Source organism: Schistocerca nitens, chromosome 5 (assembly GCF_023898315.1).
Source record: "Schistocerca nitens isolate TAMUIC-IGC-003100 chromosome 5, iqSchNite1.1, whole genome shotgun sequence".
NCBI lineage: Eukaryota > Metazoa > Arthropoda > Insecta > Orthoptera > Acrididae > Schistocerca > Schistocerca nitens.
Genome location: NC_064618.1, coordinates 690,761,843 through 690,906,021, shown reverse-complemented (window position 1 = coordinate 690,906,021; position 144,179 = coordinate 690,761,843). Strand labels below are relative to the sequence as shown.

Here is a 144,179-nt window from a genome sequence, read left to right as displayed (position 1 = left end):
TGAGCAGTATTCTAGAATTGGTTACATGAGTGATTTGTAAGAAATCTCTAGTGTAGACTGATTGCACTTCCCCAGTATTCTACCAATAAGCTGAAGTCTACCACATGCTTTACCCACAACAGAGCCCATATGGTGATTCCATTTTATGTCCCTACAAAGTGTTAACACACAGATATTTGTATGAATAGCTGTTTCCAACTGTGACTCATTCATATTATAGTCATTGGACACTGCATTTTTCATTTTGTGAAATCCACAGTTTTACATTTCTGAACATTTAAAGCAAGTTGGCAATCTTTGGACCACTTTTAAAACTTATCAGGATCTGACTGAATATTTATGCAGGTTCTTTCAGACAATACTTCATCACAGATAACTGCATCATCTGCCAAATAGGGGAGGTTATTATTAATACTGTCTGTAAGGTCATTGATATACAACATGAACAGCAGGGGTCCAAATAGACTTCCCTGGGGCACACCTTAAGTTACTTCTACATCTGATGATGATTCTGCATCCAAGTTAACATGCTGTGTCGTCTTTACCAAAAAGTCCTTAATACAGTCACAAATTTCACTTGCTAGCCCATCCTATGACCAAACTTTTGACAAGTGTAGGCGTGATACTGCATCACATGCTTTTCAGAAATCAAGATATACTGCATCTTGCTGATTACCTTGATTCAAAGCTTTCAGTATGTTGTGTGAGAAAAGTGCAAGCTGGTTTCCACACGACTGATGTTTTCAGATTTCATACTGGTTGGCATGGAGAGTTTGAGATACCCCATTATGTTTGAGCTCAGAATATGTTCTAAGGTTCTACAACAAATTGATATCAGTGTTATGAGATAGTAGTTTCTTGGATGACTTCTACTACCTTTCTTGTAAATGGGTGTGACATGTACCTTCTTACAACTAGTGGCCACATTTTTTTGTTAGAGGGATCTGTGACAGATTATAAGATGAAAAGGCATCCACCTGCTTAGCTGGGTAATAACATGCTCGCCTCCCATGCAAACAGGCCTGGGTCCAATTAGCAGCCATGTTGGAGATTTTCTCCTCTTGGGGACTGGGCTTCAGCGGTGGTGATGTTGGGAGTAGGATTAAGGATTTTTAAGAAGGATTGAGAAGCAAGGCTGGAAGTCAGAAATTCCTGGAAGGTTTGGAGAGGGTGATTTTGAGGAAGAGGAGGTGGGTCCCGCTGTGATGGAGGACAGAACTGTTTCAGGCAGGGTTCAATTTGGATAGTGTCTTGGGGAGTTGGATCATTAGGAGTAGGATTAGGATCATTTTTCTTCGTGGCAAAGTGATATTTCCAGCTGAGAGTACGAGTGTAGGACAGTAAATCTTTGATGAGGGCTGTTTGGTTGAATCTGGGAGTGGGGCTGAAGGTGAGGCCTTTGGATAGGACAAAGGTTTCGGATTGGGAGAGAGGTTTGGAGGAAAGGTTAACTACTGAATTGGGGTGTTGTGGTTCCAGCTTGTGTTGATTGGAATTTTGTGGTTTTGGAGGGAGTAGAGCTGGAAGTGGGAGATTGAGTAGATGGGAGAGACTGGGTTTGTGTGCAATGAGAGAAGGTTGAGGTTTGCCGGAAAGGCTGTGAAGGGTGAGTGAGTTGCCTTTCCAGAGGTGGGAAACCAGGAGATTGGATAGTTTTTTTGAGATGGATTGTGGCATGCTGTTCTAATTTGCGGTTGGCCTGTAGGAGGATGCTCTGAACAGCCAGTGTGGATGTGGGAGAGGAAAGATTGAGGACTTTTATTAAGGATAGGAGTTGACGGGTGTGTTCATTGGCTGAGTTAATGTGTAGGTGAAGGATTAGGTGGGAGAGGGCAATGGATGGTTCAGTTTGTAACTGGTATAGGGGCTGATGGAACGAAGGGTTGCAGCCAGAGATGGGAACTTTAAGTGTGAGGCCTTTGGGGGTAATGTAATCTGAGAGGGTGGCAGAAAAATTAAACATGATGTATCTTCAGAATTTTTTCAACACCTTTGTTGTTTTAATACTTGTAATATAGCTCTTCTGTTCTCATTTTCTGTGGTGTGGATGTATTTCGTTCTATGTCTACATCTATATTCACATCTATACTCTCCAGACCATTGTGAGGTGCAGGGTTTCTTCTTTTCCCATTTACGTATGGAGAGCAGGAAGAATGATCATTTGAATGCCTCTGTGCATCCAGTAATTATTTTAATCTAATCCTCAGAATCCCTAGGTGAGCGATACATGGGGGTTGTATAATATCTCTAGAGTAATCATTTAAAGCCAGTTCTTGAATCTTTGTTAATATACTTTCTTTGAATAGTTTGCATCTGTCTTTAAGAATTTGCCTGTTCAGTTCCTTCAGTAACTTTGTGACACTGATATTGTATGTAAGGCTACCAAAAAATTAATAAAAATTAAAAATGTAGAGACTATTAGAGGTTTCAATGGGAACTGGCTCAAGTTGGCACACTTAGAATAACATAAATAAGATCATCTGCGGTGGTGTGATTTTAAAACTGTGACTGTAAATAACAAGCATTGTAAAGCGCCATGATGCAATTAAAGAAGGGGGTAAAGGGGTACACAAGATTAATCTTGATGTATTAAAAAAAAGCCTGTAAAACAATTTGTCATACTGTCACTACAAATGTTGATAAAATGATAATTTGAAATAAAATAATGTGAAAGAATTGTGGAACAGCTATATTAGGAGGCCTATTGTTATCAAGAGTTTTCAACATGTCTGATGCAGCATCAAGTACTGAGGTACACTTATGAGTGTAGTAAATAATTAAACTTCTACTCACCTAGTGCACAGTACAAAACACAGGAGGAATCCACGTAAAGATGCATAGTCTTGGGGATAAAATACAGAATGTACTTCATTTATCACAAATACAATACTGTGTAGAGGTGAACTGTGCAGGGTTTCACTCTACCAAGACCCTAGGATTGCGGCAAAACTTTAAGTGCTCCTTAAATAGATTTAAAAACCAGTTTTTGGTTAAATCTATTTGTTTGTTTACTTCTTCTGATGAAAATTTTGTTCTATTTTGAAAAATCTCCAATTTCTCAAGTGTATTTAATATCAGCCCCTTTGGTGTGTTGTGCAGAATTTTAAGATTAGTTTAAATTTCACCTAATGAGTGGTTGTTTCATAAAAGATGCCTTTCAATACACCTTCACTGCTGTCATATATATGCTCTCCAAAACGTTTTTTGGACCTACAAGTCTATCCTATATAGAATTTTTCGCAATCACAACACTTAATACTGTAATTTACTGTGTCCTCAGATTAGATTAGATTAGATTAGTACTTGTTCCACAGATCATGAATACAACACTTCGTAATGATGTGGAATGGGTCAGGGTACTTGGTAATAAAAGGTGTCTATACAAGATTTTTTTGGTGGTGGTGGTGGGGGGGGGGGGGGGGGGAGGAGGCTGGGGGAATTAGCCACTTACTATATCCAAAAATTCATCTAATGAGTGGAAGGAGTTGCCATTCAGAAATTCTTTTAATTTCCTTTTAAATGCTATATGGCTATCAATCAGACTTTTGATGCTATTAGGTAAGTGACCAAAGACTTTTGTGGCAGCATAATTTACCCCCTTTGGAGCCAAAGTTAGATTTAACCTTCAGTAGTGAAGATCATCCTTTCTCATAGTGTTGTAGCCAAGTACACTGCTATTACTTTTGAATTCGTTCGAACTGTTAATAACAAAGTCCATAAGTGAATATATATATTGTGAGGCTACAGTGAAGATCCCAAGCTCTTTAAATAAGTGTCTGCAGGATGATCTTGGATGAGCTCCAGCAATTATTCTGATTACACGCTTTTGTGCAATGAACACTCTTTTACTCAGTCATGAGTTACCCCAGAATATGATGCCATACAAAAGCAGAGAATGAAAATAGGTGTGGTAAGCTAATTTACTGAGATATATATCATCAAAATTTGCAATTACCCTAATAGCATAAGTAGCTGAACTCAAACGTTTCAGCAGATCCTCAGTGTGTTTTTTCCAGTTCAGCCCCTCCTCAATGCATACACCTAGAAATTTTGAATATTCTACCTTAGCTACCAATTTCTGATCAAAGTCTATATTTATTAATGGTGTCATTCCATTTACTGTGTGGAACTGTATGTACTGTGTTTTGTTGAAGTTTAATGAGAGCCCATTTGATCAGAAATTGGTAGCTAAGGTAGAATATTCAAAATTTCTAGGTGTATGCATTGAGGAGGGGCTGAACTGGAAAAAACACACTGAGGATCTGCTGAAACGTTTGAGTTCAGCTACTTATGCTATTAGGGTAATTGCAAATTTTGATGATATATATCTCAGTAAATTAGCTTACCACACCTATTTTCATTCTCTGCTTTTGTATGGCATCATATTCTGGGGTAACTCATGACTGAGTAAAAGAGTGTTCATTGCACAAAAGCGTGTAATCAGAATAATTGCTGGAGCTCATCCAAGATCATCCTGCAGACACTTATTTAAAGAGCTTGGGATCTTCACTGTAGCCTCACAATATATATATTCACTTATGGACTTTGTTATTAACAGTTCGAACGAATTCAAAAGTAATAGCAGTGTACTTGGCTACAACACTATGAGAAAGGATGATCTTCACTACTGAAGGTTAAATCTAACTTTGGCTCCAAAGGGGGTAAATTATGCTGCCACAAAAGTCTTTGGTCACTTACCTAATAGCATCAAAAGTCTGATTGATAGCCATATAGCATTTAAAAGGAAATTAAAAGGATTTCTGAATGGCAACTCCTTCTACTCATTAGATGAATTTTTGGATATAGTAAGTGGCTAATTTCCCCACCCCCCACCAAAAGAAAAAAGAAAAAAAATTAGGTGTCATGAAATATTTTGTGTCACGTAATATCTTGTATAGACATCTTTTATTAACCTGACACATTCCACATCATTACGAAGTGTTGTATTCATGATCTATGGAACAAGTACTAATCTAATCTTAATGATGTATGTGATCATGAAACAGTTATAGCAATGGCAGCACCTGAAGTATAAAGACCAGAAAATTAAGTAAGATATACATTTTTATTAAGTCAGATGTTGACACAATCATGTCACATCTTGAAGGGAATCCAAAATATTTACCTTTATGCTACAGGAGCATGTAGAGGAACTGTGACTTAAGTCTAAGAATAATTGACCTAGATAGATGTGTACCTACAAATGGTTGATGATGGGAGGGACTGTCCATGGTATACAGCGAGTGTAAAGAGACTTCTAGAATAAAAGTAACTACTGAATAACAGGCGTGAAACAAATTACAGGCCATAGATAAAGAAAAAAACACATCTGGCTGTCAGTAGGGCATTGAATGAAGCTTTCAGTGACTACCATAGCAGAATCCTTTTGGAAAATTACTGACAAAACCCAAAGAAATACCATCCTAAGTAAAGGCTGGTACTGACTCCAACGTTTGTGTTCAGATGCTTATGGATGACACAAGAACTGATATTGAGGGTAAAAAAGCAAAATCATATTATGAACTCTATCTGTAAATGTTCATTTACTAAGAAATATACAGAAGTATTTCCTAGTTCAGTTTCCACATTTTCACACAATTTCAAGGTGACTGATATAGATCTTACTATAAGTTGCACTGTGAAACACCTAAAATTGTTCAAGTTAAAGAAGGCTCCAGGGCACTATTAGATCCCTGTCAGATTCTACATAGTTTTTGAGATGAGTTATTCCCATTTTCAACACAATACATTATAGACCTCTTGAACAGAAAACTGTGAGCAGTGATTGGAAAAAGCACAGGTCATACCCATCTACAAAAAAGTAACAGAAGTGATCTGCTAAACCTCCATGCAATATCATTGATATCCATTTGTTATAGAATCCTAGAGCATTTTCTTGTTTTAGTAGTAATGAAGTATCTTAAAAAATTCCTGTGAAATGTAATTTTTCCTCTTTTCTAAACATCCTGAAAGCCATGGATGAAAACAGTCAGATAGGTGCAGTATTTCTTGACATCAGATCACTGCCACACTTACACACTTTGTTAGATATATGACCATATGGGGTACAAAACAAATTTTTTTGACAGGAATGAAAATTTTTCTGGCAGGGAGGACACAGCATGGGATACTGGATGGAAAGTCATCCACAGATGGAAAAGTAACTTCAGGTGTGTCCCAGGGAAGTGTATGGAGATCCACACTCTTCATACTGTAAATTAGTAACCTTATAGAAAAAATAATGGTAGTGATCTCAGGCTCTTTGCAGATGACACAGTTTTCCATATACAATCTCTATCTGTTAAAAACTGTACAAGTATTGGCCACCTGCTTAGCTGGGTGGTAACGTGCTTGCCTCCCATGCAGCGGGCCCGAGTTTGATTCTTGGCCACGTTGGAGATTTTCTCCACTCGTGGACTGGGTGCTGTGTTGTCCTCATCATCATTTCATCCTCATCAGCAGTGCACAAGTCACCCAATGTGGCATCGACTGAAATAAGACATGCACTTGTCAGCTGAACTTCATCAGATGAGCCTCTTAACCAATGATGCCAAACCCTCATTTCATTTTTTGCACAAGTATCCAGCTAGATCTGATAAGATTTCAAAGTGGTGCAAAGACTGCCAATTTGTTTCAAATGTGCAGAGTTGTGAATCTGTGCCATTTAGAAGACACAGAAAACTATTATCCTATGACAGTAAAACTAGAATCAGTGAACTTGTGCAAATAACTGAGTATACAAGTTTGTACGGATATGAAATTGAATTAAAGGAGATGAAATTGAATTATCACACAGGCTCAGACATAGGTAAGGCAAGTGGCAGACTTCAGTTAATTGGCAGGATACTGAGAAAATGCAGTTGGTCTACAAAGGAGATTTTTCACAAACAACTTGTACAGAATATTCCTTAATTGTGAGGCACCCATGATGAATAGGACTCACAGGGACAACAAATGTATGCAAAGAAGAGTGAAAAATGCTCACAGATTTGTTTGACTCATAACAGAGAGTCATGGAAAGGTTGTGAAACCTAAATTGGCAGATTCTTGAAGGTAGAAGCAAATCATTCTCCAAAAACCTACTTTAAAATTTCAGTAACTTCTGTTGGGAGATAAATCTAGAGATATTCTTCAGTTCCCTGCGTATTGCTCCTGTAAAGACTGTGAAGATGTAATTAGGCTAATTATAGGAGATATCAAGGTGGTAAGGTAATGACCATGGTTCTCTCTTCTAATCATCAATACTTTCATTACACGACAAACATACAGGTTGAAGACTAGGCGGGAACTGAGGTCCCGGAAGTATACAAAAACAAAGATCAACTCGAAGGCATAATACACATATGATGTTTTGGCCTATCGATCCATGGATCAACCCCACAGCATGCATTCTTCCCACATTCCACAAACATTTGGAATAGGAATAACATACTGCACCATATTACATACGGTGTGTCATGCACTTTACAGTGCTTTTCAGACTATGTATATAGATGTACGTATAGAACTGACAATACACAGGAAGTCAAGGTAAGACAGAAAGGAAAAGACCCTCCAGTAGAGGGCTGGGGTGGGGGTGGGGGTGGGGAGGGAGGGTATTGTCTTCAAATATGTGCTCACATTTGTGCTCCAAAGTGAAATTCTGATAATACATACATCAATTTTGTACTGTGTGAATTATGAAATTTTCAAATTTATGAAAGCTAGTTACTGTTATAGTTATTAAACTAACTGCTTGTTCTTCTCAAATTTTTAGTTGATTTTTTTTTTTTTTATTTCAGATGCTACGTTTCCCTGAATTGCAACAACTTGGATGTTTTGATATAGCGATATACTACACACTGGTGTAAACAAATGTTTTCTTACTATGTTAAAACATTTTATTGTATTTTATTGTTATTATTATTATTAAAATCAGTTGTCCCTGTGGCACAGTGAAAGTTTGAGAGGCTGCAAGTAAGTAATATTTGCAGGGTTTGAGGTGTCCAGACAGTAACAAACTGTGATTTCTCCAATTTCCTGGAATTGAATGCTGCGTCTGCCTCTGTCTGTTTCCAGTGGTTCAAGGTCACACTCTGCCTGTAACCTCTTCTTAGATTTCACTTGCTATGATGCATCTGTTCATCAGAACCAGTCAAATCATCATAATATCATTTCTTGGTGGAGTCCTTCTGGGAGAACTTGTGGCTACTCTCCATGTAAATTTTCTCTTCACCACTCATTCTGCAGTCACTGCATTACCATCTGGGCAATCAGTTTGTATGATGCTCTCATGTCCTTCATGCCAATTATTTAATCATTCTTGTTGTGAGGCAGATTGTGCTAAGTTGCACCTAATAAGTTCCTTAAATATTAGATATACCTAATAGCTATCACAAACTCTCACAATATGTCATCTGTTGTAATTTCTGTACTGAAAATAAGATTGAATAAAGAAGCAATTTTGATCAACATATCCCACATACATGTAAATACTGGAGAACAAGTTTGGTAGTGTTTGGTCAAGCTGTTTGTGGTGTAACATTTTTCATCACTGTCATTGTGCATACAAAACACAATGTCTTCAAAAACCTGGTAACATAATACCTCACTGGCCATTTCACCTACAATGTATCACAGTATCTGGATTCAGGCAATGTTTGATGGGGTGACTGAGTTTTGTATTAAATCTGTCTTGCCTTTGCTGTTACATAGACTGCTGTTAGTAGTCTGTGTTAAGTAAATATTAGATTAAAATGGTAGCTGAGTAGTAAGAGTGAGAGAGAAATGGAGAAAGATAGAGAGAGAGAGAGAGAGAGAGAGAGAGAGAGAGAAAGAGGGGCTGTAGCTGGTTTTCTCCTAATATACATACAGCAATATCAATGTAATCCCCATAATAATAATTGTGATAGTATACTTTACAGAAGAAGCCAGCTGTGGCTGCTTCTACTTGTTAATGTACAATTTGACTGAACCCTCTTCAAGATGCACATGTGGAACACAAAGACACATGGAATGTATACTGTGTACACAATCAGACACAATAAGAGGAGGAGTGTTTATTGCAGTTGATAAAAATATTGTGTCATCATCAGTATAGAGACACAGATTGGTGATGATGATGCAATAGTGACAATGGTTATTAAAATTCATAAATCCACTCAGAGGACTGGGAGTTTTTTTATGCTGGAAAGGACATATAAGCAATAGTTAGAATCCAACTTATATAATGAATGGGCAGTATTTGGTTCTACATATAAATGTAGAGGAATTGTGACAATAACCGATTTTAAATATAATCTGGAGAAGTATGTGCTGAGTAGTGAAATAAGGATGGAAAGGACCCACTATGGTTTAATGAAAAAATTTTTGAAATGCAGATAGAAAGCATCTACCTAGTCACTCATTGACCAATCTGGAGTGGTAATATAAGACACCATTAAAACTTAGATGAACAGCAGTAGGCTAATTCAATATCCCAAGATTTCTTAACAGTTTTAAATTTCACATTTAAAAAAATCGTTCCTTCAGGAGGATCATACAGACACCATGTTTTGACCATTGTGTAGACACATGTATGGAGGACATAGAAATAAGCGCCTCTGGCATTGAGAAGCAACTGAAAGAGCTGAAAACTAATTAGTCACCACATCTGGATATAATTCCTATTTGATTTTATGGAGTATAAGCTTCAGCATTGGTCATATACTTAGCTTGTATTTTTCATGAACCTGTCACCCAGCAAAACGTCGCTAGTGACCTGAAAAAGCAGGGGTGACTCCCATATACAAGGAGAGTAAAAGAATAGATACAAAAAACTACAGTCTAATATCTTTAACATCAGTTTGGTGCAGAATTCTTGAGCATGTTCTAAGTTTAAGCACCTATAATAAATTTCTGTGACATAAGCAAGCTTCTGTCCACAAATCTGCAGGAATTTGGAAAGCATTACACATGTCTTACTCACCTTGTCATTTTCTCATGTGATATCCTGTGAAACATGGACAAAGGGAAACAGGCAAATTCCATATGCCTAGATTTCTGGAAAGCTTGCTTCATAGTGCCCCACTGCAGATTGTTAATGAAGATCTGAGCACATTGAATAGATTTTGAGATGTGCAGGTGGCTCAAAAGCTCCGCAAGTAGTAGAAGCCAGTACCATGCTCTTGACAGTGAGTGTTTTACAGAGACAAGGGTATCATCAGTGCCCAAGGAAAGAGTGATAGAACTGCTGTTATTCTCTGGACACATAATTGATCTGACAGACATGGTGAGCAGCAGTCTGCACCTGTTTGTTAATGAAGCTGTGGTGTACGTGAAAGTGTAATCATTGAGTGACTATAAGAGGATACAAGATGGCCTAGTTGTGTGATGAAGAGCAGCTAGTTCTAAGTGTACAAAAATGTAATTTGATGAGTAGGAAATAGAATCACATAATGTTTGAATACATCATTGGCAGTGTGCTTTTTGACACAGTCACATTAATTAAATATTTATCTGTAGTGTCAGAAAGCAATAGGAAATGGAACAATTACATAAAGTCAGTATTAGGAAAGGTAAATGTTTGACATCAGTCTATTGGGAGAATTTGAGGAAAGTATAGCTTTTCTATGAAGGAGACATTGTACATAAAATTGGTGTGGCCAGTTCTTGATTACTCATCAAGTATTTGGGATCCCCACCAGGTTCAAGAAAGACATTGAAGCAGTTCAGAGGCATGCAACATGCAAGTATTACAGAGATGTTTTGTGAGCTCAAATGAGAAATTCCAGAGGGAATTTGACATTTATTTTGCATAACACTATTAATAAAGTCTGAAAACCACTATTTTCAGCTGAGTGCAGCAAAATTCTATTGGAACCAATGCACATTTCACATAAGGACCATAAAGAGAAGATAAGAAATACTCAGTCCCATATGGGTGTGTGAAAACAGTTGTTTTCCCTTTCTTCAGCTGTGAGCAATACAGGAAAGGGAAGGACTAGTAGTGGTACAAGGTACCCTGCACCAGGCACTGTTTGGTAGCTTGTACAGTATGTATACTGTATAGAATTAGATGTAACTATACGAACGAATGATTGAATTTGAATTGTTGTTTCACTGACACATTGTATCATCAATTAAATGAATTCGAATAATTTTTCCAAAAATATTATGCACTTTTTTTATTTACAAAAGCAAATGTTTTATTTCACTTTTGAGCATATTTACATGCAACTGGTGTTGTCAGAGTTAATAAAATGATAATAACAATAATAATAATATAAACTTGGACAAATGTCATTAACTGGATACAATCATCATGTCCTCCTCGCTGTGTCTGGCGACAGCGACTACATCAGTCATTTAGTCTGTATTGTAACAGGCTCAGATGAGGCTTGCAAAACCAAGCTTTGCTTTGAAGATCCAGAGCCACAAATTGCAATACAGTTGCCCAGTGGAGTTATATGTATAGATGTAATTAGGCTTGGGCTTAGATTTGCAGAGCTTTCATTTATCATCCAGGTTCTTTAGGTGGATATGCTCGAATTGTTCCACACTCTTGTGTACAGTTGAGCACCAATCTGATTAGTGCAATGCAAGCTCCTCCCAATGTTTGCTTGGAATGCCACAAGCTGTGAGGTGGCATTTGATGTTGTCTTTATATCTCAGGTGTTGGCCACCTTGCCGCTGCTTTCCACATGTGAGCTTTGAGTAGAACACCACTTTGGGAAGTCTACTGTCATCCATGTGTATGATATGGCCACTCCATCTCAGTTGGTGTTACATTAAGAGAGCTTCAATGCCAGGCAGTTCGACACAACACAAAACTCCGTGTTTGGAACACGGTCTTCCCATTTCACGTGGAGAATTGATATCAGACATTGAAGATGAAAGGTGTCTAGCCTCCTAATGTCAGCTTTATAACAGTACCAGGTTTCCAAGGCATAGAGTAAAGTTGGTAATATTATTGCTTTGTAGACTGAAATTTTAGTTTGTAGACTAAGATCATATGGTTTCCATACTCGATGATTCAGTTTGCTGAAAACTGATGCTGCATTGGCTGTATGAGCTGCAGTTTCTGTGTCACGCCGTTGTTGCTTCTAATTTGGCTACCTAGATATTTAAAGTTTGACACATTTTCCAAACGTTTGAAGGCCATCTTAATGCTGCAGTTGTCTGTATTGGAACCCCTAAGTGGTTGTTGAAGGACTTGCGTCTTGGTGATGCTTATGACTAAACCAAATCTTCTGCAGGAGTCATTTAGCAGGTTCATGTATGTCTGGAGAGATTCAGGACAATTAGCCATCATGCATATGTCATCAGTGTAAAAAATTTCTAAGACAGATATTTTATTTACATGACTTTTTGTGAGAGATGTTGAAGACAATTTTGTCTGTTCTCGAGCCTAGACCCACTTGACCACTGCAGGCTTGGGTCATGTCTCTCGTAACAGCTGCAAAATAAAGTGAGAAGAGTGTGGAAGCCAGTACACAGCCTTGTTTTACACCGCATGTCATGGGAAACTGGTCTGAAAGCTCATTTTAATGGTGGATTTTTGGCATCATGTTGTCATGAAACTGTCTAATCAAGTTGATAATTTTGTCAGGGCAGCTGGTTTTCTATAGTGTAATCCAGAGAGCTTCCCATAGGACTTGGTCAAGTGCATTTTTCCAGGTCTACAAAGCACATGTACAGAGGCTGACGTTGCTCTAAGCTTTTCTCTTGCATTTGTTCGACAACATATATGGCATCCACTGTGCCTCTGTTTGGGCAAAAGCCACACTGGGTCTCTGTGAGAACTGCAGTCAGAAATGTCACCTTTGCCTTTGTAGATCTTGCAAATGTAGGAATCTTTCCAATCTTGTGGAATTATTTCACTCTCCTAAATTTTCGAAATTAGAACAAACAATGGGTTCATAATGTTTGGTTCACCATATTCATAAAGTTCTGATGGTAAGTTGTCTAATCCTGCTGATTTGTTATTTTTCAGCTTAGCCAGTGCTGAAATGAATTCACTGACTGAAGGGGCATCACCAAGTTGTTCAGCAACTGGCAGGCCTTCAAGTGATTTTATGTATGAAATATCAGTTGTCTGATGGTTTGGCTTAAGAACATCATCAAACTGTTCTGTCCACCGAGCAAGGATATCACTCTGTTGCGTCAGCTAACAGGTTTTATCTTTGTCATAAACAGGTGCTATATTCCTTGATTTTGGACCAAAGATAGTTTTCAGGCACTTGAAGAATCTGCCTGTTTGGTTTGTGTCAGTGTATGATTGCATTTCATTGACATTATTCAGCCACCATTTGCCTCCAAGGGTGTGTACCTTCACTTTCAGGTTGTAGTGTGCTACTTTACAATACATATTTACACAAATGTCAGTTACAACAAAAAGTTTTGTAACAGATCATTTACAAGATAAATGAACTACATATTTAAGCGAAAGACATATAAATAATAAAACAGATAATTTACAATAAGTACATGAAACAATAATAAAATAGTTGCACAGTGTGGCACATGTATAGTTTGCAGTTAAGTTATTGTTCATTCTCATAAGGAAAGTGGGTCATTTATCACATATTCAAGGAACTCTTGAGCAGAGTAAATTACTTTACTTTCATCCACCTTGGAAGCCTAGTTTTAAATTTATTTACTGGCACTGTGTAAGCATTTTCAGGTAATTTGTTGAAGTACACAGGACCAAGATATTTGTAACCATTGTGTGTCTTTGCAAGCCAAGAATATGGCATATTAATAGTGTGTACACTTCTTATGTTATGGTCATAAACTGTCCTCCTTAAGTCAAATTTACTTAGATTCTCTTTACTGAAGACAAGGCAGTTGTAAACATACAGGTCAGGCACTGTCATTATATTTAGTTACACTCAAAAACCGAGATAGGTTAATAATTGGCTCCTTTTACCGACCTCCCGACTCAGCAGCATTAGTGGCAGAACAACTGAGAGAAAATTTGGAATACATTTCACATAAATTTTCTCAGCATGTTATAGTCTTAGGTGGAGATTTCAATTTACCAGATATAGACTGGGACACTCAGATGTTTAGGATGGGTGGTAGGGACAGAACATCGAGTGACATTATACTGAGTGCACTATCTGAAAATTACCTCAAGCAATTAAACAGAGAACCGACTAGTGGAGATAACATCTTGGACCTACTGATAACAAACAGACCCAAACTTTTCGACTCTGTATGTGCAGAACAGGGAATCAGTGATCATAAGGCCGTTGCAGCATCCCTGAATATGGAAGTTAATAGGAATATAAAAAAAATGGAGGAAGGTTTATCTGTTTAGCAAGAGTAATAGAAGGCAGATTTCAGACTACCTAACAGATCAAAACGAAAATTTCTGTTCCGACACTGACAATGTTGAGTGTTTATGGAAAAAGTTCAAGGCAATCGTAAAATGCGTTTTAGACAGGTACATGCCGAGTAAAACTGTGAGGGATGGGAAAAACCCACCGTGGTAAAACAACAAAGTTAGGAAACTACTGCGAAAGCAAAGAGAGCTTCACTCCAAGTTTAAACGCAGCCAAAACCTCTCAGACAAACATAAGCTAAACGATGTCAAAGTTAGCATAAGGAGGGCTATGCGTGAAGTGTTCAGTGAATTCGAAAGTAAAATTCTATGTACCGACTTGACAGAAAATCCTAGGAAGTTCTGGTCTTATGTTAAATCAGTAATTGGCTCGAAACAGCATATCCAGACACTCCGGGATGGTGATGGCATTGAAACAGAGGATGACACGCGTAAAGCTGAAATACTAAAAACCTTTTTCCAAAGCTGTTTCACAGAGGAAGACCGCACTGCAGTTCCTTCTCTAAATCCTCGCACAAATGAAAAAGTGGCTGACATTGAAATAAGTGTCCAAGGAACTGAAAAGCAACTGGAATCGCTCAACAGAGGAAAGTCCACTGGACCTGACGGGATACCAATTCGATTCTACACAGAGTACGCGAAAGAACTTGCCCTCCTTCTAACAGCCGTGTACCGCAAGTCTCTAGAGGAATGGAGGGTTCCAAATGATTGGAAAAGAGCACAGGTAGTCCCAGTCTTCAAGAAGGGTCGTCGAGCAGATGCGCAAAACTATAGACCTATATCTCTGATGATGTCGATCTGTTGTAGAATTTTAGAACATGTTTTTTGCTCGAGTATCATGTCGTTTTTGGAAACCCAGAATCTACTATGTAGGAATCAACATGGATTCCGGAAACAGTGGTCGTGAGAGACCCAACTCGCTTTATTTGTTCATGAGACCCAGAAAATATTAGATACAGGCTCCCAGGTAGATGCTATTTTTCTTGACTTCCGGAAGGCGTTCGATACAGTTCCGCACTGTCGCCTGATAAACAAAGCAAGAGCCTACGGAATATCAGACCAGCTGTGTGGCTGGATTGAAGAGTTTTTAGCAAACAGAACACAGCATGTTGTTATCAATGGAGAGACGTCTACAGACGTTAAAGTAACCTCTGGCGTGCCACAGGGGAGTGTTATGGGACCATTGCTTTTCACAATATATATAAATGACGTAGTAGATAGTGTCGGAAGTTCCATGCGGCTTTTCATGGATGATGCTGTAGTATACAGAGAAGTTACAGCATTAGAAAATTGCAGCGAAATGCAGGAAGATCTGCAGCGGATAGGCACTTGGTGCAGGGAGTGGCAACTGTCCCTTAACATAGACAAATGTAATGTATTGCGAATACATAGAAAGAAGGATCCTTTATTGTATGAATATATGATAGCGGAACAAACACTGGTAGCAGTTACTTCCGTAAAATATCTGGGAGTATGCGTGCGGAACGATTTGAAGTGGAATGATCATACAAAATTAATTGTTGGTAAGGCGGGTACCAGGTTGAGATTCATTGGGAGAGTGCTTAGAAAATGTAGTCCATCAACAAAGGAGGTGGCTTACAAAACACTCGTTCAACCTATACTTGAGTATTGCTCATCAGTGTGGGATCCATACCAGATCGGGTTGACGGAGGAGATAGAGAAGATCCAAAGAAGAGCGGCGCGTTTCATCACAGGGTTATTTGGTAACCGTGATAGCATTACGGAGATGTTTAATAAATTCAAGTGGCAGACTCTGCAAGAGAGGCGCTCTGCATCGCGGTGTAGCTTGCTCGCCAGGTTTCAAGAGGGTGCGTTTCTGGATGAGGTATCGAATATATTGCTTCCCCCTGTAATGGATCTGGGAGATGTTATTTTTTTACCATATTTGTCGATACCGAATTGTAAATGTTTTCTTATATTTTTTGTCAGAATTTATTATAATTTGCCTTATTATATGTTAATTTACTTCTGTTTTTGAGAGTGAAAGCATATTGATTACTATTAGTAAATGTATTGAAGAATAGCAAAGAGACTGATTACAAGTGGAAGCTTGTGTATTGTGTAAAATATCTTTGATGTTGGAGTTGTCTTTGACTATAGTCAGTTGGCAGAAAATTCTTGGTGTGTGTTGACGGAAGAACAATGTGAAGGTCACTGTCATAAATAATTTTGAATTATGTTACTATTATTTTTGTATTAACTAAAAAGAAGAAACTACATTTGAAGAAACTGTATTTGAAACACCAAAATGAGGCAAACACGTTGAACCACGTCATTTCTGCAGCCGACAAAGATGCATTGTGGAATCATACTTAGACAACTGAAGCCAAGACTAATATCACCTTGCAAACGTCTAACGGAAAAGGTACTGTCACGAAATATGACAAATTTAAGTAAATAAAAAACAGTGACCATATTTTCAACTTGTGTCTCAGCCGGGATACAATATTTCAACTGTGTCTCATCCGGGATACCGTATTTCACCCCTACTTATACCTCCTGAGGAGATCACGAATATAAAATTAGAGAGATTAGAGCACGCACAGAGGCTTTCAGACAGTCGTTCTTCCCGCGAACCATACGCGACTAGAACAGGAAAGGGAGGTAATGACAGTGGCACGTAAAGTGCCCTCCGCCTCACACCGTTGGGTGGCTTGCGGAGTATAAATGTAGATGTAGATGTAGTTGTTGAAAATAATCTCAACATGGTTCATATGGGCTAAGTCCTGCTCTGCATCTTATGGCTTTCCTTTGCCATTTAACCACTAATTTTGAGCATATAGAATTGCCCCATAATAGTATTCCATGAGTCAGCTGGGAATGGAAGAATGCAAAATATACGTATAACAGAAGTTCTTTAGTGACACTGCTCCTCAGCTTGTACAGCAGATAGATGACACATGCCAATTTGCCATATAATGTCCCTGTGTGGGTATCCCAGCTGAGCTTTTGATCAATATGAAATCCTAATGATTTTACTGTTTTGTTATCATTACTGGGAGCATTCAGTTTGAATACAGTAGCATCAGTTTTACTATCATTATTCTGCAGTACATATGCCTCAAAGCAAGTAGTTAGTCTCTCCATTGCCACTGTCATGCTTTTTGTACATTTTTAGGGTTGCTTTCACATGTGATGAGTGTTTCGTCATCAGCATACAGCACTGCATCACTTGGTACAACTGCAGGTAAATTATTTATATAAATAATGGAAAGGAAAGGTCCAAGAACAGATCCTTGAGTTACGCACTTTACAACTAGGAGACATTCTGAAATTTGATTATTTACCTTAACTAACTGTTTTGTAATGTCCAAGAAAGACTGCATTAGACACAGAGCATTCTCTTTCACTCTATAGTGTTAGAGCTTTTTATGAGAATACTGTGGGAGACCATATCAAAAGCTTCCCTGAGGTCCAACAGTGTTGCACAGATAATATTTTTATTTTCAGAACAATTGTATACTTTTGCTACTATATTCTCAACTGCTTTGACTGTAGAAAGGCTGGAACTGAAACCATACCATGAGGAGGTAAGTATGTCATTATGATTAAAATATTGACTGATCTGTTTATGCAGGCAGGATTCTGTTATTTTTGATATTATGGGTGTAAGTGATATTGGTTGATAGTTAACTAGAGATGCTGTATCTCCTTTTGTATTTACTGGTTTAACTACAGATGTTTTTAAACATTATGGATAATTACCTTCACTTAAAATTTTGTTGATTATTTCGGTCAGTGGTGTTACAATTTGATTTCTGATGTATTTAATAATGTAATTTGAGTGACCATAGTAATCCTCTGCTCTAGGATTACTGAGCTTAGCTATTGATTCATTGACCATCTTCTCAGTTACATCAGTCCAGGGAAACCTGTCTGACTGCTTACTGTTCATTTCTGGTAGCAGAGCCTCTGCCTTACTCATGTCCTCCATTATACAGTTGTCTGATTAAGGATGGACAAAATGGGCATTTAGAATATTAGGTAGAATTGATCTCTTGTATACTTTATCACTACAGTTTATTCCTGTTTTAATAATTTCCCATGCAACTTAGCATTTATTCACTGAGTTCAGTACATATGTATCATTTGCTTTGACTTAGCTGCCTTGATCTCAGACCTGTAAATCTTTTTCACTTTCATATACATTTCTTTGTCAGAATTATTGTGCTTAGACCTATCATGTTAGAATAGTATTATGATTCTTACTCCACTTAAATGTGGGGAGTACCAGCTTTTCAGATTTTGTGGTTTTGTGTAACGATTTTGCTTTGATATTTTTTTTGGGCATTTACGACAACATTGAAAATTTTCAGTTAACAGTTCCAAAAACAGTTGGTGCATTCATTTGCACCTGCAGTGGTTATTATTTTATCCCATTTCAATAAATTCAGTTTACTTATCAACTTTTTTGGCTTTGATTTGTTAATTGGTCTTATAAGTTTTCTACAGAAGTTTCAGTTGCTTTACTGTTAAGAGTATTCTGAGGCACAGTCCCTCATGATCTGAAATGCCTAGCATGATTGTGACAAATTCTGTTTTGTTTAAATGAAAATTGCATATTATGTTATCTAGACATGCTTCCTGTATTGTGGATTTGTCATTTACGCAACTGAAGTTAAGGAATCTTAATGTATTTAGCAAGTGATCAACATTTGTATTCTTAAGCCTAATGTCCCCCGCCCATGAACCATGGATCTTGCCATTGGTGTGGAGGCTTGCGTGCCTCAGCGATACAGATAGCCATACCGTAGGTGCAACCACAACGGAGGGGTATCTGTTGAGAGGCCAGAAAAACGTGTGGTTCCTGAACAGGGGCAGCAGCCTTTTCAGTAGTTGCAAGGGCAACAGTCTGGATGACTGACTGATCTGGCCTTGTAACACTAACCAAAACGGCCTTGCTGTTCTGGTACTGCGAACGGCTGAAAGCAAGGGGAAACTACAGCCATAATTTTTCCCGAGGGCATGCAGCTTTACTGTATGATTAAATGATGATGGGGTCCTCTGGGGTAAAATATTCCGGAGGCAAAATAGTCCCCCATTTGGATCTCAGGGCGGGGACTACTCAAGAGGATGTCATTATCAGGAGAAAGAAAACTGGCGTTCTACGGATCAGAGTGTGGAATGTCAGATCCCTTAATCGGGCAGGTAGGTTAGAAAATTTAAAAAGGGAAATGGATAGGTTGAAGTTAGATATTGTGGGAATTACTGAAGTTTGGTGGCAAGAGGAACAAGACTACTGGTCAGGTGAATACAGGGTTATAAATACAAAGCAGATAGGGGTAATGCAGGAGTAGGTTTAATAATGAAAATGAAAATAGGAATGCGGGTAAGCTACTACAAACAGCATAGTGAACGCATTATTTTGGCCAAGATAGACACGAAGCCCACGCCTACTACAGTAGTACAAGTTTATATGCCAACTAGCTCTGCAGATGACGAAGAAATTGAAGGAATATATGATGAAATAAAAGAAATTATTCAGATAGTGAAGGGTGACGAAAATTTAATAGTCATGGGTGACTGGAATTCGGTAGTAGGAAAAGGGAGAGAAGGAAACATAGTAGGTGAATATGGATTGGGGGAGAGAAGTGAAAGAGGAAGCTGCCTGGTAGAATTTTGCACAGAGCACAACTTAATCATAGCTAACACTTGGTTCAAGAATCATAAAAGAAGGCTGTATACATGGTAGAAGCCTGGAGATACTGACAGGTTTCAGACAGATTATGTAATGGTAAGACAGAGATTTAGGAACCAGGTTTTAAATTGTAAGACATTTCCAGGGGCAGATGTGGACTCTGACCACAATCTATTGGTTATGAACTGTAGATTAAAACTGAAGAAACTGCTAAAAGGCGGGAATTTAAGGAGATGGGACATGGATAAATTGAAAGAACCAGAGGTTGTACAGAGTTTCAGGGAGAGCATAAGGGAACAATCAACAGGAATGGGGGAAAGAAATACAGTAGAAGAAAAATGGGTAGCTTTGAGGGATGAAGTAGTGAAGGCAGCAGAGGATCAAGTAGGTAAAAAGATGAGGGCTAGTAGAGATCCTTGGGTAACAGAAGATATATTGAGTTTAATTGATGAAAGGAGAAAATATAAAAATGCAGTAAATGAAGCAGGCAAAAAGGAATACAAACGTCTCAAAAATGAGGTCGACAGGAAGTGCAAAATGGCTAAGCATGGATGGCTAGAGGACATATGTAAGGATGTAGAGGCTTATCTCACTAGGGGTAAGACAGATACTGCCAATAGGAAAATTAAAGAGACCTTTGGAGATAAGAGAACCCTTTGCATGAACATCAAGAGCTCAGATGGAAATCCAGTTCTAACCAAAGAAGGGAAAGCAGAAAGGTGGAAGGAGTATATAGAAGGTCTATACAAGGGCGATGTACTTGAGGACAATATTATGGAAATGGAAGGGGATGTAGATGAAGATGAAATGGGAGATACGATACTGCATGAAGAGTTTGACAGAGCACTGAAAGACCTGAGTCGAAACAAGGCGCCCGGAGTAGACAACATTACATTGGAACTATTGACGGCCTTGGGAGAGCCAGTTCCTGACAAAACTCTACCATCTGGTGAGCATGATGTATGAGACATGCGAAATACCCTCAGACTTCAAGAAGAATATAATAATTCCAATCCCAAAGGAAGCACATGTTGACAGATGTGAAAATTACCGAACTGTCAGTTTAATAAATCACAGCTGCAAAATACTAACGCGGATTCTTTACAGAAGAATGGAAAAACTAGTAGAAGCTGACCTCAGGAAGATCAGTTTGGATTCCATAGAAATGTTGGAACACGTGAGGCAATACTGTCCCTACGACTCATCTTAGAAGCTAGATTAAGGAACGGCAAACCTACGTTTCTAGCATTTGTAGACTTAGAGAAAGCTTTTGACAATGTTGACTGGAATACTCTTTTTCAAATTCTGTAAGTAGCAGGGATCAAATACAGGGAGCGAAAGGCTACTTACAATTTGTACAGAAACCAGTTGGCAGTTATAAGACACGATGGGCATGAAAGGGAAGCAGTGGTTGAGAAGGGAGTGAGACACAGTTGTAGCCTATCACCGATATTATTCAATCTGTATATTGAGCAACCAGTGAAGGAAACAAAAGAAAATTTTGGAGTAGGTATTAAAATCCATGGAGAAGAAATAAAAACTTTGAGGTTCACCAATGATATTGTAATTCTGTCAGAGACGGCAAAGGACTTGGAAGAGCAGTTGAACGGAATGGATAGTGTCTTGAAAGGAGGATATAAGATGAACATCAACAAAAGCAAAATGAGGATAATGGAATGTAGTAGAATTAAGTCGGGTGATGCTGAGGGAATTAGATTAGGAAATGAGATACTTAAAGTAGTAAAGGAGTTTTGCTATTTGGGGAGCAAAATAACGGATGATGGTCGAAGTAGAGAGGATATAAAATGTAGACTGGCAATGGCAAGGAAAGCGTTTCTGAAGAAGAGAAATTTGTTAACACCGAGTATAGATTTAAGTGTCAGGAAGTCATTTCTGAAAGTATTTGTATGGAGTGTAGCCATGTATGGAAGTGAAACATGGATGATAAACAGTTTGGACAAGAAGAGAATAGAAATTTTTGAAATGTGGTGCTACAGAAGAATGCTGAAGATTAGATGGGTAGATCACATAACTAGTGAGGAAGTAATGAATTGGATTGGGGAGAAGAGAAGTTTGTGGCACAACTTGACTAGAAGAAGGGATCGGTTGGTGGGACATGTTCTGAGGCATCAAGGGATCACCAATTTAGTATTGGAGGGCAGTGTGGAGGGTAAAAGTCATAGAGGGAGACCAAAAGATGAATACACTAAACAGATTAAGAAGGATGTAGGTTGCGGTGTGTACTGGGAGATGAAGAGGCTTGCACAGGATAGAGTAGCATGGAGAGTTGCATCAAACCTGTCTCAGGACTGAAGACCACAACAACAACAACAACAAAGAAGCCTAATGTCTATACTGATATCATCAAATATTAGTATTCTGTAATCTTTGTGTTGGGTAGCAAGAGTATCAGTTTCTCCAGAAGCTCCACAAAAAGGTCTTCATTGTGTTTTGGGCGGGGAGGCGGTATAGTGAAGCTATTATAATTTCCATTTTGGCAACATTAAGGCTGCAGTTTCAAACTTTGCTTCTATGCACAAACCATTTTCATCAATAACTTCATAGATTAGGTTCACACTATTTTTAACGTACACAGGTACACCACAATGTTTAATACTTGTTCTACAGTAGCTGGATGCCAATTCATATCCAAATGGTACACTTAATATTAGTTTCTCATTGCTAAGCCAGTGTTAATTTATTGAAATCACAGTGCAGTTTAAGTTTTCCAGTCAATACTGAAGTTTATTAAGATTGTTATTAAGAGACTGCACATTAATATGTAAGAACATTACTGTTGTACTTGCCTTAGAGTGGTTTCCCTTTGGCCCTTCAGCAAAAAATCAATGAGATGGGATGGAACTGCTTCTTCCGCTTCCTCAGTATATGACCATTTGATGAGTGTTCCAATGTTCATTGCTCCTTCAGATGGCATGGTGGTGAAATTCTTGTCTTGTTAAGGGGACAAGTGGCTCCTATTACTTCTGCCAATGTTGATGTTTGCTTTTCCCATTATTGGTGCTGATTCTTCTCTTGTTGCCTGTGTTTCTGATGATAATGATTCTGGCAATGCTGCTGCCACTAGTGACTGTGGCTCTGTTGCTGTTGTCAATGGTGGTTGTGATTCTGCTGTTGACTGGGATGATGATGAAGTTGCTTTTTCGATTGTTGCAGCTGCTTCTGATAACTGTTTTGTTTTTGTTGATGCTGATTTAGCAGCCACTGGTGTTGATTCTGCTGAAGCAGAAGTAGTGTTGCAGATAGTGATGGCTGCTGTGCTATTGTTTGTGGTTCATATCCTACAGTTGGTTCTGCTATTTTAGACTCATCCTTTATTCTTTTGCGAGCTGCAGTCAACATTTCCAGAGTTGTGAAGTCTGTTAAGCTTTCCATTTATGTGCATTCTCTGATTTGTGCTTTTTTAATTAAAAATACCTAAAGACCTTGTGCAAATACGTTGCAACATTAAAAGAAAATAGTGAGTGGTACATGATGCCTCTTACAGATGATATTTGTTCTTGATTAAGAAAGAAAACAAAATGGAAAAAAAGATAGCCTATGGCTATAATATCAGTCAGTCACAGTTGAATGTGACAACTCATATAAATAACTTGGTGTAAAATGTCATAGGGATATGAAATGGAATGATCACATATTCTCAGTTGTGGGTAAACATTTGGTAGACTTTAATTTATTGGTGAAATACTGGGCAAGTGTAATCAGTCTACAAAGGAGAGTCCTTACAAACCACTAGTGTGACCCATTCCAGTATATTACTCAAGTGTGTAGGACCCATACCAAATAGGACTAACAGGAATATCAAATGTGTACAGAGGAGAGAAGCATGAATGGTCACATGTTTTTTGAACTGTGGAAGAGTGTTACAGTGATGCTGAATGATGATGATGTCTGGTTTGTTGGGGCGCTCAACTGCAAGGTCATCAGCACCTGTACAAAGTCCCAATTTTTTCACACAACAATTTTTTTTTGCAGTAGAATCCTGCCACTATGATGAATGATGATGATGATGATGACAACCCAGACACACAGTACCTGGGAGTGATGCTGAAGAAATTGAATTGGCCGACACTTGGCAGATTGGAGTAGAATATAGTGAGAAAGTCTACTACCAAACTTTCAAGTACCAGTTTTAAATAGCAATTCTAGGAATATACTACAGCCCTGTATGTACTGCTCACATAGAGATAATGAGGAAAAACTTAGAATAACTAGAGGATGCACAGAGACAGACAAACAATTATTCTTCCCATTCTCCACATGTGAATTGAAGGAGAAAACCCTAATAATTAATACAATGGGATGTACACTCTGTCATGCGCTTTGTTGTGGTTTGTATAGTGTGGTTGGAGATATAGATGTAGTTTTAGAATTATATCAGATATTTTACATATAACATGCCTGTTCAATTTTATTTTACAAATTCCAGGAGTCATTATGGCCTTATTTATTCTGGCAGTACCAATGGCACAAACTTTAATACACATATATCAATTTAACAATGAATGGACTCTTGGTGGTATTTTACATTCAACTAACTCCGTTGCTACCGCTATTATGGCATTTGCTATAATGGTACCTAAAAGTTTGCCACTCATCCCAACTCTCTCACTTGCCTATGCACTGAAGGTGAGCTATAATTTTTGTTACTCAATTTCGTTTTATATTTTATGATTGTAGATGTAGATTATGTATATGCTCTTAATGTCTGTCACTGATATTTATGGAGGTCGTCTGAAAATTTTCAACCTCAACATGAAAGCAGTAGAATTTATCAACAAAAGTTGGGGAATTTATCTGCACATGTCTAGTAAGGCACTTGCCGTAATTTCAGCTATTGCAGTTGAGTTTAACAGCCATTTTAGTGAGTTATCCATGTGTTTTGGAAAATGGACAAAACTGAATATCAAGCTGTCATTAGATTTTGGTTTTTGAAAGTCAGTACACCTGTGGAAATCAAATACAAATTGGATGTTGTTTACAGGTACTCTGCACCATCATTTACCCCTATGAAATTTTGGGCAACTGAATTTAATTGTGATGTACCAATGAATGTTTGGGACAGCCAAAAACAGCAACAACTTATTATAACATTGCTCATGTTCAGCAAATAGTGCTAGAGAACCACTGAATTAAGGTGACACGACAGAGGTTCTGTTATCGAGAAGGCTATTTACACCTACAGTGAAAATGTACTTAATTCATTAAACAACAAATTACAAGCAGCAGGTATTTTCTCTGATTTGTCAAATGCATTTGACTGTGTGAACCACAACATCCTTTTAAGTAAATTAGAATTCTATGGTGTCACGGGCAGTGCTGCAAAATGGTTCAAGTCATACCTCACTAACAGGAAACAAAGGGTGTCAGTGCAAGGGACTAGTGAATTAAGTCATCAGTCATCATCAGAATGGGAAGAAATTACATGTGGTGTCCCACAAGGATCCATCTTAGGGCCATTGCTTTTTCTTGTGTACATTAATGATCTCTCATCAGTTACACTACCAGAAGCAGAGTTCGTTTTGTTTGCAGATGACACAAGTATTGCAATAAATAGTATGTCAAGTGTAGTTCTAGAAAGATCTGCTAATGATATTTTCATGGATATTAATAAATGGTTTAAAGCCAAACTTCGAAAAGACTCACTATATGCAATTCAGAACCTGTAAGAGGTTTCCACCCAGCATGTGCATAAAATACGAAGAAGAGTAGATAGAAGAGGTTGACAGTCTTAAATTCCTGGGATTACAACTTGATAATAAATTCAGTTGGGAAGAGCACACCACAGAACTGCAGAAACGCCTTAACTCTTCAAGTCAAACAAAAGTTTTCAGAGTCCAAAAGCGTGTAATACGTATTATTTGTGGAGTAAATTCACGGACGTCCTGTAGAAACCTCTTCAAAGAACTGGGTATACTAACTACTGCCTCTCAGAGTATTTACTCATTAATGAAATTTGTCCTAAATAATATATCTCTTTTTCCAACAAACAGCTCAGTTCATACATACAATACCAGGAACAAAAATGATCTGCACGACTTAAAAGCACTTACTTTAGTTCAAAAAGGGGTCCACTACTCAGGAACACTGATCTTCAATAATTTGCCAGTAAACATGAAAAATTTAGTTACAAATAAAGAGCCTGAAAGACTTACTAGTGGCCAACTCCTTCTACTCCATCGACGAATTTTTTAATAGAAACAAATTGTATATATTCATACTATTAGTATTGTTATTTTAGATTAAAAAAAAAAAAATGACATGTTCCACATCGACGAGGATCTCCTCAGCATGGATCTATGGAATGAAAACTAATCTAATCTAATCTAATCTAAAGGGTATGAACCTATCTAAGGACTGTGTTTGTCACGTATCATGTGAAAATTTAGACAGGAGAAAGATGACCACATGTTGGTGCTACAATTGCTCACTGTGTGCTGTCTCACATCTCAGTGGTTGCCATTGCAAAAATCCATGAACTGGAGTTTCAACTGATGGCTAGTCTCCTAACTGACTGGACCTAGCCCTAAGGTATTTTTTTTTTAAAAAAGCTAAAAGTTGACTCAGGGGTCATAAATTTCCTTTAAATGAAGAGGCTGTTATCTTCATAAAAAAACTATTTTGCATGGAAAGACACTAGCTATTATCTGAATGTGTTAAAAGGGTAAATACTCTGAAATTGGCCAATGATTTGCCAGGCAGGAAAGGACTCTGAAGAATGGACAGTGTCTTGATGAAGATGAACTTCAAAAAAATCAAAACAAGGGTTATAGAATGTAGTCAAACTAAACCAGATGATGCTGAGAAAATTAGATTAGGGAACAAGACATATAAAGAAGTAGATGAGTTTTTTATTCAGGTAGCAAGATAACTAATGATGGCTGAAGTAGAGAAAATATAAAATGTAGCTTTGCACTGGCAAGAGAAGTATCTTTAACATCAAATATAGGTTTAAGCATCAGGAAGTCCTTTCTGGAAGCATTTGTATGGACTGTAGCCATAATTGGAAGTGAAGCATGGATGATAAAAAGCTGAGAGAAGAAAGAATAGAAGATTTTTAAATGTGGTGCCACAGAAGTGTGTTGAAGACACTGAACAGAATAGTAGAGAAAAGAAATTTGTGGAAAAAATCTGACTAGAAGAAGGGATAGGTTTATAGGACAACATTCTGAGACGTCCAGAGGTCACCAATTTAGTGCTGGAGGGAAGCGTGGGAAGTAAAATTCAAAGAGGGAGACAAAGAGATGAATGCAATAAGCAGATTCAGAAGGATGTATGTTGCAGTAGTTATTCAGAGATGAAGTGGCTTGAAGAGGATAGCGTAGCATGGGGAGTTGTATCAAATCAGTCTTCAGATTGAACAACAAAGATATGGGAGCATATCTCAGAGTTATGCATACCATACACTACAAAGGGATTATGTTGAAAAATAAACATAAATTTGAAGAAGAAATGTGTCATTTCTTTGTTAGGTCAGAAGATTTTAAGTGTATGCTCATAGAATCATAACAATATTATTTCTATTATTGTGAATCCTTAAAGATGAAATACTGAATCATGTTGAGGCACACATAACAGGAATGAAATACCATTTTATATGCAGTTTATCTTCCTCATTACAATATGAAAGAACTGAGGCTAATATGCAAGGTCTCATAATTTTGATACGTCTCCCATGTTGGGAAGTCTTGATAGGAAGAGCACTTGAGTCACTGCAAACATTCATTTACATCAGCAAAAGACTACCAAACCTGTGCGTACTATATATATGGTAATGCTACAGTTTATTTAATTGCCCTTTGCTTGAGTTTGGCAGCAGCACACAGTGATTGGACTTTTACATCTAAGGATTAATATGAATCCAGTAACAGGGTAGCCCAGTCATTGTTTCTCACAACTGAAGTCCATCACCAGTATGTGTGCTATATATATAATTAATATATCAGAAATTATCTTTGTTAGGAATAAAATGAGCTATTGCAGGCTTCTGCAGGTATACACTGTATCTCCTGTTATTAGCTAATGATATCAACATATTTTTAATTTTGCATCCCCCCCTCCCAATACATTTCCACCATTAGATCTCCACATGTTTCGGCAGTCCTCAGAATGAAAACTGATTCAAGGCAGCTCGCCACACCCTGTACAAGATTTCCTTCTCTGAATAACTGCTGCAGCCTACATAGATTTAAATTTGTTTATTATGTTCATTCCTCAGTCTGTCTCAACAGTTTTTGTAACTTACACCAATCTGACAATTCCTTGATATCTTAAGATGAGTCCTATCAACTGAACCTTCCTTTTAGTCAATGATTTGACCTGAAGTTCCTTTTCCATCTCCACCTACAGCATTATGCCTGGGACCATCAGTTTCACAAACACTTCCATTAAATTTTAATTTTAAATCTTATCTTGTTTTTTGCTCTCACATCCTGCATGTTTTTAAAATATTATGCAACAGGTACTCTAGATCAGCAACTTATACCTGTTGCATTATTCTGTAATTAATAAAGAAACAATATGTTAAATAGCTTGCTTCACAGTTCTGAGAAATTCACCAAATATTTTACAAAGAAGAAACTGCCACAGAATTATGAAAATTTGAGTTCATGTTTGGAACTGTTGGCATTATTTCCTTAGGGAGTCTTATTTATAGTGTCAGTTCCAAAGATCATCCGGTCATTGGTTAACTGTTATTAATCATCAATAAATTAGCCTGTAACTCAAGCTGTATTAAATGCAATAAATAATATAGCTCCGTAAGTATAATAAAAGCGTGTTATATAAGTTGAAGGTGAAATATTACTATATCTCATTGCTACCTATCAGAACCCCTTGGAGAGCATTAAAAATAAACACCAGACCTAGTTGTCCAATTGTAAAGTGACCTGTTTCCAAATTACATTCAAAAATAACCACTATTTCAGTATACATATAATTCGAAAATGATGCTTTGCTGATTAACATTGTTCTTATGTGAGAAACATAATATAAATGTGAAATTAATACCGTAACTTATCGAAAGAAATGTAGCACATGGTCAGGATGTACCAGTAAACCTATCAGTATAAAATAATCAGTATAAAATTACTACCCCCATGAACCATGGACCTTGCCGTTGGTGGGGAGGCTTGCGTGCCTCAACGATACAGTTAGCCGTACCGTAGGTGCAACCACAACGGAGGGGTATCTGTTGAGAGGCCAGACAAACGTGTGGTTCCTGAAGAGGGGCAGCAGCCTTTTCAGTAGTTGCAGGGGCAACTGTCTGGATGATTGACTGATGTGGCCTTGTAACACTAACCAAAATGGCCTTGCTGTTCTGGTACTGCAAACAGCTGAAAGCAAGGGGAAACTACAGCCATAATTTTTCCCGAGGGCATGCAGCTTTACTGTATGATTAAATGATGATGGCGTCCTCTTGGGTAAAATATTCCGGAGGCAAAATAGTCCCCCATTCGGATCTCCGGGCAGGGACTACTCAAGAGGACGTTGTTATCAGGAGAAAGAAAACTGGCGTTCTACGGATCGGAGCGTGGAATGTCAGATCCCTTTATTGGGCAGGTAGGTTAGAAAATTTAAAAAGGGAAATGGATAGGTTAAAGTCAGATATAGTGGGAATTAGTGAAGTTCGGTGGCAGGAGAAACAAGACTTCTGGTCAGGTGAATACAGGCTTATAGATACAAAAGCAAATAGGGGTGATGCAGGTGTAGGTTTAATAATGAATAAAAAAAAATAGGAGTGTGGGTAAGCTACTACAAACAGCATAGTGAATGCATTATTGTGGCCAAGATAGACACAAAGCCCACGCCTACTACAGTAGTACAAGTTTATATGCCAACTATCTCTGCAGATGACATAGAAATTGATGAAATGTATGATGAAATAAAAGAAATTATTCAGGTAGTGAAGGGAGACGAAAATTTAATAGTCATGGGTGACTGGAATTCGTCAGTAGGAAAAGGGAGAGAAGGAAACATAGTAGGTGAATATGGACTGGGGCTAAGAAATGAAAGAGGAAGCCGTCTGGTAGAATTTTGCGCAGAGCATAACTTAATCATAGCTAACACTTGGTTCAAGAATCATGAAAGAAGGTTGTATACATGGAAGAACCCTGGAGATACTGACAGGTTTCAGATAGATTATATAATGGTAAGACAGAGATTTAGGAACCAGGTTTTTAATTGAAAGACATTTCCAGGGGCAGATGTGGACTCTGACCACAATCTATTGGTTATGAACTGTAGATTAAAACTGAAGAAACTGCAAAAACGCTGGAATTTAAGGAGATGGGACCTGGATAAACTGACTAAACCAGAGGTTGTAGAGTGTTTAAGAGAGAGCATAAGGGAACAATTGAGAGGAATTGGGGAAAGAAATACAGTAGAAGAAGAACGGGTAGCACTGAGAGATGAAATAGTGAAGGCAGCACAGGATCAAGTAGGTAAAAAGATGAGCGCTAGTAGAAACCCTTGGGTAACAGAAGAAATATTGAATTTAATTGATGAAAGGTGAAAATATAGAAATGCAGTAAATGAAGCAGGCAAAAAGGAATACAAACGTCTCAAAAATGAGATCGACAGGAAGTGCAAAATGGCTAAGCAGGGATGGCTGGAGGTCAAATGTAAGGATGTGGACGCTTATCTCACTATGGGTAAAATAGATATTGCTTACAGGAAAATTAAAGAGACCTTTGGAGAAAAGAGAACCACTTCTATGAATATCAAGAGCTTAGATGGAAACCCAGTTCTAACCAAAGAAGGGAAATCAGAAAGGTGGAAGGAATATATAGAGGGTCTATAGAAGGGCGACGTACTTGAGGACAATATTATGGAAATGGAAGAGGATGTAGATGAAGATGAAATGTGAGAGATGATACTGCGTGACGAGTTTGACAGAGCACTGAAAGACCTGAGTCGAAACAAGGCCCACAGAGTAGACAACATTCCATTAGATCTACTGACAGCCTTAAGAGGGCCAGTCCTGACAAAACTCTACCATCTGGTGAGCAAGATATATGAGACAGGCGAAATACCCTCAGACTTCAAGAAGAATATAATAATTCCAATCTCAAAGAAAGCAGGTGTTGACAGATGTGAAAATTAATGAACTATCAGTTTAATAAGTCACAGCTGCAAAATACTAACGCGAGTTCTTTACAGACGAATGGAAAAACTGATAGAAACCGACCTCGGGAAAGATCAGTTTGGATTCCGTAGAAATGTTGGAACACGTGAGGCAATACTGACCCTATGACTTATCTTAGAAGAAAGATTAAGGAAAGGCAAACCTACGTTTATAGCATTTGTAGACTTAGAGAAAGCTTTTGACAATGTTGTCTGGAATACTCTCTTTCAAATTCTGAAGGTGGCAGGGGTAAAATGTAGGGAGCGAAAGGCTATTTACAATTTGTACAGAAACCAGATGGCAGTTATAAGAGTCAAGGGGCCTGTAAGGGAAGCAGTGGTTAGGAAGGGGTGGGACAGGATTGTAGCCCATCCCCGATGTTATTCAATCTGTATATTGAGCAAGCAATAAAGGAAACAAAAGAAAAGTTCGGAGTAGGTATTAAAATCCATAGAGAAGAAATAAAAATGTTGAGGTTCGCCGATGACATTGTAATTCTGCCAGAGACCTCAAAGGACTTGGAAGAGCAGTTGAACGGAATGGATAGTGTCTTGAAAGGAGGGTATAAGATGAACATCAACAAAAGCAAAACGAGGATAATGGAATGTGGTAGAATTAAGTCGGGTGATGCTGAGGGAATTAGATTAGGAAATGAGACACTTAAAGTGGTAAAGGAGTTTTGCTATTTGGGGAGCAAAATAACTGTTGATGGTCGAAGTAGAGAGGATATAAAATGTGGACTGGCAATGGCAAGGAAAGTGTTTCTGAAGAAGAGAAATTTGTTAACATCGAGTATAGATTTAAGTGTCAGGAAGTCATTTCTGAAAGTATTTGTATGGAAGTAGCCATGTATGGAAGTCAAACATGGCCAATAAATAGTTTAGACATGAAGAGAATAGAAGTTTTCGAAATGTGGTGCTACAGAAAAATGCTGAAGATTAGATGGGTGGATCACATAACTAATGAGGAGATATTGAATTGGGGAGAAGAGGAGCTTGTGGCACAACTTGACTAGAAGAAGGGATCGGTTGGTAGGACATGTTCTGAGACATCGAGGGATCACCAATTTAGTATTGGAGGGCAGCGTGGAGGGTAAAAATCGTAGGGGGAGACCAAGAGATGAATACACTAAGCAGATTCAGAAGGATGTAGGTTGCAGTAGGTACTGGGAGATGAAGAAGCTTGCACAGGATAGAGTAGCAAGGTGAGCTGCATCAAACCAGTCTCAGGACTGAAGACCACAACAACAACAACAACAGGAAATTAAAAAGAACATATAAATAAATCATGTTAATTGAATCTCCGATATATGTTAGCACTAAAATTCAGGCACTAGTTGATTTGTTATAAAAAAAATTTAGAAATGTAATTGTTACCTGTAACATAATTAGTCAGAAAATGTTATATTAACTTGTAGCTAAGTTGAAAATAGGTTCACCTTGTTCAGCACTGTGATTGTAAATTTTTAGCAATGTGTATCTCATATTCAGTTTAACTTTTAATTGTGATTTTACATAAAATTGTAATTTTCGTTGTCTGCAATTGTTAACATAAGTATAAATAGAGGTCACGCAGGTGCCTTGGGGTACTCGTTTTTTGGCTAGCATTGCAAGCAAATGTATTGTAGGCTCACTCGTTTGTTGATTGTTGTGAACTCTGTGTCATTTGATGTCAACTTTGGGTACATATGATGTAACCAGTACAGTTCTCCAGGCTCGGACACCAGAGTCGTGGAAATATATTGGTATTAAAACTGCACTGTACTTTGGAATTTATTTGGGAGTCTTCCACAATCCTTTTCATAAGCTGCACAGTGACGAGACATGAATCCAGGAATTTTAGAAAACTCCCGAGAACTAAACAACTCTTAATGTTGGTAGAATTGACGTGAAAACAAAGCGCATCGACTGGGCATTTCACTCAAAACATCTGCAACGCAGAGGTGGGAAAATATAAACTACTCAAAGGTGAAATACTACTTGTCAAACCAGAAGGCTAACATGAATAAGTTCTAGGACATCATTATGCTTTAAAGTACGGTATGCACAAAATTTAAGTGAATGCATATACAGTGTATCAGTTAGTTAATCAAACAATGAAAAATCCAGGATGGAATGTAACAATATTGTGAAAAGGGAAGTTGCCACTCACCATAATAGTGGAGATGTTGAGTTGCAGAGAGGCACAACAAAAGGACTATCACAAATAAAGTTTTTGGCCAATAAGACCTTCATCAAAAATAGATTGCGCACAAACACACACATACGTACACATAGGATCCTAGTTATGTCAACTTTTTGGGGGTGAAGATGATAAATTATGTTGGGGACAATATGTACAATATATTAGTGGTAAGCTGTCAAGAATAATTTATCTGTTAAGGTGACTTATGGACTGTGTACCTGAAAAGTACGCCAGAACATTCTATTGTTCTTTCTTCCAAAGCATACTAACATATGATATTATTTTATGGGGAACTCTACTTGTGTGCATGAAAAGGAAAAAGTTATGGGGGTAATTACTGTTTCTTCTTGTAAGGAACTCTGTAAACTATTGTTTTGTGAACAAAAGATCAAAACTGTAATAAACTTATATGTATTCAATGTTTTAATTTACACAAAAAAGAAGTTACCAGAAGCAAAACGTAGAGAATATGTACATTTTTACAGTACAAGAGGGAACAGATGCATTTATACCCCATACCACAGACTGTAAAAATCACTGAACAGTATGAACTCATGAGGCACAAATTACATAATAAGATCGCAGTGCTGAATCATATTATTTTTTCATTTTTTTCTTTTCTTATATGTTAGCTGTATCTAAACTGAATGAGTTACAAACACTGACAAGGATAAATTAATGAGTTGTTTTGTGCTGAAGATAATGTTTTGATACATCTGCATCGAAACAAAATAAGAAATATGCTCTTTAGTTTATTAATTCCTGTATTTTCACCTGTTTGTTTTTATAAGTGGTAGCATGTGGACTTATCCTTGAATCTTATGTACCTGCTTTGTTAAAAAATGTGTATTTCAACCGCGTGCATTAAAAGTGTTATAAAAAGTTATTAGGAAAGCAAAATTTATTTGTATATTTGAGACATCCATCCCTGTCTGTTCATCATTTCACCTGCTGCCAAGATTCTGCATCAGGAGGTTTGGAGCAGACAAGAAGAATTTACACTATATCATTAGGAGTGATCCAGCATAGACATTATCACCATCACAACTAAACACAATGGAATTAATGTGAAGCAGTATGTAATGCAAATTATGAATATTGACCTTCAATGTATTTATATTGAAGTTCTGTTGATAATAGTATCAGTTAAAGTTCACCTTGGATTGTGTACAGATTCATAAATCACCTTCAAATTTCTTTTAACTATTCTTTCCTATCAATTTTTCCAATTATTCAGGCCATTATTAATCACTTTCTATGTCCCCACATATATACTTATTCAATGGCGACTGTTTAAAGGATGGCACCAGATGAAAAATGAACAGACCTTTCAATTGTTGAGATAAATTTTTTTTTTAGATAAATGATTCATATGATTGTTACAGGAAACTAATGAAACTGTCATTGTATTTGTTACATGTCCACAAGGTTGGGAATGACAAAAACATTCAAGGAGCAAATAAAAATTAAATTCTGCCTACAAACGAGATGAGTCGGAGTTGCTGATGTCGGTGGTAAAGACAAAAAGCTGCTACGCTGCTTGCTAATATGGCCACGTTTGGTGCTGACTCTCTGGTAGCAGATAATGTCTTTTCCTTCCAATTAATATCCTTTAAGGAAAGTCCATTTCTACAGAAAAGGTGAAAATCTGTACAAAGTCATCATTAAAGTGCAAGATGAGTCATTCAATTTCTATAAGAATGTGTCAGGTGATAATCAGGTTCATTAGTGAATATGCAGCTAAATCTACTTTAATTGCAAAGTACTGATACAGACAAAAGTTCATTTTTGAAACAAATTATTCACATTTTATTAGAAACTAATCACAATGCAGTCAGTAGAAATGGCCATTGTTTAAAAATTCATTACAAAATGCAATATGCCAAGATGTTAGAGTTACGAGCTTGGCAGCAGTTGAAGATAATGTGCCAAGTCATGAGCTGGCTGATGGCTGCCAAAACAAAGAGGTTGGCATCCTACCATCAATAAATGATGACACTGGTAAAATAACTAATCATGATGTCAATTTGATGACCCTTGATGAGTCAGTTTCTCAGTTCTCACCGGGAACCATTTTGTAATGGCAGCTTCAGCCATCAAATGTATCAGGATGAGCAAATGTAGTGGGAAGACATCAAATGTAGTGGGTGGGTACCAGGAGGTGCCGTATTAACACTCAGCAAGAACTTTCCAAATGGTTTATTTGTTGCCACTACAGTGCTCCATTCACCTCGGTCTGTGTCACAGGGCCCCGCAATGCTGAGGAAGCACCCCAGCAGCCTGTGCAATGCAACCATGTGTCATGCTGGCCTTGGCTGGCCCACTGAGTTCCAGTGATGTCAGGATGGCTACATCAGCAGCCGTTTCAGTGGCCACCATCCCTGTTCACTCAGTGCTGCTCCACTGGGAGCCATGGTGTGGCCCGCTGCATCCTTCCTTGCTGGCATAGCTGGTGGTAGTGAGCCGTGGAGTGGTCTGCCGCTGGCTGGCTGGCTACCCCACATCAGCCTCAGATGGTCGAACCGATGACCCACATTGGACTGGGACACTCAATCTTTTGCTGTAACCCGGCAGTGCGACATGCACATCCATCCAGGAGAGCTTCCATACTTGAATGAATCCCGTTAGAATACAGCACCTTTTTATACTCGGCTGTGTGCCTCTGTTTTGCTAATACGCTACTATGACTCCCATATGCACAGTGCCTGGGTTGCACCAGTGGGTCCCTTCTGCCTGCAACTTGTGTCATGCAAACCACTGCATTTACTCTTTTCAGCTGTGGTCTCCATTCCACTTCGCAAATACTGGTCAGCATAACTTACTGCAATCCAGTGTGCACCTGGCTATAACTTGTGTGCTCCAAAATAAGGCACCAAATCTAGCTTTCCTATCTTAAACTGTGGTGCCGCTAAATTATTCCCCTCTTTGGAAAGACCCAGTCTCCGGGTCATACTTTATCTAGCTCTTAACTTGTTTGGGTGGGCACCTATGTCATATAGCCTTACTATTAGAAAACTTAAATGTGGTCTAGTGCCCCTTAAAACCATGACACAAAACAAAATGTAAAAATTCCTTACTGGATGACCACTGCTCGATCAACACCTTAACTACGCGTCTCATGCCCTCGGTATCCATTCCACTGGGACTTGGGCTACTCTTGGTTCCCTCTTGAAATTAGCTCTCTGCCTGATCAGAAAGGAAACAACACATGACAAAGTTAAGGCTGCGATGACACTTGGCACAGAGGTGCTCAAAATGATTGTTATTTGCCATTGCCTTTCCCTGTACTGCATGACATGTTGAACAAGCTGTTCGGCTGATATCCACTCTTCTTGCTCTAAAACAAACTGGTTTACGGATCTCAACAGACCTGGATCCAGAGTTTGATTTAGCAATGTCAGATTCTGCCTTGGCAAAAACTCTAAAGTGGCTTCTGGCTAGTACAGCTGTGGCTGTGTAACATTCAATTGCATGACTCCTCAAATTGATGCTGGCAGATGGAAGGTTTATCCTATTACGTTACACTTAGTTCCATTGATTAAAATTCTACTCCTCTCAAGCTCTACATGTTTTGCTTCTGTAAACACTCCTTGCTCAAAACAACTTGATATTACTACCAAATTCTTGTAGATGGAGGAGATCCAATATATCCTGACCCTTTGCAAGCTCAATTTTGGCTCGATGATGTCCCTAGGACAGTCTATTTCTTTCCCCCTAGCTAAAAATATCTGCACCATGCACATGTCCCATATTTGTAACTTCATAAATTTTCCTCCAACATTCACTATTTTTAATTCAAACTCTACACCAATTGTGTGACTACTTTCATCCTTAAATTTACATTATATGAACTGGTGCAATAAACATGACTTTCCTGACCCCAGCACTGTCGATAACTAAAAATTTAAACAGGAAATTGTATGACTTTGACACTGTTCAACACATATTTATTACAGCTGTTCCTCAGAATTTACTCTGATTCATTTATTTCTCCAGAACTGCGTTTGATTTCTCCTCCAACAACACTCCACATACGTCAAATGCTACACTTCCCTTTTCAGTGACCCGAGGACAGGAATCCCCATCACCCTTCCTCCCTCTTCAGAAAGACAGCTGCTCCTAGCAGTGATTCTAGTTGGCAGCTGAAGCTTAACATTGATGGGAGATGTGGTTTAAACAACTTGGTATGGCCCTTGATACCCCGTGAGGAACTTCTTCACTTTCCCTTTTCACATGTAGGGGCTGGACAGCATTACCCATTGCCCCACTTTATACTGTGGTAAACTTCCTTTCCACTTTACTTCATCTTTCTGCCTTTCCAAAGCCTTTGTATTCACCTTTTGTACCCATTTCCAAACATCCCAAATTGTTCTCGTGAATTAACATACAGATTCACCAGTCCTTCCTTTCTTTAGTTTCACTAAATCAAACAGTGACAGCATTTTTTGTCTGTACACTACCTCATGTGGAGACAAACTGGTATTTGTATGGACTTTTGCATTGTATGCACATACAATAATCCTCAAATACTTCTCTGCAAACTGCTGATCAATGAAATCCTCCACAATCGGCTGCAAATACCTCAGTATTCTGTATGGCTTATGCTAAACAGGTGCTTCTTTCCCTGTTGGTATCCTGTATTGAACTAATGGAGTTGCTGTTAATGGCCCTTGTGGAAAAAACATATCCTTAAATTCCCACAATAATTCTTCCATATGCTCTCTTTCTCCTCCCTTCAAATGCTTAATTTTATCATGCAATGCAGTATTAGCAGTTAGTGGTTGATTGCTTCACCTCCCTCTCAAACACCAGGCTTCGTCATCTGGCACTTCCAAATTTGCTACTAAAACTCCTTTCCTCAAATTTGAGTCTACAGTGCTAAAATCATCCACGTTCACAGGAACTACTTGCCTGTCATTCCCTCCTGTACGCATACAACACTAAGTTTCACAAAACAACCCAATGAACCCAAATCATCATTATCCTTCAATGGTTCAAAAACATATACTGAACCACAGGTAGATTTGACTCCACACTTATCCAAAGCAACTTCCCGGTACCACTAGATACACACTCATGTGAATTAAGCCTTAATACTAATGTATGTGGTTCAATTGGTTTGTTCATTATGTTGAACGCCCCTCACAACAGCTCTGCATTGAAAACTGTTTTCCGTATTGGAAATAATATTCCACCAAGTTCCACAGTTTGTCTTCCAAGATCAATTTTGGTATGATGTTGATGTAAGAAATCTACTCCTAGGATCATGTCATAGCCCTCGCTTACCCATGGTACCACCTCCATGCATGCATTAAATCAGACTTTCCCTAATCGATTGAACATTCCACCTCTGCATATGTATTTGTAGCTTAGGTGGGTCTTGGGCACCCTCTGCCGTTTAACAACTGTCCACCTCTCCTATCTCCACTTCTCCATCCTCCCCACCACTAATTTCCACCCCTTCCTTTATTACTTGGTGACTAGGTACATTGCCTCTGCACATGTCCTGCACGACCACACTTATAACACTTTATACCTGCTGTAAACACTGTTTGCCTCTCGCGTACCCCTATTGCCACATCTATTTCCTTACATTGAATTGCCAGCTGAATGGCCAAATACAAATCATTCAGATTCCCTTCCAGCACTTTCTGTGACATATGCACTGGTAACCCTCTCAAAAATACATCAAGTGCCCTTTGCTCAGCCTCCTGCAACAAAACACTATTCGCTTCATCGCTCTGACCCAACTTGTAAGTATACTCATTAATTTTCCTTATCCTGTCCACAAATTTCTCCATTGTCTCCCCCTGTCTCTTTGTCATTGTACTTAACCTCTCTACTAAGTACTATTCTGTTTTTTGTACCTTTGTAAAAGCACTTCCTTTAACTGCTTAAACTGTACTGCCTTCCTTTATGCCTCAGAACACCTTACATATGTTTTCACTTGACCCGTTAATCTAATCTTGGCTACATGTAACAACTGCTCATCAGACCAACCATTCATCACCGCTGAATTCTCCAAGTCCTCCACAAATGAACGCACATCCTCAGATGCCTTGCCAGAAAACGGAATAATCAAACTCGGCGCTGTTGGGTCAATCTCCTGCATCCTAGGCAACAACAACTGATCAGATGTGGTTTCCCACTCACTTCTAGATGTTAATTATTTTCTCACCTGCATATTGTCTGCTGTCAATTGTGCTATCATTTCCATCAAAATCCATACTGCTTCTGGTTCAGACATTTCTGGCATCCTTGACTCTGCCATTGTGTTGCTTTCGTTCGCAGTTATTCCCAAAACAAAACATTTAAGTACAAGAACAACCTGACTTCCTACAGCTCTGTATCATTACACTCAGCATCTCATCTTACATTTTAGGAGGAGATAAATAAAACATCATACTCAAACCAGTACAAAAGTAAATGGAACGAAAAAAAAAGAAAAAAAAGAAAAGTAATAATAATAATAATAATAATAAATCTTACTGCTCCAAATACACTAACACTTATTCTGACAACAAATATACTATGCCCAAGCAAAACATCTACAATCTAGCTTGCCAGGAGCCATACTCAAAAAGAAAGAAAACTCAACATTTTGTCTGCACTCACCACAGCTTGTGACCATAATGCAGGCAGTGGGCTCGAATGTCATACTGGACAGATGATGTCCACTATTCTGACACCAAATGATGTGGAGACTTCTGCCATCGAATGTGTCAGGATGACCAAATGTAGTGGGAAGACACCAAATGTAGTGGGTGGGTGCCAGGAGGTGCTATATTAAAACTCGGTGAGAACTTTCCAAATGATTTATTTGTTGCCACTACAGTGCTCCATTCACCTTGGTCTGCATAACAGGGCCCCGAAATGCTGAGGTAGGACCCCAGCGGCCTGTGCAATGCAATGCTGCATTGTGCCGGCCTTGGTCGAGCCACTGAGTTCAGTGGCCACTATCCCCGTTGATTCAGCGCTGCTCCGCTGGGAGCCGCGGAGTGGCCCACTGAGTCCTTCCTCCCTGTCATAGCTGGTGGTAGCGAGCCGTGGAGTGGCCCTCCGCTGGCTGGCTGTCTACCCCGCATCGGCCTCAGAGGGTCAAAACAATGACCGCATTGGACTGGGACGTCCCATCTGTTGCTGCATGTTGCCCAGCAATGTGACATGCCACGCCATCCAGGAGAGCTGCCCCACTTGAATGAATTTCATTAGAATACGGCACCTATTTATACTCAGCTGTGTGCCTCTGTTTTGCTAATGTGCCACTCTGAGTTATGTATGCACAACAACTGGGTTGCGGCAGTGGGCCCCTTTTGCCTATTGCTTGTGACATGAGAACTACTGCGTTTACTCTTTTCACCAGTTTAACGGCCCTGTGGCCTCCATCCCACTTTGCAACTGGTGGTCAGCGTAACTTACTGCAATCCAGCCCTCACCTGGCTGTAACTTGTGAACTCCAAAATATTGCACCAAATATAGCTTTCCTGTCTTAAACTGTGGTGCCGCAACAATTTTTTCAAATAATGAAAATGTAGGGAGCAACAGAGAAAATTCCTTCGATTACTTGTTCACAACATTGCAAACCCAAGAACAGCACACAGTTCATAAAAGCAGTGTAAATACTAGTAAGACACACAATTTGATTCCACTCATGTGACAAAAAGTGTGCAAAACAACAGGAATTTCAGGAAAGTGTAACATAACAAATTAAAGGTATAGGACAAAATTTACACAGAAAAATCAGGCACTTAATGATTTTGAGAATAATATTAATCAATAGTACAGTGGGGTGAGCAGGTCTATATGCACTGAATCATCTGACAAACTATCTGGGAAGTTGACAGAACTAGGTAAACAACGAAAACAAGAAATAATTATCAACGTATCCACAATATAAATATGTTAATAAAACAGTATCATCCATAGATGATAAACAGGAACAATTAGCAGGTGAGTTACAAAACCTTAGTGAAGCATATTCCAAAATTCAGGTAAAACATTTGACATATGCTGTCAGCAAGCTGCATGATGTTTGCAAAAACTTACCTACAGAAGTACAAAAGTTAAGTCTAAGAGTGGACCAGTTAAGGTTAGAGTCAAAATTTGCCAAAAACAGAGAGATGTGTGCAGATGTAGAGGAAATAACTGAAAAACCTGAAGCTGGGATGCTAGATAAGGGAACCCCCCTCACTGAAATGGTAGTATCAGAGTGTCAGATTTATGTACATACAGTAGAAGAAGCTCTAGAAGAGAAAGAATGTCAATTTCTAGCTAAAACAGAATCAGGTTTAAAGGAAGCAGAGGGAGGACTATGAGGCAGTATTGCTAAGACTACTGATAATCCAAAATAACATTTAACAGAAAACAAACCCACCCTTTTGGAGAAGGCAGGTACTTTCACTGGTTAACCACAATATGTAGCTAGCCCGTTGAAGGAAAATAGTGAAAGTTGCCAAATGCAGCAGCACTTGCTGGTAGCTGTACCTGTTGAGCAAGCACAATTGCCATGCACTACACCACAAGCGAACATAAACACACCTGTCACTGACAGCACAGAGTGTTTGCCAACATTCCTTGCAGATGAAGGATTACTTAGGTATTGACAACTTTTCCCCTCACAATTGTGAGGGGAAAAGAACAAACCCTGTGGTCTTTATCAGAGCATCTATATCCATACTCCACAAGCCACCTGACAGTGTGTGGCGGAGGGTACCTTGAGTACCTCTATTGGTTCTCCGTTCTGTTTCAGTCTTGTATTGTTTGTGGTAAGAAAGATTGTTGGTATGCCTTTGTGTGGTTTCTAATCTCTCTGATTATCCTCATCGTCTCTTTGTGAGATATATGTAGGAGGGAGCATTATACTGCTGGACTCCTTGGTGAAGGTATGTTCTCGAAACTTCAACAAAAGCCCGTACCGAGCTACTGAGCCTCTCTCTTGCAGGAATCTTCCTCTGGAGTTTATCTATCATCTCCGTAACACTTTCAAGACATTAAATGATCCTGTAATGAAGCATGCTGCTATCTGTTGGATCTTCTCTATCTCTTCTATCAATCCTATCTGGTACCGAATGAACCCAGTATCTTAAATAGACATGCTGAAAACGTTAAAGAGCCATCTTTCTGACCAAATTAGGGAAAAGCTCATTACCATTCTGGAACACAACACCAAACATTTTCTATCTGTACTGGGCTCAATAGATTTGATATACAATGAGAGACCAGTACAACCAAAGCCCGTTAATATGCAGATAGTGTGATGGAGATTTATCGAAATGTTTTACCTCATACCTGATCCCAAGCATGGAAAATTAGATTTGTTGTTGGATACACACACATGGTGACATTCTGCTATGAGCTATAGATATGGCAGGACATTGCCTCTACTATGTACAGTTTGAGAGAGCCTTTCTGGATAAATATTGGTCTGATGCCATGCAAGAGAGGCTCTCACGTGAAGTATTCAACCCAACTTCATTGAATAGCAAACGTGGAAGCTTAAGGAGCTATTTTGAAAAATATTTGAATGAAACCAGATAAAAAATGAACCTGGTATCTTAAATAGATGTGCTGAAAATTTTAAAGAGCCATCTTCCTGCCCACATTAGGGAAAAGCTCATTACCATTCTGGAACACAACCCAAAAAACTTTCTATCTGTACTGGGCTCAATAGGTTTGATATACGAGGAGAGACCAATACAACTGACGCCTGTGAATATGCAAAGAGTGTCACAGAAATTTACAGACCAACAAGTGAACAATGGATTTTTAGTACAACACAAATGGTAACCTTACCCCACACAGATCTATGGTAACAGTAATGGTAATCACAACGGCAATGGCAAAAGCCATAAACTCAAAGGCAGATCTAAAACAAATGGACAAAAGTTTAACAAAAACAACTACTATGGGCAAGTAGAGTATGGCTGGTCTGTACAATATATACAGACACAAGCTACCTGCAATAATCAGCTGATTGCTTGGCAAACACAAAACTATACCAGACAGCCAAATAATCGAAAGACAGTGGAAGTTGACCAGCAAAGTAATGCACATATGCTGAATAACACCCATAGGCAAGGAGAATTTCAGTCAAGAGCTTCACAGTAAACTAATTGGTAAATAAAAACACCAACAGCCCATATAGTAGGAGTTGTGCCTAACCCAGAGACAGGTGCCTTCACAATGCTGGAAAACTTGAACCAGTCATGGTAGGCCCCTGTTCTATTACCTGGCAGGAGAGTGGAGGCATGAGCTTGATTGACACTTGCTTAATCAGATATGATCATGGTAGTGTTGTGAAAGAAGACCTGTATCAAAGTAATGAGGATACACAGGAAAACTTGACAGAGGGCAAGGTACAAGCTACTATTAAAGCCAAAATATTTTATCTTGACATACCCATTGTGCTTGACACAGGTGATACAACTACACTCCTGGAAATTGAAATAAGAACACCGTGAATTCATTGTCCCAGGAAGGGGAAACTTTATTGACACATTCCTGGGGTCATATATATCACATGATCACACTGACAGAACCACAGGCACATAGACACAGGCAACAGAGCATGCACAATGTCGGCACTAGTACAGTGTATATCCACCTTTCGCAGCAATGCAGGCTGCTATTCTCCCATGGAGACGATCGTAGAGATGCTGGATGTAGTCCTGTGGAATGGCTTGCCATGCCATTTCCACCTGGCGCCTCAGTTGGACCAGCGTTCGTGCTGGACGTGCAGACCGCGTGAGACGACACTTCATCCAGTCCCAAACATGCTCAATGGGGGACAGATCCGGAGATTTTGCTGGCCAGGGTAGTTGACTTACACCTTCTAGAGCACGTTGGGTGGCACGGGATACATGCGGACGTGCATTGTCCTGTTGGAACAGCAAGTTCCCTTGCCGGTCTAGGAATGGTAGAACGATGGGTTCGATGACGGTTTGGATGTACCGTGCACTATTCAGTGTCCCCTCGACGATCACCAGTGGTGTACGGCCAGTGTAGGAGATCGCTCCCCACACCATGATGCCGGGTGTTGGCCCTGTGTGCCTCGGTCGTATGCAGTCCTGATTGTGGCGCTCACCTGCACGGCGCCAAACACGCATACGACCATCATTGGCACCAAGGCAGAAGCGACTCTCATCGCTGAAGACGACACGTGTCCATTCGTCCCTCCATTCACGCCTGTCGCGACACCACAGGAGGCGGGCTGCACGATGTTGGGGCGTGAGCAGAAGACGGCCTAACGGTGTGCGGGACCGTAGCCCAGCTTCATGGAGACGGTTGCGAATGGTCCTCGCCGATACCCCAGGAGCAACAGTGTCCCTAATTTGCTGGGATGTGGCGGTGCGGTCCCCCACGGCACTGCGTAGGATCCTACGGTCTTGGCGTGCAGCCGTGCGTCGCTGCGGTCCGGTCCCAGGTCGACGGGCACGTGCACCTTCCGCCGACCACTGGCGACAACATCGATGTACTGTGGAGACTTCACGCCCCATGTGTTGAGCAATTCGGCGGTACGTCCACCCGGCCTCCCGCATGCCCACTATACGCCCTCACTCAAAGTCCGTCAACTGCACATACGATTCACGTCCACGCTGTCGCGGCATGCTACCAGTGTTAAAGACTGCGATGAAGCTCCGTATGCCACGGCAAACTGGCTGACACTGACGGCGGCGGTGCACAAATGCTGCGCAGCTAGCGCCATTTGACAGCCAACACCGCGGTTCCTGGTGTGTCCGCTGTGCCGTGCGTGTGATCATTGCTTGTACAGCCCTCTCGCAGTGTCCGGAGCAAGTATGGTGGCTCTGACACACCGGTGTCAATGTGTTCTTTTTTCCATTTCCAGGAGTGTAATTTGATGTCACAGGTATTCTTTCAAGAACTGAAGAAATATGGGCATATACCCACACTGCCAGTTCAAAATTGCAAGGTACAAACTGCCACTGATCAGAAATCAAAAGGAGTCAAAATACAAGCATTAATTCCCATCCACTTTTGACAGTTTCCTGTACAATACAATTTTTTGATAGTAGAAAAATTAATAGTTGATTGTGTTGTTTAAAGCTTTCCCGTCGTACTGATTGTTCCATAAAAACATGGGAGAACTGCCGGATATCAGTAACTTCCTGCCACGATACTTCGGCACAGAGTCTTGTGGCCATCTTCAGGTGAATGCCACTGTAGTGGTACTGGCGAGTACACGCTGGGCTCCGCTATTTAAAGTCTTCTGAGGTGACATTGCACATGCGCTGCTCAGCGCGCGCGTTCATAACGGCTCCGTGCGCTGCGCCTCGCGCCCTCCACTGTGAAAGCCTGGCGTATCGGTGTCAGGTCAATTTCCATCTTTATGCAGATAACTACGTCGACTACGAAGTTTCTCTGTAACAGGATTCCAAGCAGAGTTCAGCTGATAACCGCTATCTCGATTGATGAGAGTCTCGTTGTCAGACAATCTTATTTCCACAGATTCATTGATAATCGAGCTCCAAAAATTTGATGTATGGGCCAAAATTTTTGTGTCATTGTAATTCATGGAATGGTCTGTGGAAATACAATGTTTGGCGATTGCGGACTTGGTGGGTTGGAGAAGGCGAGTATGCCGTTGGTGTTCCACAATGAGTTCCTGCACAGTTCGTGTTGTTTGCCCTATATATGATTTGCCGCATTCACATGGAATTTTGTAAACACCTGGTTTATGCAGGCCCAGGTCGTCTTTAACGGATCCCACCAGTGATTAAATTTTGGAAGGAGGGCGAAAGATGACTCTCACTTGATACTTTCTCAATATTCTGCCTATCTGTGAAGAAATATTCCCAATAAATGGTAGATAAACAGTTGACCTGAAGGCCTCTTCCTCTTCCTTGTTCTGTCGTTTGTAGGTCTTCATTACTCTGTTCACTTGCCTAGGTGAAAAGCCATTCTTCAAAAATACTTTTTGCAGGTGTTCCAGTTCCGCTTGAAGACTGTTGGCGTCAGAGATAGTATGGGCACGGTGGACCAAGGTTTTGAGAACACCCATTGTTTGTGCTGGATGGTGGCAACTAGTAGCTTGTAGATACAGGTCTGTATGAGTGGGCTTTCTGTACACCGAGTGACCAAGTGTGCCGTTACTCTTCCGTCGCACCAAGACGTCTAAAAATAGCAGACAACCATCTCTCTCTATCTGCATGGTAAACTTTATGTTTTCATGTATGGAGTTCATGTGACGTAAAAATTCTTGGAGATGGTCCAGACCATGAGGCCACACTATGAAAGTGTCGTCAACGTACCGCCAAAATACTGTCAGTTTAAAAGTGGCAGAGTCGATTGCTCTCTCCTCTAAATCCCCCATAAAAAGATTGGCCACCAGGGGAGACAAAGGACTCCCCATGGCGACACCATCAGATTGTTCGTAAAATTCGTTGTTTAATATAAAATATGTAGAGGAGAGAGTGTGCTCAAACAACGCTGTGATGTCTGCACCAAACATATTGCCAATGAGGTGTAGTGAGTCCACCAGAGGCACATTTGTGAACAGTGAAACCACATCAAAACTGACCAATAAATCACTACTTCGCAGTTTTAGTGACTGAAGTCGACTGATAAAATCGCCCGAATTCTTTATGTGATGTGCACACTTGCCTATCATTGGTTTGAGCAAAGATGCCAAGAATTTTGCTAGGTCGTAGGTGGCTGCTCCAATGTTACTCATAATTGGACGTAATGGCACATTTTCCTTGTGGATCTTAGGCAGTCCATATAGCCTAGGTGGAACTGAACAGTTTGGTTTCAGTCTCTTGATGACCTCCTTCGGTAGAGAACTATTTGATAAAAGTTCTGCTGTTTTTCACACTACTCGGCTTGTGGGATCTTTATTGATTTTGCGATACGTTGAATCACATAATAAAACATTGATCTTATTAATATAGTCATCCCTTGGTATGAGGACAGTAGCGTTTCCTTTGTCAGATTTTAAGACTACTGTATCCACATCTGCTCGTAAGTTACGGAGGTCTATCGTCTCCATGGGCGAGATGTTAACATGGCTGTACCCTTTAATTGTTGGTATGTCTGGCCTTCAAAAGTGAAGAAGTTGTGGGTCAGGATGAAGCTGGCTAAGGTAATGAGGAGAGAAGTTTTTGGTAGGGTGGCAGGTGATCGGCGTGAAAGGAAGTGCTCCATCGCAGCGAGGCCCTGGACGTGCGGAATATTTGTGTATAAGGAAGTGGCATCAATGGTTACAAGGATGGTTTCTGGGGGTAACACACTGGGTAAGGATTCCAGGCGTTCAAGAAAGTGGTAGGTGTCTTTGATGAAGTATGGGAGACTGCATGTAATGGGTTGAAGGTGGTGATCTACGTAGGCAGAGATACGTTCTGTGGGGGCTTGGTAACCAGCTACAATGGGGCGGCCGGGTTGATTGGGTTTGTGAATTTTAGGAAGAAGGTAGAAGGTAGGGGTGCGGGGTGTCGGTGGGGTCAGGAGGTTGATGGAGTCAGGTGAAAGGTTTTGTAGGGGGCCTAAGGTTCTGAGGATTCCTTGAAGCTCCGCCTGGACATCAGGAATGGGATTACCTTGGCAAACTTTGTATGTAGTGTTGTCTGAAAGCTGATGCAGTCTCTCAGCCACATATTCCTGATGATCAAGTACCATGGTCGTGGAACCCTTGTCCGCCGGAAGAATGACGATGGATCGGTCAGCCTTCAGATCACGGATAGCCTGGGCTTCAGCTGTGGTGATGTTGGGAGTAGAATTAAGGTTTGTTAAGAAGGATTGAGAGGCAAAGCTGGAAGTCAAATTCCTGGAAGGTTTGGAGAGGGTGATTTTGAGGAAGAGGATGTGGGTCCCGCTTTGACGAAGGATGGAGCTGTTCCAGGCAGGGTTCTATTTGGTTAGTGTCATTGGGAGTTGGATCATTAGGAGTAGGATTAGGATCATTTTTCTTCATGGCAAAGTGATATTTCCAGCAGAGAGTACGAGTGTAGGACAGTAAATCTTTGATGAGGGCTGTTTGGTTGAATCTGGGAGTGGGGCTGAAGGTGAGGCCTTTGGATGGGACAGAGGTTTCTGATTGGGAGAGAGGTTTGGAGGAAAGGTTAACTACTGAATTAGGGTGTTGTGGTACCAGATTGTGTTGATTGGAATTTTGAGGTTTTGGAGGGAGTGGAGCTGGAAGTGGGAGACTGAGTAGATGGGAGAGAATGGGTTTGTGTGCAATGAGAGGTGGTTGAGGTTTGCTGGAAAGGTTGTGAAGGGTGAGTGAGTTGCCTTTCCGGAGGTGGGAAACCAGGAGATTGGATAGTTTTTTGAGGTGATGGGTGGCATGCTGCTCTAATTTGCGGTTGGCCTGTAGGAGGATGCTCTGAATAGCTGGTGTGGATGTGGGAGAGGAAAGATTAAGGACTTTTATTAAGGATAGGAGTTGACGGGTGTGTTCATGAGCTGAGTTGATGTGTAGGTGAAGGATTAGTTGGGTGAGGGCAATGGATTGTTCAGTTTGGAACTGGTATAGGGACTGATGGAAAGCAGGGTTGCAGCCAGAGATGGGAACTTTAAGTGTGAGACCTTTGGGGGTAATGTCAAATGTCAGACAAGCCTGAGTAAATAAAATATGGGAGCGTAATCTGGCTAGGGCGAAGGCATGTTTGCGGAGGGAATGCAAATAAAACTTAATGGGGTCATTGTGGGGATGTTGTGAGGGTGACATGGTATTAGAAGGTGGAAAGTCTAACATGAGGCTGAAATGAAAACGAAAATAAAATATATATGAGGAGAGATAAAGGTGAACTAGAAAGCAACTGGAGATCTGGTGTGAAACAAAGTCCAAAAAGTGTTGGTTAAAGCTGAGCTATGTTGATCCTGTGGTGAACATGGGTTGGTAAACAACGATGTGCACAAAGGTTAGGTGGTTGTGTTGCCGCCAAAACACGTTAAAGGGTGGAGAAATTTGGGAAAATTTTGAAAAAAACTGCGTGTAAATGTATTAAAAGGAGTGGTTTTGTGGTTGCAGATTATGAAAATGACGCTATCAATTGTCTGACGAAGAAATAGTGACGTTGAAACCTTTGGGAAAGTAGCAAGTTAGAGGGCCCTGCCTGTGTTGTAGTGACATTATAAATATAGTGGATTAGGACGTGATTAGTAAGGAGACAAGTGTCTGAATTTTGTATGCTGAAAAAATCAAATTTTCGAAATTAATGGAGTGTACTAACCAAACCAAAAAAGTTCCTGGTCTTTCCTTCTCATCCCATCTGGTAAGTCAGCATATCACCTGGGGTTCAGGGTGACTTTTTAGAGTCTTCTTTTCCTAAACCTCACCAGTGCTTTTCCTTCTATCCTCTTTCTTTCCTTTCAACCCTTCTACCAGAGGAATGGCCACTGGCTCTGCAAATTTGCATATTTAAATACCTTTATATGTGTTATCTCTTGTTGTTGCTTAATGAATGGATTTTTTATCTGTCTAATTTCATGATATTTTCAAAAATTAATTATTTCATTGGTATATTAGCCCTTAGGTGCTCAAAATGTAACTCCACCTCATTGACATCTGCAGAAAATTATCCAAAGGGGACAAATTCTAAAATTTCCATTTAAATATAACTAATTCAGGGCCTTCAAGAACATGTTGTGTCCTAAGAACTTGTAATGGCCGAGATCATCACTCCTCAGTGTAGCAAAGTGTTGTCTAGTGCCACAAGTGATCATTTAGTTCATGGTGTGAAAATACTTTCATGCCAGCCACCAGAAGTGCTGCATTTTGCAACAACATCATACTTACTCTTACACTGGAACATCTACCTTCATTGACAACAAACAGTTTTTAGCAATAGGGTAAGTGTCTTTCTAGTTCTTTTTAAGGATAATTCTACCATAAAGAAAAACTTCTAAAAGCAATATTCCCCATCAACAAGATTTACCTAGTGGTACCTGGATGAATAAAGTATAAAGTTTTTATCTTGTATGAGAATATCATATGCCATCTGGCTAGATTGCAGCATGCTTCATAAATTGTTTGGGTGGCCTTTCGTTCATGGTCACACGAAAACTGGTGACACCAATGTGATTTGATTACACAAATTGCAGACCTTAAATATCATGTTGCTAAGTCACAATTTTGCAACCCTCTATTATGTATCTGGTCATGAAATTTCCAGGCAGAGTGTTTGACTACTGAAACAGAATGTTGCCACTATTAGGTCTTTGCTTTATCTGACCAATTTGCAGGAACTATAAGTATTCCTTGGTAAAATAGCATAATAGATCTTGACATAGGTTTATTCCAAGTGCAGCCACTCTTGATAATCTCTTCACCAGCTGCTTCATAAAAATGTTCCTTTCAAGAGGTTGTCAACCAGTGAGCATGTATGTATGTGACTTAAAACAAATTACACTCCTTGTCTTGCTTTGCTGCTTTCAGATGTGGTAAATATTAAGCCTTGGCTGTGGATGTGTTCCATTATGGGGTAGGTATGGTTCTGAGCCATCTCCAGGTGGATGGCTCTGAGCAATGTATAGCTTTTGCATTTTTGTTTGTTTCCTCGTTTATTTACAACATGGTCCATTACAAGTTTTCTTGTAATACTACATGTATGTACTGTGTGTCTGGAGTGTAGTGTAATGATTGTGTTGTATGATGATGATGATGATGATGATGATGATGATGATGAGAGAAGGCAGAGGGTGAAACCTGGTGCTGGCATTATCCTACTCCTTGAAAATAGCACCAAGGGGGCCACCACATTTAATTTCCCAATTTGATGGATGGATCACCACCAACAGTGTCATGAGACCACACTTCATGAGACACTGTGGAGAGGTTTGGTATTTAAAACACGACATTGGTGCAATGTCTGGTGATCAGGGACCTTAAACTACTGTCTCTCTTCCCCTTGCTGGGCATTGCTTTCGCATTCAAAATGCTCAACACAGTTCAGTACCAGTATTTTCAAATCGAAAAAGAAGCCCTTGTGATCATTTATGCCTTAAAAAAATCATGTATTCTTATGTGGTACCAAATTCCACTTTGTCACAGATCACAAAAATTTTAGTTTCTTTGTTCACCCTTTGGTTGCTTTACCTGACAATGCCACTCTTCAACTTCATTATTGAGCCTTATTTTTGTCAAGATATAATTGTGAGATCCATTTACACCCTATGTTGCAGCACACAAATGTTGACACATTACCTCAGCTGCCCATGGGCAGGATCTATTGTTTGATCAGGAAAAACTGTTGTGTTTCAACAGAGTGTAGAAGCAAGACAGACTATTGATGGTTTCCCCATTACCAGCTCCAGGACTGCAACTGCAGTAGCTGCAGACCTAGTTCTTAAATAAGTGGTGTGCATTATCCAACATGGACAGCCTGACCGTTCATCAGGCTGGGTATCCAACCCATTGCATAACTTCTGTGTTTCTGTCATTGCCATTTCCTGTTAGATTGTGTCATCCTATTTTTTTAATGAATGGGATACTCCTCATGTCGTGATTCCAGCAACCTTGCACAGAGAGGTCCTAAACCAGCTATGTCAAGATCACTTGAAAGCCTCCTGCACTAAACAGTTGGCGCATCAGCATGTGTTCTGGATGGGTTGTTGATCATGAGGTGATGTGCCTGGTCATGGCCATCCACAAGTGTTCAAATTAACAAGTGGCACCATGCATTGATTTTTCCCCTTGGCTAGAGACCATGCTACCTTGGGAAAGAGTCTGTATTGACTTTGATGGATCATTTTTTGACACTTTTTGGTTATTGGTTGATGATGCCTTTTCTAAGTTTCCCTATGTTTGTTATTATCCAACTACCACAGCAGATACAACTGTCTAGGTGCTGTCAAAAATTGTACCTGCTGAAGGCCTAACTTGTACAGTGGTTTTCAACAATGGTACTCAACTTTCAGATCAATCCTTTAATGATTTTTTGACTGTGCTACTGCATCCACCACATCATGGCACCTCCCTTTCATCTGCAATCCAATAGGGAGGCAGAACATCATGTGAGTGTGGGGGTGGGCGGGGGGGGAAAAAAAAAAAAAAAAAAAAAAAAAAAAAAAAAAAAAAAAAAAAAAAAAAGCACAGAGCAAGGTGGCGCAGTGATTTGCCCACTGGACTCACATTTAGGAGGACAACAGTTCAAACTCATGTCTGATTATCCTGATTTAGATTTTCCATGATTTCCCTAAAGTGCTTCAGGCAAATGCCGGGTTGGTTCCTTTGAAAGGGCTTGGCCAACATCCTTTCCCATCCCTCCTGATCCAATGAGATCAATGACCTTGCTGTTTGGTCCCATCCCCCAAAAGCCAATCAACCAACCTGCAAAAATTTTATGACACAGGAGTGCAAATATGTCAAGGAATTTCTGAAAAATGGGGCCCTTAGTTCTTTCTCAGTTCTAAGAGGAGCACTCCAATCAGGTAGAAGAGCCCATCTGAACTCTTATGGGCAGCAGCAGTGGATGATATTCCTCCTACTACCTAACACATGTCCTGCAGTGCCACGAATGTCATCATCATTTGTGCCCAGCTCCTGTCTGGGCCCGAGGGTTTGGACAACACTCGCATTGGATTCCAAGCATCATCCACAGTCAGCATAGGTGCTGTGTATTCATGGTGCATAACAGTGAGTACTTTGTGGCACACTACTGAAATCCACTGCACCCTCTGGTGGGCATAAATACCTCTCTACAGACCATCACGTTGATGCCTCTTCCACCATCATTGCAGTCTGCTGTGGGTGGCACAATGCCTGGGCTGTGCCTGCCCACCACACTGACACTGTCTCCAGGTGATCTGTCAGTGGACCAGCCTCACAAAACAATGCAGATCAGCCTCTTGATGACTCTGCAGTGCCTTCTCTTGCAGGGGGGATGCCAAGGCTTCATTGAAACACCCACAAACACCTCCTGCACTGTTGCAGGCACCTCTTACTCAGATGTAGGCACTGCCTCACTGCTTACACTGACAGCAAAGCCAGCTGCCCACCTGCTGGTGCTGCCAACATTGTCTCCAAAAATCATGATTTTCCAGCTCATAGCACCTAGAGTAGAGTTGTCCATTGACACTTGCATCTGCACTTATGCCACTTACATCCCTACTTGCAAGTTCACATGGACTGGAAACTTTTTGAACCCAGAACAACTCCTTCAGACAATGTGGGTGTGTCAACTGTCTTCACACAGCAGAGCCCACATTGAAACTCTTCTCCCAAAGAAGGAGGGGTAGTAACCTGCAAATTACTGCACTCCCACCACCAGTACCATGGCACATGTCAATAGGCAAGCTCATTTGAGTAGCACTCTGTTCAGCTGCTCAGGTTCCCTCAGGAGGTCACCGACCTTGGTCCAGTCCCTCTATTGACTGCAGCCAATTGCAAGTGGTCCCTGGCAGGCAAATGCTTCTTATATTGATATCTATTGGTTCAGGCCAGTAGTCTTTTGTCTGTACTCACATGTGTGTGTATATTTTTTTACACACTCAACATAACATTAATGTCATTGCCATAACTATCCATCTCAGTACATTAACACTAGTCATAATTAAAAGCAGCCAAACTAATTGTTTCTTCCAGTTAATGTATTACTTGGCTTGTTCCACATCCCTGAAGATGGTCCTTCATGGTAAGAATTACCGAACATAGTGTGTTAGTGAGTGTGGATTATTTGCATTACCAGCCAGATAGTAACTAAACATTTTCATTATGTTAAACACATGTTGTTATTAGACTGTCTTAAATGTTATTCATTCCAATCATTATAATAAAGTTCAACAAGGTTCTTTACAAAGTAAATAAAATCTTCTCATTGTCATTGGCCTTCAGTTAATACATCTTGATGGCTGATAATGCAAAGCTCTGCATCAGCTGATGAAGAAAGTACCCTATTGTCAGGATTTTGAAAATTCTACATGAAAAAAAATTGTGTGAGTATGTTGAAGTAAAGCTAATGTAAATACATTGAAATGTAAAATTATAAATGGTTACTTTATATTGCTCCAGTAGGAATGACATCAGTGTTATCATCTGTAGTTGTGCACTACTAGGTTTGACACACCCTTACCTACTACACCTCTTTCAAAATTCACTTTTGTGTGGCTATATAAAGATAAGAAATATCACAGTCTCATTGTGTAAATATGCCCTGTACTATAAACCAACACTACAAGCTGACCCTGTGGGTGCAAAACAAGTTCATGTTCTCATACAGATGACACCAAAGAAATACACACCCATATAAAAATGCAAATAGAAGCTAGGATGCATTTGACTGAAACTCTCTGAACTGACATGTTCCTTGTTTCAAATTAACTGTATCTTTGATGATGAGTTCATGTGTGAAATGGGTGTTTAATATTGTGTCTTATATGGAAATGTACAGTGCATGACCATCTGATCCCTATTAACATTTTAGCCTTAGATAGTATTAGCTGGTTTTATCCAGCAAGTGTCCTAACTGTCAGAATGTTCAAGTTTGAAAGCACATGACTGGAAACCTTTCACTAAGCTGCACTGCTGTGGTGATTTTTGTAGCTTTTCAGCATTTACCCATGATAGTAATATTGGTACATTCTAACAATATTAGCTATCAAACAATCCACAACCATATTTTGTTGTCACTACTCTTTTCTCCTAGAATTTTTTATATTACACTAAAAAATTTTCACATAGTATCTGAACACACTTAATTACTGTGACTAGTGCCATCACTACAATACTACAAGGTTGAACAATTATTTATAACAAATGCCATGTAGCCATATAACTTATTTTACTGCTGTGATTCTTCTGTTTCTTCTGGCATATTTGTTAGCCGAACAGTACGTGGGTGTAATGCTGGTTCATAGTGTCCAACGGGCACAATATTTCCGCAATCAGGCATGTTGCCATGGCCAGATGTGCTGACAAACTGAGCTCCTGAAAACATGCAGCTGACTTTAATCCCCCCCCCCCCTCCCCCCTCACCATGTGAGTCATTCCCTCCGTGTTCTGCACACATGGCCACATGTTGGAGATCATGGACATGCTAGTGTCAATGTCTGTATTAGCATTGATGTAGATGCTCTGTCTGCTCTGATCACCAAGTCATTTTGTTTGCTGAGAGTCTACTTAATTACTACTTATTGTTGTCAAGTCTTTCTAAGATTATAGCAACAATGTCGGCTTATGAGATCATTCATTGTGCAAATTTCTATGGCCTCTCTAATAATGCTGTCCCAATATTTGGAAGTCTGTGCCAGACACTGGTTTGTTCATACTCCAACATCTGATTCTTGGACAAACAATGTTCTGCAACTGCTGACTTGTTTGGATACATCGGTTGAGTGTGCCACTGGTGTGCTTGACAGCAATCTCTGACAGAGCACACTGTCTGTCCAAATATATGTCTTTTTCTGCTGCTACGGAACGTAATGTGTGTCAACCTTCAACAAACTTAGATAATCTTTGATGCTTCCCAACAATGCCCATGTTTTATTGGACTGACAAAAGACAATTTTTACTCAGTGCTTCTTCAATATGCATGCGATGTTTCCTGATAGTGCACCAATGTATGGTACAAAGGGAGTGGCTACCTCTTCCTTCATTACTGGTGGAGAGCATGCCTAATCTTCCATTCTGGGTGTCCATTCTTTTAGAATACAGTTCTGAGGTGTTGCAGCAGCTGGGTCAGTCTCTCTGCATCTGAGATAGTGTGTGCCCCATGTACTACTGTTTTTGTATCCCATTCCTCTGTGAAGCATAGTGGCAACATGTCAGTGTGCATTTTCTTCCGATACACACTGTGGTCCATGGTGCCATCAGTTCTCCTCTTGACCATGACTTCAAGGATTGGTAATCTTCCTTCTGCTTCAGTCTCCATAGTGAATTTGATGTTGCAGTGTATGGAGTTCAAATGTGTAAGGAAGTCAAGGAGTTTGTTCATCCCATGGAGCCAGATGACAATTGTGTCATCCTCTTAACAGAAAAACATGTGGGTTTCCATTTGGATGATGCCAGGGCCTCCTTGAAGTATTCCATATACAAATTTGCGGCCATAAGCAAGAGTAGGCCATCCATTGTGACTCCTTCTATTTGTTCATAGTTTTCTCCATTAAACAGTATATATATGGAGGCCTTGACATGCTGAAAACGTCAGTGGTCTTCTTGTCAAATTTCTGACAACAAGCTCTAGTGACTCTTGTAGAGGTACCCTGGTAAATAATAAAATGACATCAAAACTCACCAGGGTAGGTACTTAAGTTTTTCACCCTGAAGTTGTTGAGGCATTTTACAAAATCCAGAGAACTGTGGAAGTGATGAAGGCTTAATATTTCCATCAGGTATTTTGCCAGAGAATATTTAGGTGCCGTAATGTTGCTGATGATGGGGTGCAACAGCACACCATCATTGTGGACTTTAGGGAGTCCATAAAGTCTTGGTTGCTGTTTAGTTTTTCATGGATCTATCATTACTTATTGTGTAATTTTAAGATATAAACAATGTAACAAAAACAAAACAAAAAATGTTAAAATATGAAATCACATATTTGCTGCTTTTGATAGTTTTTGGAATTTGGTGAGTATATTGCTAAAAGTGAAGATCTTCTTGCACATGAAATTCTACAAAGTATACAAATTTGCTTCTGCTGTTCTTCCCCAACATCTGAGGCTTTAATGAAACAAATTAGTTACACATGTATCATTCAAAGTATATTCCATCACTGGCCACTACTTTCTCCAAGCTTTCAGGCAGTGTGCAAATCCCGCGTTGAAAAAATTGCACATCTTTTGAAGCGGTCCACAAATCGATCCAATTTGTGATTTCTTCATGAGATCAGAAGTGTTGGTCAGCCAGGCCTTGCGCCATTGATCTAAACAGGTGATAGTCAGAGGGAGCAATGTCTGGAGAATATGGGGGGGGGGGGGGGGTAGGACTTCCAATTTTAATTTTTCCAAGTACGTTTTGACCTCTTTTGCAATGTGGGGTCGAGCGTTGTCGTGCTGCAAAATCACTTTATTGTGCCTCTCACTGTATTGCCGCCATTTTTCTTTTAATGCTCTGCTCAAATGCATTAATTGTGTTCAATAACAAGAACCTGTGATTGTTTCACTTGGTTTTAACACCTCATAGTACATGACGCTGAGCTGGTCCCACCAAATTCAGAGCATGATCTTGGAGCCTTGAATATTTGGTTTGGCTGTCAACATGGAAGCAAGGGGCATCTCGGTGGCATTCCTCTGGATCCCAGGACACGTTGGTATCTGTGGAAATGAGGCGGCCGATATAGCGGCCAAGGCTGCAGTCTCTCTTCTTCGAGCAGCTATTCGATCGATTCCCTTCGCTGATCTACAGAGTGTTTTATGTCGTCATGTTGTTCTTTTATGGCACGCATATTGGTCGACACTTCCCCATAATAAACTGCGGAACGTGAAAACTCTTCCCTGTGCTTGGACCTCTTCCTCCCGAACGTGTCGTCGGGAGGAGGTAATTTTAACTAGACTCCGGATAGGGCACTGTCTTTTTAGCCATCAACATCTTTTAAGTGGCAATCCTCCCCACTCTGTCCCCACTGCTCTCAGCTGTGGACAGTAAGACACCTTTTACTTGAGTGCCCCTATTTTACTCCGTTACACGCCCGTCTACTGCTGTCGCCTGATATATCGTCCATTTTATCAGATGACACGCACTCAGCTGATTGCGTTCTCGAGTTTATTAGTGCCAGTGAGATGACGTCATCAGTCATTTGAAGCTGTTTTTGGGGACAACCAACCCCTTTCTGTATTGGTTTTTTAAGCTTTCCTTCTGCTTTTAGTTTCTCCAATTTTTTGAGTTTCGTTCCCATTGCTGCTGGTTTTCCATTTTCGTTTTTTACCTTTTCCTAAGTCACAGACCAGGTGCTAATGACCATAGCAGTTTAGCGCCGCCCCCCCCCCCCCCACCCGCCCAAAAAAAAAAAAAAAAAAAAAAAACATGGAAGCAAGACCAGTATCCCCATGATTTTTTGCATTTAGGGTTATCTTAATTAACCCATTTTCCGTCCCTGGTCACAACGCAATGCAGAAATCCCTTCCGTTTTTGCCTGTGAAGCAACTATTCACAGACGCACAAATGCCATTCAACCTCTCTTGGTTTCAGCTCACACTGGACCCAAGTTCCTTCTTTCCGAATCATGCCCATAGCCTTGAGACATTTTGAAATAACTTGCTGTGTCACTCCCACTAATTGCGCCAATTTTTCTTGAGTTTGGAACTAGTCTTCACTCAGCAATGTCTCCAATTCTGCATCTTCGAAAACATTCTCTCTTCCACCACTATGCTGGTCTACTACATTAAAATCACCATTCTTGAAGTGTTGAAAACACATGTTCTTTCACTAATAGTATCCTTACCATACGTACTTGAGAGCATTCCATTAGACTCAGCCACTGTTTTCTTCATACTGAAGCAAAACAGTAACACCTCTCGCAAATGACAAGAATTAGGCTTGTAAACTGACATTTTCAATCAAGAACAGCTTTATGATGCAGACACAAATCGACTGAAGTTTGGATGAGGTTATATTAACTGAGGTCCAAGCTAACTGCCTGATGTCTGCGATCTGTTTATTTGACTGCCACTTACCACTGTCGCCACCTATTGGCAAACAGCAGAAGCAAAGTTGTACACCTTTTACTTCCGCATTTTTATTTTTGTGCAGAAATCTGTAAACAAGATTGAAATGCAAATCCATGTGTTTTAGGTAAGACAACATGAGGATTATCTTCATGTAAATGGATTTAGAAAAATTGCATTAAAATGTCTGATATGTTTGTTCTTGGCTCTGTTGTTGCAAATTAACCTTGAATGATCCCAGTATCAAAGGCAGTTTCTAATTTTAGTGATTATCTTCTCATTATATGATCATTTAAGAAATAAATATGAAAATGTAAGACTTTGGAAAAGAATGTTTACTGCAGATTTCCATCCAATTATATTGTTTAAAGTATTTATCAATTTTTTAGAACTGTTGTTGCCTTTAAGGACATGACTTTTCCTGTTAGAGTCACTATGTTTAATAGGACAGTACAAACAAAATATATTTGTTTCTGTACTCACTTCAATCTGACTCACTAATTTCTTTTTCATTTTATTCTGCAGAAAATGATGAATGATAAGATTTTGTTACACCGTTTTGACACTTATGAAACAATGGGAAATGTAAGTGTTATCTGCACAGACAAAACTGGAAGTCTCACAGTTGACAGGTTAGTGAATTTCTTTGTTTTGGTTCATGTTGCAGTTGTGAATATGTTGTAATATTTGTATATCAGTTTTGTGTAGCATTAAGTGTGCACATTTTTTAGTGACTAGAGACATTAATTCACTTAAAAAGTTTCACATAAACAGCAAATTTTTTTAAGTAACATCTACCATCTGACAACATGAAAATAATTGTTGTTGTTGTTGTTGGGGTCTTCAGTTTGAAGACAGGTTTGATGCAGCTTTCCAAGCCTCTTCATTCCTGAATAATTACTGCAACCTCAATGATTTGAAGCTGTTCACTGTATTCATATTTGGGTCCACCATATTTTCCTACCCAATTGAGTACTGGAGTGAAATTCAGTTCGCATCCCTGCACATACCTGTGTTTAGTGTGTAACTGCCAGAAGTTCCATTGTTGTATGGCTGTTAGTTATTGTTCAGTGGTATATTGAGTAGAACATTTTTTTGCACAGTTTACAAATTTCAAGATGGCAGAGTTAGAGGAGTAATGTGTCTGCATTAAATTTTGCTTGGAACTCAAGAAAAAGTTTGCAGACTCACGCCAAATGATGGAGAAAGCCTTCAGTGATGAGTGCTTAAGCCATGCATTCATGTGTTGGTGCATGACTATTGTATAAAAAAGACACTGTGTTGTCTCATCCTCCATACACTCCACATATGCCACAGTGGACTTTTTTATTTCCAAAATTGAAAATTCACTGAAGTGATGAAGATTTGCAAAAATAGATGAGATAAAACAGAAATCACAGATGATACTTCATGCAGTCAGTACAACAACAGTTTCTGGAAGTAGAAACAGTATTGGGAGTGGTGTATTGATTATGAAGGAGAGTATTTTGAAGGAGACCCATTGCAAACTTAATTTTTCCACAAATATAATTTTGCTAAATTTGATTCAGTACCTTCTCTTTAGTTACTTAATCTACCCATACAATCTTCTGTGTTCCTTTGTAGCACCATATGTCCAATGCTTCTATTCGCATCTTAATTGCCCTAGCTGTCATCCACATTGCACTTCTGTACATCACTACTCTCATTGTGTACTTGGTTCCACATATAACAGAGTCTTGTTTCTTGGTATTCTGACCCTTTCAAGGATAATGCAAAATGGTGTAGACTGAACAGTAGTTGAACTGAAACTGTACCTTCCCACTGTATTAGCACTATAACATTGTTGATGGTCATTTCCAATTTTACAATTTGCAGTTCACACAGGTAAAGAGACATGCATCTCTTTCTTTGTTAGTATCTTCAAAAGAGGTATAATTCAGACATTAACTGGTGAAACAATATTTGCTGAATTGTAAAAATTGAAATATAAAATCACATTGCTCCATTTTTTTAAGTTAATCAGTTTCAAGTAATTATGTTCTCAGAAAACTACATGTGTCTAGTTTTGAATTATTTATTTCTTTTATGTGTCTAGAACTTGAAATTATTCCAGTACTGGCAGAGCACTAAGAAAATATAGAGATTAATTATGTGAAAAGAATCAATTAAAGAGAAAATTCAGTCCTGTAAAAATGTAGCCATTAAAATGAACAACAAGAATTTATAAAATACAGACAATAGGATAAAGAAACAAACAGTGAGATAATTTTCTTCATATTCTTTGGAGAGCCCAGCAACCAGTACTTCTGACTGCTGTTTTGTTAACTGCAGCTTTATTAAATACATTTATCTGGATGGTTCCTGCAGACTGGGGGATGTTGTTGGCACTGCAAGTTACATTTAATTATCATTGCAAAAGCCCCATTTCTTGATTCTGGCTTTGTGCCATGATGCCCAAGTTCTCATTCTGTTCATCATCTTCCATGTCACATGTACCAAGTGTGAGGCTCCAGCTGGTTCCTCTTTGACATTCATTTGTGGTGCCTCACACAAAATAATTTCACCAAAGTTTATACTGCATCGTCCTAGGGACAACACTGCCCTTGTAGGAATAACAGAACAATTAGACACTACAGAGGCACAGTGACACATAAGGGGAGAGAAATTTTACCCAGCAGAAATCAGCACCTTACTTTCACTCTGATGTACTCAAGAAACTCAACACAATGTCAGCTCTATTGTTGCTGTATGTTGCTTAACTTCACAGGTAATACTACACCTAAGATAACCAGTGGGTGTAAACTATTGCATTGGAAATATCATCTGTGCAGATCATAGCATAGACCCTTTTACTTAGATGGTGAAATTCTCTCAATACAGCCCACACTATGTATCACTAGAAATATGTTGTGTATTACATAATTGTCACAGATACTATCTGTGGTTTAATGAGCTGGTGATAACTACCAGAATATGATATTAATGATATTAATAATGCACCCCACTATCAAAGGATCTTCAAGGTTCATATTAGTAATCACCACTGAAGATGATTTCAGATTCACTGGAAAATGCATGCAGTATAGCACACAGGTACTTGACATCACCACTCACAGCAACAAAATAAAATCTTTCTGTGTGTAACTCTAACACATGACAGTGAACCTTGCTAAGCAACATCATAATAGAAATTTCAACTCTTTTATAAAACAAATATGAGGTGTTGTGCTCAGTAATACCATATAAATATCTTTAACAATTCAAAAGCGCAGCTAAATTATGTAACACCAGCTAACTACAGTGTGCTTGTCTTCATTTTGAAATAATATTTATTTTACAGCAAAGTTTCTGAGATGCAATTTATTTTCTTGTTTAATTGACATTGTTAATCAGAGATAACGTCTGTACATAGGAAGCATGCTACAACAATATCATTCCATAATAATTTTAATATCGCATTTCTCCTTGAAAGACTAGTAACCCACAGCATGAATATATTAGTGTATAAAGGGTGGATTACAGAGTGAATAATCACCTCTTGTGCTATAAAAAGGAAACTATATATGGGAAGGAAAACAACAGAAGATCCCAGTTTTCACATATTCTATAAAAAGTGAGAAATGATACTTTTGCAAGTTATAAGTAAGGATAAGAAAATGACAAGTAATAATTATATAAAAATCTCTAAGAATGTAAGTAAGGCAACTTGAGATGTTGTTAGAGGTACAGTTGGAACTGGAAGTTTTCAAGAAGGTCCAAATTATTTAATACACATCGGAAGTAAAATATCAGATGCTAAGGAGATAATGAAACTTTATCAAACATTTCTCAAGGATTGCTTCTAATCTTGCCTCACAGATTATTTCACCTGAACTGTGTTTTTAACTGAGTTTATAAAACCAGGCACATAATTGTTTCTAACACCAGTAACTCAAGATGAAGTGCTGAATATTATCAGTAGAAGTAGCAACTTATATTCATCTAGTATTGATAGCATGTCTCATTTTTTGTTAAAGAACATTGCTCTAGCAAATTATAATTCTACTTTGTGATGTAATTAACAGTTCTGTAATTACAGGCTGTGTCCCAGATGTTTTCAAAACTGCTAAAGTTATTCTTCTGTTTAAGAAAGGTATCAGTTTGGTTTTTGCAGGAACTTGTCCATAAATGTAGCTTTATTTTTCGTTACTGATCAATTTCTAAACACTTTTAATGATAAACATTCCATCTCTGGTCTTTTAGGAGATCTGTTTAAAGCCAATAAGTTTGTAAATCACTCTATCTGCTGCTTAAAAAATTAGGATTTCTTGGTATCAGAGACACATGCAAAATGTGGTTTCAGTCATACATCAGTATCAGGAAATAGGTTGTTGAATTCTAAAACAAAGGCGGCATTAGTGTTCTATCCAATGAAAGTATGGTCAGTTGTTGTGTCCCTCAAGGTTCAGTCCAAGGTCCTTTACCTTTGTACTATTTTTCAATGGCCTTTCAAGAATTAATCACCTTCCCCTTTAAATAAAGACTTGGAGATAATTTCTCTCCTTTTAGCTTGAGAAATATGAAATAATTTTTCTCTTTGGAAATTAACAAACCTGAACTAATATTTCTGTTTCTTTGGTAATTAATATGTTTGCTTTTTTTATAATGTTACAGACTTTTCTTTATCTAATCAACTTCCTTTTATCACTTTGTGATATTTGCAAATTGTTCATTTGCTAAAATTTAACTTTATGTTAAAATCTCTTTGAATATTGAATAAGGGGAAAATGAAACTCAGGACACTACTTTTATTTTTAAAACAGAAACTATTCTATCTTTATTGCGTGTTTTCTTTCACGTACAGACACAAGTCAGTTCTGATTTTATGAGTGCTGGCCAATCAAACAAACTCCTCTAAGTAGAGAAGAAAAAAAATTTAAAAAAAAGAAAATACGCCCACCTGGGTGTCACCACTGCTTTTAAACATCTTTGACCTAAAAATAGAGACAAAATTAATCCCATTTGAGGAACTAACTTTCTGCAGACCCACTACTATTGGAATTATTTAAAACACAGCAGTTGCACTCTATGAGAGATAATTAGAATGTCCTCAGTAAAAGTCGTTCTTGCTATGTCATTCAGGGTGTTGTAGGAAAAGCTGCTAAATTTTATACCAGACATGTGAATCTCTTAGTAACTAAGATTGGTTCTCACCATATCACATACAGCCACAGGACATCCTTACTCCCAATTGCAAGAATAACGCAGTCCATGTGTCTATATAGAAATTTCCAAACATTAACTAAAATACATTGCCACTCATGCTGAAGTCACAAAATAAGCGCAATATTGCAAAGCCACTATTTTCTGTTTGCTTGCTTTCACCTTCAAATCCACTAATATGACAATGCAGAGGCACTACTTCCTTAGTTGTTGTTTTTTCCACCTCCAAATTCAAATGAAGACTTCACATGATAATGTCACTTATCTCCCATAACAAAACAGAAAATCTCCAACCTAAATGAGGTTCAGATTGCCTGCAAACAAGTCACTTTCAAGCTACAATTTCTTCAGTAACTGTTTTAGCACAAAATCACTAACCACAAGAAACCAATTCTTAACTACAATATACCGTAGCTGTTACAGCTAGGTCACACATAATTGTAAGTTCCCACACAAATCAATCACCTGATGCATTTTGTCTCACAACGTGAGATCAAAATTATCACAGATCAACATGAAAAATTATCACAGATCAACATAAATATCTTTCATATAAGCTGATAACAATTTCATGTAATTCTCCTAAACAGCTGTGGTATTTGACTCAAACACCCCTGAGTCCAAACCCAGTTCAGACTGATCTTAAACTCGTTACCAACCAACAATAAGTAACTGAATTTCTAATGAGATGAATGAAGAATCCATTACAATGAACAAACATAGCATGCTAATGCTCCCTTTTAACAATAGTTGGTTTTTCTTTGTGTCTGCCATTGGAGTCTTGTGATGGCCAGCTATTTCACACCAATAGTGTGTTAGGGCAAAATGTGGTTGACATCCCTACATGCAACTGTGTTTAACATATAACTGACAGAAGTTTCATTACTGTATGTCTGTTAGTTATTGCTCAGTGGGCATTGAGTAGAACATTGTGTTGCACGGTTTGCAAATTTCAAGGTGGCAGAGTTAGAGTACCTTATCTGCATTAAATTTTGCATGAAACTCAGAAAACCTTTACAGAGACACATCAAATGATGCAGGAAACCTAAGGTTTTGAATGCTTAAGCTGTACTTGGTGTTACAAATGGTTCACACAGTTTAAAAATAGCCAGACGGAAGTTAAAGATTACCCTTGTTCAGGACGCCCTTCAATATCTACCAACAATGCTCATGTCAGGAAAGTCAATGAAATTGTTTGTGTCAATAGAAGACTGACTGTTGAAGAGGTTGTAGAAGAATGTAACATTTCAACTGGAGCATGTCATGAAATCCTATCACAGCATCTTGGAATGTGTCATGTTGCCACCAAGCTCACCTTATGGCTCATGAGTCAAGACCAGAAAGACCTCTACCTTGCAATCTGAAGGGAGGATATAAGATGAACATCAACAAAAATGAAATGAGGATAATAGCGTGGTGGTTGAATTAAATCAGGTGATGCTGATGGAATTAGATTAGGAAATGAGACACTTAAAGTAATAAATGGGTTTTGCTATCTGGAAAGAAAAATGACTGTTGATGGTTGATGTAGAGAGGATATAAAATGTAGACTTTCTATGCCAAGGAAAGCATTTCTGAAGAAGAGAGATTTGTTAATATCTTAAGTGTCAGCAAGTCCCTTCTGAAAGTATTTGTATGGGTGTAGCTATGTATGGGAGTGACACACGGACAATAAATAGTTAAGACAAGAAGAGAAAATAAGCTTTTGAAATGTGGTGCTATAGAAGAATGCTGATGATTAGATGGGTAAATCACCTAACAAATGAGTAGGAAATAAATAGAATTGGGGAGGAGAAGAGGAATTTGTGACACAACTTGACTAGAAGGAGGGGTCGGTTGGTAGTACATACTCTGAAGTATCAAGGGATCACCAATTTAGTACTGGAGGGAAACGTGGAGGTTAAAAATCATAGAGGCAGACCAAGAGATGAATACACCCCACAGATTCAGAAGGATTTAGATTGCACAGGACAGAGTGGCATAGAGAGCTGCATCAAACCAGTCTCTGGACTGATGACCACAGCAACAACAACAACATGACAAAATAGTATACATATCATAGGCAACTTTGTCTTTATGTCACTTTTTAATAAACATTATAATTGGCACTTCTCCAAGCCACCAAAATGTACCACGTGTCAACAAGTACAAATCTGACCAGTTCATAGCACCACAACTCAAGAACTCAACAACTCTTTAACCCAACACTCCATACCAAAGTGACCAGCAATACAACTCCAATAGTTGCACAAAGATGCTCTAATTACATATAATTTTTTTTTACATCCTGAGAAACTTGCATGTGATGAAAAGAAAAAGTCTTTGAAGCTATTTTTCAAAATTATTATGGAAACCTTGAATATAATTTTAATAATTATAAATGTCAATTACTTCAAATCCAATTAAATTTTGAAATAGCATCAAAAATACAAAAATAATTACAGTTTTAGAAAAAATACAGCTTTTATGTTGAATCAATGTTTTATTCTTATAAATGTATAAGACTGTGTTACCTATGTTGCCACAATTACCCTTAACACCAAATTACAATTGTTACACTTTTGGATTGTATTGTAAATTTAACTATGCATCATATTCTACATTTCCTGGTGAAAGAACTTCCAATGCTAAAGCAAAGATGTCCTCCTTGAATTGTGGAATGACTCCCTGAGGATTTGCGTCATTATTAATAATGATGCAAATCTTGATACTCAGTGTTGGTAGATGTTTCATCAAGACAAGGAATGCTTCAAAGAGGATTCATTAATTACTAATAATCTAGAAGGTGGTGTCCATGGTTCCAGATGCTGAGCTGAGACAAGTTTAATAGTTATAGTAACTTCTATGATCAATTTAATGTAAATATTCATCTGATGGGTCACACTACAACTTAAGTTGGGAAGTTTTTGGTGTATTTGGGGTGACAGTTGAATAAATCTAAATCTAAATATCTGAATGAATCATTATGGAGGATGTTCTGAAATTAGTTACCAGCTGATTGCCTTTATATGTAAGAGAAAATCTGTTAGTGTTTAAAGTATCTCTGTTGCTCAACTATTTAGAATGGTTGGATTCTTTAGGAAAATAGCAGAACACCAGCAAGAAGAGCTATTCATCATATAGAGAGGCTCACCCACCAAATAAGATAGTTCCTACTGGAGAGGACATTCAAGTACCAAGGAACTACTCTAATTAGAGGAAAGACTAATTCAAACTAAAAAATGTTAATGCCGAGCATCCGTGGATCTACATTATACCTCATAGGAGAGTCTGCATCATCTTAAATAGTCTGCACCACTAACTGTATTTAAATATGATGTGTCAGAGACTGAATATTCTATTTGTTTGTGTAGAAAAAATTACATGCTTGTAGTACATCTTGCCAACTTAATCTCTTTATTCTGTTTTTGTGTAAGGTAATGGTGTGTGAACAATTCTGATGTTAATTTTGTCATGGTTTAAGTTTATTAGGTTGTGTGACATCAATTTGTTATTGAAAAGAATTTAAATAATCAGTGTAGAGCTTTTCCAGTATCCTGTGTTTTGGAGATGTAATTATTAATATATGACTAGGTGAAATGGATGGGTAGTTTCTTTGAGTTTCTTTCAATTTGTTGTTTCATATCAGTTTTCCATCCTGATATCTGTTCTTCAAGAGGACTGATGATTTTGTAAAATAGGAGTGTATTGCAAAGCGGTAACATATGTTGAATTTCTGCAGGTCCTTAAATATACAATGACAATTTCTCCATGCACACAGTCTAAAATTATTACTATTATTATAACAAAAGGGGAAAGGAGACTAATACATCCCCAATTGTTGATATCTGAGATTTTGAGGCTGTGTGATGAGCCATGACAACAATCAAAAAATGGTTCAAATGGCTCTGAGCACTATGGGACTTAACAGCTATGGTCATCAGTCCCCTAGAACTTAGAACTGCTTAAACCTAACTAACCTAAGGACAGCACACAACACCCAGTCATCACTACAACAATCAGTCATGGTCTACAAATGAAACTTTACACTCTAAATGGCAGCAGGAGAACACACATTTAAAAAAAGGTGTTATGTATGCAAGCTTTTGGAGTCAGTGGTTACTTCTTTGGCTGTTGGTGGAAGGGTTGAAGGGGAAGGAAGAGGGGTAAAGGGAAGAGAACTGTAGAGGTTTACAAAAAGGGACAGAGCCTGGATAAATCACCAAGAACCTCAAGTCAGGGGAGACTTATTGTACAGAATGAGAAGGAAAGATTGATTGTCGGAGCTTCACCAGACGAGATTTGAAAACCTCTTAATTTAAAGGCAAAAGACAGGATAATATGCAAGACAGAGATTAATGCTAAAACAATGTGCATGATGTTTTAGTAGTAATCTCTGTCTTGCATATTATTTTTAAGCTCTCAAGTTTTCAAATTGCATCTGGAGCAGTCCCCAACAATCAGTCTTTCCTTCTCATCCCACAGAGTGACTCCCCTTTTTCAAATTCTACCCCTTCTTTTATACCTCCCCACTTCCTTTCTCTTCAACCCCCTTCTGTCCCCTTTAACCCTTGCGCCAGAAGAAGGGGCTACTGGGTCCAAAAATTTGCATAAGTAAAACCTTTTTTATATGTGTGTTCTGTTGCTGCCGCTTGGTGAGTAGATTCTTTATCCATCCAATTACATTATAATGTCAAAATTGATTATTTTTGTTATTACATAATAATCTAAGGCATTTTATCCAATAGTTGTAGTTAAACACCTTCATTGAGGCATAAACTTCCCAGTGCGAGTGAATTTACTGGTTTTTGTCAATAACCAGCTGAATGGATCAAGCCCACTGTCTTCAGTAGTTGACATTCATGAGCATATGACTTGTATTCCACATGCAATCTCTACATTCTTTAGTACTCTGACTGATAATTTTTACAACATGCTATTTTTTTCTTGTTCTCAAGAAATTACTGAGATGTTTATTTTGAGAATTTGCTTGTCAGTCTGGAACTGTAGTTATCTTAACCACTGGTATACTGCAGCAAAGATGTAACTGTTTTGTTTAAATTGTGTATATTGTGTATGAAGAACAATCATAATATTTAATTTCAGATTGCAAGTCGTAAAGTCACACATCTGTGACACATTGTACCTTTCTACTCCCCCATTTCACAATCTACCAGATCCTGTTGGAAATATTATTACACATAATATTTCAATAAACACATCATATTCATCTCGTTTGTTGGTAAGTTATCACTACTTTAGTAGTAGCATTATATATGAAAGATATTTAAACTAAGTAAGCAGTAATTGTTGTATATCCTAGATAGAACTTAACAGCTTCAACAATTGTAAGAGTACGTGGTTCCTTTGTGTGGTGATTTATTGTAGCATATTCTGATATTCAGGCATTACCAACCAGTTTTTATGCATCTCAAAAGCCTCATGAAGTTTCTTCTTTAGTCTTACTCCTGTGATTATTGAAGTTGATGAATATATGCAACACTGAAGATTTTACTTTTCAACCCTTCACACTTATTAAAACAAAATTAAATTTTATAGTTCTGCATTCTTGTATTTATGAATACCAGTGTTGTAACACTGGGTGGTATGTTAAATTAACTAGGATAAGTTTCACAATGTTAAAATGTTATAAATAATGACTTAGACCATTACATTATGTTGCTGATTGCAGGCTTTACAGACTGGCTATAGATGTATACATTAAGACTACTGGGCACTGACTAACTGACGAATGTTATTATACAGGACTGTCAGCAAGAACTGACTGACTAACAACATAGAAGTTTGCATTTCAGTTGCTGGGTACTGGTAGAATAACATAGATATCCATATTTTGACTACCAGGCATTGAGCTACTGCTGCTTTGTGCCAGAAACCTATTTGTAGATGTGCATACTACATAAATTTAAAAAATGGCATAATACATGTCCACTACATTTTATATATTAACATGAAAGATACAAAAGTACAATAGGCATGAGGAAAATTGTTAACCAAAAGGTGTATAATTAGAAAATGCCAAACTTTATTCTAACACTATGCTATGGAACATTTGTGGAGAGGACAGCAGTGTAAACAATAACTTTTGTCAGAAATATAAGCTAACAACAAAGAGGACTGGCTAGTCACTCCTTTAGCTTAATCTTACATTTGTTGATTAAGCAAGGGTAAGTACAGGTCTATTACAAATGATTGAAGCGATTTCATAAATTCACTGTAGCTCCATTCATTGACATATGGTCACGACACACTACAGGTACGTAGAAAAACTCATAAAGTTTTGTTCGGCTAAAGCCGCACTTCAGGGTTTCTGCCGCCAGAGCGCTCGAGAGTGCAGTGAGACAAAATGGTGACAGGAGGTGAGAAAGCGTATGTCGTGCTTGAAATGCACTCACATCAGTCAGTCATAACAGTGCAACGACACTTCAGGACGAAGTTCAACAAAGGTCCACCAACTGCTAACTCCATTCGGCGATGGTATGCGCAGTTTAAAGCTTCTGGATGCCTCTGTAAGGGGAAATCAATGGGTCGGCCTGCAGTGAATGAAGAAACGGTTGAGCGCGTGCGGGCAAGTTTCACGCGTAGCCCGCGGAAGTTGACAAATAAAGCAAGCAGGGAGCTAAACGTACCACAGCCGACGGTTTGGAAAATCTTACGGAAAAGGCTAAAGCAGAAGCCTTACCGTTAACAATTGCTACAAGCCCTGACACCCGATGACAAAGTCAAATGCTTTGAATTTTCGGCGCGGTTGCAACAGCTCATGGAAGAGGATGCGTTCAGTGTGAAACTTGTTTTCAGTGATGAAGCAACATTTTTTCTTAATGGTGAAGTGAACAGACACAATGTGTGAATCTGGGCGGTAGAGAATCCTTATGCATTCATGCAGCAAATTCGCAATTCACAAAAGTTAACGTGTTTTGTGCAATCTCACGGTTTAAAGTTTACGGCCCCTTTTTCTCCTGCAAAAAAAAAACGTTACAGGACACTGTAAGGTAACAGGAGATAATATGGAACTCTTTCAAGTAATTTAAAATTTAAAGCACGGCAGCAGAGATAATATGCTGGGCAAAATAGACCGGAATATACTTGTTTGTGTTTTGATGGACGTTGTAGTTCCGTTGGATAGTGTTTTGGTTTTCTTTTAATTGCAACGAATTATATAAGTGTGGTGATAATTTGTAAAATTATATAATGTATTTAGATTTAAGTATTTAAATATTATAAAATATTGTAAACGAATTGTGGCCATGTTTAGCAATTATTTTGACTACTGTGGTGTCATGTGACCCGACTCAGGACTGTGGATGTGAGCAGGAAAATCGGGGTCTTTTGTCGTTGGCCGTTGTGGTGGTGAGTTGGGAGCGGCAAAGTGCCGCGAGTGCAAGCATGGACGGCAGGGTATGCGAAGGAACAAAGTGAAAGTGTGTGGGTGTGAGACAAACAGTGTACGAATTACACCGATTATTATTTGTGAACTTAAAAATGCATGGCCACAATGTTAAAGTGTTTCTTTTGAATAAATAAGTTTCAATCTGAACGTGTATAGTTCAAATCACTGCTCTTCAAAAGCCAGCCAATATCAGACTCAATAATAGGGGCGCAAATGCAACCGTTTACTACCAACCCCCTTTACAGATGAGACACGTAAAAAAATAGGTAGTAAACGAGCCCGAGTTCAGTTGCAATTGGGGGCTCGTCCGGGATAGGACTTTCTTCCATATTCCATAGTATTTCGGAATCGAATGTCCGTCTGATGTTAGGCTTTTGAACAGTCAGTGTGGGGGCTCTGAGCTAAATCGGTGCATTAGCAGTACCGGAGTGTTTGTGCTGGACAAGATACGCGCTGCCCCGTGGTTACGCCGATATAGGGCCACAACGATTGTGAAGCAGTCAGTTACACAGTCTGATGAGTCGACCACATGTTGCCGCGAGTAAAACCACCGTGCTTGCTGTATCCACGTGTTGCCGCGGGTAAAACAGTCGTCCGTGCCGCGATACGTGCTGCCGTGAGAAGAAACCGTCGTCCGTGCCATGTCCATGTGTTGCTACGGGTAAAGCAGTCGAAGCTGTATCCACGTGCTGCCGACGATCAACGCTGTCGTCCGTGCCACCGACCAACATGACTACATGCTGCCAGGGGCCTACGCAACTTGTTCTCGCTCGTGATTGAGTTTGCTGTGTGTCCACGCCGCCGATTAAGATTCATTGCATAGCTGTGCTGCGGAGCTCACTGCAGACGTCGCGTCACACGAGGATTTAAAAGATAAGTACAGCCAGCAGCTACATTGCAGAATTGTGTCCTTTCATTAGCCATGGCCAATGAGATGCGTGAATCTCAAAGTGAAGGCGAATCAGTGGATGTTAGGAGTACCTGTAGTAGCCCTAGCATGCCAAAAGAAATAGGCTGGATACCAGGAAGTGACCTCAGCACATTTTTTGTAAAACTTACTAGTAAGTTGGGAGAAATAGACTCGAAAATAGGGAATATAAAAACTGCAATAGTTGAAGAAATGGATTCGAAAATAGGGGATATGGAATTAAGGCTTAGTGATAAAATAAAGACAGTGAGTGAAAAATTTGATCAGCTAGATCTCAAATTCACTCAAATTACAGATAAAGTTGAAAACACAGTTAAAATTGTTGAGGGAATTATTGAGAGAGTTGATGAGGTTGAAAGAGGCCTAGTAGCCAAGGTGGACACTGTGCAAAGTAATCTTGTGGGGCAGATTCAGGTACAGGAACAGAAATGCACATTATTTCAAAGACAAACAGAGGCAGACATTGAATCCATTAAGATAGGAGTGTTGGATTGCCATAAGGGAATTACTGACAATAAGAAGGAATTAGAAGGGGAAATAAATGTCTTGAGAGAAACAGTTAATACTGTGGCAGCAGGGAATGGAAATTTATTGTTGGGATATCCTCTGGGGCATGGATTTCAGTCAAAACCTTTTAATGGGGAGAATAAATACCATGCAGTTGACTTTCTAGCTGCGTGTAAGGATAACTTTGTGACAGGGATGAGTGAGCAGGCAAAAATTAAATATGTTAAGAGGCAGTTGGAAGGGGGAGCTCAAACATGGGCAAACCAAAATGATGATAAATTTTGTGATTTTAAAACCTTCGAAAACCTGTTCTTGAACAAATACTGGGGCCAAGCAAAACAATTAAGATTGCAAAACGATTTTTTGAATGGATCCAGTTACAAGAGTGGAAAGGAAAGTATGAGAGAGTTCTGTGTTAGAGAACTGAATAAATTAAATCATCTGGATAGGCCACTGGGCGTATTAACAGAAATATCTACACTAAAGAGAAGATTACCAGAGCATTTGCAATGGGATTTGATTCACAGTGCAACAGATTCAGTGGAAGAATTTCTTACTTTTGTGGATAATATGGACAGGGCATTGTGTTACAGACCTAAATACATGGAACATAGGGAGAGTGGAAGGTATCATAAAAGGGGAAACAGTATTAATTATGAATACAGTAATAACCATAACAGGTGGAGAGAAGATAAAAGTGATCAGAATAATCAGGATAGAGATTGGAGAAGCAAGCCACAAAGGTATAACAGAAATTTTGGAGGGAGAAGAGACAATTTTCATCAGATGAAGAGTGATAGAGAAGGTATGAGAGTAGGAATGCCAGATGCAAATGGACAGGGTAGGCAATCAAAAAACTAATTGATGCCTCACTTAAGGTCTGCAGGGGGGCTGGTAATTATGTGAACAGGGCCAGACAAGGACATGATGGGATGAGTAATAAAGTCAGCAAGGAAAATAGGGAAATTGGGATATGTCATATGGATGCTGTCTTAGGAAATGAAAATCTATGGGGGGGTTTTAACAATTATAGAAATACAGATAAAAGGTATAAGAGGAAAAAAGGGAACAAGGCTAATATCAGCAATGAACAGTGTGAGTTTTACATTGATGACATGTTTAAAAGGGAAGAGAAATTACAAGCAGAGGAGGACAATATTGGTTTGTGTGCAGCAAAATTCATTGAAAGATCAGAGACAGAGGTAGTTTCATCAAAAGGGGGAACGGAAGTGGATATGGAATTAAGGGGCAATGTTCACAGTAATAATGGGTGTGATGAATGGGTAGAGATGTCTATTGGAAATAGTATGGAGAATTGTGGAAAAGGTGAGGAGAGGGTTATTCAGTGTGATGTAAAGGCTAATATGAGTGGTGTATTTGGCAATGTGGAAAATGCTGGTAAATTACCTACTGATAAGGTTACTGTGCTTGTGGGTGCAGGTGTTAACTGTGGTAGTGATAATGACTTCAGTGTGGATATGGAAATGCGTAATGATATGGAGAATGTTGCTGTAGGTTGCCCAGAAGATAAAATTGAAACCTATGTTTTCTTAACTGATGATGCAAGCCTCAAAGATGTTAATTGTGGATGGTTAGGAAAGGAGGAGGCTGATTATGATTTGAGTGATTGGGTGTCCTATGCAAAATTACATAAAGCTTTGATGCCTGAAGAATGGGGTAAAATAAAATTTAAAATTGCCAGAAAATTGGAAGAATTAAGTGAAGAAGAGAATGTTGAGTTTGCTATTAAGGATCTGTTTGAAGGGGGTACTGATGTATGTTTTGGAGAAAGACCTAAAGATATTTGCATTATGCAAGAGGAAAGCAGGAGTGAAGTAGAAAGAGATTTATTACAGGAATCAGGGCTGAACAGAGTAGAAATAGAGGTGATACAGCCAATAATTGATATCAGTGTGGGAGGAGTTGTAGATATAGCATTATTAGACTCTGGCTCAAGTTTATCTGCAATCTCTGAATCTTTCTGGCAGCAAATTAAAGGTTTAGGATTAATAGAATTACCAGTTACAGGAGTCAAAATTAAGACTGCAACTGGGACATGTAGCAAGCCCATCAGCAGGGAAGTATTACTGGAATTTAATAGTAATGAGTATTGTTTTGATATTAGTTGCTTTGTGGTGAAGGGTTTGGCATTGAATGTAATTTTGGGTATGGACTTCTTGTACAAGTATGACTGTAGCATTTTTGTAAAGGACAGAGTGGTAGAATTTGATGCTGGTGGAAATAGACGAAGAATAAAATTTAAAGGGGAATTAAAAGGAGGTGAGACAATTACTCATTTACAAAGGATAGAAGAGGTAGGTGATGAGATCTGCACTGAACAGCAGATACATGACAAAGTAAATGAAATGGGACATTTAAATGAGGAACAAAAGGTGCAGCTTACAGGTTTATTGTGTAAGCATAAGCATGTGTTCTCTGACAGACCTGGAAAAGTCATAGATTTCAGTTATGTTTTGAGGGTATTGCCACATGAAGTGATAAGGGCCAAACCTTATCCTATAGCAATAGCTAATTGAGAGGCTGTAAGGACAAGGATACAGATGATGTTGAAGTGGGGCATACTGGAAATGGGGAGGAGTGAGTATTGTAATCCAATAGTAGTGGTGAAAAAGAGGGATGGTTCTATAAGAATAGTACTGGATGCAAGAAAGCTAAATAAAATAATAGTCAAAGAAAATGATCAGCCAGAGAACATGGATAAGCTATTGCAAAAATTTTATAATGTTAAAATTCTGTCAAGTGTTGATTTGACTTCAGGGTTCTGGCAGGTGCAATTGGCTGAATAGAGCAGAAAGTACACTGCTTTCTTATTTGAGGGCAGGACTTATATGTTTACAGTTGTGCCATTTGCTTTATCAATATCTGTAGCAGTTTTTGTAAGGGCTTTAAGTCATGTGTTGGGTGATGAACTAATGAGAAAATTGACAGTGTACGTAGATGACATTTTGATTACGAGTAGCAATTGGCAAGAGCACTGTCAGCTGTTGGAGGATGTATTCAAGGCTATATCTAAAGGGGGGATGACCCTTAAGTTAAGTAAGTGTGAATTTTTTCAAGCAACATTACTATTTCTCGGTCATCAGTTAACTCCTGATGGCATTCTGCCCAATAAAGAGAAAATCAAGGCTATTGTTGACTGCAAGGTGCCAACGAACAGGAAACAATTGAAATCATTTATAGGACTATGTTCATTCTATAGGAAGTACATAAGTGATTATAGCCAGAATTCACCTAACTTATGCAGACTATTAAAGAAAAGTGTAACCTGGTGCTGGACATCTGACTGTGACCAGGAATTTAAAGCCATCAAGAATAGCTTAAAAAACAGCAAAATTTTGTTCTATCCAGATTTGTCTTTGCCTTTCTGTATTGGGGCAGACAGCTCAGATTATGGGATAGGGGCAGTGCTATTTCAGGAGAGGGTAGTAGATGGGAAGACCGAGCACAGGGCAATCGCTTTTGCAAGCAGAATGCTGTCCAAACATGAATTGATGTATGGTATCTCAGAGAAGGAACTTTTAGCCATAGTTTTTGGATTTCAGAAGTTCAGGATATATGTGGAAGTTAGGAAAGTGATTGTTTACACAGACCATAAGGCTCTGAGCTATTTGCAAGAATGTAAGCTGTTAAATAATAGACTCATGAGGTGGGCCATGTTTTTGCAGCAGTTTAACTATGAGATAAGATATATTAAGGGCACAGACAACAATGTGGCTGATGCCTTATCAAGATTACCTTTCATTGGAGAAGAACATGAAGCAAATGGAGACGAGAAAGAACTGCAGATATTGTATATGAAAGGAGTGGGTGGAGAGAAGGAAATCAGATCCATCTGTAAGGACATGAGGAGACTTCAGAATGGGGACCAAACCTTGAAGTTTATCAAAACAAACTTTGGAAGTAAATAACATGAAAAAATAGCTAAATATTATAGAATTTATAAAGGTATTTTATTTAGACGAAGAAATTTGGACAAAGAGGAGTGGAAGGTATGTTTTCCAGATGAGCATGTGGAAAATTAATAAACTACATCCACCTTAGCCATGGGCATTATGGGGCTCAAAAATGTTTGTAAATACTGCAGGACTATGTTAGTTTTAACAACATGGCCAGGAGAGTAAAGAGACAGTTGGCTTCTTGTGACAAATGTCAAAAAGTGGAGTATAATACTATTGCAATATTGTTCCTGAAAGAAATGGTGAACTGCTGGCTATTGATTTATTTGGGAGGCTGCCAACAGGTCGAGGGGGTGTAAAGTATGTTCTTTTAGCTGTTGATGTATTCTCAAAGTTTGTAAGGCTGTATCCACTGAAAAAGGCCACTAGCCAGAATATAATTAACAAGCTAGAGAAAGATTACTTTGTGAATGTTATAAAACCAGAGAATGTTCTGTCTGATAATGGAGCACAATTTGTATCTAGTGTGTGGGGGAAGTTTATGCAAAGATCTGGGATAAAGCATATAAAGATTTCAGTGTATCACCCTGCGGGAAACCCTGCTGAGAGGTATATGAGGGACCTGGGTAGGCTATGTAGGACATATTGCAGTAAAAAGCATAGTACTTGGGCAGAATATATAACTGTGTTTGAGGATCTTGTGAACACAGTGAAGAGTTGTGCAACAGGATTCTCACCCTATGAGCTCATGAAAGATATCAAGCCTGACAATCTAATAGCAGAACACATAGATTTTCCTCCATCTCAAAACTTGACAAGTCAAGAGAAGATGCAGGTGGTTCAAGGAGGGAGATAAGGTGCTGGTGAGGAACAAAAAAAATCCAGTGACATTGATGACAAAATCAAAAAGTTATTTGAATTATACCATGGACCCTTTGAGATAACGGGTTGTCCACACCCTAATGCATATAGGTTGGTATATCCAGTGTCCAAAAAGCCATTTGGACTGAGAAATGTAACGGAGTTGAAAAAATATGTGGTAAAAGAATAAAGGTTAAGGAAGTGAGATTCCCATGTACACTATTGTCGAGTTAAAAAAAAAAAAATTATTGGGGGCTATGTATACGTGTATTTATAATTGGAGTATTATTTGTGTTAATGTGTATGTTGCGATGCCATTGTTGGTGGTCAACAAACTTCATTATACTGTATATATTTGCAATAAGGGAATCTGTTGTCCCATGGATTTGCACAACTGGTGTGGGTGTGATAGAAGCCTTGTTGAAAGTCATACGGGAACTGAAACCTACTGTACATATAGTCTATTTCTGTATAAAGATGTGGAGAATATAGGAGGGAGGAAATCTGCAAATAGTTTGTTAAAAAATAGTTGAGATTTTATTAAAATTTCTAATGTATCTGTGGCACCTGGAGTTGATACTGGTGCGTGGGGGTAGAAGTGTCGGAGGTCCTGATCTGGGAACATTTGAAGGGTGAAATAGAATATATTTAACTATGCCATGTTTGTGTTTGATTTGTGTGCATGTTTGTCATTTGTACAAACCTCAATAAGAACTGATCAGTGAAAACAGGATGTTCCAGGGAGGATTTGGATAGCCTGATTCCTGGGAAATGTGGGTCTGCATGTCTAGGCAAGATTTATGAGGATTTGATTAAATTTTGATAGGATGGCTTGGCTAATGAGAGGAAGCACAGTGCTGTTGGCTGACAAGTTTGGAAAGACTGTATTCCAATGCATAAACCTGTGAACACAAGGATCTGGTTACAACAACTTTGTGCAACTTACAGAAACAACTGTGTAAAAAGTGGAAGTGTTAATGTGCAGTGAGTGGGCAACCTACATATAGACTAACATGGGCATTTATTTTGCCTGCCCAGTCACTCAATAGGATACTATCTAATTGTATATTTGAGTTGGATACATTGTTGGATTATGTATGTATGTTTTCCTAATGACAGTACATACACTAATTAACTCACCACTATAACACTGTTCTACGTGTTTTGGTGCCATTATAGTTATAATTAAAATGATTAATATATAAAGCAATATGGGTTCACTCCATTTGGTGCTACTTCATGTTGCCGTTACTAAGGTAATGTCTCCATGAAGTGGGGGTATGTAAGGTAACAGGAGATAATATGGAACTCTTTCAAGTAATTTAAAATTTAAAGCACGGCAGCAGAGATAATATGCTGGGCAAAATAGACCGGAAAATACTTGTTTGTGTTTTGATGGACGTTGTAGTTCCGTTGGATAGTGTTTTGGTTTTCTTTTAATTGCAACGAATTATATAAGTGTGGTGATAATTTGTAAAATTATATAATGTATTTAGATTTAAGTATTTAAATATTATAAAATATTGTAAACGAATTGTGGCCATGTTTAGCAATTATTTTGACTACTGTGGTGTCATGTGACCCGACTCAGGACTGTGGATGTGAGGGGGAAAATCGGGGTCTTTTGTCGTTGGCCGTTGTGGTGGTGAGTTGGGAGCGGCAAAGTGCCGCGAGTGCAAGCATGGACGGCAGGGTATGCGAAGGAACAAAGTGAAAGTGTGTGGGTGTGAGACAAACAGTGTACGAATTGCACCGATTATTATTTGTGAACTTAAAAATGCATGGCCACAATGTTAAAGTGTTTCTTTTGAATAAATAAGTTTCAATCTGAACGTGTATAGTTCAATTCACTGCTCTTCAAAAGCCAGCCAATATCAGACTCAATAATAGGGGCGCAAATGCAACCGTTTACTACCAACCCCCTTTACAGATGAGCCACGTGAAAAAATAGGTAGTAAACGAGCCCGAGTTCAGTTGCAACACGTGTATCTGGACATGCTGGAAAATTGGCTCATGCCACAACTGGAGACCAACAGCGCCGACTTCGCCTTTCAACAGGATGGTGCTCCACCGCACTTCCATCATGATGTTTGGCATTTCTTAAACAGGAGATTGGAAAACCGATGGATCGGTTGTGGTGGACATCATGATCAGCAATTCATGTCATGGCCTCCACGCTCTCCTGACTTAACCCCATGCGATTTCTTTCTGTGGGGTTATGTGAAAGATTCAGTGTTTAAACCTCCTCTACCAAGAAACGTACCAGAACTGCGAGCTCGCATCAACAATGCTTTTGAACTCATTGATGGGGACATGCTGCGCCGAGTGTGGGAGGAACTTGATTATCGGCTTGATGTCTGCCGAATCACTAAAGGGGCACTTATCAAACATTTGTGAATGCCTAAAAAAACTTTTTGAGTTTTTGTATGTGTGTGCAAAGCATTGTGAAAATATCTCAAATAATAAAGTTATTGTAGAGCTGTGAAATCGCTTCAATCATTTGTAATAACCCTGTAATGAACTTGACTACTTGTACTAAGTTAATCTTATCTCCTAAAAATTATATAGAGTTTTTTCAGATTCCATCCCTTAGTCACATGAGAGGGCTCAGAAAGCATCAACACTTGCTTATAATAAAACATTTTTATTCACTTGATAGAGTAACACACTGAAAAAGCCTGCAAAAGCTCATGAACAGAAGTAAAAGCAAAGAACATTGGTCAAAGAGAACCAAAACCAAATACCCGAGTTAAAAAATGTGGTTGATAGTCACTGCAGAATCAAGTGTGTCATTCAGTAAATTCACAATAGGGATGGGGAAGCCAGCTAGAAGGCAGGGCTCAAGTGTCAATGAGCAATTCATGCCTTTGAGAATGTCTGCCAACTCTGTGTCATTGATTTGTAGGTGGGCCAGTTCATTCATGTCAGTAGAGGATGTGATAATGTCCAACCTGGAAAGATAGCATGTCCATTGAATACTGGCAGATTGTATCCATGTGGGACAGGTGTTGTTGGGGCACATCCTCGCTGGGATTACAAATGGAAGCAGCAAGCAGATAGTGATGAGTAAAGATGGTGACCTCATGCCCTCGTTATCTTCATGGAAGTATTTGATTGCATTATAGAGGGTGAGGCATATGTGCTCAAACATTTACCATTTATGCTGGGCAGATGAGAGATTTTTGAAAAAGAATCTGAGTGGTTCAATGATGTCACTGACATGCTGTTGCAGCATTGCACCTGTTGCACCTTGTTGGTTGTGATTGAAATGTGTGCATTGGGTTTTGGCTGAACTAGTGTGATGGTGCATGCAAGTTGTCAGAAACCTGAAGCATCTTGTCAGTCCACGGAACTTTCCTCATAAATGAGGTGTTTTTCCTTATCAGAACACCTTCGAGGGAGCTCGCTTGGAGGCAGCATGGGGGAGATGTCAACAGTAGAAGTTAATAATGTCGGAGAATTTGCACAGCTCATGGTAGTCCACAGATGGAGGAAGATTCCAAATAAACTTAATGTTGTCACATGGTGGTCAAATATCTGCAGTTTATATGGTATAACAAGGACAGGTTGCTCTGGGATTTATCATGACTGATTTTGACACCTAGTCCTTGATGGTGGAGGAAAAAATTGGAATGTCATACAGGTATGCATATGCAAACAGAGTGTTAAGTAGTATTAAATCAATGCAGCATTGCCATGTCTGAGCCACATTTGGAGGCTGTACTGCACGAAAAAGTATCCGAACAGTCCAAAAAGAATGATCAAAGCAGTTTTAAGAATGTTGTCTTTCAACACAGGTATTTAATACTAGGCACTGTGGCAATCAAGTGCACTAAATGCTCATGCACCACTGAGCTATTGAACAAAGTCCTGAATATAAAAAACTGGATAATTGTCAATGATAATGCAGGCACTGAGGACACTATAATCCTCACAGATATGGAATAAGCTCAATGGGGTCAGACCATTTACTATCTGATTGCTGAATGATGCATGCAGTCAACAGCTCTCTGACAATAGCCTTAGCATGGCCCAATTCCTTTTTTAGTTTGAGGCAATCAGCCTTGTGTTGAAGTTGAGCACCTCTGTGATGTTGATCTTATGACTATTACTGTTAGTACTAGTGTCATTTGAGTCTGTTCACAAAGGGGTATTGTGTTCTACAGAAACACTGTAAGGCGCAGTGTCACTGAACTAAGACACTCGTGTAGAAGGTGGTGCCACAAGGGGTGAGGGGTTGGTTGCCAAAATGTCATCTGGTCATGCTGAATCTTTATCAGGCTGCTGACATAGTATTGATAGTCCGCACCAGTTGTGTGGACACTTTGTTGATCCATTGGCAAAGAGCATATTGTGAGCTCAAAGAGTGTTGGAAACAGAGTGCTCAAACATAAGCTCAAGCAATGCAATGGTGAGTTTAGCTGTTAGAGATGAGCACTCAGAAAGTGAGCAACGGAGAGGGTCCTTTAAGAGGGAAAATTGATAAGAATGGATGAATGAGCATGGGATCAGGGAGCCGGAGGCATGATGTAGTAATGCTGCATCTTTTGTATCAGGGGAAAGTCTGAAACACAGCATCATCAACATCCACAACATGAAAAGCCTGTGTAAAACTGAGGTCAGGCACAAGGCACACTTGGATGTTGGCAGTAGAGTTGTTTGCAGTGCATAAAGTCAGCCTGGTTAGGGATGTGTAAGCAGGGGCCAATCCAACATGAATGATGCTGACCTCAGTGCCAGTATCAATCAGATATTTCAAGTCTGAGGTGCAGTCTGCTACATATGGGCAACCTTGTGGCATGAATGTTGCACATGCTGACTATTGCTTGGTGAGGTGCAATGAGGTGGAATGGGCTCATTTGCCTAAATCAGTCTGCATGTGGAGTTCAGGAATGTGCAGTACACTCACTGAAATTACCTTTATACCTAACAAATCTTTTCTAATACCTCCTGTCTATTCAGCAAACTATGGTATACAACCTTAATTGTATTTAAATCTCCTATTTTGCTTTCCAACCTTTCTTCCTCTTGTTGTAGACACTCATCTAATTCCTCTAAATGTTTTAACACCTAATCCCATCTCCTTTACAACTTGTTGATTCTTCCATTTAATTATGAACTTAAACTTAGTAATGTTTCATTCACTGAGAAAGTTTTTTTGTTAATAATGCTTTTGTTTCTGTTGTTTGATTTAAATGATCTGTATAGTTCCTGCTATAGAACCATTCTCATCACTTTCCTAACAGATATTAATGTAAAGTATCACACAATTGGTAATGAGATTAACTAAGATTGTACTGGTACTGTTAGTAAATGAAATGATTATCCTTTTGCCATATTGTTTTCTAGTTAATGAAATTCCCTGAACAGTTCTTTTATAATTAATTATTATCTAACAAATTGTTTCCTCAAGCTGGTTTCACCTAAGAAATTAAGAAACCACTCTACATTAAATTGAAATTAACTAAGATTGTACTACTAGTGAATGAAATGATTTTCCTTTTCGCATATTGTTTTCTAACTAACGAAATTCCCTGAAAAGTTCTTTTATAATGGATTATTACCTAGCAAGTTAACTTCACAAGTTGGTATTCACCCAAGAAATAAAGAAACCACTCTACAATAAACTGTATATTAAAGGAACAGACTCCATCACATTGTGGTATATTGAACCTCAATGAAAGTTTGAATCTGAAGCACTGACAGCATCTCATTGTCCATTTTTGTCATGTACTGCTGGGTGCTGTTGATGGTATCTACACTGCTAGGCAGCATCATGTGAAACTGAAAACTGAAAATCTATAAGTTGTGAATCACATGTGAAGTGGATAAGGACACTTCCTACACTCTCTGGTGTCATTCTCTTGAACTTTTCTTCTCATTAAGTGACCTTATACCTGACAAATATATGCCGCATGCATATTTGTTCTAATTATTATTGAGATGTAACTTATGATAAGTATCATTCAAGGCCACCTGAAAGTGAAATTATTTATGGGAAATCTCTTTTACAATTAATATAGATTGACAAATTTTGCTGAATGATGTTTAATGTTCGTAAAATCTCATGTTTGAGTTTACTGGAAATGTGTTGTTTATTAATGTTTACATGAAAAATTCACTCACATTTATTTATTGTAACTATTAAAAAATATTTTAAAACTGTTTTAAGTTCATAGTATCCAGTACTTAATATTATCTCAATGTATCAAATCCAGTTTTATGTAACTTCCAGTTATTGCTGATTCTTCAATGATGTAAGACTTATATACAGATAATTCACATGACATAATGACAATTATTCTGTGTGACCATCAAAATCATCTGATAATTTAGTTCAAGATGAGTCACAAAGTCCAATGTTTAGTTCCATTTGTGCTCAAAGTAACATCAAACTATGTTGCTTCTTTTATTTCATACAGTTATCTATCCTTGCTCACTTTATGGCAGCCTGAGATACTACCTAGGATTAGTTGAACTAAATTGGAAAATCAGTTTCATACATAAAACTAAGCACAACATTGGATCTGGTGTTATACTCTTTACAAGTGAGTGCAACCTTTCTCTTTTATAAAAATACAGATTATACTCGCGTATGTTAATAGTAATTTGTCAGAAATGAAAAATGAATTTTAAGGTGGCAGATAGCAGAATAAGAGGGTAAGTAAAAATATCCCAGCTTGCTTCATTACATCACTCTCTCATTGAACTGACCAGATAGATATTGCAAATAGCTAACTGGATAATTCAATTACCACAAGTGACTCCAGAAAGTGAGGTTTAACACTCTATACAAAAAAAAAATTACACCATAAAACTTATCAAAAACTACAGTATATATGTTTTTCAAATTCCTACTTATATGAACTGGCCATATGAAAATGCCCATACAAAATATTTACATACATTGTATTGCACAATTGCACAAAATATCTACAAGTTATACTTTTAATAAACATTATGCATCTTCATATAAGTAATGTCCTTTTTAGGTAAACAAGGATTACATTCCAAGATTTGTATCACTTTATACAAGTCCTGTCTTGTTTAAAAGAATAAATCCTCATGGGTTGCAAAAAGTTAAATTACACTGCACATTGCAGTTCACTTTTTAGATAGAAATTTTCACTTGCTCAATGTTTAGTGTTGTTCACAGGCACTTTCACACTTTTAATGAGCTTTTACACTTTTTATCACCAAGTTGCCCATGCCTTCAACAGGACCAAGTTGTAGTTATTTAGGAAATGTACTGCTATTAGTTTCCATGGAGGTGGTTCCCCTCTACCACAGGATATGAAAAATTAAACAAAGTGCTCTACTTTAGTACTTCTAACTTAAGTCTAAGAAAAAATGTTTCACACTAAAAATGATAGTCATCACTTCATAAATATATAAATTATGTAGTCCTCATAACATCACTATAATTAGCACTAATATTGACTATAGTACGAAAGGTGGTGATTAGTAAAAATTTTAAAATCAAGTACACATTATGCTACAGAACATTACTCTAGGTCATAACTGTCTGAAACTGGTTAAACTTGAAAGATTTGGGTTTCTTTACCATTTGCAAAATAGCAAACACTTAAAATGTGCAGTAGCATAGATTTACTAAGCACTACATTATGAAAAAAGAATAGAGTCACCATCACATAACTTAATTACTATTCAAACCAAAATTGAGGGGCTGGAAGTTGTACCAAATCATTGCCCTACTTCTCCTCTTAGCTCTCAGCACTACTCTCACTCAACCAGAAAATCAAATCCTCATGAAATCACAAAATATTACCAAATAGTTGACCTGTCAGAAATATTCACATCAGTCTAGCCCACAGCTATCAGTTAACCAGCAAACTTATCGTTCTTCACCCCAGTATTACCAACACAAATAGAAGTTTTGAGATACATATAGATGCAGTGATGCAGCATTATATGACTTGTACCCCACTAACATATCACTCTTTTTGTTGAGCTCTCATTCCCAGCTGCAGTGTCATGACTTGCACAGTATAAGAGTGCCCAATTTTGCCTAGTTCAAAAATAGATAATCAATATGGTTACACCACATTTGTTTGTATACAGTTAGTTTTTCATTAATCATGTCTGTCAGTGCCATTATTGTACTTACATTTCCTACCTTTTTAGCTAGTGGAGTGCATTCTCAAAAATTATCCCTGCTGTAGAGGCACGCTCCATAACCACTAAGACCCTCACATTATTCATTATTTTATTATTGCTTCATTATCTAATGAATAAACACCTGCTCTGCTTATCCAATGCAAAACTGATTATACTGGAAAACTCTCCACAGTAACAGATCCTTATGCTAAGGCAAATTTATCTGTCACTGGTCAGAAAAAATTATCACTTAGGAAAACTATTATTTCACTGTATTCCATCAAATTGGTTGAAATTCTAGCCTGAAGGGTGATATACATACAAATATTGCTTACTTTTTCCACACACATTACTCCAGGCAACTATGTTTGAAGTTGTAGTTCCTTAATGTTAGGGAAGGCTACACCATGACACACTTCTGTAGGTAGATAGTTATCTTAATATACTGATGATTGAACAAGACCACTCCTATTACACCACAATTAATGGCAATACCTAGTATTCAAGATGGTTTATACTCCTTAATGACGCTGCTGCATCACCCATGAGCTGATTACTTCAGATATTAATTATCCTCCACATATGCTGACTCCTTTCATTTTTCTGTTTATCTTATCTCTCTGACTGAAATTCTTTAACCTTGGTACCAAGTTACTTTCTTCTATCCTCTTATGAATGATTCCATGACTGTCACTAACAACATTATATATATATATATATATATATATATATATATATATATATATATATATATATATATATATATATATAGTTATAATAGAGGGAAACATTCCACGTAGGAAAAATATATCTAAAAACAAAGATGATGTGACTTACCAAATGAAAGTGCTGGCAGGTCGACAGACACACAAACAAACACAAACATACACACAAAATTCAAGCTTTCGCAACAAACTGTTGCCTCATCAGGAAAGAGGGAAGGAGAGGGAAAGACGAAAGGATGTGGGTTTTAAGGGAGAGGGTAAGGAGTCATTCCAATCCCGGGAGCGGAAAGACTTACCTTAGGGGGAAAAAAGGACGGGTATACACTCGCACACACACACATATCCATCCACACATATACAGACACAAGCAGACATATTTAAAGACAAAGAGTTTGGGCAGAGATGTCAGTCGAGGCAGAAGTGCAGAGGCAAAGATGTTGTTGAATGACAGGTGAGGTATGAGTAGCGGCAACTTGAAATTAGCAGAGATTGAGGCCTGGTGGATAACGGGAAGAGAGGATATATTGAAGAGCAAGTTCCCATCTCCAGAGTTCGCATAGGTTGGTGTTAGTGGGAAGTATCCAGATAACCCGGACGGTGTAACACTGTGCCAAGATGTGCTGGCCGTGCACCAAGGCATGTTTAGCCACAGGGTGATCCTCGTTACCAACAAACACTGTCTGCCTGTGTCCATTCATGCGAATGGACAGTTTGTTGCTGGTCATTCCCACATGCGCACAAACCCAGTCTCTCCCATCTACTCAATCTCCCACTTCCAGCTCCACTCCCTCCAAAACCTCAAAATTCCAATCAACACAATCTGGTACCACAACACCCTAATTCAGTAGTTAACCTTTCCTCCAAACCTCTCTCCCAATCCGAAACCTCTGTCCTATCCAAAGGCCTCACCTTTAGCACCACTCCCAGATTCAACCAAACAGCCCTCGTCAAAGATTTACTGTCCTACACTCGTACTCTCTGCTGGAAGTATCACTTTGCCACGAAGAAAAATGATCCTAATCCTACCCCTAATGATCCAACTCCCCAAGAAACTATCCAAATTGAACCCTGCCTGGAACAGTTCCTTCCTCCGTCACAGCGGGACCCACCTCCTCTTCCACAAAATCACCCTCTCCAAACCTTCCAGGAATTTCTGACTTCCAGCCTTGCCTCTCAATCCTTCTTAAAAAACCTTAATCCTACTCCCAACATCACCACTGCTGAAGCCCAGGCTATCCGTGATCTGAAGGCTGACCGGTCCATCGTCATTCTTCTGGCGGACAAGGGTTCCACGACTGTGGTACTTGATCGTCGGGAGTATGTGGCTGAGGGACTGCGTCAGCTTTCAGACAACACCACATACAAAGTTTGCCAAGGTAATCCCATCCCTGATGTCCAGGCGGAGCTTCAAGGAATCCTCAGAACCTTAGGCCCCCTACAAAACCTTTCACCTGACTCCATCAACCTCCTGACCCCACCGACACCCCGCACCCCTACCTTCTACCTTCTTCCTAAAATTCACAAACCCAATCATCCCGGCCGCCCCATTGTAGCTGGTTACCAAGCCCCCACAGAACGGATCTCTGCCTACGTAGATCAACACCTTCAACCCATTACATGCAGTCTCCCATCCTTCATCAAAGACACCAACCACTTTCCCGAACGCCTGGAATCCTTACCCAATCCGTTACCCCCAGAAACCATCCTTGTAACCATTGATGCCACTTCCTTATACACAAATATCCCGCACGTCCAGGGCCTCGCTGCGATGGAGCACTTCCTTTCACGCCGGTCACCTGCCACCCTACCTAAACCCTCTTTACTCATTACCTTAGCCAGCTTCATCCTGACCCACAACCTCTTCACTTTTGAAGACCAGACATACCAACAATTAAAGGGAACAGCCATGGGTACCAGGATGGCCCTTTCGTACGCCAACCTATTCATGGGTTGCTTAGAGGAGGCCTTCTTGGTTACCCAGGCCTGCCAACCCAAAGTTTGGTACAGATTTATTGATGACATCTTCATGATCTGGACTCACAGTGAAGAAGAACTCCAGAATTTCCTCTCCAACCTCAACTCCTTTGGTTCCATCAGATTCACCTGGTCCTACTCCAAATCCCATGCCACTTTCCTTGATGTTGACCTCCACCTGTCCAGTGGCCAGCTTCACACGTCTGTCCACATCAGACCCACCAACAAGCAACAGTACCTCCATTACGACAGCTGCCACCCATTCCACATCAAACGGTCCCTTCCCTACAGCCTAGGTCTTCGTGGCAAACGAATCTGCTCCAGTCCGGAATCCCTGAACCATTACACCAACAACCTGACAACAGCTTTCGCATCCCGCAACTACCCTCCCGACCTGGTACAGAAGCAACTAACCAGAGCCACTTCCTCATCCTCTCAAACCCAGAACCTGCCACAGAAGAACCACAAAAGTGCCCCACTTGTGACAGGATACTTTCCGGGACTGGATCAGATTCTGAATGTGGCTCTCCAGCAGGGATACGACTTCCTCAAATCCTGCCCTGAAATGAGATCCATCCTTCATGAAATCCTCCCCACTCCACCAAGAGTGTCTTTCCGCCATCCACCTAATCTTCGTAACCTCTTAGTTCATCCCTATGAAATCCCCAAACCACCTTCCCTACCCTCTGGCTCCTACCCTTATAACCGCCCTCGGTGTAAAACCTGTCCCATGCACCCTCCCACCACCACCTACTCGAGTCCTGTAACCCGGAAGGTGTACACGATCAAAGGCAGAGCCACGTGTGAAAGCACCCATGTGATCTACCAACTGACCTGCCTACACTGTGATGCATTCTATGTGGGAATGACCAGCAACAAACTGTCCATTCGCATGAATGGACACAGGCAGACAGTGTTTGTTGGTAATGAGGATCACCCTGTGGCTAAACATGCCTTGGTGCACGGCCAGCACATCTTGGCGCAGTGTTACACCGTCCGGGTTATCTGGATACTTCCCACTAACACCAACCTATCCGAGCTCCGGAGATGGGAACTTGCTTTTCAATATATCCTCTCTTCTCGTTATCCACCAGGCCTCAATCTCCGCTAATTTCAAGTTGCCGCCACTCATACCTCACCTGTCATTCAACAACATCTTTGCCTCTGCACTTCTGCCTCGACTGACATCTCTGCCCAAACTCTTTGTCTTTAAATATGTCTGCTTGTGTCTGTATATGTGTGGATGGATATGTGTGTGTGTGTGCGAGTGTATACCCGTCCTTTCTTCCCCCTAAGGTAAGTCTTTCCGCTCCCGGGATTGGAATGACTCCTTACCTTCTCCCTTAAAACCCACATCCTTTCGTCTTTCCCTCTCCTTCCCTCTTTCCTGATGAGGCAACAGTTTGTTGCGAAAGCTTGAATTTTGTGTGTATGTTTGTGTTCGTTTGTGTGTCTGTCGACCTGCCAGCACTTTCATTTGGTAAGTCACATCATCTTTGTTCATGAGGTGACGACTTACCGAACGAAAGTGCTGGCAGGTTGATAGACACACAAACAAACACAAACATACACACAAAATTCAAGCTTTCGCAACAAACTGTTGCCTCATTAGGAAAGAGGGAAGGAGAGGGGAAAACGAAAGGAAGTGGGTTTTAAGGGAGAGGGTAAGGAGTCATTCCAATCCCGGGAGCGGAAAGACTTATCTTAGGGGGAAAAAAGGACAGGTATACACACGCACATATCCATCCACACATACAGACACAAGCAGACAAATATATATACACACATAGATACACTCAAGAAACCTTTTCTAAAATATTTCTATGCTGAAGTATGCTGCTGTAGCAAATCACAACACAGTCAGAAAAAGAATGTTTCTGATTCACTTATAAACAACATATGGGATAGGAAAAGAGTTTGACTGTCTCAGGAAACATGAAAAATGAGACACAGAGCTGGGGTAAGCATTATCACAGCATAATGAATCCAACACAGCATATTCATCCCCATACGTGCTTTTAGATGTTACTTCTGGTACGGTGCATATTATAGTAAGTTCCTCCTCTCAACCACACAGGTCTTGCTGCATAATACAGTACATATTGAACAGACACTGTCATCATTTTAGCAAATGATTTATTACACTTATTTCATGGTTAAGTGGATACATTGTTGTTGACCTAACAACTATGGGTTCCTTGTCTGAAACTTGGCTGTGGACTGAACTGTCTCAGGACCAAAAATCGGGTCCTTATTTATCATCGCAATAATAGGCACTGAAACTACACATTGTTTGATGTTTAATTTACAGAAATTACAATTACAACTTAACTCCTTCAAATAAGTGAATACATCAAAAAATTCCGTCTTTTCAACAGTTTCTCCTACTACAGGAGTTAGGCCGAATTATTTGTTTAAATGATGAAATTAATAGATATAGTTACACAAATAATACTTTGGACAAAACTGATAATTACTTTGGAATTAATTAAGAGCTGGCTTTGCTAACATGTTTTCGAATAGAGCCAAATAACTGCTTTGAGAATGCCAGTGTTTCGTCTTCCAAATGTTTATAAGTAGTACAGAATTTATATTTGTTTATAAGTCAACAACAGAATTTTAATTCAAAACAATTACTGATTTCACCCTGTAACAAAAGTATTAACTAGGAATAGTCAAAATAAATTAGAAAATCAATTACATACATAAAACTAAGCACAAAATTAGATCTAGTGTTATATTCTTTAAAAGTGAGGGCCAAACTTTCTCTTTTATGAAAATGCAGATTATACTCATGTAAGTTAATTGTAATTAGTCAGAAACAAAAAAAAAAGAATTTTAAGGAGGCAGATGGCAAAATAAGAGGGGAAGTAAAAACATCACACCTTCCTTCATTACGAGGTGTACAAAATTAATGATATAAAAAAATTCAGCACCTTCATTGATACATTAACCCATTTGTTTCCAATTGCATTCCCACTGAAAACTGTAACCATTAGGCAGAATTGTAGAACAAGAACCTGGATCATAAGGGGAATAAAGGTTACATTCTAGTAGAAGAGACTACATCATGGAATATGTAAATCAAAAAATTCCACATTTGAAAAACAAGTATACAAAAAAATACTCCAAAATACTATGAGAAGTGGGCAAGCTCACTGAGATCATCCAGGACATCTGGGAAACAGAGAAATTATCACCTGATTGGAACATGGCTCTGATCCATCCACTTCACAAAAAGGGAGCTTCTACTAAAATGAACAACTACCGTGGAATTTCTCTTGCCCCGTTAACATAGAAACTTCTCTCCAAGGTGTTACTATCAAGGGCTGAAGATCAACTGGATAGTCAACTGGAGAATATCAGAGAGGCTTCAGGAAGACTTGATCCTGTGTTTAACCCTAGAATGGTCAGGCTGTGTCTGTGAGACCCACTGGTTTTTGTTTCACTGAATTTATATTCTTATAGTTGCCGATTTGACTCGAGTGCCCTGCTACCTTCCTGAAACTATCCGAGAGAAAGCATTTTTGTCATGAATAAGGTTTTTCTTTGTTTAGTCATTGCCTGGCAGTCTTCCAAAAAGCGAGCGGGTCTGTCAGACCCAGCCTGACCAGTCACGTAACTAATTTCTGCCGGTGCAACCCCATTTTTATTTTGGTGCATCATTGAGTAACTAGTTATTTTGTGACCTATATGTGATGTCGTAACACCGAATTATCATTGTCAGTAGTCTGCAGTATAACATGGCAAGAGGAAGTCTTTCTTACAGTGAAATTTGCAGAATTTTGTATGATGATCAGACTGAAGCAGACGATTCTGATGCGGACCCAGACTTCGAAATAAACAGCTATCATGACAGCAATAGTGAAATAAGTGGTGATGAAGAGGGAGATGTTCAGTCATCTGCCTACACTGATGCACCTGCTATTGGTGATTCAAGTACAGCTCCTCTAACTGATGCAGGTACGTCACCTATACGCTATTACAAAGGAAGGAATGAAGCAACTAAATGGTGAAAAATGTGTTTCCCACAAAGTGTTCAAACAAGACGTCACAACATAATTACAATGCATTTGCCTGGAAATATTCAAGCTGCAAAGGATGTACATTCACTGCTAGAATCATGACAGTTATTTTTTTAGCAGTGCATTGATTGATGCAGTTCTTGAATCAACCAATATCTATATTGATTCAGTTCGAAACAATTATGCAAGTGACCCGAACATGTCTAGGCCTACCAGTTTTGATGAACTGAAGGCATATTTTGGCCTACTTTACTTAGCTGGAACATTGCATGGCAGTAAAATGAATATTGAAGACTTTTGGAATACAGATGGGACAGGAGTAGTAATCTTTCATGCAAGTATGTCACTGAAGAGGTTCAGATTTTTGACTTGTATCAGGTTTAACAACATCCATACAAGGGAAGAAAGAAAAGCACAAGATAATCATGCTGCCATAAGAACCATTCTTCATATGTTTGTCTCCAACTGCAAAGCATATTTTGCTCCATCAGAAAATGTTACTTTGGATAAAATGCTCGTTCCATACAGAGGCAGGTGCAGGTTCAGGATGTATACCCCAAATAAACCTGCCAAGTATTGGATCAAGGTCTTCATCCTGACTTGTTCTAAAACCTACTATGTAAAACTTTGGAAGTTTATGCAGGTGCACAACCTCAAGGACCGTACAAAGTCAGAAATAAGGCAGATGACGTTGTTTTCCATCTTGTAGACCCAGTAAAAGGGTCTGAAAAAAAATCTGGCGATAGACAATTGGTTTATTTCTTACCCAATCGTCAAAAAACTGTTACAAGAAAAGAATATTACTGTTGTTGGTACCTTAAAAAATAAGCCTGAAATTCCATTTGAATTTTTATCAAAAACGTCTAAAGAAGAGTACTCAAGTATGTTTGGATTTCTGGAAGATGTCACATTACTTTCATATGTACCAAAACAGAACAAATCAGTACTCCTTTTGTTGTCAATGCACCATGATGATGAAATTGACAGTGACAGTGGTGGAAAGAAAAAACCAAGTATAATAATGTACTACAACAAAACCAAGGGCATCGTAGACACCGTTGATGCTATGTGTGGTGAATATACTGTTGCTAGAGGGACAAGACAGTAGCCTCTGTGTCTCTTTTTTCGGTTGTTGAACATTGCAGCTCTCAATGGCTACATTGTGTTCAAAGCTAACAAAAATAAGTCAGTTACATGAGAATACCCCAGAACACTAGGAAAGTCTCTCATAACACCATATTTGACAATGAGCGCAACCCAACCAAACCTTCCTCACAATCTTTGCAGGCTTGCCTCTAACCTCTCCAGTACCAAAGAACAAAGAATAATCAAAGATCCACAACCAGGGAAAAGGATAAGATACTACAAATGCAAGGACAGCTAAACTAAATACTTTTGCAAAGTTTGCAAATTGTGATTATACTTGGCGCATGCAGAAATGGTTTGCGGCTACGGTTTTGAAAAGTGATAACTTTAGAGGATGATATTTCATGAATTATTCTTCAAATTCATGATTTTCATTCATACAACGAAAGTTCATCATTTGTACTTCTTATTTCTACAACTTACTGTCATTTATATTCTTATTTCAGTCAAATTTACTTGTATTTTCAGTTTACTGTCATTTAGTACTACAAAGATGTATATGTTTCAGTTTTTTGTACAGTAACTGTTAACTGTTGTATGATGCAGAAAGCTGAACTAATGTCACTATAGCATTTAGTAGTACCTAATCAAAATAAAAATTCAACATTTGATCTAAACATACTGTTTGTCATTTGTTACAAGTGATTTGTTTATTGGGTTCCACAGACCCAGCCCAACCATACTTGACATTATTTTTTGCTCGACCATTCTAGGGTTAACAGACTTTAAAACTGTACTGGTATACTCCAATATGAGGCACTGCTAGGTGGTTGTCATCTTAGTTGATTTCAGGAACACCTATAACTTCATTGATAGAGAAACACTTCGCACAATACTCCAGGAACTAGGACTAGACAACAAAACCTGCAGACTCATTCTAGAAACCTTGACCAACACCCATTCTAGGGTCAAATTTAAAGATGGGATCTCAGAAAGCTTCAGATAAAAACTGGAGTGAGACAAGGGCATGGATTCTCCCCACTCCTCTTCAACTGTGTCCTTGGATAGGTTGTGAGAGAATGGCCAATTTGGGTGTTCAGAGTGGTGTCCACCTGAGCCATAAGAATGAATGACTGATAGTTGATTGCCTGGCTTTTGCAGATGACAATGCACTGATTGTTGAGTCTCTTGAAATGGCATCAATGCAGGTAAACTGCCTCAGACAACAGGCAGCCAAAATGGGTCTTCAAGTGTTGCTGGAGAAAACAGAGTTCGTCACGAACATCAAAGAAGCTACAGTGAGATGTTACTAGACCAGGGATACTTCAAAAGGACTGAGAAGTTTAAGTGTCTTGGCAGATTGATTTAACCCAACTTATCAGAAAAAATGACATTATCCTTGACAGTTGACAAGTTGAAATTAGCCTATCGACTGCCTATGAACACCTACAACAAAAAATGCATCATGCAACCTTAAGCTTTAGCACTACATATCATTTATATGACCAGAAGTCATGTTTTCCATGGAATGTCTTTCCACGAGTCATAGAGGTCTGATGGATAAATTGGAAGTCAGAGAGACGAGAATCCTCAGGAAGATCCTAGGCCCAGTAGAAGAAAATGGGGAACTCAGAAGGTGACATAACTCAGAGCTCTACAGACATATTGAGAGGCTCTCTGACTGTGCAAGAAAAAGAAGGATAGCTTTCTATACCTGTGTTGCAAGGTTACCTCCAAACAGATTGACCAACCATCTGTTCAACTTCCAGCAAAACAAGAAGGTTTGCACCACTTGGCTGACAGAAACTGAAAAGGTCGTTAAAGAACTGGGAATAACTGATCTCCAGAACAGACAGTCTGTGAGATATACCCTGAAAGAAGTCCAAGAATTTCAGGAAAAGCCCCAAAGGAAAGGTGCCCCCTGGACAGAAGAAAGGGACATGTTACATCGGCAGAGGATGTGACAGTACTGGGCAAAGATTGAAGCCCAACAGTTGAAGAAGCAGGGTCCAAAGTAGGCCCATTCAAAATAAGAACAAGAAGAGCAAAAAGTAACAAGCTCCTTAAAAGTAACCAACACATTTAACAATTTTTTCATTGGTGTTACTGATAATATGAGACAAACTTACATAAGAGAATTCAAGTCAAAGAATATGAAATAAGTGCTTCTAGAGGGTCAATTTGCATCAGTTCTGCCTCATAATATGAACTAGCTAATGCAATAAAAGTACTAAAAAATTCTGATGCTACAGGGATTGCTGGTGTCCCTGCAATGATCTTAAAGAAGTGTGCATCCAACCTAATTTCAGTGCTTACACACTTATAGAACTGTTAACTTCAGGCCGGCACTTACCTTGATGTACTGAAAACATCTAAAGCCATTCCAATATCTAAAAAAGGCAAGAAATATAATGTAATTAACTACACACTCATCACAATTTCCTCTTGAATTTCAAAAGTATTACAAAATCTTATGTATGACAAACTTATGAAACTGAAAAATAGAGACTCCAGCTGGGAATATCAACAATGAAGGAAAATTTAGTTTGCTACTTACTGTAAACAAGCCACATTAAGTTTCAAACAGGCACAATTTACAGACCCTTACATAAAGCTTTCAGTCACAGCCTTGTTCAGTGAAAGAGAAATACACACCATTCATGCACACAAGAAAGCACATAACTGCAGTCTCTGGGAGCTTGGTTGAAATAGAACTATCATGTGAGACACAAGCAGCAACCTGGAGGAAGCATGGAAGGGGGAGGGGAGCAAGAAGGGGGAGGAATGGTAGTGTCTGTCTCGAAATGGGGGATGGGGGAAGATGAACACTGTCTGACAGACTGTGCATGGATTAAAATGCCAACAGGCACAGCACACAGCATCAGGCATCAGGCGGTTGTGGGGCAGGGAGATGGGGAAAAAAGGAGCAGAAAGGAGAGGAGTGGGGAAAGAGAGCACGGTAAACAAAGAGCATGGGAAATGACAATGGGGAGGAGATGCTGGACAGGGGGATGGAAACTGTTGGGTGGAGTTTGTGGGGACAGCACATTAACATACATTGAGGCTGGTATAATTAAGGGTGCAGAGAATGTGTTGTAAGGTTAACTCCCATATGCACATGTCAGAAAAGCTGGTAGTGGAGGGTAGGATCCAAATGACACTGGTAGTGAAGGAGCAGTTGAAATCAAGCTGCACATTGTGCCACAAGTTGGTCTACTTTGCTCTTGGCTGCAGTTTGGCAGTGGCCATTCATCTTGGTGCCAGTGATACCAATACAAAAGCTGTGCGATGATTGCAGTAAAGTTGGTAAATGACTTGCTTTTGCAGGTTTTCTAACCTCTGATTGGGGTATGATAAGTTTGTGACAGGACCATAATAGGAATTGCTGGTTGGGTGGATAGGGCAGGTCTTGCACCTGTGTCTTCCAGAGAGATATAATCCTTGTGGCAAGGGGTTGGGGCTAGAGTGGCATAGGGATGGACTAGCATGTTATGGAGGTAGGGTGGGAAATGGAACACCACTTTAGGATTGGTGTGTAGGATGCCATGTAGGACATCCCTCATTTCAGTGGAAGGCCAAGGGTGATCAGAGCCTTGGAAAGGGATGTGGTTCAGTTGTTCCAGTCCAGGTTGGTACTGGGTGATGATGGTGGCACTCATTTGTGGCTGGTTCTTGGGGTGTGTGGGAGGATTGGGAGTATGAGGGGAAATGGGACAAGTGGTCTGTTTGTGGACTAGGTCTGTGGCATAGTGCCTGTCTGTGAAGTCCTTGGTGATACCCTCAGCATAATGTGCAAGGGAGTTCTTGTCACTGCAAATACACAACCCTTGTGTGGCCAAGCTGTATGGGAGGGAGCTTTTGGTGTCAAAATGCAGGTACTGTTGGCGTTTGGTGAGTTTAATGTGAACATAGGTGTGAATGGAGCCAACAGAAAGGAGGAGGCCAATGTCTGAGAATGTGTCATGCTGGGTTAAGGAGAACCAAGTGATTTGGATAGGAGGTTATGAGGGAACATAGATAGGGTGTCTTGGCCCTGAGTGTAGATCATGATGATATCATCAATAAATGTGCAGCAGAGTAGGGGTTTGGCATTTTGGGATGCTAGGAAGGTCTCCTCTAGATGGCTCATAAACTGGTTGGCATGGGAGAGTGCCATACAGGTGCCCATGGTTGCATGGCAACCTGAAGTGCGGTCACAAAGTAGAACCCCCTTAGTCACCCAGTACCACATAGGGCCAGAACAACTGAATATATCCTTTGCCAGGGCTGTGATTACGTTTAATCATGACCTGAAATGAGCGACATCTTGCCTGATACCCTGCCCACCAATCCTAAAGCAGTGTTCCATTCCTGACCACCAATCCTAAAGCAGTGTTCCATTCCTGCCCACCAATCCTAAAGCAGTGTTCCATTGTCCACCCAATCTCCACAACGCCTAGTCCATCCCTATACCACTCCCAGTCCCAGCCCCTTGCCACAAGGATCATATGGGTCTGGAAGACACAGGTGCTAGATCTGCCCAGTCCATCCATCCAGCCCTTCCTATTCCAGTCTTGTCACAGGTTTATCCTACCCCATCAGTGGTTAGGAAACCTGTGACAGCAGGGCATTTACCAACTCTGTTGCAATCATTGCGCAGCTTTTTATGTGGGTAAACTCTGAACCAGCTGTCCACCAAGATGCATAGCAAGCACCAAACTGTGGCCAAGAGCAAAGTAGACCAGACTGTGGAACATTTTGCAGCTCAACAAAACATGCTTGACTTCAATGGCTGCTTCACTACCTGATCCATCTGGATCCTCCCATTTGTCATTAGCTTTTCAGAACTGTGCCAATGAGAGTTATCTTTACAACACATTATCCACTCCCGTAACTATCTTCGCCCCGAACTACAGTAATGTACTGTCCCTACACCCTCCATCCAACAGTTTCCACTCCATCTGTCCAGCATCCCCTTCCCATCCTTATATATCATGCTCTTTGTTTCATTCCATTTGCCAGTGCACGCTTCACCTGCTGATGTTCTAGTCCCTGCACAGTGTGCCAGACAGCACCCATACACTACTATCTGTTCCCCCTCCCCACCTTTCTCAGGTTGCTGCTTGCATCCAACATGATAGTTGTATAATAGTCTCAAAGATACAGTGGTTTAAAAATATAGTGTCCATGGGAAAAGGAGGTAAGTCATGTGAAACTAGGAAAATGGGGTTTAATCAGTTGGCAGCACTGATTGCAGCAGTTGTTTACATTCCATTGTCTATGATTATCAGGTGTTGAGTATGTGCTGTTGGAGAGGTTTAAGTTAGTGATTTGTGTTGTGTGAACTGTTTAGCTTGTTTTATGTTTAAACTGAACTGTGGAAGAGAACAGGTCTACTTCATGACATGAGAAAAAAATGTTTATCATCCACCCATGAATTAGGGCAAATTGTAAACATTCCATATTGAAATGTTTTCAGAGTACCATTGACACAGAACATGGGTATATTATATCTAATTATAACAAAATGACAGTGAATGAGCAAAATACTTACTTGGCAGGCCTAATTAATGTAAATAGTGTATCACAATGGAGACCTAGGCAACCAGAAAATGAAGCTAAATTTCTTGACAACAGTTATTCATGTTGTATAAGAGTGAAGAGGGAGAATTCTGTCACTGAAGTACATCTTTTCATGGAATATCTAAAAAATGTTAGAAGTAATACAATGTTATTTAAGAAAGGTGTGAGCCCTAAGGATGGTTAAGGCCAACACTCTAATTGGAGACATTGTGTGACTTGACACAGTTCACCAACACATTAGTTCATTTAAAGGTGAATGAAGCCATCACAACCTCTAAGAAAGTGAATCTCCCACCAGCTCTAAACATCAGTAAGATGTATGAATTATTTAAGAAATCATACCCTGCTCAATCTGTGTTGTTTGAAAAATATAGACTTGTTTTCAATACAGAATTTAACATCAGTTTTGGGAACCCTAGAATGGACACTTGTAGTTATTGTGATAGACATGCTGCTGAAATTCATGTGGTTGAACATGCTTTGAAATTGTATTCAACAAATAGCTCAGAAAGGGCAAGTGCAGGAAAAGAAATCAATCAACTGTCGATGGCGAAAGAACTTCACTTATTAAAGTCTGATATATTTTATATTTGTAAAAGGAGTTCTAAAGCAAACAGCAGGACACCAAAAGAATGTGAAAGCATTACTATGGATTTCCAGAAGAACTTACCTATCCCTGACATCACAACTAACGATGTGTACTACAAGAGACAGTTAACGTTATGCGTGTTTAATATTCATTTATTGTGAACCGATGAATCATATTTCTTCATGTATCATGAAACAGTAGCATACAGAGGGTCGAATGAGGTCTATTCATTTTTGTTTTATTTTACGACGGTAGATCTTGATCCCTCTGTTAGAAAATTAGATGTGTTTTCAGACGCTTGTGGGTGGCAGAGCAAGAACTGGACTATTTTCTGCCTGCTGCATTACATCGTTCAGCATGTCAAGAGACTTGACTATGTGATAATGACTTTTCCAATCCGTGGCCATTCATATCTCAAATGTGATCATAACATGGCCAGTATCAACCAAAAAATGGGTTGAAATGTCCAAAGACTGGATAGAGGAAATAGAGAGTGCAAGAGCAAAATCCTCACCTTTCCATGTTGTTGAAGTAGACAGGGAGTTTGTAAGAGATTGGTACACACCTCGATCAGTTGCATTTCAAGATATCCCCATTTCCTTCTAGACCAATAAGAGAATTAGTGGCTGCAAAAGAGCATCCCCAGTTCTTGGAACACAGAAGAACATTCCATGGCCATTGGGATCTTCATGTTATCAACAAGCCACTTACTGTTCCAACAGAACAAGCTCAGCTTGAAGGAGAGTTGTTTCTACCTGATTATGCATATAAGGGTGAGTGTTTTTTGTTTCATCTTTATTTTTATCTTAATTTTGATTGTATTATTTACTTAAAAAATTGTATTTTAAATTTTGTAAACAACTACACCCACATTTACTTTTTAAAAGATCTGCAAGAAGGTGCTTCTGTTGCAACCTAGTAATTATTACAAGTATGCAGACCTACAACAGTTAAGCACGTTTTGTGGAGAAGAGGCTCGGCAGTTTTCTTTGTAGCTACCAGAATTGGAAAAAGGACAAAAACATAGCAAGAAACTATGTCATCAAGATGACACTTTTTCCAAAACCAATAAGTGCAAGTGCTAAGAAGCAGACCCAGAGTGGAAATGAATAAACATTGAATGAACATAACTACAAAGAAATTGTTTGGACTTACAAAAACCAATAAGTGCAAGTGATAAGAAGCAGACCAAGAGTGGAAATGAATAAACAATGAATGAACATAATTACAAATAAATTGTTTGGGCCTACAAAGTTTTGTTGTGTTTATAAGAAATTAATTCTAGTCTATAATTATCTGTATTATGACTTTTATGGTTTTTTCTTAACTAATAAATTTTTGCACATTCATTTGTTACATTTTTAATGGCATCTTAAATAATATTGGTAGCTAGTTCTAATTGTAATAGGTTTAACAAAGTTAATGAATTAGCAAGATTTACTGACATTCCACCTTTTATAATGACTTACCTCCTTTTTCCCTACAAAAACTGAAGTTATTTGATATAATATTTTCTTTAGGTTGTTACAGTATGTTTGCACAAAAACCTTGTAGAAGTACCCCTTAAACTGCAAGTAAGGCTAGAATAAACAGAAATTTCAAGAGGATTGGCTAAAAATTGCATTTGGTACAGAAGGTTTGGTTTTAAAATTTGCTTTCCTGAAAAATTAAGAAGAACTGACTTACCCCCTTTTTACTGTGGACCCTTCATATGTAAGTTTCTTTAAATGGCACATAACTGCAACTTGACATGTATTCTTCATGGTGAGCAGCAATATATCTTTTCCTAAATTGTTGATGAATGCAAATTGAATCAATAGCCTATGTAATGAACAACATGGATTTAGAAATAATAAGTCAATGACAATTGCTATTCACAAGTACAATTCCATATTAAGCGTGGTGGACCATAAGATTCTCCTGTCAAAGCTTGAAAAATGTGATACACCAGGTCTGCCCAACAACTGGATCACTTCCTTCCTGAGCAGTCATAAGTAGACTATGTGCTTCAAGCAAACAAATATCCACCTACATACTGTATCTGAACACTTATCAGACTACAAAAAAACCAAATATGGAGTACCTCAATTATCAGTAATGGGACCTCTTATGTTCCTGCGGTATTTAAATGATTTCACCTTAAATGTGGATGCACATAAACCAATCATATTTGTGGATGACAACCACAATCCTACTAAAAGGAGACAGCAATGAACAATTACAGCAATGAGGAAAGACTGACACAAAACAATTTTGCAATTACACACAGAATCATCAGCTCATAATAAACAGAAAAAAAAATTCTCTAAAATTCCACAATACTCCAAACAATAATGTGTTTATCCCATTCATTCATTCAATTATTGAGCATCCATTTTATCATATACAATGATATAGGAGTTGTCATGTTACGTTATATGAGTTTGTAATTATACAGTAAATTAATAACATAAGCCTACAGTGGTAAAACATACATAAATATATGTCTCATGCAGCGTATAGTAGATAATAACAAAACAAACAATAATTAATTATTTATAGTGCATACTATTTCATACATTTGTTTTTCAGATATGACTTATCATTATAATTGACCACTCTAGTAGAGAATAACGGAACAAACAATAATATATTAATTATAGTGTGTACAGGCAGACTATTTTCATACATTTGTTCAAATATGAATTATCATTATCATTGACCACTATGTCACTATGTTCTGAAAATCCATGTACTTTGTATCACTGTAAAAACATTCCCTTAATAACATTTTTTAAGCTCATTTTTAAAAATGTAAAACTTTTCTATCATTTTTATGCTTAAGGGAAGAGCACTAAAAAGGATTTTGGGATGATATATTGCACTTTTGTGATATTGGGCTGTTTTGTGTGTTTCTCTGTGGAAATCATTCCTGTGTCTTGTTGGGTAGTCATGGCACTCACTATTTAAAGAAGAAAATTAGGGGTGAGATTTGCAAAAGCAGATACTTTCGTAGATATATAAAGATCGAAATGACATTATTTGAAATTCTTTGAAAATTTCCCTGCAGGGCTCTCTTGGTGCAGCCCCTTTCATTATTCTTAATGTTCGTTTTTTAATAATGAATGACTGGTTTGCCAGACTTGAATTACCCCAAAATAAGACACCATACCACAACAGACTATGCATAAGAGCATATGAAGCACGTATTACTGTTTTTTCACTGCAGCAGTATTTCATCATTATGAGTATATTGCAGCATTTATTTAGCTTCTTATTGAGCATTTCAATATGTTTATCCCACTTTAGATGCTCGTCTAACCAGATACCTAAAAATTTTGTGTTTGAAGTTTGTAAAATCTTCTGTTCACCAAGTTTCAAAACTATATTGGGCTTTACTTTATTTGGTACATGGCTGAAATTCATCCATACTGTTTTTTTCTCATTTGCAAATGAACAGTTATCTCTAAACCATTTTCCTGCTTCTTCTTTTGTTATTTCTACTTTGTGTTGCAAGTCAGTCTCATTTTGAGCTTTAATAAAAAGACTTGTATCGTCTGCATACAATACAGTATTAGCTAGTGTTAAACAGTTTGGTAGGTCATTTATGAAAATCAAGAACAAGAGGGGTCCCAGCACAGAACCTTGTGGCACTCCATTACTAACTTTCTTATATTCTGAAAAGTAAGAGGTTCCTTCGTGAACTATTTCTACTTTTTGGTATCTGTCTGACAGATATGATTTAAACTTGCTGTGAATTGGTATCCATCAATGATGAACTAGTTGGTAACAGTACTGAAACCAATTTCTTGGGACTTTGGCTGCAGGGGATTGTAAAATGGAATAAGCATATTGAATACCTTAATGCGGAACTGAGCAAGACATACTAACTTCTTTGCTCACTAAAAACATGCTGTAGTGAGACAATATTAATGAATGCATATCATGTCTACTTCCATTCTTAGTTTAAATATGGAGTCACTTCCTGGGGAAACTTTTAAAACAGCTAATAGCAGTTTCAAACTACAAAAAAAGGACCATTACAATCTTGTTTGGTTGCAAACCTTAGTTTAAGATCCTGGTATTCCTCCATTACTATAAGTATATGAGTGTATGATATGGGAACTTTTACATCCTTTAAAATAAATGTAACTGGTAAAGACCATAGACTGCAAAAAAGACTGTTATATACATGATCACTTTACCAGAAAAAACAAAAATTTACATGTAACACAAATCAAAACATCCCTCTGCCTGCTAAAAAGGCACTTTCCATATTGGGGTTAAACTTTATAACAAACTTCCTGAAAATGTAAAAGCAATTACTGAGGTCAAAATCTTTGAAAAATCTCTGAAGTCACACTGCTTTTACTCCATTGAAAAACATTTAAATTTATGGAGTGTATTATATAAATTCTTGATGTCAAAAGGACATTATTGAAATCTTAAATAAGTATGCCTAAAAATCACTTTCAGAAGTGTACTTATTATTTGACTTGTCCAGTATCTTATGCAAAAGATACTTTTGTAGACAACAGGACCAATAAATACCATACAATACAACCAAGTGCGAAGCAAGTGGCAGTTAGCCATGCCACATGAATGACGCACATGGCATGACAAGAGAGCGATGTGACACATGACATGTCATGTATGTGGCACTGGCATGTCATGCATGTGACTCAACTTTAGTAGAAATAAGGATGGTTAGCAACATAGAAACATGGCAGCATGTCTTCTTTAGATTATAAAGCTTTCTTAGCTTTTGTCATTGTAATTAACATTAATCAACAGATGTCTAAAATCTGTTGTTGGCTACATTCTTTTATTGATGTATTGTTGTTAGGGATATACAACCGTGAAAGGGGGGGTTAGAGGAAATCTACTTTGAAGCTGCAGTACATATACAATGTCAGTTTGGAAAATATGATGCACTAGTTATTCAGGTGTGTGCTTTATTGAAATTAAAAAGAAAACATATTTTAGAAAGATGTGACCCTATTATCAAGTTTTTAAAATTGTTATCCCTTGCTGTAATCATAATGAAATTGTATGTTTGCAAAACATGTTGTGTTTTTAAGTTAAATATCTCACCTATCTGGACAGCTGGTGTGTCATATCCTACAGACTTGTAAAGTTCTTTCAGTAAAGTGTTGTTAGAGGTGAACTACTGCACCCACATCCACATCCTTCACAGTGGCCCCAAGAAGACTGAAAAATTTCCCTGTTATTTTTCTGTGTGCAAAGTTTTTGTCCTACAAAATACATATTGAGTCTAGATCCTCATTGACAGTTAACTGATGAAAGACGCATATTTTATCAAGGATTAAGTAGAAGTAGGATACATATGGAATATTCTTTCAGTATCCTAGTGCCTAAATTCTACATCTACATTTATACTCCGCAAGCCACCCAACGGTGTGTGGCGGAGGGTGTTGGTTCATAGCAAACAACATTGCATAGTTCTGTTTAGTTCTGTATCTTCATTCTACTCCACAAATTACTTAAATTAATTTCAATTACAGCATCTGTCTCTGAGATTTTAAATGCAGTCATTCTCATTCTTTATGATCACATTACTGTTGGTCTGTTCAGGCTGCTGTTGTAAATATAAACTCCACAAGACCAACAAAATGAATATTGAACTCAGGATCATTTCTTGCTCTCCTGTGTACAGAAAAATTGCAAAAAAGGAGGAAGTTTTGCAGATCATAATAATATAGTGCAGACATGAAGCATGTCCAGTGCAACATGCTACATTCAGCTGTCAGTGACATGGAATAGCAGACAACATGGTTATGACATGTCAGTCCAGTAGGCACTGCCCCATTAGACTGAATGTGTTGCACCTGAAGTTTCTCTGGGTGCAAGGGATGAGCCATACTTGTCAGCAGGTGTCTAAGCAATGTCATGTGAATGACATGCTACCATGGCAGTTCCACATCTTTTATACAGCTGCTATCGTGAGCAGCACCGCTGCTCCCTTTACGTCACTCCTCTCATCTCTCAGTGCAGTCCCAATGAAATGATATGTGTGCAAATGCTTGCAAGAGTTGTAACTTAATGTTGTTTGGAAATGAGAAATATTCAGTATGAAACAGAATTACAGTTGGAGGTGATATTTTGGAAGAAGTTCAAGACTTCATTTAACTACGGAGCTATATCACTTTTAACAAGATGTTAAATTGCAGAGATGTCAGAATGGTTGGGTCACTGTAAGCAGAACACTAAAAAAATACATGAAGGATCACAAAATTGAAATTCTGTCATCTGATGGCTATACTTGTTCTATTATATGACAGCTAAATCTGGGTTAGGAAGAGAAAAGATTCTAGCCATGTTAAGATGGCTGAAATGAAATTTTCATCAGCAGTTAAAAGATGCAAGAAATTGCACAGGATTCCCAATGCAAATAAGACAGGAACTGCTTATTTTTGCAGTAAATGAAAGAATCCAAATGATGCTGAAAGGAAAATGTGGGACAAATGAAGGAAATTAGGATTATAAAGATGCTCTTACAATAAAACCAACAGGAAAGAGGGACATAGGATGACCACTTAAAAGATGGAACTAATTCTTCCATTGGCTTCTTTTTGGATTGTCCTGCATTGACATTCTGCTGTAGTTCACTCATCTCATGCCTGAAACAAGCAAATGAACAAATAAGAGCCATTATAGTTAACAGCACTGATCAGAAAGAGGTAGAAAAAGTAAGGTGTAGTGACAAGCATAGTGTATCACTAATGTGCGCACTGCAGATTTGCAGCCCATATGCAAATGAGTGCAAGAGTTTAGCATCTGCATGGTGGTAGTTAAGCATATGACTTGCCTGTGGCTATCAAGATGCACTCATAGGGCTGCATTACCTAGCAAGACAGCACTGATCATCATCAGCAACTTCTGCCAATGTTCATGAAATGTGTTCACCCTCTTTCTCGCACATCACAACCGTGTTCAGGCAGTGTGAATAGGCAACATGCCTGTGGGGCTCTAGTCCCTATAAGCAGTCCATGCAGTACTGAAAGCTCCCTTCTGCATTTAATATAACGTAAAGGCAGCTGCTGGTAATCTTCAGCCACCAGGCAGTGCACACTACCCTGCCAGTACATCAGAGAAATAATACAATTTGCACTACACACACACACACACACACACACACACACACACACACACACACACTAGCATGTTCAGGTTGCTGAAATGAAATTTTTATGAGCAGTCAAAAGGTGCGCTAAGTTGGACAGGATTTTTAATGAAAAATGTGAGAAAAGTCCCAACAGTAATTACACAAAAATTCTATACTCTTACAGTGCTCACCTCAATCTATCATTCTCTCCACAAATTCTCCCCACTAATTTTGTTCTGTGCACATGTTAAAGACATATATTCTCTCATTTTTTTGACAGTTACTTCATCCTTTTATTTCAGGAATAGTTGAGTTAATCATAAAATTCACAGTTTTAGTCTCCTCCAAAAGTCAATCAATCTCATTTCATGTTGTTCTAATGCTACTATGTAAAATCTAAACATTCTCAAAATAATACAAGTTCTGTGTTAATTTTTACTGTAATTTTTTTAAATGTTTTGCTCAGCTGCCCATAAGATATGGATCTCCAATTCTGTATGATGGTGATCATACAGAGTGTGCATTACTACAATTTGTGCAAGATCTTGGAAGAAGCTATGATGCCATACGATATGCGTACCCATGTGATTCAATTACAAAGACTTATCATTTTAACACAGAGCGTAAATACATGATGACTGTGGTTCCTCGTAAAACTGGAGGATACCGTCTCTTTGTTAAGGGTGCTCCAGAAGTTGTACTGAAAAAGTGAGTATACACTTCAAATAAATACTTTAAAAATAAATCCATTACTGTCATCGCAGCTTTTCACTTTTAATCAGTTTTATGGCATCTCATTAGTGATAAAGTGTCATGAGTGGTAAAATACCAGTGGTTATAGGGTTCAGAAAAGACCCTTTTTTAGCGTCGGGAGGACAGAAAGAAAGCAAATTTAAGAGAGGTTAGAATTGAGACAAACCTTCAGTTTGAGAAAGAAACCAAAACACATAATTCTAGATTACTACATCAGCATAAACAGCCATTGGTTAAGAATTTTCAACAGTCAGCAGATATTTTAATTCTACCCAATTTTAACTCAGTCAGTGTGAAATGTCAGCTGTCTCTATTGCATCAAAATATTTGAGGACTGAGAAATAAAATTAATGAATTAACTATCTGCATAGATGAATTAGAGTCTTCAAACCCAGCTGACATAATCTGCCTCTCTGAACATCATGTGATCACTGGTACAGAACTTTTAAGTGTTACAGGGTTTAGGTTAGCATCTCACTTTTGTAGATCAGAAATAGAGAAAGGAGGAGTTGCCACATTCATCACGAACTGTCATAAATTTAAGAACGTAGACATTCATAAATTTTGCCTAGAACAGCATATGGAAGCATGTGCAACAGAAGTAGAATTTCACAAAAAGTCCTTCATAATATTAAGTGTACATCGAGCACCTGCAGAAGTAGAATTTCACAAAAATCCTTCATAATATTAAGTGTACATCGAGCACCTGCAGGTAACTTTAATCTGTTTGTAAACCACCTTGAAGCTGTATTGGTCCATTTAACAACCAAAAACAAAGAAATAGTGGTTGCTGGTGATTTCAATGTAGATTTCCTTAAAGACTCTCCCAATAAGAACTTATTTGAGTTAGTAACACTATCATTCAACTTAATTCCCACTATAAAGTTCCCCACTAGGGTAGCCAATTGCTCACAAAAAGCAATTGATAATATCTTTATAGAAAAGTCCAATGAACAAAATTATATTACAAAACCAATAGTCAATGGTCTCTCAGACCATGACATGCAGTTCCTTCTGTTAAATGTTAATAATGAACAGGATATAACATCTGTTAAATCTGAGCTCAAGAGGGTAATCGATAAGCCAAAAATTGATTATTTTAGGACACTCCTCAGAGACATTCACTGGACTGATGTTTACAGTGCTCATGGCATGAATGAAAAATATAACACTTTTGCCGATAAAGTGCTTACCTTAGTCGAACACAGTTTTCCCCCAAAATTTACCAACGTTAGAGCAAAGTCTACAAAGAAGTCATGAATTACTCAAGGAATAGGGGTATCTTGTAAAACAAAAAGAAGACTGTATCTGTCAATCCGAAACAGTTTCGATGTTGATGCTATAGCACATTACAAGAAATACAGCAAAATATTAAAGACTGTAATATGGACATCAAAGCAAATATATTACAAGGAAAAGATAGTCATATCAGATAACAAAATAAAGACAATGTGGGATATAGTGAAGGAGGAAACCGGTAGAACCAGACATGAAGAGGAACAAATAGCATTAAGAGTAAATGATACATTGGTAACAGATGTGTATAGTGTTGCAGAACTTTTTAACAAACATTTTATAACTGTTACTGAAAAGATGGGGTTGTCAGGTTTGGTAGATGCTGCTATGGAATGCCTCAGACCAGACATTTCAAGTAACTTCCATAGAATGAATTTGACCATCACTACCCCAGCAGACATAATATCCATCATAAAATCTTTAAAATCAAAAACATCTAGTGGAAATGATGAAATATCAACAAAGTTAATTAAAGAATGTGATTGTGAGCTAAGTAACATATTAAGCTATCTGTGTAACCAGTTGTTTATCAGCGAAATATTTCCTGAATTGTTGAAATATGCTGAAGTTAAGCCACTGTTTAAGAAGGGAGATAAAGAAAAAGCACCGAATTTCCATCCACTTTCACTGTCGCCACCATTCTCAAAACTTTTAGAAAAAATAATGTACAGTCAGCTTTATAACCATCTTATCTCAAATAACATACTGTCAAAGTCACAGTTTGGATTTCTAAAGGTTTCTGATATTGAGAAGGCTATCTACACTTACAGTGTGTGGTGCCGATGAGGTCGACACCAGCATCGATATGCATTCACCTTCAGTCTCTGAGCATCATCTTTGGACTCTGAGCATTGTCTTTGGGCTGTTCCACCATGTTCATTTCTTTGTGAGCCTTGCATGTGTTTAGGTGAATAAATGAACTACAGCTATATTCGGAGTTGTTTGGTGAAACCAACATGAACAATCTCCTCCTGGTGACCCCAAGTTGTAACGTCTTCCTTTTTTGCCATTTTACTGCATCTGCGAACTCCACATTGGTTATTTTCGTGTGTATTACATCGACACAGCATTCAAACAATGGCTTTGGCTCAGCACCTAACGCCGGTTTTTGTGATTGACATGCATCCTGTTGCAGGTGATACACACCAGCCAGGACTGCAACACAATTTCTCTCACTCAATGATTCTGCCGATTTCACCGGACATTTTCGAGCCTGCAACAATAAGTGAGGTTAGGAGTGTGCATGACTCCAGCTATCAAACGCCTTTGTTCCCGCCACATCTGCCTTGCCTCATCGACTGTGCAGTTACCTCTTACGGATCTCCATGCAGTGTGGGAACAATACGGATTTCTGCAAATGCTTCGTCGGACAACCTGCTACAACCAGCACAACAATTTGCCACGCCGAAATCCGTGCAGTACCACGTGGATACCTGCCACGTGGCCGGAACTGCTTCGTCCACAGGTCAACCTCCGACCACGCCCGTGCCTGCCTCGCTTCAGCGTCAGCACATGCCTTCCTACTTCAATACCTCATCCTGCAACAGGAACAATTACTTGTTATCTGTGCCTGACCCCCTCCTCCGTCCCACTGCTACACCTCAGTGTTTTGTGCCATGACATTCACCTTATGAACAGTGAACATTCACACAGCCTGTCCCATGTTCGACATCATTTCCCACACTGTGCTTCTGGACAGCCTGCACCTCCGCAGCCTCCCTGCAACACAGGTGGTCCTGGCTCAGGTCATACGTCGAGCTTTCCATGGACTAACATGTGTTCTCAAACTCCAGTCAAGCTTCCACTACCATTCTTGGCACATCTTGGTGCCTCATCCACGTCTGTCTTCTGCAAGGCGTCAATCTGAATATACCTGCAATGTGTTGAGCTTCCGCAACCGCAATCAACATATTTCAGTGTCTCACCCGCGCCACAGCGGATCGCGCTCAACCACAATGTTTCACCTTCACGCCACCACCCAACACCCGTCTTTGCCACATCCCCTGGAGGCACACTCTCCTTGAATACTACAGCAACAACAAATCGATTCAGGCAGTTCCATGACAAACTCAACTCAACCTGTTCTTCCGAACATTCTACAACGCTTACTGATGCTACTGCCGTTTAATCCCGACAGAGCTACAACCTGGTTCAAAATTGTGGATGAAGTGTTTGACCATTACAAACTCGATGAGTCAACCAGGTTTCTGTGCCTCATCACCCACCTGAACGACCAGGAGGACTTGATTGCTGACCTGGTCGACACCCTGGACTCATCTACCCGGTACACACTAGCCAAAAAGACAGTTCTACGTTGGCTTCCATGCTCAACTGAGGCAGCAGTACGGCAAGTGCTCCATGTCAAGCAACTAGGCAATGACAAACCTTCCCAGCTCTGGAGACGGCTACATGCTCTGGTTAGTGCCGATCTACTCTCTGACACAACTCTCCTCGCCATCTGGTCAGATAAACTATCTCCTCACTTCCGCTTTGGTCTGGCTCAAAGGTCTCCCAAACCTGTCGAGCAAAGAATGGCAATTGCTGACAAGCTACACGATGCATCCCTGCTCTATTTCGCCAGCCACTGCCTACCTGACAAATCTCAGGTTCAGGCTCATTGTCCTGTGGCTGCATGAGGCCGGGGCCATACTGCGCCAACCGTTCTGCTCGCTCCGGGAAGCAGTAAACAAGCAACTGGGACATCACCAGCTCCGCCCACGGTGATGCCCCCTCCTGCAACCAAACCTGCTGTGGCTTCCAGACCTCAGCTAGAGCCACTGGCAACGAACATTCCACAGGAAATGCAACCGCACTACCCATACTGATACTTCCACACACGGTTTGGTGAGGTGGCATGGAACTGCAGACCACCCTGCTACTTCCCAAACACCAGTCGCAGGTAGGTCCGGTGCTGCCTCCTGCGCACAACATGACAGGCACACCCCAGTGATCCATTCTGTCCAGGAACGACCAGATAATTGTGGACGAATTTACGTTAAAGGCATTTCGTTGGGATACCTTTTCCTAGTGGACACAGGCACCGATGTTTCGCTACTGCCTATGTCCTTAGTGTTGTTGAACATCCACCCTCATCATACTTCACTGCAAACAGTGAAGTCAACTTAACTACAATGCTCGGGTTCAACTTCCCACATCATCCCACTCTCCGCAAACTGCAAACTTCAGTGGACTTCTTTAGTGTGCGAAATTGACGAATCTATACTAGACATTTACTTCTTGCAACACCACAAACTTTCACTGGACCTAGTGCAAAACACCGTGTTTCATCATCCGTCCAAGACTCACTTCCCCTGTTCTCCGTTGAGCAAGCGCCCCCCCCCGTGACACATTGATCCGGGGTCATCTCATCCATACACGCTCGTCTCTGTTGACGACATTACAAGAAACCATGCACAAGTGCCTTGTCGAGCTTGAACATGTCACTTGCTTACACAAGGAAAACTTTGAGCTCTCCCTCCGGCTCCACAAAACGCAACTCCAGCTCTCCGATGCAGCAAAGGAATTACAGACACTACAGCAAGGACAAAGCAAAGTCAGTAAATGTGACGAATCTGCTAGCAGTCCCAGCAATCGAGCCTCCTTGTGTTTACCTCCCGCTACCCCTCACAACTGCGCTATCAAGACTGCCATAACATGTACTGATGGTTCCGCAGAGCCACACCCTCCTAAAACGGCAGAATTTGGCACTCGGCCAGACACAAGTGCGCATGCGCGACGAGCATCACGTGTTCCAGAACTGACGGCTCCTACCCCGCCCCTCGCAGACAGCACCTCGAACTATGCAACGTCGACTCCTGCGCACCGCCATGCAACCGCCAATGACAACACAAAAAGTGCACTCACGCCAAGCATTTCGCCCACGACCGTGCTGCCACAGGCCGTGCCCTTGGACAATGGAGTCACTAATGGTTCATGAGCTCTACCGAGCTCTCCTGACAACGGTGCTGCTGCTTCGGGCTGGCGGTCATCTTGTCGTGTTGACTCCTGGGACACTTTGCCGCCTCAGCTCCCGTCGGATCCGCTGAGTGGCTCCAAACACCACGACCATGCCTTGCCTGTCCCACCCTCCACACATTGTAAACAAACCATCTTCTGCACCGCCGGCAACATTTCCGTCATCACCAACAGCACGGTTCACAAGCTTCGCCTCATGCCAGGTCCCCCGATCTCCAGTAAACCACCTCGACTTTTTCCTGAGAGCCTCTCCGACCTTAAAAATCAGATTTCTGAACTACTAAGCTCTGGCGTCATTGAACACTCTGCCAGTAGCTGGTCTATGCCCATACATATGACACGCAAGAAAGAAGGGTCCTGGCGCATGTGCGGAGACTACTTTCAACTAAATGCATGAACAATTATGGACACCTACCCCATACTCAACACTGCTGACTTTAACAATTCCCTCGCAGGTGTAACCACGTTCTCTGTCATTGACTGCAAACGGGCCTACCACCAGATCCCCATGGCACCTGAAGACATCGTGAAGACAGCAATCACCACCCCGATCGGGTTATTTCAGTTTCAATTCCTGCCCTTCAGTCCGAAAAACGAAACCCAGACCTGGCAACGCTTCATCAAAGAAGTGATATTTGACATAAATTCTGCTTTGCATATTTTGATGACATTCTTGTGTTCAGCTCCTCTGTCGAGGACAACATTTGATATGTTCAAACTGTTATGAACAATGTCATGGCAGCAGGCATCGATACCAACCAGGACAAATTGCAGCTACATCAACCTGCTGTCACTTTTCTTGGCATTCCACCACCCCCTGAGAAAGTACAAACAATACTAAACCTACCCAGACCTTCATCATTCAAAGAGCATGCATTCTGGGGATGGTTATTTATTATTGTTGACATCTACCTCGGGCTGTGGAGATTCAGGCTCCACTGACAGGTGCCTTGGCAGGTACCAACACTTCTGGTTCTCGGCCCGTTCCATGGACCCCTGCTATGACTGACTCTTTCACTGCCCTCAAAAATCTTCTTGCCGAGGCCTGCCCCATCGCACATCCTCATCCCAATGCACAACTTTTCATCACAACAGATGTGAGGGATACTGTCATCGGCGCTGACCTTAGCCAGCTGGGCCCTTTGCAGGTCTCTCCGACCTCTCCACCATCGCCTGCTTTGCTCTGTCGAGGTTTTTCACCCCCCCCCCCCCCCCCCCCCCCCCCCATCTTGAACGCGCCCTCACTCGAGGTGTTTGTGCCTGTCCCTCCGGACATAATCCATGACATCTCAATAATACTGCGCGATTATACACTGTTCGTTGTGTGTTTCTCCTCATCCAGTGCTCATGACATGACCTCCACCATTCCCTGCCACCTGGTGAAATGTGTTCCCCTCCCGCCTGACGTCAACCTGTACATGCTTTGTGTGTTCACCATGCCCACCGGACGGAGACATCATCGTTGTTGCTCTGTTCCACCCGCAAACCGCCGGCCTACCTGTCGCCGCATGACCTGCATGCCCATTATGACTCCCAGCTTGCTTCAATTAAGTAAATTAGAATATTATAATGTAACAGGAAATGCTGCAAAATGGTTCAAATCTTATATCTCTGGCAAGAAACAAAGGGTGTTATTAGGAAAGACACATGTATCAAGCTATCAGGCATCATCTAACTGGGAACTAATTGCATGTGGGGTCCCACAAGGTTCCATTTTGGGGCACTTACTTTTTCTTTTGTATATCAATGACCTTTCATCAGTAACATTACCAGATGCCAAGTTAATTTTGTTTGCTGATGATACAAACATGGCAATAAATACCAAATCAAGTGTAGTCTTAGAAAGATCAGTTAATAAAATATTTGTGGACTTTAATCATCGGTTCCTAGTCAATTCGTTGTCACTAAACTTTGAAAAAACACACTACATGCAGTTCAGAACTTGTAAGGGGTGTCCCACGAGTATATGTCTAACATACGATGACAAGAAGGTAGAAGAAGTGGACAGTGTTAAATTCTTGGGATTACAGCTTAAAAATAAATTCAACTGGGAGGAGCACACTGCAGAACTGCTGAAGCATCTTAACAAATCTCTATTTGCAATGCGAATTGTGTCAGACATAGGGGATATAAAAATGAAAAATCTGGCATATTATGCTTACTTTCATTCCATAATGTCATATGGGATTATTTTTTCGGATAATTCATCAAGTCAAGCTATAGTTTTCTGGGCACAAAAATGTGCAGTAAGAGTTATATGTGGTGTGAACTCAAGAACATCCTGCAGAAGACTGTTTAGGGAACTAGGGATACTAACTACTGCTTCCCAATATATTTATTCCTTAATGAAATTTCTCATTAAAAATATATCACTTTTTCAAACCAAAAGCTCAATTCATGGAATCAGTACTGGAAATAAGAATAATCTTCACAAGGATTTAAAGTCACTTAGTCTTGTAGAAAAAGTTGTGCATTAATTAGGAACACACATTTTCAATAACTTGCCAGCAGCCATAAAAATCTTAACAACCAACGAAATCCAGTTTAAGAGAAGCCTAAAGGATTTATTGGTGGCCAACTACTTCTACTCCATTGATGAATTTCTCAGTAAAACCAACTGATTTGTATATGTAAAACTTCTGCACAATTTCAGTGCAGTAACGTGTTCATTGTAAATACCTGTGTGTGTGTAAGTACAATCTAACTTCTGCACCATTTCAGTGCAGTATTGTGTTCATTGTAAATAAGTATTATAATAGTTGAATTACATGTTTATTACCTTATAAATAAATAAAAAACGTTTTTGTTTTAAGTTCAGTGCATTAGTATTTGTAAAATGACTCTTTCATATAGTGTTCATTAAAAAATGACAATCATTCCACTTGGGACCTGTGGAATGGTACATTAGCTTATTTGTTTGAGTTATAAATATTTGTCATGTATTGTTGTTTTTCTGACATGTTCCACTTCCTGGAGGACTTACTCACTAGAGATCAATTGGAATGAAGTAAATCTAATCTAATCTAATCTAATACTAAATATTAGTAGTATGTTGTCTCACTATTATTTTATGAATCAAATTTATTCCTCTCCATTTACCTATGGAAAACGGTTACCATGAATAATATAAGTACTATACTATTGATATCATATCTAAACAAATTCTGTGTTTTGACATTACTGATTTCATACAGTTACATAGTTCATAACATTGTTCAGTTTATCATGTGCTCAACTCTAAACATTTATGTAACATTCATCGCTAATGATATACTATTATTGTATTGTGTGGTTCTGATCAGACCAAGAAGGACATTACTTTTCTTTAATTGAGGATAATTAAGAAATGTGAACAATAAGATGTGGTTAAATTTGTTACTTCCTATGTACCCCTTTTTGTTCCATAATGAATGGACCTTCACGGCCTTCACCCATCAGCAACAATAAATTTCTTTTCTCTTTTTTCAAATTATCTTGTGCTGCCTGATTTCCAGCACATTTTAGTGTAATTTTTAAAAAGAAAATGATAATTTTCATTAGTGAAGGTTTATGGTTGAAAAAAACTTGAATTTTGTCAAAACCTTAACTGTGTTATTACTGTAACTTCCTCACAGGTTAAGACTGTGAGCTGGACTTGTGATGTTCACCTGCTTTATTTCTTTGTTGATAGTCCTCAGTGTCAATGTACTGCATTATTATACTGGCTGAAAAATGGGGGGTGGTAGTTCAACACTGAGTACTGTAAATGATGTAGCCAACAGTTGCACAGCTGCATTTTGTAGTTTTTTACATTCTACTTTTCACAACCCCCTCCCCCCCAATCCCCAATCCTCAGTGTTACACAATTATATGGCCAGTTCACTATTGGTAAACATTGATAAGTCTCATTAATAGGTTGCAGGCAACATCATACTGCTACAGTAATTTAGTGCTGAAAATCAATGAGCAGTAAAAACCTAACCACACAGTTCACAAATCTTGCAGAATACTACAGTACATGTGACACTATTTTTCAAGTCAATTAAACAAACATTATCATTAATTGTTCTAATACACAGCCTATTTGTATTACACTTATTCCACTGTTAAGTTGATTGATTGTTGTTAATCTAACCAATACATCTTTCATGGCTGACAATCGACCGCAGACTGACTGTCTGTCTTGGGACCAAAAATAATTTCTTTATATGTCCCCACAATTACATTGTTTGATGTTTAAGTTACACAAATAACAATGAAAACATAATTCATTCAATTAACTGAATACATTGAAAAATTCCTCCTTTTCAACAGTTCCTTGTACCACAAAAGTTAGGCCGAATTATTTGTTTAAATAATGAAATTAAGAGATAAGTTATACAAACAATACTTTTGACAAACTTGATAATTATTTGGGAATTAATTAAGGGCTGGCTGTGCTAATGTGTTTTTGAATAGAGCCAAATCAATACTTTAAGAATCCTAATAGTTCTTCTTCCAAATGTTTATAATTATTACAGAATTTGTATTTGTTTATAAGTCAACAATAGAATCTAAGTTCCAAACCAATTACTGATTGTACCCTAAAACAAAAGGCAGTAACTAGGAATGGTCAAAATAAATTAGGAAATCAATTACATACACAAAACTACGCACAAAATTAGACCTGGTGCTATATTTCTTAAGACTGAGGGCCAACCTTTCTCTTTTATGGAAATGAAGATTATACTCAGGCATGTTAATGGTAATTAGGTAAAAATGAAAATAAAATAAATTTAAGGAGGCAGATGGCAAAACAAGAGAGGAAGTAAAGAGATCCCAGCTTGCTTCGTCACAGACTGGGACTCAAAGTTGGGATGATCTTAGCCTTTTGTGGACAGGTGCTCGACCAACTGAGCTACATAAACATGACTCATGACCCATCCTCACAGCTTTACTTCCACCATTACCTCATTCCTACCGTGAAAACTTCACAGAAGCTCTTCTGTGCAAGACTAGCACTCCTGAAAGAAAGGATAAGTGGACACATGGGTTGGCAATGACCTGGGAGATTTTTTCACAGTGCTAGTCCTGCAAGTTTCACAGGAGAACTTCTGTGAAGTTTGGAAGGTAGGAGATAAGGTGCTGATAGAAGTGAAGCTGTGAGGATGTGTCATGAGTCACACTTGGGTAGCTCAATTGGGAGAGCATTTGCTCACAACATGCAAAGGTCCTGAGTTCAAGTCTTGGTCCACACACAGTTTTTATCTGCCAGGAAGTTTTGCATCAGTGCACACTCCACTACAGAGAGAAAATCTCATTCTGTATTATTACTGTGCCAGTTGTGAAGTTACACAACAATGGATGGCTGTGACTATGCCTATAGTGTGCATTGTAAAGGGAAGAAAGAAAGTAAATTTCTTTAACATTGTACATCAAAATAACAGATACCTACAATTTCTTTGCAGAGTGGATCATTTGTAAATAAGGTTTATGTTTTACTCCATGACTAATGATACACTGGCAGCCCCACAGTGCATTAGTTGTTGTTTACACCACATACTTCTTCTCCAGCAGATTGTACTGGATCAGTTAAAAAATAAATTGACACACTTTGTATGAACTCTAAACCATATTTTAACTCATAAAACACACTTAGCATCCAAAAATCAAGCTACCCTGATAGTAAGAAGAAAAGACTAGGACAGAGAGGCATACTCTGATCTAAAAAGTCTGAAAGTTCTTTTCCAATTTTTTTTCCAGAGAGAGCCTCATTAGCATTTAGAGGCACATGTTCACATATGCCACTGTATTTGCATTGAGAGAGTCTTGCTGTGATGAAAAAAATAAATAAATAATAAAAATATTCAGATGAATGTATAGAAAAGTTTTTATGTTTCCTTGCTCCCTATCTGTTCGTTACAATACATTATGACACTTGTGTAATGCTAACTTCTTCCATAAAGTTGGAACTATCTTTCTTCTTCACTTTACAATTGTCAGAGGGTGAACTTCTTGACATTTTTTGACTGTCACTTACTTCATCATATAAATTTATATCTAACCCTGATCTAAACCCTCTGTCATCATTAAGTTCACTTTGAGTTATTACATTTTTTCCCCACCTCCAAACACTACTTCATCACTAGGTTCTTTCTTAATGTTTACCATTTGCTAATCATTTTCAAACACACTATCTCCTTCACCATTGCCACTCATTTTGGCAAACAATTAATCACACTTAACAACAAAAACACTTTAACTTACAAATTATTTCCACGCCTGCCATTGCTGTCAGTGGAATTTGTCATCAGTTCACTCCTCCTCCTCACAGCTTATACCTGCTCACTGCCTTGTGTACATCCTGAAACTCTACCTTGCCAGTTCGTTATTGGCTTGTGTCCAAAATGGCACTGGGGATGATTCAGGCAGTGCTGCTGTTTTTTCAAAGCCCTCTCCATGTAAAGGCTCCCGCTACCATCTGTATTTCAAACAATAAAATGTGCACTGACCCAGAAATTTATCTGGGCACTGTCTTATTTGCAGGTTATTCACTATACCAGTTCATCTGAACCATGCAGAATTATATTCTTCTGTCCAATAGTCACTTCATTTCTCTATATAAACCATTCTGTATCATTTTAATAGTTCATAAGTTCACTAAAGTGTCACATTTTGCAAAGTTTGTAAGTCCTAATTGTTCCAGGATGAACAATCTTCATCCAAATTAGCACCTTATGTGACAGAACTGATCAACATTTCATAGTCTTGTCCTTAGTAGCACCACTCTATACATAAATTCCCCAACGGTTCTGTTTGCAGATGATACTTCTGTTTTAATTGAAGATGACGATGCAGAAAAAATTCCGAGCTCCATCATAAGCAAACTGGATACCTTAGAAAACTGATTCCAGTTAAATGGGTTGAAACTGAACATTGCAAAAATCCATATGGTACATTTAAAAACCAAATAGTCGAATTTGTGGAACTAAAATTACAATGACAAGATGGCGTCATGTGTAGAAGTTGTAGTTAACCGCTCCGTAAATCAAGATTATTTTTCATCACTAAAGTACATGTTATGCAATAAAATCATGTCAAGTGATGTCAGAATATGCTCAATTATGCATAAATAGTATCATTCACATTGCTTCGCAAAAATAGACCAACATAAAATCTGGTTCTGGTTTACAGGAAGTCTTGAAGGACTACAAAAACAAAAATCCTGTGTTACAAAATCAGTGTCTTGTGATACTAGGTGGCGCCAATGATGTGTACAAGAATGAACTAAAAACTGCAATCACTGTTCTAAGAGAAACATTAACTAAAATAGACAATCAAAACGTGATTGTGGTAGGCCTACCTCATAAGCATGAGCTTATGGAATCCTCTATTGTAAACAGAGACATCCAAAAGGCCAAAATGGCTTACAGGATATGCCAGTCCAATCCAAATGCTTCTTTATTCATCATAAGTGGTCTGGAAAGAAAACAGAAGTGATCTGGAAAGAAAACATTTCACAGCACATGGCATGCACCTAAATAGAAAGGGATAAACATTACTCAGCCAGAGTATTAAATTGTTTCTAGAAAGTGCTAATCATATAAATGAGAGCTGTAATACCACTGCAATGCCATCAGAAGAAAAAGTATGCAAAGAACCATCCATAGCTAAGACAATTGTAGACCTGCAAAATCCTTATGTACCAGATAATCCAGAAGACATGGAAGCTGTCACTGCATGCCCAACTGCATCCACACGAGCAACAACAACAGTAGTAGAAATAGAAACACCAGCAACATAGGAAGAGGAAACAACTGCATGCCCACCTGTGCTCACAACAGCAGCAGCAGCAGCAGAAGACACAGAAACACCACCAACAGAAGAAGAGGAAACAGCTTCAGGTTAGATGTATAGTGTGACAAGCAGGCAAAAAACAGTACCTCCATCCCACCTGAAAGATTTTTTGATGTCAGGCACAAAGAGGAGGAGACCACCATGATAAGTAGAACCAAATTTTTAACTGTATTTCACCAAAATATACAGTCCATAAAGAATAAATTTCAACAAATAGAATTAGAATTACAAAAGCTAGACAGAACCATTGTGTGTATTACTGAACATTGGTGTAAGGAAAATGAAATTATATATTTTGCATTAACATCATATGACCTGGCCTTTTCCTATAATAGAATTTCCATGAAAGGTGGGGGTTCATGTATTTATGTGAAAAAAGGCATAACATTTAAATTTAGAAAAGATCTTATAGCATTAAGTGAAAACAAACATTTTGAACTACCAGAAGTTGAAATTACAGAAAACAGCTTGTCAAAAAAAATAATTGTATTTTGTGTATATAGACCCCCCAGTGGTAATATGGACATTTTTTTCTCAAAACTCAATGAGAGCTTAGAAAAGGTAATTTGTCCAAAAATGAACATTCTCATATGTAGGGATTTAAACATCAACACAATGAAATCAAATGATCTTAGTAGTACCTACCTGAACATTCTCTGCAACTATGGCATAACATCACTCATTAACTGTCCAATTAGAGTGACCAAACAATCTTCCTCAATAATATACCATGTAGTAACAGACATAGAACGAAAGCACTGCTGCTTACTTGTTCAAAATCTATGCCTATCAGATCGTCTCTGTCAGATATTAAAAGCAAATATTTGTGTAGAAAAGTCTGCTAAATTGAATGCATGCAAGAGGGTCTTCTCAGAATCAAAGCTACGGTATGTCATTTCTCATCTCAGTTACAACATGAAGGGTGGGAGGAAGTGTACGCAAAAACAAATATAAACAAAATGTTTAATAAGTTCATGACAATATTTAAACTAAAATTTGAGGAAGCATTCCCCAAAACACTGCATTCAATTGGAGCAACAAACTATAGAGGACAAGGGGTTATTTTTAGGAAATATGGTGCGAAATTGTGATTTAGTGTGTTTCAGTGCGCGATGCGCCAGCCTCACAGCAGACGGCAGATGAAGGCTGGCCGATGCTTTATGCAGGTGACACAGTTTTGCAACGAGCATCGGTATGTGTGTACGTGCACGGTAGCCATCAACAGCCAGAACACAGCATTAGCAGAATTACGCAGGCGCGGGCCGCGTGCGGTGCGGTTGCGTTAGCCAATTCATCAAGAACATTCTAATAAACATGCCACCATGTAACTGGCAGATTCAGCAGCGGTCTGCACTATTTAAGGGCATCAGAGATGGGCATTGGCATTCGTTCGCCTGATTGGGCATTCGGTTGCTGTTACATCATCCCCATTAGTGACGCTGTCCCCGAGGACAGGCCGGCGGAGGGCATTGCTCGCTGCTGCACCAGTGACTCCCGGCGTTGTCATGAGCCACAGCGTCTGCAGGAGGCACACTAGGCTGGGCCTCATGCTCCTATCCTCCTACTGTCTGTGCAGCTGCTGATCGAGCATGGCGTCATGTTCCTCAGGCTGTCTGCATCAGCACGTTTCCACCACGACACGAGCAGTGGGGCTGTGCTACCAGAAAATGTATTGGAAGAACCAACAATAAAGAGGAAGATTGCTAAAAACAGCCACCCTCTTCTACCCAGCTACACCCTACAACCCCAACCAAGTCATCTGTTTCGGTCATCCTATTACAAGTGGTGTCAGTCGGGCAACCTGCGCATCACACACTCCTCTTACAATTGGTGATAGTAGTCATCTTCTCTCTGGATTTGGAGGAAATTGTGGCTGGTAATCGACGAGAATATGTGGCACCTGAGAAGGGCAACAATGGATCAGCAACTCTTGCAACATGGCAAGTAAGTGTCAATTATTCGTTTGGTGGTTTGTCTGAAAATGTAGCATAGTCCGTCTTCCCTTCCTGTTCTTCTTTCTAGGCTTACTGTAGTCGTGATTTGATAGCTGGTAGTGATGGAGCAGTCTGTGTCAGCCGAGGTGGCTACTCAGCAGCTACTTGAGCAAGTGTCGAAATTAGAGATAGAGTTTGCTCGGTCTAAAGAAGTGAGCAAAGAACGGTTTCCTGTTAATACAGTAATTCTTGACACTAATGCTGCGTCTTTGGTCACCCGTTCCTCGGGAAAAGAACCTTAGCATGGCTGATAAATTGGGAAATTGGGGTGCAGAAACACTCTTGCATGTGGCTAAGTTGAAAGTACCTGAGGATACCAGGGCATACATTACATGCCATGAAGAATTAAGGGATGCTCGGATATTTGAAGTATTCAAAAAAGGGTTGCTGGATAGGTATCAGAGGAAAAATATGTCTAGATATTATCAGGAACAATTCAATAGAATGTATCAAAGGAATGGGAAATCAATAGAAGCTTTTGTAGATCGAATTCAAAAAATTAATGTTAATACGTATGAGCTAATGGATTCAGATAGGGTTAATGAAGTCATTCTGCAGGAAGATGGTTAGAGGGCACTAGATGCATTTTTGCAGGGAATACAACCTGAAACCTCTTGCAAGATTCAGGTGGAATTCCCTAAGACTCTCAATGAGGCAGTTGGAATCTCTGTGGCGTTAGAAGAAGTTGAAGCAGTAACAAAGACGTGGGACAGGAAAGCAGTGTTTAATAAAGAAATAAAATGTTTCAGATGTGGTCAGATGGGACACATTAGACATGATTGCTAGAAAGTGCAGTGCAGGAAATGTAGACGCTGGTGTTGTTGGGAGCGTAATTGCAATGGGTCCTGGCAGAAACATTATAGAAAATCTTAAGGTGGGCCTCACCCCCCTCAGTTAAATGGGGCAGGGGGTGGTGTGTCCACTGTGCAACACCCCCGGTAAGATTAATGCTAGTGAAGAATCAGTGTCAGACTTTTTTCTGACCAGTTTGGTGACGGGCAGACCGTGCAAATTTTTATTGGGTACAGGGTCTCAGGTATCTGTGGCGAGTAGAAATGTACTTGGTAAAATAGAATTAAAACCACCATGCTGGGCGTTAAGTGGCGTGGGTGGGGGACAGGTGAAATCACTCGGATCAGCGGTGTTAAACTTCCGAGTGGAAATGAGGAACTTCCAGGTGAAGGAAGAAGTTCTTCCAGTTGTTGGCAGCAGCTATGATGTCATACTCAGATTGGATTTCCTGGCTGCACATCACGCAAAAGTTAACCTGAAACAGCGTACAGTAGAACTTGGCAGAATACAATTTCGCTTAGGTTCTGTGGCCGAAAAACCATTACTATCACAAGGAACCACCCAGACATTGAGTCGGCCACCTAAACTGCATACAAGGTCCCTTAGGGTTAACTTGTGGGATACTATACCGAAGGGTACAGGGAAAATAATCTGGGCGGATGTTGGAGCTAGCGTGCTGGTAAATTCGTTGTGTGTCATTGAACCTTTCTCTGAGAATGAGCTGCTGGATAAAATGAAGTGTTTTACACACCATAGTATGTCCTATGTGTGGGAGATAGAAGTAAAAAAGGTTGTGCCTGTCAGTGTTGATAATTTTGGCCTTGAAGAAGTGCAGTTATCACGGGGAACATAATAGTGAACCTGGAGATAATAGGGGGAGATGAACTGGATAAGGATTTTGCAGCAGATTACACAATGCCAGGAGAGTCTGTCAGCTGGTCTGCACTGAAGGGTAAAGTAGCACATTTAGAAGGGCAAGACAGAGAAGTCATGGAGAACCTTTTGATGGAATATAAAGAGTAATTTAATTCTCATGGTCCACTGGCCACCACACCATTAGTTCAGCATTACGTCTCCACTGGGAATGAAGCACTGGTGTATAAATGTCCATATCATGTTCCAAAAAGTTTACAGCCCCTCACGGAAGAATTTATTAATCAATTAAAAATTAAAAGAGTTGCAGTCTTATTTAGGTCTTGCCAATTTTTACAAGAGGTATATTCCAAAATTTGCAGAAATTGCAAGGCCCCTCATGCAGTTGTTGAAGAAGAGAGCAAAATTTCACTGGTCTGCAGAATGCAAAGAGGCTTTTCAAAAGTTAAAAAACTTGTTAACATCTAGTCTGGTTTTGACTTTTCCAGATTTTAGTAAACAGTTTATATTATCTTGTGACTCTAGCAATTTTGCTTTGGGCATTGTATTATCTTAGGAAATAGATGGGCAGGAACACCTGATAGCATATGCTTCCAGACAGCTCAACAAGGCAGAAAAAAATTACTCAACAACCGAGAAGGAGTTATTGGCATTAATTTTCGGAATAACCTATTTCCAGTGTCATTTGTAGGGACAAAGTTTCAAGGTGATTACTGATCATACAGCACTTAAGTGGTTGTTAGGGCTTAAAGATCCAACAAATAGATTAACTAAGTGGGCTTTGCAGCTTAGTGAGTATGATTTTGAAGCGATTCATCAACCGGGTAAATTGCACGGAAACGCGGATGGTCTGAGTCGTAAAGTATGCACCATGGAATGCACAGGAATAAATGAGAACAAATGGGAGGAAGCACAAACCATCGACATAGATTGTCAACAATTTACCTTGCAGTGACAGTTCATTGCGGAAGACGGGATATTGTACCATAAAACCAGGAACGGTCCACACATGGTGGTACCAGAAAAATTGCAAAGTGAAATTTTAAGGCAAGCACATGATTCAATGTTTTCTGGTCATTTGGGGTGAAGAGCAACAGAAAGGAGGGTAGCACAGAGTTATTGGTGGTCAACACGTAGGCAAGATGTCGATCAGTACATAAAGAATTGCATTCCGTGTCCTCAACAGGCGGAATTGAGTCATCAGAAAATTGTGTTGCAACGACTACCGGAAGTGGCTAGACCTTTTCAATTACTTGGCTTAGACATATTGGGACCGTTTATGCAAACACCAGTGGGTAATCGCTATGTTTTAACAGTAATAGATCATTTTTTGCGCTATGTGTCTATGACAGCTATTCCGGACCAGCGAGCCGAAACAGTGGCTCATACCATGGTACATCAACGGATATTGAAATTCATAACACCTGAAACTATAATTACACATCAAGTAACAAACCTTATGTCCAATTTGATGAAACAGTTATGCAAGTTGTTGCATGTAAAGAAACTGAGAACGAGTGCGTTACACCCGTAGGCTAATGGTTGGACCGAGAGAGTTCATTGTACAATAGCTAAGATGTTAAGTTATTATGTAAATTGGCAACACAACAATTGGGTTACCCTATTGGAGTTTGTAACCACGGCATATAACTCAAAAGTGCATGAAAGTACAGGATTGTCTCCGTATGAAGTGCTGTTCAATCGGAAGATGCCATCTCGGTTTGAATTGCTCAAGACCCCACCAGGAACCGATGTTTTGGCTGTTAAGGATTTATCCACAAAGTTGAAAACAATCTGGTGGCAGGTGAAAAAAATGAATGCTAAAGTGTTAGAGAGACAGAACAAAGTTCACAATAGAAAGGCGGCTTTACCCAAATACCAAGTAGGACAATGGGTGATGATGACTAATCCGTATGTGCCAAAAGGCAAAACGAAAAAAATTGTATCCCATTATCAAGGTCCTTTCCAGGTGATCGACATGACATCTCCGGTGAATGTAAAATTACAGCTTCCAACTCGCCATTCTATTGTGCATGTGAGCTGAATTAGACCTTTCAAGGGGAATTTTGAGGAACTTCCTTCTTTGTCTGCAGTAACTTCTAGTGGAGAGAAAGAGAATCTAAGAAAAAGAATAAGAAAGAAGAAGATAAACAAGAGAAGCAAGTTAATTGTGGAAGAAATCAGACATGCTATTATGCTCTTAGGCTACATGTAAAAAGGAAGAGCTAATGTGAGTTGTTTTTCTTTTGTTTCTCAGGAGGCATGACATTCTGGAAGACCAGCAGTTCCAGCGTTATGGGTTGTGCTGCAGAGGGAAGAGAGACGAGGGAAGGTGTGCACTATCTCTCAGCATAGTTATTCTGTTTTTCTGTTGCAACTTAGCTGAAGCCTGGAAGGTACGTCCTATATCAAGTAGTGTTTTATTCTCATGACAAGCAGACGTAATTATGTCCGGACATCAATGGACCTTAAGGGAGGACTGTAATATTTGGGCGGTTGAAGACGAAATCTGTGAATTAGAGGATACTTCATTCCATGGTGGCTAATCAGTCAAGGTTTAATGACACACAGGAGGAATATCCACTACAACGATCAGCTTTTGCACGCTTAAAAGCTCAGTTGCAGAAAACTGCAGGGTTAATCCCGCACATCTGTAGGAAAAGAGGATGGTTAGACGCAGGTGGTCATATCCTAAAAACTGTTTTTGGGACTGCTGACTCAGAAGATAGTAAAAGTATTAATGAAATGCTATGGCAGGTACAGGATAATGTGAATAGCAACCAGGGAATGCTAGATCTTCACACAACCAAACTAGAGAGTTTAGAGAAAGATGTAGTTAATAATACGAACCAATTGTGAGCTTTGGCCACAACCTTGATGTCCCACATTAAGGCCACAGCCAACACAACCAATCACAACTTGGGTACAATCAAGTACCAGTTGGATAACACCAATTCACAGCTGGCAATCGCTAAGCTGCTCCGTTTTCTTGCTGGTAGTATTACAGAAGCATGCATAGAAGTCACAGAACTACAGAAGGCTTTGTTGTACGTGATGCATGGGCACCTAACCCCAGTACTGTTACCTTTGGAACAACTTCGGGAAGGATTACGGAAAGTTTAATCGGAATTGCCCACATCCCTGGAGCTGCTGACGACATTAACAGACAAACACTTATATCTGTACTACTAAATTGCCACTGTTACCAGTACGCGGACGGTTACCCTGCTGAGAATTCATATCATAATACCATTAACATGTAAGGATTGTAAATTTGAATGTTACGCCTTGCATACGTATCCAGTGAAGTGGGAAATTTTGCAAAAATTCGTACAATTAACCATACGGTAAATACTGTTAGTGGCACGTAACAGACAAGCTCACGCCTTCCTCACAGCACAAGACTTGCTGCATTGTTGAACAGGTCCAGTTACCATCTGCCCCACGAAATTGTTACACACTATTCCCAAATCTTGTGAGTATTCTTTATTCTGTTCACAAGAACCAGTTGCGGAGTGCCCTAAGGAAATTATAGCAGGCATTGTGCAGTTCTTTCAGCAAGTGGGTCCACATTGGGTATTTTCAGTAATGGAAAACACAGTCGTTATTTGCATTTGTTATGAGTAGGGTATGCAAGGGAGTACACAAAGAATAGAATTGCAGGGGCAGGGACTGTTAATTAATGGCACACAGTGTGACATATCAGGATCAGGGCCAACTTTCCATTTACCAGCTGTGATTACTGGAGATACAATCACAAACATAACATGCACATTGATCGATGTACCTTACCAACCAGTGCAATTCATCATGAAAGAAAATCTCACTCTTTTGAATAGCACATTAGACCCAACTTTGCTCACCCCTTTGGACCAGATGCTAGCAGCTCAGGGAGTGCGTGAGTACTGTAATGAGCATAAGCAACACTTACTAGTTATTGGAACATCAACCACCACCACCTGTATTTTTATCTTTGTCATAGGATTAGTGTACTATCGGATCAAGAGGAAGGTAGCCCAAATCCCGCCCGTTCCAATCTTTAACCTAAGGGTCCAAACAAAATCACTGAACAGTTGTGAGGCACTGCATCAGAACACTGAGTAATATTTATGAACAAAGATTAGACTGAGGCTAGAAGTGAATCAACACAGTGTAAATAGTGTTTCAATCACATTTTGTGGTGTTTGTGAAGTGAACTGTAGTTGTTTTGACTTTTTGGTTGAATTCAGGTACGAATTCTTTTCGTATGAGGGAGGAATTATAGAGGACAAGGGGTTATTTTTAGGAAATATGGTGCGCAATTGTGATTTAGTGTGTTTCAGTGCGCGATGCGCCAGCCTCATGGCAGACGGTGGATGAAGGTGGGCCGGCGCATTATGCAGGTGACACAGTTCTGCAATGAGTGTCGGTATGTGTGTACGTGTGCGGCAGCCATCAACAGCCAGAATGCAGCATTAGCAGAATTACGCAGGCGCAGGCTGCGTGTGGTGTGGTTGCATTAGCCAACTCATCGAGAACATTCTAATAAACATGCCACTGCAGTGATCTGCACTATTTAAGGGCATCAGAGGTGGGTGTCGGCATCGGTTTGACCGATTGGGTGTTTGGTCGCAGTTACGTCGTCGTCATCAGTGACGCTGTCCCCGAGGGCCGGCAGGCAGAGGGCATTGCCCACTGCTGCACCAGCAACTCCCAGCGTTATTACGAGCTGCCGCATCTGCAGGAGGCGAGCTAGGCCGGGCCTCATGCTGCTAACCTCCTACTGCCTGTACAGCCACTGACCGAGCACAGTGTCGCATTCCACGGGTTGTGCACATCAGCACGTCTCCACCATGACAAATGTATTGGAAGAACTAAGAATTAAGAGGAAGATTGCTAGAAATAGCCTCCCTATTCTACCCAGCCACGGACTAAAACCCTGACCCTGGTCATCCTATTACAAAACAAAAGTAAAAGGGTGACCAGAGTTATCAAAAGATCCTCTGAAACACTAAGGTATCTTGCATCCATCAAAAATAGTCAAACTGACCCAGCTTTTTTAGAGTTCTACAAAAATTACAGGAGAACTTATAGAAAAGTATTGCTAGTTGCAAAAAAACTTACAAGTGGCAAAACATTACTAAAGGCACATAACAGAAGTAAAACAATCAGGAACATTATAAAACAGGAGACAGTAAATGATGGACAAAGAATCTGGAAACACAGATTAAAAGCAATGATGTTGAAACCAGCAACCCAAAGGAACTAGCAAACTTTGTGAATGAATACTTTGGTGGGATTGCTAAAAAACTGCAAGACAAATTTCCAGACACATATGTTCTGCACCAACAGGACCGGCCACCACACTCAAGGGTGTTCTTTCCAACAACAGAGCAAGATGCGGCACAGGTGATACATCATCTAAAGAATAAAAAATCCACAGGGTTAGATGAGATCCCAGTCAGTGTGCTAAAGAAATGTATACACAACATAAAAACCCCAATAATTAATGAATCTTTCAGATCTGGCTGCTTTCCTGAATACCTGAAACAAGCAACAGTAATACCAATACCAAAATATGGTGATGCAAAAAATGTAGAAAACCACAGACCAATTTCCTTGTTATCTTATCTTTCCAGAATAATAGAAACCATAATGAAAAATAGACTAATAAACTACCTAGAAAAATTTAACTTTCTCTGCAATGAACAGTTTGGTTTCAGACCCACAAAAAGTACACAGGCAGCTATAGCACAGTTTACCAAAGTCATACTAGAAGCATTAGACAAGGAAAGGATGCAACATGCATTTTGTAGGATTTATCAAAAGCTTTTGACACATTTGACCACAGAATTCTATTACACAAATTACAACTATTAGGAATGAGGGGTACCGCAAAGCAATGGTTTAAATCAGGGCTTCCCAACCTTTTCAGCTGGTGGACTCCTTCTTCAGTCGAAAATCCATGGCGGACCCCTAGTCAGTCAACAGCACAGTAACTTCAAATTTCTCAGAGTGAAACCCATGGGAACTGAAAGCTTCTTAATGTGGGTGCTATGTTCCCAATGAGCCCCCCCCCCGAATGAAAACAACTTGAAATTAATGATCCAATTTGAATTCCCACTGTATCCAGACACTTACTAGTGGATTTACTCTCTTTGTTCAACACACTATAGCCTGATTAAAATTACTTGGTAATTGAAATTTCACATGATGGAGCTTTCTTCCTTCAAGAGCAATCAACGTCATGTCCAAGCTGTTCGCTGTTGATAACCTGTCGCTTATGGTCTGTTCAGTTCCACTATTTCGCTACTGTTGTGTAAGGAGCATGCATATTTTGTAACAGTCATGTGTGTGTGTGTGTGTGTGTGTGTGTGTGTGTGTGTGTGTGTGTGTGTGTGTGTGTGTGTGTGTGTTTGTTTGTGGTTTTTCATGAAATCTGCAGAAAAATGATCAAATGTATGTAAAGTCTTCCTTTGGTCATCCTCCCTCCTCATTCATTTCAACTGGAAACTTCTCTTGTTGTGAAGGCGATGGAGAAACTGCAGCCTTATTCAATGATCCTGACTTCAGCCACCGATCCATGTTAGAAGTAATAAACTGATCAAAAATCGATTTATGAAACAGGTAGTGCACTGACAAGGCAAGTTTAACATTTAATGATGCCTGGGGCCGCATACGTGCCAGCAAGAGCTGTGATTGGTCGACAAAGCTCGCTCCGCGCATGCGCAAAAGGTTTCAGCACATCGAGCACTGTGTGCCAGTGCACATACGACTCCCGTATTGTTGCGAAACAGTCGATCAGAGAAGCTGCATTCTCCGGCACTAAACTGTGTATACGTTCTCACTTAGGAACAGCAAAGGCTGCTTGGGGATATGACCTGAAGTAAAAGTACACATGGTTTTCACACGAAAAGAAAATAGTGATGAATTTCATTTTCACATTTTTATTCAATAATTATACTCATTATTTTACACGAATTGGTGAAAGGTGGCAGCAGACCCCCTAGAAAGAGCTGGCGGACCCCTAAGGGGTCTGCGGACCACACGTTGGGAAGCCCTGGTTTAAATCATACCTGGAAAACAGGGTGCAAAGAGTTGAAACCTCACATATTTGCAAAAGGTTAGTAGTATAACACTTATCTGATCCAATATATATTAATATAGGTGTCTCCCAGGGAAGTGTACTAGGGCCAATCCTCTTCCTTATATATATAAATGATTTCCCACAGAGTGTCAGGCATGAGGAAAAATACTATTTGCTGATGACAGTACTGTAGTGATTACAGACAAAACACTGTTAATAGAAAAATCCAATGAATCTCTCAGAGACATCCACAACTGGTCACTAAAGAATAATGTAACTCTAAATGTCAAAAAGACAAACTGTTGAAACTTCTGACTAAATAAAAAACCCATTGACATTACACTGAAAGTAAACAATAAGGTACCTGATTGTGTAACAGACAACAAATTCTTGGGGATGAATGTAGACTGTCAGCTAAAATCGACAGGTCATGTGAGAATGTTAGCAAAAAGGCTATCTTCATCATGTTATGCCCTGTGAATCCTTGCACCAGTGTGCAATATTTCATCCCTCAAAGTAGCCTACTCTGGGTATATGCATTCAGTCTTCAGTTATGGGATAATGTTTTGGGGGGTAAGTGCTGCAAACGTACAAACTATTTTCAAGATACAGAAAAGAGCTGTTTGAATAGTAACAAATAGCAGTAACAGGGCACACTGTAAAGAGTTGTTCCAAAAGTTAGAAATTTTGACAGTTCTGTGTGAATATATTTATCAAAACATAATGTATATAAGGAAAAGCATTAATCTGTATACCACAAACAGCACAATTCATGATCATAGAACCAAATTCAGACACTTTTTACATCTAAACAGAAGAAACGAAGTCAAAAACTCAAAATAGTGTATTATATCATGTTATTAAATTGTACAACAGATTACCACTAGAAATAAAAGATGTAAATGATCCCCACACCTTTAGTCAAAGGCTAAAATAATATTTACTAGCTAATAGCTATTACACTGCAGATGAATATTTAAAATAACTATGAGCTATGAACGTTGTAGTGCATAACAAATTTAACTTGACATGATTAGAAAAGTAGAACTAAGCATAGGAGCTGCATATACTGTAAGGAGACATATTTATTTTGTAACAAATACTACACAAACATTTGACAACATCCATGCAATGTATATTCTTCTATGGATGAATAAATCAATCAATCAATCAAAATGTAACAATCAACCTATGAAAGAAGTTGACACCATCAATTTCTTGGGACTACATGTGGACAAGAACTTAAGCTAGAATACACATATTGACTTCCTATCAAATAAACTAAGCAGTTTTGCATTTGCCCTGCAAATACTACCAAATTCCACCGATCCGAGTACACAAAAACTAGGGTCTTCTCCCCCATTATTTCAGAAACTACATATCCTAACTGCTTCCTCCATACACATTATACACATTTATGAAATTATAATCTTTCAACACAGCAGACAAAAATTATTTGAGAAGAATGATTTTAAAATTACATATAACACAAGAAATACTGTACTGCTATTTTATTTTTAGTTTTATCTCCCTGTTTTGATGTGCTGTGTCCAATCTTGCAATTTGAACAATACCCATTCTCTCACAATTCGGCTCTGAATTGAACTTTTGGGAACAGGCGCTGATAACCTCGCTGTTGTGCGCCCTAAAACACTAATAATCATCATCATCAAGAAATAAAAATAATTTTATGCTGCCCACACGGACTCCGCAGTATATGGGGATGACAATATATAATGAGTTAACAGCCAAAAACTTATTTCATATGGAGCCAGAACTTTTAAAAGTGAGACTACAGCAAATTCTGTGGGAGAAATGGTACTATTCAATAGAAGAATTCGTAGAGGATGAAATGATCATTTGAGCAAGGGCTAATTAAGTGTTACATTTTATTGTATGTATGTATAGCAAAATTGTATTATTATTATTATTATGTTAACTGTTAACATCAGCTGCTCTTTGTTTGTGGTGAAATTTTACCAAAATTTAACATGTTTCCTGCTCCTGAATCAAATGATTTAGATTATGTACATTATGAGATAAATAAACCATAATCCAAATTCACAACTCATTCAGAACTGAAAATTGAAATGAGTACCAGAGGGTGTTTGCTTAGAGATGTACACAATACCATATTTTAGCTGACATCAATACACACATTATATTCCCTTCGAAGTTCAGTTATTAAATATGGTGAACAGTTCTTACACTACAAAAAATTATTAGTGGAGTTATTCAGATCAGAACCCACAATGCATAACAGTTCATTCCAGTATTGGAGTTGAATATTCAGTTGTGGCACAAAATAAAAGTTCTCAAATAAATGCAATCATCATGGTTTACATTTAGCACAGCTCCTGTTAAAGACAGTCAAACCCTGGTAGTTCATTTAAATGACGACATGAATCACTAAATCCAACATGAGTTCACCCTGATGTTGATCACAACACACTTACTATTCATTAGTTTAGCTTACAGATATCACTTGAGGTAATTAACCATTAAGGTTCTACAGCTTTGCAGTTGTAGTGTGCATATTTTTGCTTGGAGAATGTGCACGATTGTTGCATGAGTTAACACTGAGTGTGCACCTGGTATAGATGTTATTTGCATACTTTCAAATCATGGACTGGCCATTTTTGAATGCCGTCCAAGTATTTACAAAGAAGCATAAGAAAACAAATGTTATTTAGAAAAAATTAATGATATGAAGTTACATGTTCTAGAGACATATTAAATCTCAACTTTGTTTATGATAATGAATACAGGCCAAAGCAACAAACTAAAATTTGTACAAAGGCCGGAATTCCAAACTCTGGCTTGTTGCTCCTACCACAGTACTACAGAAATCTGTGCAGCTGTGTTAGACAGAATGATACGTTGGTGCAGTGGTTAGCAAATCAGCTTATTGAGTATGGGGTCAGCGTTTGAATCAGGGCCACATTACAAATTTTAATTCTTTGCTTTGACATGTATTCATTATCATGTTAATTAGAATACACCGTAATATTTGAAATTCAACTAGGCTTGACTTTGCGGGTTTTAATGGTCTCAAAAAACTAATGAGATTTTGATTTAAATGTAATGTTGCTCATTAGAAATTTAGAAAAGCATGTGGAGCTATTGCCCTAATGAGTTCAAACGCCCTCATGTATATGAGTGAATGCCATATTGCAAATTAGACCAAGTTCGATGAAATCATTAATTAGCAAGTTAATCCATCAATGCTGTTTGTCATTTTGTACAGCATAATGAAGTAACAAAAGTATGTAGTCAAAGTTCAGAATCTAACAGTAATTCTGATGAAATCAGCAATGAAAAATGAGGCTTTTTATACACTTCAGTTTTAATTATTGAGGAAGATAATTAGTTTTAGGTAATTGAAAATCAATTATTATTTATTTTATTATTATTATTTATATTTTGTGGCCTTCATTGGACCACTCTAGCCAACTTTATACAAAGAATTTTCCAATTTTCTGTCAGCCCAGTACTACTTCATTCTCTTGCATCCTATCCTTCTTTCTTCATCGGAAATCACCCTTCCTATTGTCTGTTTGTTGATTCTTGTTTGCAGTCTGGTTTGCTTGTCTGTGAGTTTCCTGCTTTTGTCAGTTTCATTTCGTAGGTCTTCCCACGTAATCTGTAGCTCATCCATATCTTCCTTGATTTCTGTAATCCACTTAATGTTGTACTCACTATTCCACAATTTTCCTATTATTCTCCTGATGATTCTGTTCTCTGTTGTTCTGATTAGATGTCCAAAACATCAAATGCATTTCTTCCTGTTTGTACTCTTTACCAGTTCTATTTCCTTGTAGACTGTTTCATTTGTAGCTGCTCTCCAGTGTCCATCTTTCTGGTATGATGAAAATACATTACTGGAAGGTTGGAATGCTTAACTTCCAAATTGTGTAGGACACCTTTCTCAAATGTATATGTTAGTTCATAGATCTTTACATGTAATGAACTGTAATGCTAATTTTAAATAGCTGACTCTTGTAATTAACAATATCCTTGTGGAAACTTACCACACTATTTGAATCACTAAAGCCAAAATAATAATCTGTATCATAAATTCCAATGAAATTCGTTCTAAATAGAAACTAGACATATTTATGTAGGCGTTACATCCTAGCATATAAATTTACTGAAAATATGATAAAATTAATGAAACAATATTGTTATTTATGGGAGTAGATAAAAGATAACAGATGGGAAGAATTCACCTGCTGTGTCACAATGTAACTGAACAGAATTTAAAACTATAGGCCTACATCTCTGACATCAGTCTATTGCAAGATTTTGGAAAACATTTGTTTATTAAGAGAGTTCTGGAAACTGAAAATTTCTTCTGTGGGAATCAACATGGGTTTCAAATGCAACAATTGTGTGAAATCCAGCATGCTCTGTTCATCCTTGAGCCCCAAAAAGCAGTAGATATGAGCACCCAGATAGCTGCCATGTTTCTTGACTTCCATAATGTGTTTGATACAATTCCAAACTATCACCTAATGAACAAAATATGAATGAATTGAATATCAGACCAACTGCATACTTGAATTGAAGAATTTTGAACAAACAGATCAAACCATATCATTCTAAATGGACAGAAGTCTTCAGACATAAAAGTATCATGGAGCATAACTCAAGAGAATATTATAGGTCAACAACTTTTCACAACTTATGTACAAGGTCTATTAGAAAGGTATCTGATCTTTGGCCAGAAAAAAAGAAATTGGCATACCTGGAGTGTTGACACCTAATCACTATCAGAGTATTTCCAATGTTTCACCACAGACTTGTCCCAGCAGTGCTGTCATTGTTGGAAGCATGCCAAAAATGCCTCTTTCAGAATAGAGTTTAGCTCAACTATTGTTGCTGCCATAATGTCCTCTCTTACCTGAAATTGCATTAAGGAGCATGTTGAAACACAGGAATCAGGATTTTTGCCAAAAAAAGTCTGCATCAAGTGTAAGGAATGTGCCAGACCCTTGTTGTGATGGAGGCACTAATTTCCTATTGACTACAAGTCCGGTCTCTTGCAACATAGAGCTTTATGTAGGCAATGGAGGACGTCCCCATAGCAATCCTGGGTGATTGTTTGACACTGTGGCTCATACTCAGTGTGTACATCACAACAGGAGTCAATCACAGCAGTCAGCAACACTTTGATGTTGCTGCACACTTGTCAGTCTTTCTTTGGTCTTGATGGAAAGGGATGCTTCCATTGTGACAACTGCAATTTCCTTTCTGGGTCATATTAATACACCCAGGACTCGTCATCAGTGATTATGGTGTTCATGAAGTTGGGGTCACTGTCTGTGGAGTGCAACATGTCCAGTGAGACTTTAACACGAAGTTGGTTTTGGTCCACTGCCAGCAAATTTGGCATGAATTTCACCAACACTCTCTTCATGGCCAAATCTTTGGTCACAGTAGAACATGCCAAAAACTGTCGATGCTAACTTTTCCCACAATTTCTCTGATAGTCCCACATCATCACAGCATTCGCTTTGGCAATGATCTGGTCATTTCAGCATGTTGATGGCTGACTCTCCACCAATTTGCAGCTGTCTTTAATATGGTTGTACCATTCCTTAATCTGTGTGGTACCCATAGCATCATCACCAGTCCAAATCTTTTGAATGGTTTTTACCTGGCTGTTGCCCAGTTTCTGGCAAAATTTGATACAGTAGAATTGTTCAAGTTGTTCCATCATTTCTCTTGCAATGAAAAACTGATATGAGCATCAAACACTACCTCACTCAGCTGCTGCTTGCAGCAACTGACACTATTGACAGGTGGAAAAAATTCACACATGCACACAAAGGCTAGATTCAAATCCATCAGGTGTTGGATACTTTTCTAACAGACCTTGTATATAAATGAAACAGTATAGACAGTTTGAATTCTCATGAAGCATTTTTCACATGCTGCTGTCATATACAGAGAAGTTGAAATGCTTGAAAATTGTAGTGAAATGCAGTCAGACCTGTAGACTTCATGCACGGAGTGGCAGTAGACATTCAACGTAGGACAGATGTAACATATTTTCTGTATATAGACAGAAAGACTCATTATTGAATGATTACACAAGTGCAGAAAAATCACTGGAAGCTGTCACTATCAATAAAATATTTTGGAGTATGCATATAGAGCTGGCCAGACTGAGTTTGATTGAAAAAAATCCTCAGAAATGCAGTCTGTCAACAAAGGAGGTAGGTTAAAAACACTCATTCAACCAATATTAGAATACTGCTCATCTGTATGGAATCCATACCTGATAGGATTCATAGAGGAAATAAAGAAGATAAAAAGGAAAGCAGCAAGTTTTGTTGCAGGTACATTTAACAGGCATGAAAGGTTCTTGAAGACCTCCAGGTACATACCGACAGGAAAGGCAGTGAGGTCATGCATTTAAGATCAGGCTGGCATATGTGTGATGTGCCCAGTTGGCATTGTGAATGTGCTGTTTCTCTGCAAGTCTTTGTGCTGTGTGGTGAAAGCTGTCTTCATTGATATTGATGAAACCAGCTTTCACCACGGAGGGTGCGCAATGAAGTGCACAGACTTGCAGACAAACACCAAATGCTCAATGCCAACTGGATACATCATTTATGTGACAGCAGGGTCTTAAATACATGAGTTCAGTTTCTCTCCTGTCAATAATCATGTGAAGATAGCCAGAAGACTGTGTGCTGAAATATTGTAGCAGCAAGATGCAGACATTAATCAGTTCCCCCAACTTGTTATTGAACATTTATTAGAGATGATCAACCACTCTAGTGGCAGATGCTACTAGAGAGGTAATTTGTATCACAGTGTGGTTCACTGTTATATTTTGTATCACAGTGTGGTTCACTGTTGAAGTTCCAAGAACATATGATCCTAGATGGGTCAGCATGCATTTTGCTTGCTCCGGTGTACATCTTATGGAGAGAGCATAAAGATAAAATTACAGAGATCTGAGCCCACACAGAGGCATAGTAATCATTCTTCCTGTGAACCATTTATGACTGTAACAGGAAATAGAGGAAGTGACAATGCTACACACACTGCAAGATGGCTTGTGGTGTATAGATGTAGAAGTTGATTACGCATTTTCATACCAACAATACCCTGTTAGCACCAGAAATGGACATTAGTGGTCATACACTAAACGAAAAAGTAGTGTAAAATTACTGGGCTCCAGTAGGATAACAAGTTACAATGTAGTCAACACACAGATAACCTTACCTAAAAGCTTAGTTCAGAGTTTCAAGCCATTAGGGGCATCTCTCACTGTATTGAGTTATAGAAAAACATGTTGGCTTATTTTGTATAAGTTAATTCACTGTTGGCTCCTGAAATTACATTCTTAGGCAGTGCACCTAAAATAAATAAAATGTTTGTTCAGCATAAGTGAGCAACAAAAATATTGTGCAAAGTAAATACCCTAATATTTTGCAAAGGCATTTTAGGAATTTTGCAATTCTTCCACTCACCTCCCAACCCATTTACTCCTTAATGTTTTTTGTAATTAGTAATGAAAATCAGTTTCAGCTGAACTGTGATTTACAGAATCACAATACAAGACTTTAAATTAATTTACAAGTAACTTTTACTCCTTGTCAGGTGTTCAGCATGGAGATAAATGTGCTAATGTAGAGGTATTCAACAAGAGCTTGTACTCTATAAACCAAGTAACAATGAATCCCAAGCGGGGGGGGGGGGGGGGGGGGGGGACCCTCACTAGCCACTCTTTCTACCAAGTATCTGAATGTCTAGATCCAAGAATTTGAAAGTTCTGTTAGCTACAGGCCAAGTGTCAGTATTTTTTTGTAAAGCTGCACAACAAGTGATAATATACTGTAGACAGAACTGTGTATTAGAGATGTAGATAATTACTTGCTTTGAAAAATAAATGTGTGATCAAGTAAATATTAAATTATCAACTGGAGATATGCAGTTGCTGTTGGTTGATGAAGCAACAGCTTTTTTCCAAGTAGTAGATTTTTCTGTCATTTACTTGATTAAGTTTAAATGCCATAAGCATGAATATAACTAAAAAGGGAACATTCCCAAGTGTCAATAAACGAGCTTGATAAAACTTGCTTGGTTTGCAGAGGGGGAAAAATAGTGCAATATGTATTTTACTTACATTTGTTTTATGTTTTAAATTGTTATTTTACATTTTACATTTTTACCATTTCACATACATGTATTTTGTTAGCTGAAAATAGTAAGTAAATAAGTAACTCATTGTTACGATTAAACTGTGTTAGAGGACTTTCAGATATAGTTCCGTTGAATGATTATGATGTCAATCTCCACTTGTGAAACTACATGCTCAAGCTGCAGTCATTTCTACATAACCAATTTTCTCTGCCAAGGCTTATCAATGTACTGAAATATTTAGAGAATCAATTCAAAATCCAGCTAAATTTTGTTTTATATTATCTCCTCCATTGTGTATATTACATGAAGAAATTTGATTCATTTTACATGCATGGTTTAAAAAACATTATGTTTGAAGCATTTCCATATAGATGATCATCATTGAAATTATTTTCAGTCATAATAATGAGGTACTATTATTTTGAATTAATGAAATACATGTACGTGAAATGGTAAAAAAGGAAAAGAAACATGAATGTAAAATGTAAAATAACAATGAAAAATTTAAACAAATTCAGGCAAAGTAAAATAATTTGAATAGTAATGAGTGTTTAGGTATGTTAATTAGGCACATTGAAAATACTCCAACATCACATAGGGTACATCTCATTTTCCAAAAATGATAATTCAGAAACCAAACTTTGGTACACAAGAGTGTATGTGGCTTGAAACTATCTTTCATTTATGTTGTAACAAAACTTTTCATATTTCGATATTAGTTAAGTGTAGTGCGGTATTTTGCAAAATTACAGTTTATTATAAAAGTTGATTATACAGTTTTTAAGAACATTCATTAGATATCAGTTTTTATATGAGAGCCGGCTGGAGTGGGCGAGCGGTTCTAGGCGCTTCAGTCTGGAATCGCGCGACCGCTACGGTCGCAGGTTCGAATCCTACCTCGGGTATGGATGTGTGTGATTTCCTTAGGTTAGTTAGGTTTAAGTAGTTCTAAGTTCTAGGGGACTGATGACCTCAGCAGTTAAGTCCCATAGTGCTCAGAGCCATTTGAACCATTTTTTTTTTTTTTTAATATGAGAAACATATTTTTTGTGTATCATCCTTTTAAAGGTGTTCCCTCTAAACCTAGAACACCAACCTTTTGACATGTGTTTAAGTCCTCAAGCAAAATTTAGCACAAAAAAACATGTAGTACACTATTTTGGCCCCTCTACTCACCCACCAAGTTTGTCAAGATTGTTTGCTGAGACTTGGGGATATTCTCTTGTAAGCAGGATATTAGTAATACAGTATATGTTTTAAGTATCCATGATTTGCTTGTCTTTTGTTATTGTGTACTTAAGTTTATTCCACATCCATGAAAGTTTTCCTTCTACATAGGATTTATGGATTGTGATGAATAAATGAATGAAGGAATGAGGTAGCAGTGGCACATTAATACCGCAACTCGAAAGCTCTTATTCATCTGCTTTCTGCTTGTAAGTATCTCCCATTATGTGGACAAGCAGATGGGCTTTTCAGGACACTTCATATAATATTACTCAATACTCTCACTTAAACTTCCATGGATACACAGCTAAGGCCCTAGATATATTTACTGTACAGAAATGTGCAGTAACAATATTATGTCCACTAGTAACTGAAAATTTTACAGAAGTCTCATAACAACATATGAATTCTTACACTGGCAATACGTGCACTCCATAATCTTTTGTGGTTAATAACAAGAATGCTTTTAGGTTGAACTGTGAAGTTCACCACTACAATAAAAGAAGTAAATTTTCTTTCATTGAATCCCTAATAAGTGGTACAATGGGACATATACTGTGCTATGCACTTCAAGATGGTTTGAAGAATGTAGATATAGCTGTAAAACAACTGAATTGTAAAAGTGGAGGAACAATGGCTTTTAAAAGTAACTAACATACATAAACATTTCTAAATAATTTTAGAACTAAGTCCTACAATAATCAGCATGGTTAAATGCACACTACACCTAATTTGTTGTCTGTATACTCATCTAGAAGTAACATACATTGTTCTCATCTATAGTGTATCAATTGATCTGTTTCACATCCCTGAAAGCTCTAATTCAGGATGGGATTTAGAGACTATGATGTCTGAATTAATGTATGAATGAAAGCACAAGTATGGAACCCACATGATTTATGTCCTTTTCTATGAGGATGAAGCCATTAAGATCTAGTCACTGATGAACATAAGTTTCTTTATTGTCATTATTAATGGTGGTAGTGGAAGATAATGTCAGGCTGTTGTACTGAAGCACCACAGTGTTTTGTGTTTTGTAGGGTACATGCTCATAATCAGCATCCCCATAATGTTACTTTAGCCTCAGCAATATTGGGTACCTTCTAAGAGCCTTGTGCAGTACATTATAAATTTTAAATTCAATTAGTTATTTTGTGTGTGATGTATGAATACTAGAGGTAATGACATTTGATCATATGTTTACCTTTACCTTCAGGTGCCAGTTCTATTGTGGCTATGGTGGAAAATTGATTGAGTTTAACAGTGAATCCAAACAGAAGTATATGTTAGAAGTAGTAGATCCTATGACAGAAGAAGGTCTACGAGTAATTGCTATTGCATACCGTGATTTTGTCCAAAAATATGCAAAGGTCAATCAGTCATTTATTTTAGAGCAGCCTGACTGGGATAAGGAAGAAACCATATTTTCAAATCTGACACTTCTTGCAATTATGGGAATTGCTGATCCAATGAGACCTGAGGTATGAGGAATCATATAAATAAATTTTGGTTGTTTGCCTAACATATAATACAGAAAAGTTCAGTTTTAAGTAATTGATTTAGTGTGAGAAGCACAATGTTGTTTAAAAAGCATTTTTCTCATCAAGAAAAGTAATGATTTCACATAATCAGAAGCAGTTTAATGCTATCATACCACCTCCACAAGATTTTGATGTCACTAAGAACACTAAGGTAAATGACATTTATCAGGCTTCTGTCAGTTATACCAACACACATTTGTGAGTGCCATATTTATTTATTTTTGTTTATTTGTTTGTTCATGATATCTTGTGGGTACTGAGAATGCGCATTAAGATGCTGAATAGTGTTTGACACAATACTTTTTCTATCATTATAAAACATCATTAATTACTTATGGTTACAATTGCTTGTTGAAGTCAGCAATGTATGGTTAACAATGTAAATTATCGGTACATTGTTATTAGAATTGTTTCACTGGTTACAATGCTACTATGGTCCATTATAAAACATAATTAATTACTTACAGTTACAAGGCGCTGAAGACCTTGCTGTCGTGCGCCCACAAAACCCCTCTACTACTACTACTATGGTTACAACACAGATTAGTGGTACATTGTTATTAGAATTGCTTCACTGGTTACAAGGCTATTATGGTCACAATGCACAATAGTGACTGTTATTATAGGTGTTGATAGATTATTATTAATGGCCAGAAAGATTCAGATTTTGCGATAAATGACAAATAGATGTGAATTCTGCCTCAAATTGCAAAAATGCAAAATTACTTAATAGACACTGTTTCACAGCAAATTGCATCCAAATCAGCTATTTATCAGAGATAGTTCAATATAGCTCAATTTCCTGCATACACTATCAAAAATGTAGTCAGTTACTGCCATTGTGCATCATCTGGTGAAGCCTAATTTGGAAAGATAATGAGAGGAACCTACTTGCGAAATAAAATGTATGAACACAAAAATGTACAGTGTCCTCAATGATCTAGTTCCATGCAGTTGTGGATGGTTGAGTGGTCTGTTTATGATACATGTTACATAATGTGATTTAGTCTTCAGCCATGGGACCGAGCACTGTAGTGTAAGAAAGACATATCTGCCTTTGTTTGTTGCCTAAATCTCAAAAAATAGTATAATGCAAACAATTTTAATGTGGCAATCTATGTGGTGAATATTTTTGAACTGAAGTTGCATCGAATACCGCTAGAAGTTGGGGCTGAACTACATCGCTAATCATACACTGCTGACTTCAACAAACAATTGCACGGAAGCCATCCCCAAGTGCTTTGTGTTGTGTATTGATTGTTTTCTTTTCTTATTTTGAAATAAGTGAAGTGACTAATCCTGATACATCATGGATTTCAATTATGAGCCTTACAACACCAGAAGAGAAAGCAATCTCTGTGACTGTGTGTCAGTTCCCTGTTGGCTGCTGCCCGCTGACATGGAGGCACTGTATGTTTCTTCAATCTGCTCCTTCCCGTGTGGCGGACAAACTTTTTTTCTGTTTATACACATGGCCATCTGTGATAATAGCCTACAGTGGCCTCCCTCTGTGCTATAGTGACTGGAAAACATAGTCAATAACATTTTTAGATGGCGCCTCAATTCTTTGCCTAATGTTAAAATTGAATTGCTGTACCCTCAGTTCTAGTACAATGCTCAGAACCTAGTCAGTTCTATCTGTATTGTTGTCAAGCATGGGACATAGATCTATGAATGCCCATGAAAGGTCAAAAGTATTAGTCTGCAGATTTTTTAATCTTCAGAATGTGCGGGAAAAAATAAATAATGTTCAGAGACATCTTATATCAAAGACGTATTCATTTAACTCAGCAGAACAATCATCTCTGAAAGCTTGAATACAGACAAATGAAGAAAATAAAGGTCATTCTGTAAGAAAAATGTGTAGA

The 144,179-nt window shown here is 38.9% G+C and overlaps 1 protein-coding gene across 2 annotated transcripts; it reads left to right on the top strand.

Annotated features, from left to right (window-relative positions):
* Positions 1–24,227: 24,227 nt before the first annotated feature.
* LOC126260057 (plasma membrane calcium-transporting ATPase 4-like) lies at positions 24,228–126,645 on the top strand. Of its 2 annotated transcripts, XR_007546597.1 has the most exons (6): positions 24,228–24,313; positions 24,412–24,611; positions 59,374–59,480; positions 69,118–69,253; positions 84,058–84,183; positions 100,710–100,929. XR_007546597.1 is itself a non-coding variant. In XM_049957249.1 (5 exons), exons 1-5 carry the CDS (start codon positions 24,280–24,282, stop codon positions 126,581–126,583), a joined length of 486 nt encoding a protein of 161 aa, XP_049813206.1. In that variant the 5' UTR covers positions 24,228–24,279; the 3' UTR covers positions 126,584–126,645. The 2 variants fall into 2 exon arrangements, 1 of the variants encoding a protein (XP_049813206.1); XM_049957249.1 differs by lacking the exons at positions 84,058–84,183; positions 100,710–100,929 and adding an exon at positions 126,575–126,645.
* Positions 126,646–144,179: the final 17,534 nt, after the last annotated feature.

Excerpts from the sequence above, each read along its gene's own strand:
- LOC126260057 (XM_049957249.1), top strand. The coding sequence starts at position 24,280 with ATGGGATGTACACTCTGTCATGCGCTTTGTTGTG. Across the intron at positions 24,612-59,373 it reads CACTTGCCTATGCACTGAAG|AAAATGATGAATGATAAGAT; the intron begins GTGAGCTATAAT and ends TTTATTCTGCAG. Across the intron at positions 59,481-69,117 it reads GGAAGTCTCACAGTTGACAG|ATTGCAAGTCGTAAAGTCAC; the intron begins GTTAGTGAATTT and ends ATTTAATTTCAG.